At 44.7% G+C, this 121,896-nt stretch overlaps 1 protein-coding gene across 1 annotated transcript; it reads right to left on the reverse strand.

Moving 5' to 3' along the window:
- Window positions 1-17,449: 17,449 nt before the first annotated feature.
- Window positions 17,450-118,867, reverse strand: QSOX1 (quiescin sulfhydryl oxidase 1). Its single transcript, XM_053246921.1, has 12 exons — window positions 118,486-118,867; window positions 83,120-83,220; window positions 73,542-73,590; window positions 69,446-69,548; window positions 63,114-63,204; window positions 56,431-56,576; window positions 45,540-45,677; window positions 43,270-43,399; window positions 35,174-35,290; window positions 33,957-34,101; window positions 32,264-32,440; window positions 17,450-24,255 (listed from the first exon to the last, which is right to left on the reverse strand). Exons 1-12 carry the CDS (start codon window positions 118,757-118,759, stop codon window positions 23,423-23,425), a joined length of 2,304 nt encoding a protein of 767 aa, XP_053102896.1. The 5' UTR covers window positions 118,760-118,867; the 3' UTR covers window positions 17,450-23,422.
- Between the last annotated feature and the right edge of the window lie 3,029 nt (window positions 118,868-121,896).

Below are 121,896 nucleotides of genomic sequence, written 5' to 3' on the forward strand. Positions count from 1 at the left end.
GTGGGGGTAGGGCAGGCCAGGGCAGGGGGCAGGATGGAAATCTATTGCAGGATAGGCAGCTGTGAAAGGATTCAAGAGGGACAGGGGGATAGGAGAGCAGCAGTTGGCTGGGAAGGGCAGTGGCGCTGGACAGAGATTGATGGGGGTTAAACTGCAGGACAGCTGTGGGGAGGCACAGAAGGATATGTTGCATTGTGGTGCTGGCCCACAAAATGTGGGGCAAGTGGTCAGTTGTAGAGGAGGAGCTGAATGTCAGGGTGAAGAGAGCAAGGGGGGAGAAAGGGGACAGTGTATGGTCCTCCTCACTATGCCTGCTTTTAAAGCAGGCAGCAGTAAGGAGGAAAAGGGAAAAATGCAGCCATCACATTACTGGAGAGGAGAGGTGAGACCTTGATTGAAGGGGGTGGATTATGAGGAGCCCGGGAGTGAGGGAAAGGAGTGTGAGAGAAAAATGAATGTATTTATGACTGGAGTGTATTTGTCATTGAGGGGTGCCACAAAGACGAAACAAGGAAAAAACACATTCTGTTACTTTGGGATGTGCAGATGGGTATAATTCTGTTTATAAAAAAAGGTAGCAGCTGGTTTTCAATGTTGGAGGGGGTTTTTTTGGCATGGACTAGTGTGGTGCTGAACTACATAGGAATGGGAAATCCACTGCATGAAATCAACCATTATGTTCAGAGGAGAAGGAATTGCATTGTGATAAGAGGCAATACAGGCTCTCAGAAGAAAGAGAAACTGAACTCTTTCAGTAATTCCCATTTCTGTTATCCCAAAGTACGAAATTCCAGAGAAGGTTGCCTTCTGCATCTCTGTATGATTTACTCTTTTGTCTTTGCCTTCTTCCAATCAGCCTCTGCAGCGAATGGGTTATTCTGCAGCATCTCCACTTTGAATGTGATTGGACCCTCAAAGTGCAGCCAAATGACTCTCTCTCGGGGGGGGGGGGGTGGAGGGGGGGTGCCCTTGTGCCTCTGCATGAGTCACTGCTCTAGGCTTGCCTCCTTCCATTAGGAGGCATACCCAGATGGATGACTTACAAAAATACATGGCTTGGACTCCTCTGAGTTAATATTCTGGGGTGCAGTGGTGCACCTAGGTAATTTTGGAGCCAGGACCTAAAGGCCTTTGGAACCCACCCTGCAAGAGCCCCCCACCCTGCAAGTTAAGCATCATCACATAACAACTCCTCTCCCCTCCTGCTTTATCAATGCATTTAAGTATTCAATCTCTGTAATGCACCCTGGCAGTACTAATTCATCTGAACTGCAAATTCAGAACTTATAGCAAGCTTGGTGTAACAGTCAGTGTGCCTCCAATTTTGACTGAGGGGAAAAAGTGACCCTCACCTATCATTGTGGGAACACTTCGCTACTAGGACTTACTGCTGACCTTTCTAGCAAGAGTCTGTCCTGGAAGCAGCAGCTGCTCACTTTCTGGAGCTACAGCTATTTTTCTGCAGGAATTCTATGACAAGAGCCAGAATTGTTGCAATATGCACAATCACCACTTTAAGGATGACTGGAAAGGCCTCTGTTGCTACTACAGTGCTGATTTTTATGGCACAGTTAGAATGCAAAGTTTGATAACAGTCATTGTCTCAACCTTTCCTCACAACAGTCCTCTGAAGTAAGTCATTGTTCCTAGTTTACAGGGGGTAGAACTGAGGCTGAGAGACAGTGAATTCCCAGTAGTGCCTGCAAATGTAGTCATTGTCAAACTGGCCTTCTGGTGAGTACTATGGTACGCAATCAGCAACCTCACATGATGTCTGTTGTTGGACTGTATCATTTCAGGAAGGTTGCAGGAGAGGAGAACTGAATCTCTGAATGCTCCCTTGTGTAAATAAAAACAAGAAGTTCTGGTAAGAACTTCTGGTAAGGACTAATCTTACTTTCCTTTCACTATAATATTAATGGATAATTACCATCTTCACAAGTTAGCTCACACCTGCCTCAAAACATTCATGCATCTACCGTCTTGAACTGGGGTAGATGACATCGTCACAATCTTTGCTCTTAAGGTATCCCTATGTGTAACTATAACTGTACCAAATTTGGTCCAAATAAGTTCACAACTTAGCCCACTTATGCCTCAAATGTTCAGATGTCCACCATCTTGAATTGGGATGGATGACATCATCACAAACTCAACACAAACTGTTGAGGTGTCCCTATGTGTCCCAACAGCTGTTGAAAATTTGGTTAGGCAATTCACAAGTTAGCCCACTTTCACCTAATATATTTATGCGTCCACCATCTTGAATTGAGGTGGATGACATCATCACAAACTATGCTGTTGAGGTGTCCCTATGTGCCCTCCAAACCACTCCAAATTTGGTTCAAGTTGGTCCAGGCATTGTGAAGTTGATAAGGGTATGGACACACACACACACACAGAGCACACTGGGTGATCTCATAAACTTACTTTCCTTAAGGAAAGTAGACTAAAAACTCCTCTCTGGACATGCAAAACTAGCTTTCTTCTTGACATGCTAGTTTTATACATGCAATGAGTTGCTGCTGCTGCTGCTGCTGCTTTTTAAATAGTCAAGCAGCAAGTCTACCATATGCATGCTGACGCAAGAAAGTTGAGCAACAGATAAGAGTGTTTGGCCAAGAGCCTGGCTCTGCCACTAGTTTTGAGGCAGTGATGACATATGCTGCGACGGTTCCTATGTCTGGTAACTGTCTCAGGTAAAACACTTCCTTTTAGGGAGATGTTGTGAAATGTCTATTAAAACATATCTTCATATGCACAGACTGCCACTAACATTCGGGCTTTGGCCTTTAGTAGTAAAATATTTGCATGGGGAAATAATGTATATAAAGCATTCCAAAATACCAGTGTACTTTGTTCTTTCTGTCCTCACCCTCCAAACTGCTACCAACTGAAGACTGATCTAAAGCCACTGAGCAGGCTTAGACATGGCTTCAACAACCTAGAACTGTCTGGCTTGGGACCAGACCTCTCCCAACTTGCATTCATGAAAAGTTGGGGGGACTGCAGGCCAGGTTTCCTCTCCAAAGTGGATTGCAAGTAAGTCCCCTGACCACAGCTGTTACTAGCTTTGAACACATAATTTTGCTTCTAAGTTGGTAATTGGAGAGTCACATTTGGCCTAGAACCTGCCAGCTGCTGATTCCTTTCTTAGGCAAATGGACTGGACCCCTCCCCCCACTGCCGCACTGGTCCTGTCTCATTATTGTATCCAGCTCAAATTACCACTTTTTCTTTTTAAACCTCTTAATGCTTTGGCTCTCTTATCTTCTCATTTCTGCTCTCCCAATACTCTCTTCCTTGTTCAAATCTTCCTTGGGTTATGATTTCCTTTTCATGCTTCCATCTTCTCTCTCTTGCTTCCCCTACCTTCGACACTCACTCTCCCCTGCCTCACACATTCACACACTCTCCCTCCCTGCAAGCATCTGGAAACATCTCTTTTCTCTAAAGCCTTTAAACTCTGATCCCTACTTCCCCCTTTTTGTTGCGCCTTCCTCTTCCTCATTGCAGAGGTGAACCTAGGGTAATTTTGGAGCCTGGACCTAAAGGCTTTTGGAGGCCCCCCCCCCCTGCAAATTAAGCATCATCATGTCCACCTAGAGACCACACCACCTGAGACAGACTAAAGAGGATTTGGGAGGCCCCAGGGGCTGTGGAGGCCCTGGACTTCGGCTGGAAGTCGAGGAGTAAGAGCACCTCTGCCTAGTTGTCTCATGCTTCTTCAGACGTCAGCCTGGGGCACGGCTTGTTCTTTTACCTCAATTCTTGTACAGCATCCAGTGTTTTGAGCACTTTATAAATACACATTATTAAGCCTGCAATAATTTGCACATGTATCTGGGAGTAAGTCCCACCAAACACAGAGGGTGATGGTGGATAAACTTTACTGCGGTCTTTGACTGACCACAGAAGCAAGCAGAAAAAACATATGATCATACACATACAGTATAGCAACAGCATAACTTCATGAATATACGTTGGCATGATAATTATTCCACTACAGTGGTCATTAGTTGTTGTCATATAGTGGGTTTCACTTGAGTAAATATGCTATGCATAAGATTTGGCTGTAAAGACAGACTTTTCCTGTAATTTTCTTGAAGAAAGGCTATGTAATAAATACTCTGTTTTATTTCTGTTTTGTTTCTTCCATTTTTAAAACTGCTGTTTTTATTATAGAGTGTATATAGTGGACCAACATTTACATAAATAAGAGCTATCCACACCGTTGCTTTTAATGCTGGTTCTCAAAGATGGCCAGACCGCCTCCTCCTAGTAACTAGATCTCACATTTTACATCAGCCATTTCCCTGGGGTACTGTGAACCTGTATTGGTAGCAGTTCTACCTACAAACTGGTGTTCATACAACATGTGCAATGCAATCCTAAGTATGTTTGCTCAGAGGTCTTATTATGTTCAACAGGGAATACTCACTAGGAAGTATATTTAGAATTGTGTGTTTAGAACTGGTGTATGTGCTGGTACATTTTTTTAAAGGACTTTCTTGATCTCTGCAATGTTCTTATTTTAAACTGATGCATTTTACTTACACATTTCATGTTGCCGTAGTACAACATAATAAATGTCTCTGGTTTCAAATCATAGCAGCCAAGTGTTCTTTATTTTTAATTTTTGAGTTAATACCTTTGCTCTGCAGAAAATAGTTTCTGGAGAGTATCACCCACTTTGCATTGCTTTCGGAGGGGATGTTGAGGAGCTTAGAGCTAAAAATATGGGATTATATTTACTATTGAGGCAGTGTGTCCTGTAACCCTTTCTTTTGATGGAGAGTTGGAGTGGGGGAGGGACCAGCTTGTTGAAATGAAGATGGGTGGGTAAAACCTTCAGCTTATTATTACTATTGCTAACATGTGCCCAGGGGAAATCAAGGTGAAAGGCAGGAATAGCAGCTCTGCTAATGATAAGGAGGAATACACTCTTACACATGCACGCATATACCCTATTTATCAATCTGAGAGTTGAGAAGGGGACAAGGCAGGCCAGACATGGTTAGAGACCAATGTACAACATGGATTGAACCAAAAGCACGGGGCACCTAATACTTATGGGAACAAGGTAAACAGCTTTATTTAAAGGGGAGGGCAATTCTGATTACTGAAGCACCATCTACAAGAGCCCCAGCCACAAATCTGATTTTAAAAAACAAACATTGGCACTTTCTTTTCATTTGTCACCAACACAGACATTAAGTGAAGCTTTCCATACCACTTCACCTTCATGCTGGGGGGGACGATCCTTCATCCGCTAAATGTTTGTGGGTCAGAAAAAGTACAGTAGCAAAGCCAAGAAATAAAGAATATCAGCTTCAGAACGGACATTGCCACTGTACATATGCAGAGAGTGCCCTTTCCAAACTACTGCAAGAGCTGTGTGGAATTGAATACCAGACCTAGCAAATTCCAGCCTATCTGGGATGAGAAAGATGAGCCTTCTGGGTAAGTCTGCAAGCCTTGCTCATCTCATTTTATAAACAAATACTGAAAATAATTCATAAAATCAGAGAGTGGGTAAGGACCCAAACAGGCCAGGCCTATATATATTGCCACTACTCAATCTAGAGCATCCAGATCAAGGTGGCAACAGACCAGATTAATCCAGATGACTCCACCCAGCATTCCAAACTACAGGGAGGCAAGAAGGAGGATGGGACAAATTCTAGGGTTGCACTGTAGGTGAAATGTTAGAAGAAATCAGTTCCAGGGAACAGGAGGATGGGAGAATGCCAACAGATCTGGGCAAAGGAAAAGTGCAGCTCAGCTCCTTCCCATTAGCACAGAATTTCAGCAGTTGGCTTCCAACAGCCTCCCATCATTACATTCACCTTCCTCAGCACACATAAAACCAGAACAAAGTTGCTTCTCCTGCCACCTACTCAAACACATTGTTCTCTTAAAACTGTCTCTTAAGAGCAAGATCCAAGGCAAGGAACAAATTTGTGAAATTGCACATCTGTAGTCCTCCAACCACTTTCTCTCTCTCAGCCTCTCATTCCATCAGTCAGTAAAACTGGAATAATGGTGATCTGCTCAAAGAGTTATTTAGGATGATTAATGAAACTCAGAGTGGTATGACTTATCCAGAGATTTAAGCAATAAGGCATACTGCAAATCATAATAGAACGCAGCTATAATAATCACCATTGAGTTACAGAATGCGGAACTCTCATAAAATGGGTAAAAGTTTCCTTGGTGATTACTCACGTCTGTTTTATACTAATGTCGCCAAAGCTCCCAGGTTCAGTCCCTGGCATCTCAAGGCTTGCAATAAAAGTAACAAAACAATAATAGGTACAGTGGAATCAACAGCAGTAGGACCACAGGGCCACAATACCCACTCATCAGTACCAGGGGCTATTGAATAAGAGGTGGTGGGCGGAGACAAATGTCTCTGGCCCCATGAGGGAGGAGGGGCCTGCTTGCTCTTTGCTCTTCCGCATGTTCCTCTCTGACGGAGAGGCGGGGGAGGGGCTTCTTCACATTTCATCCCAGGGACCACTCCAACCTTGCCACATTCCTGTCAAAAGCCATAGGTCTTTCGAAAGAGGTGGGCTTTCATCCTCTCTGAAAAGCCGCAAGAACAGAATGGCTTTGGTTGTCCTCGGGACTGTCCTTCTACAGCCCCACAGCAACTGCAATAAGTGCCCTGTTCCTTGCCACAGCTGTTCTCACCTCACGCAGATGGGCACAAGGAGCAGGTGTGAGTCTGCCAAATACAAACAGTGGCTGAGCTCTTATGAGAAGAGGTGGTCTCTGGTATGTGGAGCCTAGGCGATGACGGACCTCAAAGGTGAACAGCAGCACTTTGAACTGGGCCCAAAAACTCATTGGTTGTCAATGCTGTGGCTAAACAGGCTGGGTTCCGCCTCCCTAGATTTACCAAGAAGTGGGCAGCAGCATTCTGTACTATTGAAGCTTTGAGGTGGCTTCAAGGGCATGCCAACACATTATAGCAGTGAACCCTAGAGGTTACAAAAGGTCAGTTGGGCAAGATCTCTATTCTCCAGAAGGGAGCACAGCTTAAATTGTAGATGAAGTTGATGGAAGGTGTTCCTGGCCAGAGTCAATAGCTGCCTATCCAGAAGTAAATCAGGGTTCAGGAAACAATCATCCCATCTATCACAGGAAGGACCTGCCCCCCACCCCCCAAAAAGCATTGGGAAACACAAGCATTACCTACATCTTCTCTGAAGTCAGTGTCAGCCTATGAAACTCCATCCATTTTACTACAACAACAACGACAACAACACATTTCTATACCACTTTTCAACAAAAATTTTCAACAAAAGTTTCCAAAGCGGTTTACAGAGAAAAATAATAAATAAATAAGATGTCCCCCTATCCCCAAAGGGCTCACAATCTAAAAAGAAACATAAGATAGACACCAGCAACAGTCTTTGGAGGTACTGTGTTGGGGGTGGATAGGACCAGTTGCTCTCCCCCTGCTCAATAAAGAGAATCACCATCTTAAAAAGGTGCCTCTTTGCCAAGTTAGCAGGGGTGACTACAGTCACCAAACTGGTTAAGAACCAAGGTAGCTGCTTGTGAATATTAGATAGAAGCCCTAGCAGGAGGGGGACCCAAAATGACAGTCTAACCCTCCCCCCAGCAATATTCTGCCATTTTATTAAGCTCCCACCTCCTCTTTTTCCCTTTTGTTCTTTGAATAGAATAGGAATTCTTTAGAATAGGAATGCACATCTCCTTTCCCTTTAAAACAAAACAAAAAGTAGAAAGGCTATAGTCCACCCCTCACCCTCATACATTAGTGATGCTTAATTAGGGCTTGCTCTAGTATAGTGATATGAATGAATGGGTCTGAGTAAAAACCAGAACACTCTAGAACGGGGTGGAACGGGCTGGAAAGAGCCCTTAAAAATCAAACTGGGTCCCAAAACCAGAGGGATGTGTTAGACACACTAGACTCTGGAGAACAATATTTTAGCACTGACATATTTCCAGTTGTACACTTTACCTTCAAAGCTAAAAATGGACTGGAACAGCCCAGAACTCCCTGCAAAAGTCTAATTGCACCTAATTTAGTGCAACACCTTCAGAGCTGGAACAGCGAAACGGCCTGAAACAGCCCGGAAAGTCCCCCTAACAGTCAAGCTGCATTCCCAAAACAGTGGAATGGGTTGCAGTTACTGGAGAAGAATATTGTAGCACTGAAATATTTCCAGTTTTGCCCTTTTATGAATGTTTTCAGTGCTAAAAATGGTCCAGAATGGCACAATGGCCTCAAGCAGCCCAGAACGGCCCCCTAACAGTCAAGCTACATCCCCAAAACAGTGGAATGGACTGTAGATACTGGGAAAGAACGTCGCAGCATCACAATATTTCCAATCTTATACTTTTAGGAACCTCTTCACTACCAAAAATGGGCCAGAATACTGCAACGGCCTAAAACAGCCTGGAACAGCACCCAAACTGACAAGCTGCATCCCAAAAACATTGGAATGGGCTGCAAGTCAGAACCAATTTCAAGACAACCGTTTCCAAGGGTCATCAACTACTATTAAATTCCTGTCTTCAGCAGTAGAAGAGTATTACTGGTCTTCCTGGTCCTTGTGCTTAATGGAAAAACTCTGCAAGAAACCAAAAGGAGGACACAATGCTCCTCTGCCAAGGTGAATGACAGGACTGGTATCATCTGTCCTGTCTTGAGGCAACTGAAATTCCTCGTGGAATACACAAATGTCCAAAGTGCGGTGACCAACACAAGTTTAGTCACTTGTGTTGGTCACCGCACTTTGGACATTTGTGTATTCCACGAGGAATTTCAGTTGTCTCAAGACAGGACAGATGATACCAGTCCTGTCATTCACCTTGGCAGAGGACCATTGTGTCCTCCTTTTGGTTTCTTGCAGAGAAAGAAGAAATCTCTGAAGAAGGCCATGCTCTTTTCCTTCACACAGCCTTCATTATGATGGAACGTAATAGTGATGCTAACAGAAGAGAATTAGAAATGCTTTGCTTTTATTAATGCTAGGAATAAAGAATTTTTGCTGCAATACTCTTCTCCAGTGCCTGCAGCCCATTCCACTGTTTTTGAGATGCAGCTTGACAGTTCCGGGGGCTGTTTCAGGCCGTAGCACTTTTCTGATCTATTTTTGGCACTGTAGAGGTTCGTAAGACTGCAATATTGGAAATATTACAGTGCTGCAATATTCTTCTTCAGTGTATGCAGCCCATGCCACTGTTTTTGGGATGCAGCTGGACAGTTTGGGGGCTGTTCCAGACAGGGGTGTAGCTAGGGGAGAGGGGGCCTGTGTTTGCCCCTCTCCCCAGTGGCCCCTTGGAGTGAGGGCTATAATGAAGAAAATAGAGATGGGTGGAACTGGGGGGACCTCAGGAGCTAGGGTGCTTGGGTTCTTTGAACCCATCCACTCAGTTAGAGCTACACCCTGGTTCTGGGCTGTTTCAGGCCATTGAACTGTTCTGTTTTTGGCACTGAAGTTCATAAAAGTGCATTTGGCATTTGGTTCATAAAAGTGCAAGATTGGAAATATTTTGGTGCTACAATGTTCTTCTCCATTGTCTGCAGCACATACCTCTGTATTTGGGATGCAGTTTGACTGACAGGGGATCGTTCCGGGATTTTTCACACCATTCCAGATGTGGAGGGGTTAATAAATGTGCAATAACCTGGGCTGTTGCAATGTTCCGTTCCATTTTTGTCCTTGAAGGGGTTAATAAAAGTCTAATATTGGAAATATTTCAATGCTAAAATATTGTTCTCCAGTGTCTCTAACAAATCTCACTGGTTTTGGGATCCAATTAGATTTTTAAGGGGTTGTTGTGGCCCATTCTGTTCCAGCTTTTTCCGAGTCCCAATATGAACAGAGAGAACCTCCCTGACAGCCATGGAAATTAGCCTTTTATCTTCAGGTCGCACAGTGTGCTGCTTCTAGGTGGAACTCTGTATATGCTTTTAGGAAAGTATTTCTTCCATCAATTCATTCTGAGAATTAGAAATGTCCCCTAAGCTCAATTGGTTGAGCAACAGGATAAATCTGGACTTTGAAATCAGGTTCAAGGACACAACCCTGGTTCAAATGTGAGCCATGCCCTCTCTCTTCTGCTCTGTTCTATATAATATCATATTTTGTCCCAGAATATTTAGAGCCTTGGTCTTTGCTGTAGTAATAGCCTGATTCACCACCCTCCCCGCCATCTCTCAAACCATAATAGAATACAATGTGGGATTTTGAAGGTGGACTTAGAAGGACAAAGAGAAAATGAGGGAGGAAATTAAAAGAAGCTAAAGATCTGAAAGGAAGATGGAGTGAGCAAGCGGGGGGGGGAGATGTAGAAGATATGAAACATCCCACTAAGAAACTTTGAAATGATACTGAAATTAAGTTTAATTTCCTTTCACCATTTGACTTAAGATAAATTTGGTGGCAGCCCCTTACAAGGAAGAAATTGAGGAGATAGCTTGTGCTTTTTTATGCTCCTGTCTCTTTCTTTGTGATGCTCAATGGCTGAAATGCAGCAAAAGAAAACGATCCAAAGAGGCACACAGTCTGGGCTCCCTTGTTGTTCCGGCACATCTGGGTCTCTCCATCCATCCATCCAGCAAAGTGAAGATGTAAGGGGGGAAAGGCTCCAAATCGGATTGACACCCACTACCCCCCTTAATAAAGTTTATTATCAGCCGGTCTGTAATCCTTTTAAATCCCTTGCAGCGGGGGAAGGGCCGGGATTAGAGGAGGTCAGTGTAATCCCAATGAATTTGTTACAGGAGGATTTAGCTAGTGCCAGGGGAGCAGATGGCCCAAGTCCCAGTTCTGGAAAACAACCATTTTCTTTAATGATTTGTAACAAGGATAAAAGGGCAAGAGAAATGGGAGCAGCAGTTCGGGGATCTGTGGGGGAGGGGGGGAGGACACAAGCTTCTACCCCACCCTTTAGAAAACCACGCTCTTGCCATCAGGAAAGTAAGGTTTTGCAGGCACTGAAAAGGTAAAAGGTGCCATCGAGTCAGTGTGGACTCCTGGCAACCACAGAGCCCTGTGGTTGTCTTTGATAGACTACAGGAGGGGTTGACCATTGCCATCTCCCACCCAGTATGAGATGATGCCTTTCAGCATCTTCCTCTATAGCTGCTGCCCAATAGAGGTGTTTACCTTTGCACTAATCATTCCACCAAAAGACTTTGGCTTAGTTCTCACAGAGGTGTCAAATCTGCCATTGGGCTATACTGCTGCAGATGGCGGAGGGGGGCCGAGTGAATGCTCCTCCATGCAAAAAGCAATGCCTCCATATAGAAAACTTGCATGTCAAAGAGAATGACTTTAGCCTGAGCTCCCGTTGTCTTACTAGTTCTCTATAAGGAGGGATTTTTGTTTTTATTTTATTGATATAGAGGAGCTTAAACCATGTGAGCTCACACCTGCAGTCTGAATTGGTCAAGTCCAGGCACACCTTAAAGTCAATTTCCCACTGAGGCAGTAGAGTTTCAGGATGAGAGACAGGAAGCTGCCTTGGAATCAAAATAACCAGCATGCAATGGCGGGGGGGTGGGGGCTCACTAGAACATTGTATGCTGCAACTTTCTCTCCCAATATTCGGTGCTAGTACTGAACACAGTTAATTTCTTGTCTTTGCTTCTGTCTGAAGACAAAAGGGTCTACCCAATACAATGAGCAGACGGACTTCACCGATTGTACGGACCTGTATAGAGGGATGACTACATTAGTTGCCTAAAAGGTCCCAGGAAGCAGCCAATATTTTCCACTCGAGTCCCACCATGCTGTTTATAATCACCATATCAGACAACACAGACAAGAGATGTAAGTTCTTTGATCATGGCAAGAGTGTGTTAACAACCTGCTTGTTAACATACTCAAATTGAAAGAGAAAAAACTAAAGGACCACTGAAGATATGTTTTATGGAGGCCAACACATTTCAAGTCAGCACAACATAGTCTTCTATACTGTCTCAGAGCCACTGGACTCAATTGGCTGTCCCAGTTGATTAGGGAGAAGAGGGAACAGGACCAGAAGTTGAGATTTGTGGGAAAGTGAATGAAACAAAAGGCTTAGAGAAGGTGGTGATCTAGGAAATATGAAAATTTGGCTGTGATGCGGGTTGGAGGAGTACCATCCAGCAAATACACTTCTCAGAACCATAGCCCAGAAAGAGGTCAGAGATCCACAGAGTGCTGTTAAGCAGGCCACAGACTGATCTGTGACTGAATGGGAGAACTTTGTAGACTACCTCACAGAAGATACTGGGATATTAATGGAGCAATGGTCAGGCAGTGGTACCAGGCACACTAAGGGGATGTCTCCTAAATCTTATGTCGCATTTTTAGTAGTATTAATCAATGAAGCAGCTCGCCTTTAGGTTGTGTTGCAATCTTTTTCATCCTATGTGATGAAGTTTGTTTTTTAAAAAAACGATTTCAAGGTTCAACAATGTTCTCGTATTGGTTGAGGTGATTATGACATCAGTGCTACTCAGTCTCCCTGTTGTTGGCAGGCCAGAAGCCTCAATTGATCCTGTGACTGGTTTTGCACAGATTCCTTAAAATAACTGAAAAAGGATCAGTGAAAGGAAATTCAAGTCATCTGCTATTTGTAGATTCCTGCATGATAGCATGTTTGTTTGCTGGCAATGACGATTACATGGGTGTGGGGATGAGGGGAGTGAAGACCACAAAGGCTTAGAACTGGTTCTATAACTGAAAAAAATCTCACCTCCCCAAAATATTGCCCTTTTTTATGGCAAGTATAGTATAGTGGGGAAATATATTTGCTTTTTCTGACAGGGCTGATGAAATCTGCCCCTCTCCCCCAGGGAATTAGAAAGAGCAATCATTATTACACTTGAATGATTTAACTCATGTCTCTGAGGTAGATAGGGAAACAGGTTTGATCACATAGGCCTTGACCAAGGCTGGCTCCAGGGTGGGCAAGGAATTGGCTCTGCAGCTGATTTCAAATTTAGAATAATGAACTCACTAGGGCAGTAGACACAATTGCTCCAAAGCGTCCTCACTGACCTAATTCAAAATTAACCCCATTGTATTCAGAAGAATTACAGGAGCTGAAGCAGTGAGTTAGATGACTATAGAGTGCAAATGGAGAAGGACTCAACTCTAATCCGACAAGTTACAACATAGAGCACATCTGGAGATCTATGCTCTGGCAAAGAAGCAATTCTTTTCTGCCTGCATTGCATCCATAAGTTCACGTCCAGCTGAGTTGTCTGAGGTTGTGTGGGGGCTAATATGAGACCCCTCCCCCTTTAATCCAAATTTAGAACCATTGGTTACCCCCTGTGATTCTTGTAATTATTTTTTTGTGGACAAAGTCTCTTATATTTGGGCCAAACTGGATTCTGCAGTTAGGGCAGAGTGTTATAGAGATATACAGCAACTCCTCTTATGTGGTCAGACTGGATCACTTTCAGGTTGTGACTCCTGAGGTGGTGGACAAGCTGCTTTGGACTGTGCATCCTACCACCTGCTCTCTTGACCCTTGCCCAGCTTGCCTTATTTTACCTGACAATCAGATTGTCGGAGAGGGTCTGGTAAACATCATAAATGCTTCTCTAAGGGAGGGTAGTATACCTCTTTGTCTTAAGGAGACTATCATTAGACCATACTTGAAAAAAACCTACTTTGGACCCCTCGGAGTTAGACAACTATAGGCCAATCTCCAATCTCCCTTGGTTGGGAAAGGTGATTGAGAGGGTGGTGGCCTCTCAGATCCAGACAATCCTGGATGAAACTGATTATCTTCTAGACTCATTTCAAACTGGCTTTTGGGTGGGCTATGGGGTTGAGACTTCCCTAGTCAACCCGATAGTTGATTTCCAATTAGGTATTGACAAAGGGAGTGTGACTTTGCTGATCCTTTTGGATTTCTTGGCTGTTTTCGATACCATCAACCATGGTATCCTTTTGGGTCGCCTGAAGGATGTGGGATTAGGTGGCACTGTTCTACGGTGGTTCCATTCCTATCTCTCAAGTAGATTCCAGAGGGTGTCACTTGGAGACTGTTGCTCTGCAAAGCGAGAGTTACTGTATGGAGTTCCACAAGGCTGTACTGTCTCCAGTGTTCTTTAACATTTACATGAAACCGCTGGGAGAGATCATCAGGAGAATCGGTGTAGGGTGTTATTATTTATCATATTTTTATACCACCCAAAACTTGCATCTCTGGGTGTTTTACAATTAAAATAATTTAAAATATTAAATCAATTAACAATTAAAATCATTAACATTAAAATCATTTAAAAACCATGAATCTAATGAAAAGCCTGAGTGAATAAATGTGTCTTCAGTGCCTTTTTAAAAGTTGCCAAAGATGGGGAGGCTCTTATTTCAACAGGGAGTACATTCCAAAGTCCAGGGGCAGCAACAAAGGCCTGTCCTCGAGTAGCCGCCAAACAATTTGGTGGCAACTGCAGACGAACCTCTCCAGATTATCTAAACAGGTGGTGGGGCTCATGGTGAAGAAGTCATTCTCTTAAATACCCAGGGCCTAAGCTGTTTAGGGCTTTATAGGCAATAACCAGCACCTTGTATTTCACCCAGAAATGTATCGGCAGCTAGTGTATTTCTTTCAACACAGGAGTAAAATGGTCTCTTCTAGATGACCCAGAGACCAACTTGGCCACCACATTCTGGTCCAACTGCAGTTTCCAGACTACATACAAGGCAGCCCCACAAAGAGCACATTACAGTAATCCAGCCTAGAGGTTACCACCGTATGTACCACCGTTTTGAGGTTGTTCATCTCAAGAAACAGATGCAGCTAGTGTATCAGCCAAAGCTGATTAAAAAAACCTCTAGCCACCACCTCAACTTGGGACACCAGGGAGAGGTTCGGATCCAAGAGCACCCCCAGACTGCGTACCTGTTCCTTCCGGGGGGAGCGTGACCCCATCCAGAACTGGCATATCAAATTGTCTCCCGAGTTTAGACTCCGCACAATAAGTACCTTAGTCTTATCTGGATTCAGCTCATTATTGCCTTCAGGCAGGCATTTAGGGAGGTTATGCCTTCTTCCAATGATGTTGACATGGAGAAATAGATTTGTGTGTCATCAGCATATTGATAACACCCTGCACCAAATCTCCTGATGATCCCTTCCAGTAGTTTCATGTAGATGTTAAACAACATCAGAGACAATATGGAACTCCAAGGAACACCATACAAAAGTTCTGATTTTGAAGAACAACAGTCTCCAAGATACACCATCTGTAATCTGCCCATGAGGTAGGAGTGGAATCGCTGCAAAGCAATGCCTCCCACCCTATAGCCCACCCGAAACCCAGTTTGAAATGGGTCTAGATCAGCGATTCTCAACATTGGGTCCCCAGATGTTATTGGTCTTCAACTCTCATAATCCCCAGCCCTAGTGGCCTTTGGTAGGGGATTATGGGAGTTGAAGTCCAATAACATCTGGGGACCCAACATTGAGAATCTCTGGTCTAGATCAGGCATCCCCAACTGTGGCCCTCCAGATGTTGCTGAACTACAACTTCCAGCATACCCTGCCACAAAAAATTGTGTCTATGGATGCTGGGGAGTTGTTGTTCAGCAACATCTGGAGGGCTGCAGTTTGGGGATGCCTGGTCTAGATGATCAGTTTCCTCCAAGACTACCTGGAACTGGGAGGCCACCACCTTCTCAATCACCTTGCCCAGCCATGGAAGGTTGGAGACAGACCTGTGGTTGCTTAACTCTGAGGAATCCAAGGCAGGCTTCTTCAGAAGCAGTCTAATGATAGCCTCCTTAAGACAAGGAGGCATCCTGCCCTCCCTTAAAGAAGCATTTATAATATCTACCAGGCCTTCTACAACAGCCTCCCTACCAGATAGTGTAAGCCATGTTGGGCAAGGATCAAGAGGGCAGGTGGTAGGCTGCACCATTCCAAGCAACTTGTCCACATCCTCAGGAGTCACAAACTAAAACTGATCCAGGGTCATCACGTAAGAGGAACAACTGGACAAACTCCCATAATCCCCAACCAAAGGCCACTGGGGATTATGGGAGCTGAAATCCAATAACATCTGGGGACCCAACATTGAGAATCTCTGGTTTAGATCTGCCTATTCTCGATGGGGTTACATTCTCCCTGGAAATATCAGATACGTAATTTGGGCGTGCTCCTGGATCCAAAAACCCTCTCTGGTTTCTCATGCTGAGGCAGTGCACAGGAGTGCTTTTTACCATCTTTGGCTGATTGTGAACTATGCCCATTTCTGGAGGTAAATTACCTTAAAATGGTAGTACACATGCTGGTGACCGCCAGGCTTGACTACTGTAACACACTCTATATGGGGCTGCCTTTGTACATAGTTCAGAAGCTACAGTTGGTACAGAATGCGGCAGCTAGGTTGGTCTCTGGGACAACACAAAGGGAACCATATAACACCTATTCTGAAAGGTTTGCACGGGCTGCTGATATGTTTCTGAGCAAAATACTAAGTGTTGGTCATTACCTCTAAGCCCTGAATGGCTTAGGTCCCGCGTATTTAAGAGACCAACTTCTTTGCCATGAACCCTGCTGCCTATTAAGATCATCTAGGGAGGTCTGGATACATCTGCCACCAACTTGTCTGGAGGCTACTTGAGCCCCCGGCCTTCTCTGTGGCTGCCCCAGGGCTTTGGAATGCACTCCCTGTCAAAATAAGAGCTTCTCCATCTCCAATTTTTTTAAAGACCCTTAAGACACATCTGTTTTCTCAGGCTTTTAGTTAAAATAATTTTAACTGTTTTTATCCTGTGGAATTATTTTTTTCACTCTATGAATTGTTTTTGTTTTTATTCTGTGAAAGTGTTTTTATTTTTATATTATAATTTGGATTGTGTACAACATCTGGAGATGTATATATCAGACAGCATATAAATATTACATACATACATTCCTTTAAGCACTTCTGTCCATACTGTAGTTGTTACTAACATTCTCATCAGTGATTATTTTTATAGTTGAATCCTTACTTTGTTCTCTCATGCCTGGAGCTCTGTAACAGCTGAATGAAAGGCAGAAACTCAGGTGTAGCTTCTCTAACATTGAAATGGTCCTGAGAAACACAGATTTCTCACTGAACAACCTTTCTCATCTCACTACATCTATCCAAGCTTCCCATCACATCTTCTCTTTAGGTACGTGCACAAATATTTTTTTCCAATGTGCTTTTTGTTGTGCTCTTACACAGTGGTACTATATACCACTTGTACCTTATGGATTGTCAAAATCAGTTGTTTTGGGTCAGATTACTGCACGAAACATCATTCTCCATACTCAGAATGAACAGGCCCCAAAGAAAGAGAGCCAGGATGATGGGATAGCGGAGCTGCCTGTTTGTGGGGCATGATCAAACAGACATTTCAAGCCTTAAATTTCAGCTGCATATGAGCAGAGTTAAGCAAAACAAACAAAAAACCAATGAACCAGGTGACTTGCAACCATTTATTGGTGAGAACTGAGATTTTATTTGACACATCCCCATTAAGGTTAATGAAAACAGGGTCAGCGCAAGGGGCTGACGAGATTGGACATTGGCAGACGGCCCATGGATGACCCTTGAGACCTTGGTGAAAAAGAAAAAAAGAATGGGGGCTGTCAGCATGGCCAAGCAGGTAAGCTTCCCACAAACCTTTGTAATGCTAGAGCAAGGGCATGAATCATGAGGCGGGTGGGAATTGAGTCCACCAGCACAGCTGCTCGATTTCTACCAAGGAAGCCAATAGCAATAGTTGTGAGCAGCAAACAGTGTAAACACCCCCCCAAGCTGGTGTTGGTACTGCCTTGTAAGAGTTCGGAAGCCGGGGAGAGGCTGAATAAAGGCCAAACTAGCCATGACTGGCAGGCCCATTTACTTATGCATGCGTCTACTTGTTCACACATAAAATAGGCAAGGTATGTTTCTGTGGGGTCTAATGCCCCCCCCCCAACACACACACACGCCAATGAATGAAATGAATGACGCTCAGCTCTCCCCCGTAACCTGTAGCACTTTTCTAGCAGCTCTGCGCTGACAAATGAGCTGGGCTGGGGAGGGAAGTGCTTGAACATGCAGAGGTCAGGGTTCAACTCCCCTCACCTCTGTGCTCTGTTTGGGTAGGGAAATAAAATCCTCACCTCAATCATATGCTTTATTCATAAACTGGACATACATTCAAATACACATGACCGCTTTTATCATGTTGAGTTTGGCCTCAAGATTGCCAAGGGAAATGGCTTCAGTGCCCTGCCAAGCTCCTTGCTCCTCCCCTTTGACTAGCAAAACCAGAACAGATCACATAAATTGCTAATCAGTATAATAATCTAAATTGCTAATCAGTGTATAACAATTGATAGAAATTTGCTCATTTTATACTGGTTGTAGAACTCAGCTCTTCTTGGTACAGAATTACTTAGGTGCAGATTTTTAATATTTTTGCATTGAGAACACCTAGTGCTAGCTAAGAAGGCTGAGTTAGAAATGAAATGAATAAACGTTTCCTTCATCTGAGGAGAGTTCTTGGGAATAATGGAGGGATCATCTTCTGCTTAAGTTCCAGGCTGCTTCATAGACTGAAAATCTCACATTCTCTCCAACAGCCTCTGCAGTGCATTATACTTTTAGAAACTTGCAGACATACATCATACTCTGGTCAGACCCACATAAATATTAGCAAAAATAAATTTATTCCACCTGTACAGAAACAGACATAGAAATATCATGAGATCAGAAGTTCCTTGGATCATTCCTGTTCAGCAGCTGTGGTGGAAGATCACAGAAAAAAGGCAGTGTGTCAAACCCATCCAGATCTTTTAAAATGCAAGCACATCAAAACAAGTCTCCCTTCCTTTTCTTCCATAAAGAAGTAGTTCCTTTGCTGCCCCATTTTTTAAAAAAGATCTCCAAGCCCCAATAGAGAAGGGGGCACAAAATAAGTAGCAAAACACATTAATAAGATGTAAAGCAATCTAGATATTCTCTTTCCAGAGTGGCCTTGAGACAGACTTCTATAAACAGAGGGGTTCTGGAAACCACACAAAGCTATGAGGGTATCAGGTAACCTACTGTATTGGCACGTTATCCCTCCTACACACTGCAAATTCAGATTATGACCCACATACAAATGGGATTTGTGATGGTGCTTTCTCCCCACACCACATTTTGAAATAGGGGGTGGCACAGCCACTTCAGGAAGAGACTACCAACAGGTCTCACCCACTAGTGGTGAAGAAATTTTCTAGTGGATAGGAAGTTCCTCTCATGTAACATAGTGCTAATGAAGAGTGGTGGAGAAACTTCTGGAGGGGGATGGCCTCACAGGCAGACATTAGAGAACATAGGCCTGACTTCATGAAGACGTTTTCTATTTTTAACCTATTACTTACATCAAAAAGGCATCAACATCTTCACTGAAGGGTGGCCAACCACTATCCTTCAGGATCTGGCACTTGAAACAGCATTATTTGACCTTTGGTGGCCTTAACCAGGTTTTAAACCTGTGCAATTCACGGTTTAAAGGAAAAATATGAAATTTTTCCAGGTAGTAAGGGATGGAAACAAAGGTCCCCATTTAATATGATCTCTTTTCAGATTTTGTATCCAATTAATTGTACCCGAGCACGTGTCCTCCATAATTGTGAAACCCAAATTAATGCTGCATGTTGCCAACTTTATTATAGAGCTCATGCAACTGTGAGCAAGTCAGTTTTGTGGCAAAACACATTTCCAGCTCCTAACCGCCTGGAAAAAAGAATGATCCACAAGAACATAGAAGATGGACCCTGTCTTAATTACTGCAACATCTGGCTAAAAGGCACCTACCATTAATGCTGTGCACCTTTCCACTGGTGATATCAAAGAAAGGCTGATAGTTTTTGAAAACAGTCGTTTAAATGTACCAGTTCGCATTAGGTTAGCACTAAAGGCTCACCACTGCTGTAGATATAGAAGCACAGCCAGACTAGCAAAGTTTTACAAGAATGTCTGGGCACATACCATCTGAAAGAAAACCTCTGGCTCTTTTTAAAGTCTCGGCACTGATAAGAATGTTTGAAGAAAACAGAATCTTCGCCTTTAGTATTTATAAGCTAGCTAAGAGAGGTTAAGAGCAGCCTACATTAATGAGGCTGTGTTTCAAAACACACAAGAATGGCTCTTCATACAGCAGGATGGCCTGCTTTGTATGTTACCTGCTGAAGGTCTAATTACTAGCATTATTTCATGTTAACGGAGTGCAGGTACTTAGCACATGTAGTTAATTAGAAGGTCCCTATCCTACAGAGCAGTTTGACCTTGCCCCTTGCTGCCCCCCATCCCTCTTTTAAAAGTTCTATTGCTATCTCAGGCACATTCTAGAAAGACAAAAGCTCTAATCCAGACATTAAATTGTACATGCATACAGCGGTCTGTATACATGTAATTTTTGTGTGTGAATGACTTACCTGCATTCATTTAAAAAGTGAACCTAGGTACAGGCTCCCTCAAATGCAGGGTACACACAGAAACTGTACATGTGCTGAACATTACACATGAATAGGAACCACTGAAAAAGCCAGTCTGTCTCTCAAGGGTAGCTTTCAGGGAATATATTAGTTCTTTGCCCCACCCCAAATCAGACCTCAGTTACTCTATACCTTTTTGTTAAGAGAGGCCAGGTTTGTTTATAGACCCAGATAACCCAGGAGGAGTTAGCTTGTTCCAGCCCCACAGACTAATGTCTGGAGAAAACAAAAGGCCTCTGGGAAAACTGAACTTGGCCATCCTTGGTCTAAACAATATGGCAGCCAAACCATGGGAAACCTCTGATGAGCTGGGAAATAAACAGGGACAAGGTAGTGAGGACTTGTCAACTCAAGATGTCAGGATAGTCCCCATCCGTTTTCAAAACAGACCCAGAAGTCACGGCTGGACAGAATAAGGTTGAACAGTCTGCTAATATTGTCTCTGTAATCAGGACAGGAATCATCCCGGGGGGGTGGGGGAGAGTGGAGAAGAAGCCAAGACTACAAACTCACAAGTTATGGGAGTGAGCTCCCACAGCAATGAGTGTCCAGATATAACTGGAAAATATGGAGCTGAGTATCAACAATACACATTTATAGAGATATTTCAAGTGTTCAAAGCATTTCACATACATTATCTGAGTAATTCTTACTACAGCTTTGTTAGAGAGTCCAGTATTTTTAGCCCCATGTTGCAGATGGGGGATTGAGTCAGAGAGAATATGGCCTGCTTAAGAGAATCTAGTGAGTTCTTGACAGAGGGGAGATTTGGACCATGGACTCCCTGCTCACCACCCAGTTTTAGCCATTACGATACACCAGCTCAACTGGGCAGTTATGAGGAAGAGGAAGGAGGAATACAAGGCACTTGTGTAAAAATGAGCACCTTAACTTGCAAATGAAAGCAAAAGACACAAAAATACAGTGTGTGTGTGTACACATGCATATACACAAGAGGTGGGGAACTGCGATGCTTTGAGGAATGCAACTTATACATTATCACCCCATTTTCACATTTCTCAATTACGAACATGAGTAATTTCTTACTGCTAGTAGCTAGTTCTTTGTTATGAATTTGCCATCTCTTTATTTGAAAGCCAGCTTATGACAATGCTATTCCATTATTTAAATGGAGATCTTGCCCCTCCCCAGAGGTGGCTCAACAACTCTTGGAAGGGAAGAAGTGGCTGAGAAGTTTTTAAGGAGTCCTGTGGTACCATCCATGACAGGTGCGCACACACACTTTTTCTGGTTCAACACAAGTGCGCACACACTCACACTCAGATCACTCTCAGAGACCAGAGATTATCAACATGTGTCTCAGGACCAGATGACCATGTGTTCTTTCTTTCTGGCAATTCTAGGAACAAAGTTTGTTCTTCTCTTCCACTGACATGATGGAATTATAAGAGACTGGGAGATTATGGTACAAATAGCCAGCAACATATGGAGGACTGTGAGCTAGGCTAGAAAGGTAGGGTGAAATAAAAGGAGCAGTGGGCAGGTTGGCTAGCTGAAAAATGCTTGGGAAGAGGGGAAAAGTGGGACTGTGAGGAGAGCAGTGCTTGGTGAGAGGGAAAAATGACTATTAGGAACTGCAAGAAAGGTGGTAGCACTGAAGGAAGCTGGCCTGTTATGTGGTTCTTATGCTTAGAGGAGTTTTGGACCCTTGATGGTCTACAAATTCTGTGGTCCTACTAGAAAGAGCATCCATGTTTTTGCCATTCTTGGCAGTCTTCACACCAGTGGTGAGCCACAGATATATTCCTCCCCCACCTCACCCATGCCTTGGGCTGCTTTGTGCTTAGTCTACTGATTCAGGAAGCAAGAAGAAGTGCAGCCTGGGAAAGGCCGGCAAGCAGTGTAAGCCTGATTATACTACAGCCAGGCCCACAGGAATTCCTGCATAAAGGATAACACCAATGTGAACTCTGCACATTGAAGAATTGGCGACATGCTGCACACTGGTCACCTATACTTCATACCAAAATTAGTAAATTACTCGACGGGGGAAATATTCTAGTTTTGTTTGTTTCTCCAACATCAGCTGCAAACACAGCATCACACACACTGGCTTTATTGAAGGTCATTTCACAATGGCTCAGAAGCTTTTGAGTCCAGTTTAGTAAACAGATCAAGGCTTCTCCCCACTGACCACTTTAGATTGGGCTTCTATATCTAGAGATTCAAGAAACTGGGGTTAGTCAAGCCAGGATTAAAAGGTTCTTCAGGATAGAAAAGGGCTCAGAGATACCTCAAGGTAAAATTGGCACCAACATTCATTCTCATGTCCACATAGTCCTACACTGCAGGGGGGTTCTTTAATCTAGAAAGCAGCTTTTAAAAACTGCAAAACAGAGTTCTCTCTGTGATCAATGTTTCAAAGCAGTCATTTTGCTTCTGTTCCCAACTGGCCATAGTAAAGTGTCCATGAGAACGATGTAACACTGATTCTCAGGAGGATTATGCTACATTTGAATACTGGGATCAGAATACTTCCAGTTAGCTCTCTCCTTATCTCTAGTTCCCCAGAAAAATCAAGAAGAACTGTCATCATGTGGCCTGAAATATAAACCCATTCCCCTTTCAACAGTAAAGCCAGCTTCTCATTCAAGAATCAGTACTCTGGTTCAGATACACTGATGCAAAATACGGATATGCTGTGAAAGACATAGGCCTGTCTTATTCACCATGTTTCTCTTTACACACTGAGGTGTGTGTCCAATCCTCTCTCCTTTGCTTCCATGTTGTTCACAAGGACAGCTGGTGAACAATTCAAGGACGCACCCCTTTCATAAATGACATGATGCCTGTGTATTTTTGCATTTGTGAATCTACAGTCATGATTTGTTGTATGATTTGTTGGTGAGAACCCACCATAGCAGGCAAAACATCCCCAGTCCCTTAAATCCCAGCTTCTCTTTCAGGCCAATGGGTAACCTGGACGGCCCTTGCGATACCTTAAACGCATGCGGAAGAAGGTATACATGCCCAACAGACACAAGGAGGAGAGGAAGTACAAGGCAATACACAAGCTGACATCCAACCGGGAAAAACCCACTCCCAGTATGCGGAACCACTGGCTCTTCCTCAAGGTGAGCCTATATTCTTTTTCAGATCCCTCTTCTTCCACCGCACCAATGAGCTGCTGGGCTCCTATTCCCTTATGCCTCCGGTGGTCCCAGAAAGCGTCATAATCAAACGATTGGAGCCCCTCGTCTTCCATTAGCACCAGCCCAGTGTCCCTCTTACTGCGCCGAGGCCTAACGTTGGCCTCCGCTGCGGCTTTTAAGGCTTTGCTCCTGTAGTGCTGTTCACTGAAGGTATCTAGATCAACAATATCTTCCTCCAGCTCTTTTGTCTTTGTGTTCATCTTGATAATACTTGGCCTGTGCAGCTCTGGAGAACCTGATCTGTCCAAACCAGATTTCTCCACTCTTGCATCCTCTTGCTTCTCTGTTCTCTGCTTGTCTTTCTCAAACTCTTCTTCAGCTTCTCTGACATTCTCTCCTCCTCCCCCTCCCTCCAGCTTCCCCTCAGTTTCATAGTCTCTCTCCGCAACATTGCGAACATTTCGGACCAGACGATCCAAGAAATCCAAGTAAATGTTGGCCCGTGAGAAATGAAACTTGAAGAACTTCAAGACGGCCTCTCTATTCCACATGCGCTTTCCATTGACGGTCATCTGGCACCGCAAACACAAGTCTTGGGGAGGCCACTGGATCTTGGGAAATCTGGGATCAGTACTTGAGGAATCTGAAAAAGAAAAATTGAAAATGATGTTCAAGATATCATCGTCATGAAGTTCAAAGGATAGCTTTACTGCAGTATTCTGTAAAACTCAGATGTACTGAGAAAATATTGGGTTGTGCTGCAAACGCTTGATTTACCTGTCTGTGTACTTCACGTTTATATTTTCTGACACTTAATGTCTTTTTAAAAATTCCAAATAAAAGTGTTAATCATTTTTCAAAAGTGAAGACAAAACTTGAAAGAAGGAAATTTAAGCCTTTGTATTCCTCAAGATGAACATTTGTCTTGTAACCTTAGTCTGTACTACTCTCAGTTTTCATTTTGCTATGTATTATTATCAAAACAGCTGCATGGTGCATCACTTCTTTCAAACTCTTAAAGCCCACCTTTTCTGTGAAGCATTTGACATAACACCATATTTCCCATTCCCTAGCGTAACTAAGTTTAAGTAGATATAACTGAAATAATCACATTTCCTTCTGCTGTTTATCCCTGCCTTCATCTCTCTTTCCATCTTCTGTTTTCTCCCTTTTGTCAATCAGTGTTCCCTCTAACAGGGATTCCCAGATGCTGTTGACTACAACTCCCATAATCCCCAAACCAAAGCCATTGCAGCTGGGGATTCTGGGAGTTGTAGTCAACATCTGGGAATCCCTGTTAGAGGGAATACTGGGGTCAATATCTTAACTGTAAATCTCTAGGGCAGGAGTAGGCAACCTTGGCTTCTCAGCTATGGAACTATAACTCCCATTACCCCCAGACACAATAAACTGTGGCTGGAGAGGATGGGAGTTGTAGTTCAACAGCTGGAGAGCCAAGGTTGCCTACTGCTGCTCTAGGCATTACTTTAAAATGCAGTTAGCCTATCCTATGCTGAAAGTTTTCCTGCAGAGCATTGCCCTAACCCAGCACAAGGTCTATAACATGGGAAGCCACTTACATGCGCAGTGTCCCACAGCAAAGCAATGCTGCCCCCCCACCCCCTCATATACTCGAGAAGGACAGGGTCAATGGTATCAAAAGCTGCTGAGAAATCCAAAAGGGACCGACAGAGACACTCCCTCTGTCCGTTCCCAAGAGGGAATAAGATAAATGGAGGCAGATTGCCTTTGTGGTATATTCAGTTATGCTCTGTCAGCATCATGATCTCTAGCACAGATTAAAACATTGCCAAAAGCATACAAGCAGACTAAGGAGGGGATAAGGAGTCTACCTCCTGGCCAGCAGGGCTGCCCAGAGAGTGGGGCAATCTGCCCCAAGCCCCCACAAAGCAAGGGGCCCCTACCTCAGTTCACAAGGGGTCCCTGCCATATTGTTCAACAACATTTTGTTCAAAGCTATCCTTTTTTAAAAAAAGGGAATGGTTTATTAGAGTAGAAGGTGACACTGAACTTCAGAATGTAGACCCCGACCCAACCATAATAAAATAAATATTATAATAATGTGAGTTGGGGGGATTGATCTGAATCATTACCAGAATCATAAGAACATCAGAACAGCCCTGCTAGATCAGGCCCAAGGCCTGTCTAGTCCAGCATCCTGTTTCATACAGTGGCCCACCAGATGTCTACGGGGAGCCCACAGGAAAGAGGAGAGGGCATGCCCACTTTCCTGCTGTTGCTCCCCTGTAACTGATATTGAGACGCATCGTGCCTCTGAGGCTGGAGGTGGCCCACAGCCACCAGTCTTTTCATCTCAGACTGTCAAAAATTTTCTGAATTGATTTTCTGTCTGAAGAGATTGCTTGAGGCATACCTGTTAAGCCTTATCCACACCCATTTAATCCTTGTCCGCATTCAGGGTTCCCTCTAAGACATGAGCACGCGTGCATGCTCACACTTTTTTTTTAATGTCTGCTTAGTTAATTTTAGATCCCACTCAGGTTGAATCAGGAAGGCCCCACTCTGAATGCATGTGAGCACACACTGCCTTGATACTGCCGCCCACAACAAAATTTGTTCCGCACACAGATGAAAAAAATTAAAACACTGTCCACAGCCATGAGAGCTAATGATTGGGGAAAGGGGTGTGTGTAGCAATACATAGTGTGCGGTCCCTTCTACAGTTTTGCCACACTAGAATACGTGCAATCTAAATTCCTGCAGGCAGTCCTTCAAGTTCCAAGTTGTGTCTCTAACACCACTCTGCGCTTGGAGAGAGGCCTGATCAAAGTCGAGGCCGGGGTGTGGGTAGCCATTTTCAGCCATTGGCTCAGACTATTTTTTCGCCCCATTGGTCTTGCTCCCTTAACCTTATGTGACTATTACCAATCTAAATGGCAACGGTCAATTGAGCCTTGGCTCTTTCCCCTTTGATTCTACTTAATATGGGCTATAATCAGGACAAAGCTTCTATCAAACAGTAAGACTTCTATCAAACTGTAATGGATATAGAGCACCAAACCAATTTAAGTAGGGTCCTGAATTTTTTCATCAATGAAAGTCTTACACATCTATCCTCCCCTGCATCATATCTTACTCAACTGGATGTCCCAAACATAGGAAGGCATTCACCTTGGCACATTGCCATGCTTTCCCTTCAGCTGTGCTAGAAGGCCATTTTAGAAAGATCCCACTCGCAGAGCGACAATGCCCCTGTGGCTCTAGCCAGATTGAAACCAACTGAGCATGTCTCACTTCACTGTTTGTATTACTGAGATATTCACTCTTCCTTTATCCACCCATTGCAATGCAAGTACCCAGGACATTTGAGCCATATCTATGTCTCTATGCTGCTTTCTGATTCTAAGCCTGCTATTACCTACAGCATTGCCAGGTTCTTTGTGGCAGTGTCCAAAATCCAGACACTGGCAATCGATGGGTCCAAGCAGCCCTAGTCTCGCCTCCTGCTGGCTCTTGCATGCTATAATGTGTTGATCTAACACAGCGCACCATCTGAAAGTGTATGTTCCTCCCACTTTTTTACACTATAGCTTTGCGCTCTTTATATATAGTCTCACTGTATTTATCACTTAAGCTTTTATGCAGTTACGCCTTTTTGTGCCTTTGATCCCTTTTTGTGCCTTATATATCTTTATGTCTTGTATGCCTTTTTCTATTATTTTATGCCCTTTTATATGTTTAAAAGCTTTTTAATGTTTCCTTAGGCCTTTTAACCTATCATGCATTCTACTTTGTACTGTGTAATCACCTTCTGCATTTTATGCTGGTCTATGACTGTAATGAAGATGATTGACTGATAGATGTGTGTGCAAAACATGGGGGTGGGGAACACCCTACGGTTTTTGGCACTGTTAACGAATTCTGACTTGGGCATCCTCCACATTCTATCAAGATTATATTCCATACCATTCAGAATATAGCGGGTGGGCAATGAGGAAGCAGATTATACTTTTGAAATTGAGTAATGTGTCCCACTGCTGCCATCCAGCCCACTGGACCCACTGCCTTGCTTGTAAGGTGTGGCTCCGTTACACACCCCACCTTCCTACTCAAGTGGCTGATGCACATACATGGCAGCCATGTAAGGGGTCAGTCCCCTGCGCATGCATATCGGCCAGCTGAGCCGTCGGGGTGGGCGAGTCTCTGTGTGGAACTGTGCAGCTGTGCAAGGACAGGGCAGCAGCAGTACGTTCCACGAGTTCTTAAAGGTATCATTTGTTTTCTCAATGTCCCCCCATCTCTGCCACCACTGGGAGCCACTGCAGCTATTCACTGTGGGGGTGGGAGCAGCGGGGTGCCACCCCAAGATCTGATGTCCTAGGCAACCACCTAGGCCCACCTGGTGCATAGAGCAGACCTGGTGAGTCAAAACCAGACACTCTTTTGAGGCTAAAGTGATTGCTTAAAGCATTAATGTGGATTAAGGTGGTCATGAACCCTATTTTAGGAAGGACAACCCTCCAATTGAACGGTTGTCCTCTGTGCAACGCCAGCAAATTTTATGGTAAATTGGTGTCCTCTTTTGCCCTCCTTTGATGATGAATGTTCTCTTTTGGGCAATGTGTGTAAGTGGTCACCCTAATGTGCACAGTCTGCACCCCAGTGGTAAGGTGGTCTAAACCAATCATGTAAGCGAAAATATTTATTACAAAGCTTTAGTAATCTGAAATTGAAGTAAACTCTGTCTATCCATCCTTGCCATGGGAATGAGCAGGGAAAATCCTTTTGTTCTCTGAACAAATACGCAAGGAGGGCCTATATGTAGACCATCCATGCAATAATTCTCATGGTCCTCTGACTTTGTACACAAAGGCATGAGTCCTTTTAGAGGGGCCCCAACTTCACATGTGCCACAGGCACCATAAATCCTCTGGGCAGCCTTGCTAGCCAGTTCCCTCTATTTTCTGAATCAAGTGGAAAGCTTAGCTAAGAAGTGTGGAGGTTGTATGTTTTATATGTATTTATGTATGCAGGTCTGTGTTATGATCCAGTGTGGAAACTGTTGACAGTTACAAAGGCATGTTGACAGTCCTGCATGCATCTAGCAAATATCTGAAAATTATGGTGGTAGAGTAGCAGTGAATGTTTATTTGCTGACTACCACATTCATTGGTTTATTTCCCCGTTTTCAGACAGATGTAGAAGAGGTTGTCAACATTCCCTTGCAATCCTTGACAGTCTCAACATTTAGGAAACTGGACTATACAACTCTTGCGAGATGTTCAAATGATATTCTGGAAAGGATTTAGCAGATTACAAAATTGCTACCCACCCTATGTTTGAGGGAACAAATGAGTTGTGGAGGAGAAATCATGCAAAATAAACATGCTTCAAGTGGTGTTGAAATATACGCCTTTTATCTCCCTGGGGGACCCCCCCCTACTGAAGGAGACAAAGAGGAAATAGTCCCTTTGATTCCTTGGCTAGGCCAAGGCACCCCTTCCCACCTCCCACAATCATCTGTCAACACAAGAGTCATCTACTCCTCCCTGTGTCAAAGGCAACAGGCCTGAGGAAGAAGGGATTGCATCTGTGTACAAGAAACTGAGCATTTGGAGAGCTGTCTCAGGAGAAGGGTCCTCCCAGGGCACGTGTCGGCCTTTAGAAGCCCCCTGCGGTAAAGATGGATAAGATTTAGTAGCTACATCTCTGTCTCAACACCACCAGCTGCTTGTTCCTTTGACATTAAAGGCCTGCAGTTGGCCCCCTCTGCTTGCCTCACAACTGAGCTTTTGTGTATGGCAGGGGTTAACTCTTAACTGCCTGACTCCACCTATAAAAAGGGAGGAATTAAAGCAATGTAAGAAAGTGAACATTCAACTCTAACACAGAAGAAGATAGGTTCATCCAACCAAATTGCAATGCCTTCCAGCAGCAGTGTAGAGACAGATGGAGCAAAGGGGTGATAACAGTCCCTGGGCCACAGGAGTTATGGGGGGGCACCAAGGTGTCCCCTAGTCCCTCCCCCGGGGCACTGCCTTGCCCCTTCCTCTACCCAGCGGGTGCACCTCTCTCCTGCCCAGCCAGTGTTTCGCTCCAGTGATGGCTGGTTGGCACCTCCTCTCCCTGCCTTGCTCCCAGCAAGGTAGATAAAAACTTCCCACCAATCAGCACTGGATCGCACTGACTGTGGAGGATCAGGAGAGGATCCAAATGTACCATCTGCTGGGTAGTGGCCCCGTCTCTTGCACCAACAGGGGGTAGTGGCCACGTCTTTTGCAGGGGGTATGGCCAGTATTGGGACAGGGCGCTCAACCCTGCTTCTCCCCAGTCAGCACCGCGTTCCAGCCTGGCTGGGAGCTCTTTTCTCTGCCTCAAGGGAAAGGCTCGGACTGTATTTCTCTTGCAAATGCACTAGTCAGGGAGTGCGAAACGCAAATCTGGTGGGGATTCCAATGCACTTCTGTGGAGACACACATAGCCTAGCACCACCTTCTGTTGCCTTGTGCCCTTCTTGTACTACCTTCCATCTTCCTCCTCCTCCTCTCTGCCCTTTCTCTCATTCCTTTTCTCCACCACCCCTTGACCTGCCACTTAAATTAGCTGAATTCACTGCTTTTTACTCGAAAATACACTTAGGGAAATATTTATTTATTTATTTGCATTTTTAGAAGAAATTCTGGACATACCTGCTGATACCAGATTTTATATGGACAATCCTGTCATTCTCCCCTCTTCCTCTCTCCCTTACAGAAGTGTTGCTAGGTAATGAAAAGATCCAGGGCTTGGGGCAACAGCCTCCCCACGTTTTGATTATTAAACCCTTTCATGCACTCTTAAAAGGTATCCAACACTCTTCTTCACACTAGTTTGCTTGACCGCTAAAAACAAATCTCCTTTTTCTCTTGCATCAGATTTCTCCTGCAATCAATACACATACAGTTGAGAACCAGTATGGTGTAGTGATTAGAGTGTCAAGACTAGGATTGGGGGACTTGTGTTCCCCATTCACTCATGAAACTCACTGTGGGACTTTAGCTCTCTCCTCCAAACCTGCCTCACAGGATTGTTGTGAGGATAAAAGTGGGGAAGAAGAACATTTACACTATGCTGAACTCTTTGGAGGAAGAACAGGATGTGTGTCATAATAAAATATATGTATATATTGACTTTTAGCCACATGCACTCCAATCCTAAGCATGTAAACTCAGAAACAAGTTCAAATAGCATTTTTACACCTGTCACAGCAGCAAGCAGTCCAGTTTGATCTCTTCTATGAACTACATTTAAGCAAAAACCATATGCAACTACAGTGTATGTCTAAACCACAGTGTATACACAGTGTACAGTGTGTGTCTATACATTACAGAAAGAACAGCCACCAACTTGATTTCAAACAGGACAGCAAAATGTCATATATAGAGTTACTCCAATTTCTTAGGATTTAAAGAAAACCAATCATTTCACGGGCAAGGGAGTTTTTAAAATGACTTTCTTGTGATCTGATCTGCAAAGCCTTATTCTGAAGCAAGTGCATAAAAATAGACTTTTGGTGGGGGAGGGGAAATACTTAATGCAATTTGTGAAGCTACTTTCAAGAAGTTGGGTATTTTAGTCCATTACAAGCTCATTAAAAAGACAATATGTGACACTATTTATATATGAACTACTGTTACAAGCACAAAGCAAAATAAAACAGTAATGATTATAAGGGGAAACATGTTGAGAAAGAATCATTTTCTCATATTTGGCTATTTAAGCCATTTTGAGAATTCTGTTGCTAAAAAAGCAGCATATAAATATTTTTAATAAGGGCAGCGGTGGCGGGGGGTGGGTGGGACCCCACACAGAGACCAGATTAGAGCTATAAGCAGTTTAGTATCTTCAGGAACAAAAACAGATCCCTTTTGTCAAAGTATTTTTTCTTTGCTCTTATTCTTTTAAAAGCTTTTAATACTTTTGCACTGACTACTTTTCTCACAAGAAGGCATACTGTTGGGATGGGGAGAGTTTTTCTTACAAGTTTGTACTAGAACTGTTTTGGCATACTTTGAAAATGGTTTGTTTTAAATTCACTTTCAAACATACACATGGGGTGGCACTTCTCTCACATGTACAACACACACGGTTCATGGGATTGTGTGGGAGGAGAGAGAGAAAAGGTGGTTTAAGCAAGGGGAACAAATCACACACAAACAAAAAAACTAGGGGTGGTTTAAAAAATATTCCTTCTTTGAGGGAGACAACAAGCCCAACAGCCAGCTTCCTCAGTTCTGCAATTACAGTACATTCAAGTGCCGGGTGGGGGAGGAACACAAGACTCCAGGAGAACCAATGAGGCTGGGAGATGGCAGGACTAGTAGCAAAAGGAAGTTAACCCTTTTTCTTTTTTCTTTTAAACTGTGTGCTACTGCCGATCTCAATGAGACTCAACACAAATTCACAGAAGGTGCAACTGCACCCTTGCAAACCCCCCCCCCATATCTGCCCCTGTAAACCAGGCCTACATTTTCATAAGGCCACATCCTCCCTCCTTCTCGGTGGGCACTCAAGACTGACTTGAACAAAGAGACCACTGTTAGCCAATAACTACCAATGGCCAGTAGTCCTACACATCACCTTGAGCAAGCTGCACCCAAAGCACACCCCACCAGCAGTACAAACCTTACCTGCCAAGCGAAGATTAACACGATTGTGCCTTGACCAAAGCCAGAGAATAGCCCCATCTTTGTCCCTCACTTTATTCATGGACTCTGCCACCATGGCTTCAAAATGGTCTGCGCACTCCCGGCAGCCAAAGAAGTACCGCACGTACCCTCTCATTGTGGGAAGGACTTCCGATGGTGCTGTGGAGAGAACAGACAAACAGAATGGGCAGGCCTGTTAAAATCAGAGTAATGAATGACCCCTTGAGGGCAACTTCAGACTCTTCCTCAAAAGTACAAATACTTCTGTAGTCCTCACATAACAGCAATAGATTCAGCATTAACAGCTAAACTCTCAGAGAGTGGTAGTTCACTCCAGCAGAAAAGCAAGTAACTTCTGTACTGTCCACACTGCAAACTCTGGGCCAAACAGAACATTTTGCAAACTACATAGTGGTGCGGGGAAAATGCAAGTTGCAGCAGGAAAGATGTGCTTAATTCTTCCCTAGCCCACGGCTGTCCTCCTGCAGGGATTATGGACAAATGCTTCCCATCGCAAGAGGAAATGTGGCTGGGGAAAAGGGTTGCAGGAAGACAGCAGCACTTCTATTCACTGCAAATCATGCCCTTCTTTGGCCACTTTGTGCGTAAACCAAGATGGCTGGGTGGATAGAACAGAAGTGAAATACGTTACTGCTGAGGCTATCGCTCGAGCAGATTACCATTGCTTAAGGATGTAAATCTAAAAGCACCACCCTAAACCTGCACTGGCATTCTAATTCACATCTAGTTTTGTTTAAGTTAAAATTGAATGTGTGCCATTACACTCATGCAGTCATCAGCAACTTTCACGTTGTGTGCCAGAGACAAGGAAGGAAACACTCAAGGACAACCTGAGACCTTTCTGGGGCATTTTGAAGTAACCAGGGCGGTTCAAGGTCAGAAATTCCTCTCTCCCTCCCCTCAAAAGAAAGTAGAAAAAAGGGAAGGAAGGTGCCAGTGGAGAATATGCACAGAGTGTGGAACAATGAATGGGATAAGGGACATTGAAAAACACTGACAAGTGCAGGAGTGCATTGTCAAAATAAGTAATGGGAAGGACAGTACTTCTTTACTCGTGAAACTAATCCTCATGTAAAGAAAACAGAAGGGCTAATAATGCGAGACCAATAGATATTCTGTAGTGAAACAGAACCAAAAAACTTGCTATTAATTATAAATTCTATTCAAATGTATGTTCACTTTGTATCTCTACTTTTTATTCTGCAGCTAGCAATTTGTTTTCTCTCTTCTACAGTGGATTTTCTGTCTTTGACAGTTTTTGTGGATATTGCATTGATCAGTGAAAAAAATTAACATGCAAGAAGAGGAAAATAAATAAGAGCACTAATCAAGGAGAAAATCAACTTGAGAATTCGTTGGTCTAGTTATGGTGAAAGATCATACAAGAACAGTGACTGGTACAAAAGAATCCGATAATGGCCCGGGATGTGAGTCCAGCACCTCCATTTCCAAGCCCCATACTCTAGTATCTGAAACACACTGGTTGGAAATGAGATCTTCAATACAGATCAGGAGTTCTCAACCATGGGTCCCCAGATGCTGTTTTGCAACTTCCATCATCCCCAGTCACAATGGGAACAGTAGCCCAAAAGAACCTGGGATCGAAGACTGCGGACACTCAACACAGAATACCAAAGAAGGATGTGTCACTTACAGGCAGACACAGGGCTGCGCAGAGCTTCCTGCACTGTCAGGAGATGGAAGAGAGTCCAGAGGCTACACGGATAACCTCGATACTGAGGCTTGCTTCCTTGGCATCCTACCCAGGTTGGAGTTTCTGGCAATCTGGCACTTGGAAGCTGAAAGACAGAGTAGGAGAAAACTCCTATGGTATATACAATATTGCAGAGGGACAGATAGAAAGGGATAAAGATTTGACAGATGAGAACAGCAGTTTTCAAACTGTGTGCCTGGGAACCCTAGCGATCCTCAGAACTGAGCAGGGACTCAGTGTGAAGATCAGCAATGGAAGATGAGCTTTCCTATTGCTCCTGATCTTTGCCCATGCAATGTATAGCAGCATGCATTTGGAGGAGCAAAATAAATAAACAAACATGAGAGGACATTATCCCTTTCTTTACAATTCCAACACATTATGAAGGTTGACCAGGCCCCTCCATAAGCTCATTTAACTATTAATGCTATATTTCCAAACCTTTTTAAAGCATTCAGAAATAGTAGGCAGAGCAGATCCCCCCCCTACCAAAGGCTATGCATAATATTGCAGCTAATAAATGTAATATTAATTGAATGTCTAATTTCTTAATGACCCCTTTTAAACTGAATAATTTCTGGATCACTGGGAATATCTAAGCCAGTCATATCCTTTATGAGAATTAAAATGGTTGTCTAATAAATTTTGTTCTTGGGACAGCTCCAAAAATGTGATAAAGATGAGAGTGAACAGTATTACGCCTCCAGTGACAGTCATTTAGCAAGTTTTGTATACACACTAATCTGTGAAGAGCAATATACCCTCTGATATAGTGCCCTTACAAGTGCTACCTTTTAAAAAAGTCGAATAATAGATTTGAAGTATTTCCTCAACTCCATAGCCATTGCTCAGCAAATATCACACAGGCTAAGCCTCTGGGTATGTTCATCTCTCTCAATCTATGCAGAGCAATGGCGAGGACAATGGACAGACCTCCACTTTTGCTTGAATTAAGGTGAATCCTAGAACATGCCCCAGCATCCTCCCAACTGCACCGAGTGCATACCAGAGGGGCAGAAAAGTGGGAGTAATTCCTTGGATACAAGTTGGTGTGGAAAAGGTTCCTTGAAGATGAACAATGTGAAAGCCACAGGGAGTAGAAAACGGAAGACAGACAGACATGCTTCTGGGTAGAAAAGAGTGTTCAATCAGAGTACCTCTTTTTTATTTCTTAGAGCTTCCTCCCATTCACTCTGTGAAACATTCATCTTTGGCCTCAGCCACGAATCCAGGTTGCGAAGGTAGTTCATGACCTTAGGGCGTCCTGGAAAATACTGATGTAAAAGTACAAAGAGAAAGAAAACAAGAAGATTTAGTATAGGGGCTCATTAACTCCCTACCTGCTATAGAAGTGAATGCAAAGTGGGCCAAGCTCTGAAGGGTACGGGCAGAGCTGTGTGGATACTACAGTGTCATGGAAGTACTGAATATGGTACTGGATGCAGAATTCAGACTGAGAACCTCATTTTAACAACTCCCACTGCCCCCAGATGGGAGTCAAACACTACTGGAGAGGCTGAAAACATGGGGGAGGCTATCCATGTAGTACACACAGGCCACATAGTGGAAGGCTGATAACTGCTCTCTAATGCAACCTGGTAGGGAAGGACTTTCTTCGAGAGTCAAATCAATATCTCATAAATTACCAAGAAAAAGAAAACAAGTACTGTTGCCATGCTTCAGTTTTCCATTTGGTCATTGTCTTGGTTGGCTAAGACACGGCCTCCCTTGAGAGAATTCCAGATTTTGCAAGGAAGACACCTTTAAAGCACATGGCACTTGAACAACAACTGAAGAGGAAGAGGCCCCTTACACATGCATTTATTTTTACATACATACACTTTCTCCCCAGTAAAGGTAAAGTGTGCAGTCAAGTCAGGGTCGACTCCTGGCAATCACAGAGCCCTGTGGTTGTCTTTGGTAGAATACAGGAGGGGTTTACCATTGCCATCTCCTGTGCAGTATGAGATGATGCCTTTCAGCATCTTCCTATATCGTCTGGGAAACATACCAGTGGAGATTTGAACCGGCAACCTCTGGCTTGATAGTCAAGTCATTTCCCTGCTGCGCCATTAGGTGGCTGCTCCTGGTAGCCTCCCACATAACCATTAAAGGCTGGGGTACCCCAGAGCAAGTCATTGCCTGCTTCAAGGTGTGGGCTTCTCCCTTACTCTGAAGTACTGGATGTAAAAGTATTCTTTTCCAAGAGACCAGATCAGCACACCACTGATATCATTTAGAATATTTATATGCCACTTTTCAACAAAAGGTTCACAAACGGATTACACACTAACAGAGGAATGAAAAAGCAATTCCCTGTCCCAAAGGATCTCACTTCAATTTTTTTTAAAACCTGCCATCTGCCAAATTAACTGAAAACCATTTTTGCCTGACAATCTATGAAAAAGTTTAACATAATGATCCCCTCCTCTCTTTGGTCATTATACCTTTCATGCCTTTCAGGAAGGGTCAATGAATCTGTAGGGACAGGTACTCAAAAACTTGAATATTTCTACCCTGCCTTTCTACAGTGCAGTCTCTTAGGTGGCTAATATAAATACACAACAAAAATAAAGAAAACTAAACTAAATGAATACAGTAGCAGAATAATCTAGATGGCAGATTTAAAAACAGCAGAAAAAGATGCACCTCATTGCTACAACTTGCCAAATGTTTATGGAAACAAAACAGACTTAAGCTGCTGCCAAAAAGAAAGAAGACTAGATGCCAAGCAAATGTCCCTGTGGAGAGAATCCCTCAACCTCGACAACATCACCAAAAAGGGCCCATTCCCCCAATTGCAGGCGATCCTGGAGCAGAACATCAGTACACAGGCAGGTTCATATGGGAGCAGCACACAATTCAGGGCATTACATGTCAACACTAGCATTTTGGATTGTGCTCTTAAACCAAATGAATGGAGCCAGTAAAGATCTTTAGACACTGATGAGGCGTTATTCATTAAACCAAATGAATGGAGCCAGTAAAGATCTTTAGACACTGATGACACGTTCAGAACAGCAAGTCCCAGGTAAAAACGTGGCTCCTATATTCTGAATCAGTTGAAGATAACAAGTGTTTTTCAGAGGCAGCCTGGTCTTCCAGAGTTTTTAAACTGTTTAAAATGTTTTAATTGTTAATGGTTTTGTGCTGTTTTAAAAACAATCACTAAAGAAAAATTTAAAAACAGCAAAATTAACAAAATTAATTAACAAAATTTAAAGGATTGATTTCTGGGTTTTATTTTTATTGTGCACTGCCCAGAGTCATTTTGACTGGGCGCTATATAAGTGTACTAAATAAATAATTAATAATAAACAAACAGCACCCCAAGCTGCAAATCTGGCCCTTAAGGGGAAGTGCAACTCTGTTGCGCACAGGCAGAAGTCCTCCACCATGAGTAGTCATGAAAGAACTGGAACCAAAAGCAAAGTGTCCTCAACACCAGATCCAAGACTACCTCCTTCAGCTCAGACAAGGAATCTGTTAGGCAGCAGGGTTGACAATTCACCAAAAGCGTTATATTCCATCCCACATGTCCATGTTTACCATATTGGTAAATAGCAGCCATTGGGGCAAGGGCTCAGGATCAGCAGTGTGGCATGGAGGGGGGAGGTGTGCACACACACTCACAGAAATTTGCCCTGTGGGGAGGGGAAAGCTGGCATTGATACCAAGGAAAGCTTCCTTCCAGGAGAAACAACACCTGGGAGGCATCTGGATTGGGCCTGCAGTAGGGGCAAAAGATTCAAGCCTCCCTCTCTCCAGATTGCCTCCCCAGTTGCTGTTGTAATGTACAGTTTGGCCTCAGGGACTCTGCTGAAAAGGAAGCTGGGAGAGGTAGGCAGAACTTGTTTTATTTATTTGTTTAACATATTTCTATACTGCCCAAAACTTGAGTCGGGGGGGCGGGGGGCGGTTTAACTTCAAATAGTTCTGCAGGAAGCCTGCCTCCCTGATCTGCAAGTCTGTGCTAATGCTGAACCAAGCTTGAGAGGACATGGCTGGTCTCAGAAAAAACTCTGCCGGTCTCACTCCAACCACTTCTCAGTAATGCAAGCCAAAAACAAAAACACACCTCACTAGAATCCTCATTCAAATCCTCCAATGGCTTTCAGAAGAAATTGCCAGGTTGCCCAAAACCACCTGAGATTTATTCCACAGCTGTGGAGGTCATACACTGAAAACCACCACCATGTGCTTGAAAAACAAACCCTCTGACTGTGGCAAACGGTGAAAGAACCCCAACTTTTCCAGTGCCGTCCACTCCCAGTGTCAGGTGCTGCAGACTTGAACCTTTCCCCGTGCAACCAGGCCTCCCTGGTCAGGGGAAGGACTACACACACACACACACACACACCCCATCTGACCTGGGAAGCCAACACCACAGAGCAGAATCGCCCGAGTATCAGGTGAGCCAATCCAGCGCTACTGCCTGCTATGCAGCTCAAAAGGCTGCTACAACCAATCACCAAGGGAAGCTACTATCCCTTGTCTGTGTTTCCAGACTGCCTGCCTGCTACTCACACTATTCCAGGTATTTGCTGTCTCTCTGGTTCCGGTGGGGTGGGGGTGGGTTTGCACGCGAGGGTAGACCTCGCCAGAACTTGAACCTGGTGCAGAAAACGTGAAGGAGCCCCACATGATATCTGGTTGCTTGCAGCCAGTTCGATTCCCAATGGGCTATGTGAGATTCCTGTCAAATTAATCTTAGCAGCTGCTGGTTAATATTGGGAGATCCTTTTTTCATTTGTATTCAAGATGCTGCCGAAGCAAACAAGGCGGCCCCTGTGGGCCAACAGCCAAGATCCAAATCTTGATCGTAACTCCAAAATAGTCTCCAAGGAACACGTAAAGCTACTTTGACAATAAGTCAACTCAAATCCGATTAGCATCAGCACTTTAAAACCACAAGCACTCCAGGGAGAGGGGGCCAAAGAGCTGCATATGCTCAGAGGGGGAGAGGGAGAAAGAGCGATGCAGAGGGAAAAGCCATGTCACACAGGAAGAGAGACAGGCAAGTGGGAAAACGACAGGTTGAGCAGGGGAGGGGATGGACAGGAGGACAGGAAATAGAAAAATTGATTGGAAGGTGGATAAAAGGAAGAAGGGTTTAAGAGCCCTCTGTTATTAATGGAGCCTCCACAGACACACCTGTTAGGCTACCCAATTAGTGAGGGCAGGCAATTCTAAATGGGAAGATGGCCATTAGCTTCCAAAACCGACTCTTCCCACTAGGGAAAAACAATGTTACTTGGCTCCTATTTTTAAATGCTCTGCAGGAGGGGTTCAGAAGACCAAGCACTTTTTCCTGTGCCTTAAGATCTCCCCTACTTCACACTGAGTCACATGAACATACAAAGCTGCCTTATGCAGAGGCAGACTAAGATAAGGCCAGCCTATCTAATCCAGCATTTATTTGACTGGCAGCAGAACCCCAAGGTTTTAGGCATGTGTCTCCCCCACCCCGTCCTCCTGCTTTTAACAACCCTGCCTGGGGATAGAGCCTACGACTTTCTACATGTAACCCATGTGTTCTGCCTTGGAGCTCTTCCAATGCTTTAGATTTCTCTTGGGTGCACAACAGCTAAATCCTAAGGAATGCATATGAACAGACAACAATGGTTTGGGTGAGAGAGAAATTTAAGGGCCCTAGTGAGTTAAACAGTTGGATTCTGGTAGCACTGCTCCACTCTGTGGTCAAAACCGATCAGTGCATCTTGTATTGGGCACAACACTGTATTTCTTAATCCATTATGCTTTTTCAGAGGGATAGCCATCTAAGTCTATTACAACAAAAACAGAGTCTTGTGGCACCATAAAGACTAAATATATTTATTGGTGGCACAGGTTTGTGTGTACCAGAGCCCACTTCACTGAATGCGTGAAACATCCATCATCTACAAGATCATGAAATGCAAGCGGTACAGTTTGTGACACTCCTTTGCAAAGGAAGCTAAACTGCATTTTGCATACAACTGAGCTTTGCATAGAAATGTCACAGATTGTACTCTGTGCATTTCATAGTCTTTTGACCCTACTATTTACTACCATTTCCCCCAATAAATCTGTTAATCTTTACAGTGCCACAAGACATACGACTGTCAAAGCATAACAGCAAACATATTATTGTAGCCCGGCCTGCTCATATTCAGTATTAAAACCCATTCATATATTACCCAGAGCACTCAGTTTCTAAGCACAAATTGGATTATGCAAATACAGATGCATATATATCTGCATACAAATGCTCTACCCCAAGATAGATATTTTTATTTTGCAGAATTTGGAATTTCATGGAAAAGGACTGTGGTGAAAGGGGAAAAAATGAATGGATAATTGAAAGGTGGAAGAGATACATGGATAACGAAACAAGACCAAAGGCCACAAGAAGACACTGTGTAGCAGAAACTCCACCTGCTGAGCTATTAAGACCACCAAGCGTGAGAGCTAGAAACCTTAAGTTCTCAGAACTCCAAATTCTGTACCGCATAACAGTTCATATGGCTCTCCCCACATGTAGAAGCACAGAGACAAAATAACTGATGCCAGACTGAACTAACACAGCTGCCCAAAATACACAGAGGAACAGATATCCCCTCCTACCCCAAAAAAGAGTTAGGTAAGAAGAGAAAACCAAGATGTATATATTGCCACACACAACGGATATAGCAAAAATGTTGTGCCTAAATTGGTGCAAGTTTGCAAATTGTTCACCAATACAAGAAGATCCCCAACATATAACCATAGCCACAGCAGTGGAACAGCATGGAAATTCTTGTGTAACTGTGGGAGGTTTTTTCCTATTAGTGTGTTGCTTGCATATCTGTACCTGTTCAGAGATCAGCTTTTAAATACTTTTCAGTATTTATTAAAGAATACAGTATGCATCTTGAATACTCCCTTTTCCTCTGCTTTTGAGACAAAACATACTAAACAGAGCCAGATACATTACCGCACTCAGTCCCACCTCCACTTTTAGAATTTTTTACTATGAAGTACTTCAGTACATCTAAAGACAAGGGCGGGGGGATGAAAAATACTTCATGAATCAGCTCCATTTGTCTTCACATATGAATTAGTAGTTTCAGGGAAGGAGTCTAAAAGCCTTGCTCCAATTATCTCTATAGAGGGCGAGAGCACAGCAGTATTATCTGTCTGAATACCATGAATGAGATGACCACATTGAGACTCCACCTTCAGACATCTTAGGACTGCCCCACTAAAGCTTCTGTGATCATCAGCACAACCCAAGAACATCCGATGATGACAGCCTGCAACGCCGAGGGCTTGCACTGCTAAACTTGGCAGAGGAGAGCTGGTCTTGTGGTAGCAAGCATGACTTGTCCTCATAGCTAAGCAGGGTCTGCCCTGGTTGCATATGAATGGGAGACTTGATGTGTGAGCACTGCAAGATATTCCCCTCGGGATGAAGCTGCTCTGGGAAGAGCAGAAGGTTCCAAGTTCCCTCTCTGGCTTCTCCAAGATAGGGCTGAGAGAGAATCCTGCCTACAACCTTGGAGAAGCCACTGCCAGGCTGTGAAGACAATACTGAGCTAGATAGACCAATGGTCTGACTCAGTATATGGCAGTTTCCTATGTTTCCTAACATGGCTAACCCTCATACACATCTGGGCAGGACAGACACCTGAGGTGATGAGAGACAACAGCAGGTCAAAATATATGGCTTCCAGGCAGACATGAGCCCTGCACATTACTTTTTTTGGTTAAGGAATGAATCATTATGTTTCCTTCATCTCCTTCCTCTCTCCTTACTTCCTTTGTATCTTTCTAGATCTTTTTGTAGGTCATCCATTACCTAACAGAGTGATGGTATGGACTATACAGTCTATTTTTAAAATTGTGAGCCCTTTGGGGACAGGGATCCATCTAATTTTTATTTATTATTTCTCTCTGTAAGCCTCCCTGAGCCATTTTTGGAAGGGCGGTATAGAAACGGAATAAATAAATAAATAAATAAATAAATTTTGGAAAACTGCATGCTGCAGAGATGCTTAAAATTTGCAAGCAAGATAGGGATTGGGGCAACAATTGAGAAAACTATCCATTCTCTACCTCTTGCTTTAGTAGCTAACAATAAAACCAGGAGACGGAAAACAATATAAATGAATCATAATTTCTTTCCCATTTATTTGCACGAGACATGCTTACCCTGGGAGTCACACCCACCCTATAAATAGTATGAAAACATAAATGGCATCAGAGAATTAATAGGCTAATGCAGAGTTTCTCAGTCAATGTGCTGTGGAAACTCTGGCTGGTGCACCACGATGACACTCTCGAGCCAGCTCCAGAAGTCCCATACCTCCTATATCACATGGCGACTTTGCCGTTGCAAGAAATGAAAGAAACCACGCGTGTTGGGAAAAAGAGGGCATGTTACTAGGGGGGCGGATGATTTTCTGGGGAGCTGTACGCGCTAGAATATTTTAGGTCATTGCAGAGGATGCTGGGAGTACAACCCTTTGATTGCACAAGACATTGCATGACCCAAATGTCTCTCTCCCTAACACTGCAAGGGATCCTGGGGCACACATTCCTTGAGCCGCACACAGCTGCTTTATTGATACCCCTCCTCAAGCTACCGTCAATCCAGGCAACTGCCTGGGCCACCTATGAGAGAGCATAACCCTAGTAAAGGAACGACTTGCCTTAAAGTTGGCCTGAGTAGGGATCTTGCTACCAAGTAAGCAAGGCCGAATAGGGACTTGCTACCATGCATGTGGAAGCTAGTCCTAACATTTGTTTGGGTGATGCCATTTCCTATAGATTTAAACACAATTCCATCCACAGCAGAGCCCGAGGCAAGAAAACTGCCTCCCAAGCTGGCTGTAACTATGGCAACAGCACAAAGCTAGGCCAGGGCCAAGTCATGGCAAGAAGACAACACATGGGCGTTAAAAATCTAGCTTGACCACCTCTGAAACATTGTTGACTAAACTGCCTCCAGAAACCGGTTTTTATTCAAAACATAGTTTTTATAATGGGACAAACAGAGATGAATCAGCTTTAAAAAAAAAAAAAGAAGAAGAAGAGAAGCAGAATAATAGCTTGTGGATAACTTAAGACTAGAATACCTCAAAACAAAATGAATAACATGTATATGACATTTAAAGATGGAGAAGCTACTGCTGCAACAGGGAGGGAAGCGTATATACAGATGGGTGGGGAGGAGGTTGACTTTTTCAGTCAAGCAATGTTCCCAAGGGCTAAGAGACTCGATGAAGTTTACCTTGACCAATACAGTCACATACTGCTTCAGTAAAGCCAGCCGCTCTTCGTCAAGGTGCAGGAATCGCGCTGCCTCCATCCTTAGGGAATAAACCACTGCAGACTCCACATCAGCCATGTACAGTTTTTTCCTGTGAAAGAAAAATGGGTACACAAGAGGGAGGAAGAAAGCTTGTTCAATGTGGCAACAACATAGCAGCAATTGGTAGCCAACAACCTTAAGGTCAAATGGGGCCCCCTTCTCTGGAACCATCTGGCCCACCAATAGTCAGTTCAGGGGCAAGAGGATGTGTGTGGGGTTAGCAGAATCCACTTCATAGAAAGGAGAGGGGGACTTTGGTCCACCACCCCTTTAAAGCAGACCTCTAAGTAAAACGAATTGTTGACCAGAGATTAACAGTGAAGGGACTAGTTATGCACTGGTTTGAGAAAAAATGGATGTCACATGCCGAGAATTGGAGGAGGCGGCGGCGGCAGAGGTCTCTTCTAGTGATGAGAGTTAGTTGGGGCCCTTTAATCAAGAGATGATCAGAGGTTGAGAGATTATTCATGTCAGGTCAAGTTATGAACCATCGGTTTAAGACCAATGTTCTATGAAGGCCACTGTGACCGGGGATGATGGAAGTTGTAGTACAACATCATCTGGGGGCCCAAGGTTGAGAACCCCCCGCTCTAGTGAATTCTAGCTTAGCGTTGGAAGAAGGGCTGATCTCTTCAACAGACAGGTGGAATATCTGTTCACAAGGCCATGCCTACAGGGGGCACTACAAGTCCAGCTGCTGCTCCCTTTACAGAACACACACTGGAGCATTGACCTAATTGGGCATTAGGCTTTTTGCGAGCAACATTGCTCTCGTTGCACTATCAACCATGCATTCTCCTTTTTTCTTTTTTTTTGACAGTCAGGGAGAGAAGCAAACTCCTCCAGTACTGGCTAGAAACTAACTGGAGCAGCACAATGTGGGAAGAAGACTGTTGGCTTGAGGATCCCCATAACTGGCTCCTCAGTGAAAATATAAGATGGGGGAAATAAAGAGGCAGAAAAACTGGGGCCAGGTGTGTCTTTTTTCCTTTTGAACTGGTTTCTTCTAATGGAATCTGGCCCTTCCTCCTGCTCTTCTTCTTTTTTAGCTTCCCTTCAAATCATATCTTGAGCCAGGCCACTGTTTCTTACAATATGCCCCAATATACCTGAACGCCTGGTCTTCATGCTTAGCAGCACTCCTTGCCCTTCTCTGAAATGCTTGGTAGGTTTTCTTTTTGGGCAGTCAATGAATGGGGGCACCTTGGCCACAGCAAATCTCACTCTGAAGCTGTAACTGCTGCAAGACTGACCAGGACCACTGGAGGATCCAACTTGATTTCTAAATAGCTTAGATGCTGCTTAAAACAAAAAGGAGATGGCCAAAAGCATCTTGGTTTCTTCCTTCGGCTTCCACCTCTCTGGACAGGATTCTTCCTATTTGGAGACACTTTAGACAAACCAAAAATCTTGCTGACACAGTTTCAGGACTGTACCACTCTTGAGTGGGAGTGGATACTGAATTATTGAATGCCCCTGAAAACCCAAATTCTTACACACAGAAAGCTAGTAAAGGTAAAGTGTGTCGACTCCTGGCGACCACAGAGGCCTGTGGTTGTCTTTGGTAGAATGCAGGAGGGGTTTACCATTGCCTCCTCCCGCGCAGTATGAGATGATGCCTTTCAGCATCTTCCTATATCGCTGCTGCTCCCATAGTCTGGGAAACATACCAGTGGGGATTCAAACTGGCAACCTCTGGCTTGGTAGTCAAGCCATCTCCTCACTGCATCAGAGAAAACTAGATTAGAACCTCTCCCCTTAACTGTATAGAGGAAGCTTTATGATATAGGCATGCATTCAATCATGCAACAGATACTTTGGAGTGGTACAGAGTCCAGGAACAGTTTTACCATATGATAAGCTATTTGTCTAGAGAGCCTCTAATTTCCTATTCACCTTCATTGAATTATATTCAACTGGTGCCAGGCACAAAGCTAGTTTAAAGCAATCCTGTGGCAATCCTGGCAACATTTTAAAATTATGCCCCTTTGCCTGCTGGCTATTATTTGCTCATTCTGTGGCTTGCTGAGTACTGTCAGGGCATTCTTCGCCTCCTATATTCCCAAACTGATGCTTGATCAGCCACCTACTGAGTGGAGAGCTTGGTCAGTCTGCAAAGGTGCTGTGAGAGCATCTAAGTAGCTGGGTGGGAAGAAGAAGAAATGGGGAGCAGTTCAGATGGTCCTCACCTGTCTGCCACCCTCCAGGGAGCAGGGGTAGTGGTTGGATAAACATCTGGTACCACAGTAGGCTTGAAGGCGCCTCCTCGGAAGACCCCAGATAGCCTCCGCAAGTAGTCTGTGTAAAGGTATCTTGAATCGTTATGGCTGTGAGGGAATAAGAGGAAAGACTTCCTTGAGACTATGAATAGATCTAACTTGCTAACTTACACCATGCAGCCCCTTCAGTTATCAGAAAATCTGTTTAAATCACATGCAGAGAAAACCAAACTGGTGACCAGTGTTCTCTCTAATTTTTTCCATCTGAGTGGAATGAGTTGTGTTCTGTGTGGCAGTATCAAGGCAGTTTGTGCGCACATGCATTCAGAGTGGGGCCTTCCTGATTCAACCTGAGCGGGATCTAAACTTTACTGAGCGGACCAAAAAAAACCACAACTTATGAGTGTACATTGCTGCTGACTCCTCTTTCTAGTCTTAATATGTGATGCATCTATTCTATACAACTACCCCCAAAATCAAGTTCTGTGGCAAGGAAGCCCCAGACCGGCTCTCAGAATGAAATATACTAATTGTCTCAAGAACAAATTATAGTACCCACAATGATAGGGTTAGAAGGGTATAAGTTAGTCAAACCTGTTCATACAAAGGACTTTGGGCAGGTCCTCGTTTGATCCAAGTGTCACATTAGGAACACAGGAAGCTTCCATATACTGCCATATACCATTGGTCTATCCAGCTCAGTATTGTCTTCACAAACTGGCAGCGGTTTCACAGACAGGTTGCAGGCAGGAACCTCCCTCAGCCCTATCTTGGAGAAGCCAGGGAGGGAACTTGGAACCTAGATGCTCTTCCCAGAGTGGCTCCACCCCCTGAGGGGAATATCTTACAGTGCTCACACTTCTAGTCTCCCTTTCATGTGCAACCAGGGTGGACCCTGCTTAGCTAAGGGGACAAGTCATGCTTGCAAGCACAAGACCAGCTCTCCTCTCCTCAGTGTACCAGACCATGCAAGGCTTGCCCAGAGGCCTCTAAGGTCCTGGCACCACTGATGACATAATCACTGGCATCTGCCAGGATCTAGCAGTCTCAGAGTGTGGGTTTATCCACTGTTTTAGAACTCCACCAACTGACCTCAGTTTAGTCTCCCATACTGCCTCCTACTTGCTCTCACGTCCTCAGTGCTGCACAAACTGCATTGCCTCCCCAACTTCCTATGTATCTGCTCCATCTCCACCAAGCCCTATTAGATTCTTCAGAACCTTCTAGGAGGGGCATGCCCAACAAGTCCTCTGCCAGCAGGTTCTCTGCTCCTGTACACATGGCCATTACTCATCTATCTCAACAGCCTGGGTTTTTGTTTTTTTGTTTTTTGCAATGGAACATGGTATCTGGACTATGACTTGGATCTTGAATCTCCACTTTTTGATGTAGTAAATAAGAATGTCCAAATTGAATCTGGGTTCGAATCCCTGCTTGGCTCACATAGCGGCTTTGGGCAAGTCCATATCAATCTCTCAGTCTCAGCACAACCTACCTCAGGATTCTTGCAAGGATTAGGGATATGCACAAATCGTGATCTGTTCACGGAAGCACAGCCTGGGCACCTTTAAAAGAGAGGACAGTAGGCCCGTACCTGCTCTTCCACTGCTCACCGCAGCCTCCTGCTGTGGCAGCGCCCCCTAGGGGTGTGCACGAACCTGTTTGGAGGCCCTTTTACGGGCCTCTAAACAGGTTCAAAAGACTGGTGGTTCGACCAGTTCAAAGGTGAGCACAATGTGCATGTCAGGTGTGCACGCAAGTGAGTGTGATGCACACACCGGGTACTTCTGGTCACTTCTGGTCCAAGGAGGCAATGGGGCAGCAGGGAGGCATGCTGCCACCTCGCCGGACCCTTTTAAACTGCAGGGCTGGCAGGGGAAACGCGGGGGGGGGAGCATCCTCTCCAGTCCTTAAAAGGTATCCCACCTTTGAGCTGCCCCCTGCCAATTCCATACACGACCCTAGTGCCCCCCCAGCTGCCCTCGTGTGGTGGTGGCACACACATGGCCTCTGCATACGTATGTGTGGTAGTCGCTGACCATGCAAATGGCTGCTGTACGTGCCGTTGCCACATGAGGGTAGCTGGGGGGGGGTGGTATCACCGCAGCAGGAAGCTGCAGCGAGTGGCACAGGAGCTGGTACAGACCTGCACCCCTCTCTTTTAAAAAGGTGCCCAGGCTGTGCTTTGAATCAGTGAACAAATCATTAATCATGGTTTGTGTACATCCCTGGCAAGGATGAAATGGGATAAGCCCCATGACCTGAGCTCTTTGTAGGAATGGCAGGATACAAATGCCATAGAAAATATTTCTTAAAAGGACATGTTTAGTCCTTCCGGATTATACAAAGTATACAAATTGTATAATCCTTATGGATTATATAAAGTGTTGGGGAGCAGTTAAGGTTTGTAAAGAAACAAGACAAGTAGCTCAGAAATAAACCATAAAAGAACAAAGCAAAGTAAACTTGTTTATGCAAAACCAGCAATTCACATGAACCAAGACCAGCAATTCAGAGAAGCCAGCGTGGTGTCGTCGCTAGAGTGCTGGACGAGGACCGGGGAGGCCCAAGTTCAAATCCCCATTCAGTCATGATACTTGCTGGGTGACTCTGGGCCAGTCACTTCTCTCTCAGCTTAACCTACTTCACAGGGTTGTTGTGAAAGAGAAACTTCAGTATGTAGTACACCGCTCTGGGCTCCTTGGAGGAAGAGCAGGATATAAATGTAATAATAATGATGACAATGACGACATTTACTCAGGGCCAGACCAAGGGACTTTGGGGTCCAATACAAAATTAGATTTGGCACTGCAGAAAATTTGGGGAGGAGTTTTTCTTATAACCCATCTGGGGCTGGGGGGTGGCTTTTCCTACACCTCTCACCCCGACAGCCTTGACCCATATTATATTATTATTATTATTAGATTTCTATATCGCCCATCCAAAAATGGCTCAGGGCAGTTTACAGAGAGAAATAATAAATAAATAACATGGCCCCCTGTCCACAAAGAGCTCACGATCTAAAAAGAAAAATAAGATAGATACCAGCAACAGTCACTGGAGGTGCTCGGGGTGGATAAGGCCAGTTATGGCCATAAAGGAAGTTGTTTTATACTGAGTCAGACCATTGTTCCCTCTAGCTCAGTCATGTCTACTCCAACAGACTCTCCAGGGTTTTTCTAATAAAAGTTGTTCCCTGCAGATGCTGCCAGGGAGTGAATTAGGGATGTGCATGGAACTGGCTGGCCCAGTGCGAGTCCAGACCAGACTCGAACCTGACCGGGCCAGATCAGTCCAGCACCCCCTTGAACCTCCCCCAGCTCAGTTCGTGGGGGGTGGGTGGGTTTGTGAACGCAGGGCCATGCAGAAGCCAATTGCGTAGGCGCGCAAGCCTCCAAAATGACTGCCGTGCCAAGGGAAGAAGGCTGAAAACTGGCCGAAGGGGCAATACAGAGGGGGCCATACAGAGAGCCGGTGGAGGGAGGGGGAACCTCTGTGGACACACACCCCCCACTGCCTCCAGGAACTCCTCCAGGGCTGGATAAGGTTAAAAAAAATGTTTTCTTTTAAAAACAAAAAAGGTCCGCGAACCCCTGAACAGTTGGAGAGTGTTCGGTCCGGGGTCGGACCAAACGGGATGGTTCAGTTCGACCCTGAACCTTCGAACCGAAGAGGTTTGACATCGAACCTCTCAAACATCGAACCTGTTTGCACATCCCTAGAGCGAACCTGACACCTTCTGCATGCAGTTGCAGATGTTCTTCCATTAGGGAGAAAGCAGGTTTAAACACAATACAGAAAGGAGGTTGTCAAGGCACATGCCAGTGCAGTGGGGGTTGGGGGAAAGAGATATAGGGGTACCTGTTTATCCTATTCATTAACAAACTATTTAGACCATCTTTTGATATGATGTTTTCAAAAAAGGGTTCAAAATGAAATGGTAATGCTGAACTCACTAAAAGGACAAGACAATCAAACATAGGGTAAATACCAAGCCAGCAGAGGAGTGGAAGAAAGGCACATTTGCAAAATCTGCTTGAACCACTGGAGATATTATATGAATACCTGATGCTGCCTTATCAAGATGGACCATCAGTTAGGGATGTGCACTGAACAGGGTGGGGAAGGGATCGCTTTAAGGGGCAGGGAAGGCACTGCCTACCTGCCAGCCCCTGCCCCACTGCTTTCCCCCCACCAGCACTCCTCCAAAAAGTGGGTGCGTGGGGCTGCAGTGTACCTCCTTGCAGCCAGGATCAGCGTCGCCACACAAATGGCCAACACACAGCACTGGCGGTGGCGGAGCAGGGGCTGGCAAGTAGGAAACACCTGCCCTGCCCCTTAGAGCAAACCCCCCACACCCTCCAAACTGGTTTGAATGCCAGTTGCCGGAACAAGTTCAGTGCTCCTAAAATGGGAGTGCAGAACAGTTCCTACCATCAGCAGCTGCTACATCAAAAGTCTCCTGGGAGGCCTGCTACTGCAGTAACTGCTACTGCTGGTCAGAGCTTGATGGATGCTATACGAACAGTTCTGTACTCATGCCTTCAGACTGTCTAACCCTTGGGGCAGAGACCTCAGGCTTTATTCCTTCCATAAAACTGGGTTATAACATGAAATAATTCATAGCTCATATCAGCCTCACATTCCTTGGATGGATTTGTGCCTAAGCAGCCACTAGAGAAAGACACAGACTGCATCCTACAGTTACAAGGTTGCTGGATTTGCAGTGGGTTATATAGCTGGACACTAGCCAGGATTTTTATTATTACTATTAATTTATTTAATGTATATACCGCCCGACGCCAAAGGCTCCAGGCGGTTCACAAAAATACATACAATAGAGACAAAATAAAAGAAACTGTTAAAACAGTTTAACACATATAAGATGGATCCTCGGTAGACAAAAAGCAGAGTCGACTGCAAAGACAAAGGGTGTTATTGCCTGCTGGACTTGACTATCCAAGCTGCCTCAAGGGCATCTTTTCTGTCCCCTTAACATTCCAGCCCACTTCTGTATCGTTTTACCTGCTTCCCCTTGAAATCAATCACACCCTGTTCATGAGATGAGGATCAAGCCCAGTTTATCTTTAGGTGAGGTGGCTGAAGAAGTCAGAATTTCTGACTCTCTTGGAGGGATAAACCGACTTCTCCCAGCAGCCCAACGCAGAGACAAAGGAGTAAAAAGTAAAAAGCTGCCAGTCACTGTGGAAGCAATGGCACTGGCATTCAAGCCAAGAGGGAGCCACCGCCAGCAGCAGTCACTTGACACTCTGCTCTCTCAGCCCGATGCCTCTCTGTAAGCAGATGGCCAGGAGACGGCATCATCACAAACAATTTTCTCCTTCGCCAGCTTTGTAGCAACAAAAACAATGGCTCTCCTGTTGGGTGAAGCTGGCATGACACGCAAGACGACATCCCTCCGGGGTGGTTCACTCTTGCCCCTTTTGCTTCTTAGGAAAGGGCCTGCAAAATTCCTCTTGCACTAATCAGGAAGCCAGCAGCAACAGGAGCGGAGGAGGCTTCCTCTCCTTTGGCACACGGGTTAAATGAGCCCATCACTTCCCTAAGCAAAGCACGGTGCCAATAGGCCTCTCTGTCCGTCACACTACTGCCTTCACTGCAAGGTGGACATCAATCATCCACTAAGAGTTTGGGGGGGGGAGGAGAGAGGCCATCTGGTTGTTATTTAATGTGCTATTCAGTAGCCAGAATCCACCAGAGGGCTCAAGCACAGGTTCCATTGTTCTTTGCCGGCATCTCGGAACCAGCCATTGTCTGGCTCCTAATGAACTTTTCTGCAATTAGAAAAGCATGTGGAGGAGCAGAGCAGCTGGGTGAGGGGGGGGGGGGGGCGGTCAGGAAAACAGAGCTGATCACTTGACAGGTTTCCAAGGACCATGCTCTACTCTCTTAATAGTTTCCAGTGTAAAATAAAGCCTCCACTTCAAAAGCCAAGTGGACTGCAGCTCATAAAAGGGAAAAGGTAGTGACCTATTAGAGAAACTGAAGGCTTCTCAGCTGCAGGTGATACCTCGAGGAGCACTGGAGGAGCAGACATATGGACCTACAAAATGTTTCCCGATATCGATACTTGGTCCAACCAGTCCAATATTCTGGCAGCAGCTTTCCAAAGCTGCAGGCACAGGAGTCTCAGTTATGCTATCAAAAACCTTTTTAACTGGAGATGACAGAAACTGAACTTAAGTCCCTCTACAAACAAAGCATCTGCTCTATCACTGAGCTAAGGCGCCATCTAGTGGACAGGTGTTAAAACACTGATGAGTTTGGAGGGCCAATTTCTTCACCCCTCAGGTACCCAGAGGCCACATCCATAATTTCCTCATAAGCAAAATGTCACTATCATCCCAATCTAATGAATATCTGCTCCTCGAGGTCTTCTTTCTTATACTCATCTCCCATTACAAGCAGGGAACCTCAACAAGACTCAAAACTCAACCAGGTGGGGAAACTCAACAAGAGTGGGAGAGACAGAAGGCTTTTAAAATGCTGTTTAAGGACCGTTTTAATCTGCTTTGCCCAATGTTCTTATCTTAACTATTATAGTTTCTACAATATGCCACTTTGTGTATTTTTTAAAAGCAGGGAAAGAGCCTAAAATGTCTCAATTATATAAAAGGATTCATAGTCACAGTACTTACAGCCAGATAAAAGGAACACCACCCCATGACTCAATTTACCACCTGAAAACAGGACCAAACCTTGGGGGCTCCAACTGAAATTACCCAGGTGCTTACTCACAAATAATTTCTATGCTGCTGTTTGCAAGTATGGACTGCAATTTTGCAGAGACTAGATTAAGGGTACCAACTTTCTGGCCAATGAAATGCAAAGAGGTGCCACAGACCATGTGCAGGGTGCCAAAGGCCCTTACACTTGATCCGACATCCCTTCTGGATCAGGAAGACCAGGGTTGCAACTCTCTCCTTAACCAAGAAGCTCACTGGATAGCCTTGGGCAGCACACTCACATTCTCTTCCATGGCAGGCTTGTCCTGTGGATAAGATGGCAAAACTCCAAAATATACCACTATAAGCACACACGTGATAACACCACTCCCTCAACCCATCTATGCATCCATAGAGTATCAGCAGGCATCCCCATCACATTGATCCAAAAAAACATTTATAGGACACCACACACACAAATCTGCTTCAGATCCACTAGGCCAAGCAATAGATGACTCATTGCCAAGTCAGACCTGAGCATGCCACCCAAACAAAAAGCAACTAATTCTGGTTTTGCAGTCATTGCTTTTGCATTGCCATCATTGCAGCTTTGCTATTTTGTTTAAATTGCTTGTTTACTGTTTTAGCCGAGGCTGTTGGAGTTACTTTTAACTTGGGCTTGCCACCAGTTGTTCAAAAATGTGTTCAGGTTTTCCTCGGCTGCTCAGTGGTGTGTTTGATAGATGCTGTAGTTTGATTAATGTGTTGCTTGGTGTGTGCCCCCCCCCCCACCAACACCGTGGTAAACCATCTTGAGTACTATTTTTTGGTAGAGAGGAGATTTAAAAATATAAAATACTGCTCACTCCAAGTGTTTTAGCAGGCACAAACAGCAGGTTCTCCTAGGACAGGGATTGTCCAAAGGCCACTGGGGCTGGGGATTATGGGAGTTGAAGTCCAATAACATCTGGGGACCCACACGTTGAGAAACCCTGTCCTAGGAGAACTCCCTGGCAAAAATAAGTTGAATTCCTCTTCAGACATTCTGCCCTCTACATACAATGTGTGAAGTGGGGAAATGAGAGCACGCTGGCTAGTTGTGCCCTCTGCACTGCATGTTTGCTGGTCATCTCCACCCCACCACAGACCTCTGTATATTTGGTGCCTGGCAAAAGAGTAGGGCACCAAAGGTGGGGCTGTGGAACACAGGGGCCAACACCACAGGCTGAGCCAAGGCAAAAGAGGGCCTACACATCCCACGAACTTATTGGTTTTATGCCACTTCAACTGTTATGGCTTCCGGCAAAGATTCCTCAGAGATGCCGAGCAGTCAGAGAAACAGGAGAGCCCTTAAAACTTATCTGTTTGGCCTGGCCTTCCAGGGTTTTTAACTGACTGAAAAACTGTTTTAATTTGTTTTATATGGTTCCCCTGGGTTTAAAGGGTTTTTAAGCTTCTTGAATTGTTCAATTGGTTTTATTCCGTTTTTATAGTTTTGGTTTTAACTGTTAACTTGTTTTAATTGTTTTTATTTTGTTGTAAACTGCCCTGAGCCATTTTAGAAGGGCGGTATACAAATCAAACAAACAAACAATTTCCAGTTTCCCCCCATTGAAGATCTGCTCAGACACACAACCTCTAAAGCAATAGTCTGCAATGTTTCAGACTCTGAACTTGCTTGTAAACTGAAGCTTCAAACACAAGGGCCACTTTTTACCATATAGGTCTATCCTTAATCACAGTCTCTCCCCCACTCCCTGCTTTTTCTACTTTCCACTCTAAAAGGAACCTTGAGAGGGAGAGAAAGAGAAATTTAAAAAATGCTGCTGCTGGCAACACAATCCATTTGGGGTGTGATCCAATTGTGGGTTCTGACTAGTAAGGTGAAGACTAGTGCAATTCCCATAATCCTCAGCCACAAAGGCCATGTCTGAGGATGATGGGAGTTGTAGTCCAATAACATCTGGGGGTCCAAGGTTAAGAAACCCTGCTCTAGAGAACTCTTTAGGTTCTAGGTGTGTGACAGGATGACAAGATAGAACAGACATTTCCACATTTTGGGCTTCAGGGTTATAAGCAATGAGGAAAAGTTGGCCCAAGAACAATGGGGATGGTTTGGGGAGAACAACAATGATGAGTTCATTGAGAAAGAGTGCTTCTTAAAGGCCCAATTCTATTGATATTAAATTCCAGTTAGGCTAAAACATATTTATAATTTGAATCAAAGTCAATGCTGGAAGTGCAAATTAGAAGGATCAGATATATACACCATATGGTGTGGAAATACCCCGTGATGAATTGGTTGTTGGAGCAAGGCCCAACAGAAAACAACAGAAATAACTGGAAATGCACTCCAAAAAGATCCAAGAACATTATTATTTGATTATATAGAGGAAGACGTTCTTGCAGTGGATTTAGAACCGATACTGATTATTATTATTACCAGGGGCCAGAGCGTGCATAGCAGCAAAATGGAAATCCCATGGAGCCCCATTCCTCCAGAACTGGTTTGAGAAGCTCTGACATACTGCCTGGATAAAATTAACACATTAAAAAGCATTAGAAGGAAGGTGCAAAATGGATTTCTGGAGAGATGGAGCCTACTTATAGGCTAGTGAAATAGTATTATACAAGATGACAACTCCATACTTGTGAGGTTTTCTTTTCTTTAGAGAGTATTGTAAAGAGAATATAAAAAGCAAGTGCAATTTTTGAATAAGTTTCTAATGTTAATAATGTCCTAACAATTGTGACTGGTAGCATTTGTGCTTTCTTCTTTTTGTAACTTGCAACTTTGTATTGTGTATCAATGTGACATTTCCTAATAAAACTTTTTTTTAAAAAAAAGAGAGTAGAACAGACATAAGATTATCTGGTCCAGTTGCCTATTTATAATAGGAGCACTTCTAATGCTTCACACTGACTCAGTCACACCCACCATATTTAAAAAAAAAAAACACACCCAGAAGTGCCCTTTAGACTTATTGGTTTCACCCTTAGGAGGAATCTCCACTTAAGCAATGCCCAAGAGAGGGAGGGATTCAGTTTCTTGCTTTAAATACAACAGGATCCTCCCTGCAATGGATATTCTCTCATGCACTGCAAACCACACAGCCCACGTGTCAGACAAGCATCCGTACACCCAAGTATCTGGATGAAAACAGGCTTTGGAAATGCAGAAGTTGAGGGCGGCCCATCTGTAGCTCAGAGCTGAACTTCAGTGATCAAAGTTGATATCCTACCACAGGGAGGTGACATTTAGCAATTGCAGTCACTTGGCAAACAACAAAATATGGCTTCTCACACAAGCTAATTACATCTCACAGAATCCTGCAGATATTACACTTCCTGCAGTCTTTTCAACATTGCGGTTAGAGAATAAAACTTAAGAATACATGTGCCATACTTGCCACATGTATAAAACCAGATGGAGTTTGGAAGTTCCTCTCAAAGATTAATTGGGATGTCACAAAAGCCTGGTAGTATGGAGCTATGCAGCTATCCTCCACCTCTACCAGTCAATAGCTGACCATGCCGGATTTCCACCTCCCACACCAACACATCTTTCTAGCATAATATGCACCAAAGCTGATTCCAATCACCCAAATGGCTTATTTCCATTAAGGGCACCAATCAGTTTCTTCTTAAATTAAAGTCTGGACACCAACATACAAGCATCTGGATCACCAGGGTCTCTTCCAGCTATCTCATTCCCTTCTGTATGATCTCTAATGCTTACTCCCGACAATACTTTTTTATTTTTTTAAAGAGGAAATTTAGTGCAACTGAACACTAAATGCAAATGTATCAGTTTGTCTGCAGTTGCCAAGTTTGGTCATGCACAGAGTTCTAGGCACTCTGTGTATAATCCACTAAGCACAATCCAAATCATTTTTAATGGGGTTTACATAGCAGTACTACAAAAGTCCCGCTGAAGTGAAAGGCGTTTTCACAGCAACACATGCTCAGTGCACTGTGTGCAGAGGCCCTTGGACTCGCCATGAGCTCCAAGCCTCAGTTCCCTGGCTTGTATGACAGGAATGAAGAAATACGTATTCCATGGGGCATCTAAAGAGAAGCCATAGAAACTGCCGATGCTTTATGCACACCATGAACATTGCTATGTAAAAGCAGTTAACACAAGCAGGTAGGATATAACAGGGGTAACAACTCACACAGGGATGGGGCTGTAAGAGCCAGTATTGAGCAGCAGGAAGCCAGAAGGGAAGGTAGTGACATTGAAACGCTTCACTAGTTCCACATTGCTCTGCAGGACTCTCCTCACTGCAATGTTCTCAAACTGGAGCATGTCCAAAGTCACCTAAGATCAGAAGGACAGATTGCATTAGTTTATGGATGGAATTAAGACATTTGACAGCTGTACACGACTGTCTCTCTAACTTATTACCATAAAACCAATTTCTTCCCCAAAGTCTCTTTCTCAGCCCCACCTGTTCTGCACAGCCAGCTACCACCAATGGAACCTTCCAGTTCCATTCTTGCTACTGTTGGAGGCAGGGCCTTTTCCCTAATTATAGCTAACACCACAGCTTTGAAATAAAATAGAAGGCCACTGAACAAGGACCAGGGGACTATTCACAAGTGACACAGTACATATATACAGCTGTCTATACATGGGTATGTGCGTGTGTGCATGAGAGAGAGAGAATGAGAATGATGGCATGGGGACTGAGCCAGGGTTCTCTCTAATCTTCTTCATCTGTGTGTGGAATGAGTTTTGTTCTGGGCGGCCGTATCAAGGCAGTGTGTGCATACATGCATTCAGAGTGGGGCCTTCCCGATTCATCCTGAGCAGGATCTAAAATCCTGAGCAGACATCAGAAAATGTGTGAGCATGCACACATGCGCACACCTTAGAGGGAACAGTGGACTGAACCCCTCAAATATGTAGCATATAGACTGCACTTACTGTCTGTGGTTATGTGTGAATAACTGCACACACGTACCGATCACCAATCAGGTGGACACAGAATGTACATGTGTTAAACATATGGTATGGCTAGGTGCACTTCTGTGTGAACAATACCAATAGTCTTCAGATACTTAATTAACAAGAAAATACAGTAATACAACTAGGTGTGGCTAAGTCAATACAGCAATTTTAATTAAGGAGGTGCTTTACTCTTCTGTCCCTGCCCAAATAGTTTTGGTAAAATAATTCTCTCTCTCTCTCTCTCTCTCTCTCTCAGTCTCTCTCTGACACACACACCTCTTATAGCACCTGCAGTGGAGGGTGCAAAGAGACTTCCACTGCAAGCATTCTAATCCTTAATCCATTCAACATGCATCAGAAATTAAGTAAGATCAAAGCACACTGTGTGCCAATTTCTTTTCCCACCAGAAGGTACAGCTAGATATTTACTTAACTCTGCTTTAAGATTTGTGCCAGTTAAAAGAAAGCTAACTTTACTTCCTCTCTTATTCCCAGTCCATATCGAAGTGCACTGCCAAGATGTGCCCAGCAGGGGTGCTCAATACTCTTTTCATGTGCTACAATAAACTGTATTGCTATTTTCCCACCTCCATTCTCGTTGGATGGATGTGGCTATATCACAAGTGGCGATCTGCAAGGGTCATGGCAGTCAGGCTCTTCTGCTATGGATGGCCCACTGCTGTACAGCACCGAGTCCATTTGTCTGCCTGGCTGTGGCAAGTAGTTGCTTCCAGGTGGATCAGGTAGGGAAATCTTACAGACCCAGCCCACCTTTTGCTGTACGCCAGGAACAGCAAATGCCAGGCAGGGAGTTCGGTAAGGACTGCTGTGGCTGGTCATGCGTATGGACTTAATTGCAAGGATGGTGTATATATTTCACATTTTATGAAGTAGACTGCAAGATGCAGAATGCAGCCACATGAACCAGTGGCAGGCAAGTGTGTGGTGCAGGAGGCTGCAGTATAGACAAGCCAATAGTTTCCGTGCACGGTGTTCCAAGCTGTATTTATTTATTTATTATTTACATTTCTAGCCCCACCAAAGGTTTCAGAGCAAGTTAAAACATATTTAAAATGATGAGGATGAGAACTGAAGACGAGGTCCAGCCCTTCTTTCCACCCTGTGGCTCCTCTGACTGTCTGGAATTCTCAGGGCTTCTATCTACCAGCAAGAGACTCTCCCTGGCTTGCCACTGTCTCCGCAGTGTCTCTCTTTACAAAGAAGCTGTTGATATTTTGCTTCCACAACAGCTCATCTCAGGGCAGCTGCTGCCAAAACAAACCCTGGCTTCTTTACAAAGACAGGGACAACTGCCGAGGATGTGCTGGGCCTTTTTCCTCCTCAAAAGAAGCCAAGGTGAGGAACAGTAAGGCAACCATTACTCCATGGACCATTAAGAACATGGGTGGATTGGAGCCCTCTTGTCTCAGAATTCCAGATACCAAAGGGAACAAGACAATCAGGGCTTAGACCCAATTCACACAATGAAGCCCTCACACAACAATGACTTTGCCGTATCTTTTTCGCATGGTGAGGCATCTGAGTGAAGACAGCCCCCATTCAGAAAAAACATGAAAGGCACCGCACCAGAGAAAATCCATACAAGGGCAGCTGCTTGGAGGCCTTATCAGCAAGCCTAGTTACATATTACTCTCATCACAGGAGAGCAGCCTTGCCATGGGAAAGCTCTGGCCCTTGGGAGTTCTGAAGACTCCCTGGTAATAGGCAGAGAAAAAGGGACAGAAAACTGCACCTATAGTAAAGGAGGCTCCACCGGCTACCCCTCTCAGCCTATCTTCTGTTTTCTCTCTTTAGTTGCTAGTTTTCTCTAGGAGCTGGGAGGGGAAGGAACTGCAAAAGTTATCTGCTAAGGAGATAGATAATGCAGGATAAGAAGCTGAGAGGGAGAAAAACAGCCAGCAAGCAATTTGTACACCCTCCAGTTTTATTTGCCTGTTGAGATGAGGAGGAACAGCCCAGAGAATTCTCATGGTGGTGGTGGTGGGGGGGGAGGCGGGCTGCTCCCATGTGGCGAGCATAATGTGTAGGAAGCCTAGAACCCGTTTCAGACAGACATTATGCTGTATGAGAGTACAGACGTCTGTGTGAATAACTGTACACAGGTTCATTTTAAGAAGTGAACCTGGACACAGGTCCTTCAGATGCATGGTGCAGAGAGGAAGTGTGCCTACATTCAGCATAACACGTGAATGGCTGTACCCGTGTACACTGCATGGATCTTTGTACGAGTGTTGAACATAACATGTGAAAGGGTCTCCAAAATCCAAGCACACCATACAATGTGGGCCTTATGTGGCTCTTCAAGGTTAACCCTCATCAAAGCCCAGGCACTGCAACAATAGAAGTCAAGTGATGACTAATGAACTCACTCAATGGGGGCGGGGAGAGAGAAAGAGTGTGCATGTGCAAGTGGGTGACTCATGAGTAATACAAGTACAGCAGGAATGGCACAGGTGTGCCAGCTGAGGGAGGAACACTCTGCTCTGTCCTCCTCCTCCTCTCCCACTGGAACATAAACCAAACTGGGCGGAGTTACTAGTCTGTCTTCAAAATCAGTTGCCCAACGTCAGCATTTTGCTGAATTTCACATCCAGCAACTAGAGACGATTTGCTAGGGACAAGAGTAGACACACTGAGATTTAACAGGGTATCTTGTGCAGGACAACACCACTCAGAGGAATTTTACATTGCCCTATTTGCTTGCTTACTATTCCTCTTTTCCCCAGAGACTTCCTTATGTTTAGCTATAATTTCCTAATATTTCACTGCCTCAGCCACAGAGAGAATAGTGTGGAGAGTCTCGCTAGACTTACAAGGTGACTGTTCTATTTAGAATCCAGAAGGGGACAGAAGAGAATACAAAGACTGAAGGAGGAGCCACTAAGCCGCTTTTTGTCCTACATAGTGCCCCCCCCTCTTTATTTTATTTATTTATTTAATCGATTTCTAGGAGAGAAAGGAGAGAGATATAAGATCGGACCAGCTAGTGTTGTCGGCTCCTACCAACTCTTAGAATTAGCTGTTGTGAGCAGTGAGCAGCTCCTCATTGATTGGGAGAAAGATTTCTGTCCCTTCCAGCTTCCTTTGCTTGTTGGTGGGGAAGCCTTTAGAATTCTTACAGGTAGGTTTCCCATGTGGTGGGGCTGTTCCTCTGTAGTGAGCATTGTAGGCAGAGTGTGGATCTGAATTTGTAGACCTTTGTATTTGCCCTGCATGAGCTTCTGACTTGGCTGACCAAAGTCTGACCTAAAGCCAGAAGTTCTAGCTGAGCCTGTCAGCAAAGGCTCACAGGACACTGAAGAAAGGATCTCTGGGCATGCACACAAGATCTTATTGTCTGGGTCATCCAAGTTTACTTTTAACCGGGGGCACTGTATAGCGCAGCAGGGAACTGCTTGACTAACAAGCAGAAGGTTGCCAGTTCAAATCCCTGCTGGTACTATTTTGGGCAGCAGTGATATAGGAAGATGCTGAAAGGCATCATCTCAGACTGCGCGGGAGGAGGCAATGGTAAACCCCTCCTGTATTCTACCAAAAGAAAACCACAGGGCTCTGTGGGCACCAGGAGTCGAAATCAACTTGACGGCACACTTTACTTACTTACTGTGTGCTAAAGAGATTATTCCGCCTGCTCTTGCAAAAGCAATTATTGTGAGGAAACCCAAAAACTTTCTTATAGAGTTGAATTAAAGATATTGGCAAGCAGAAAGCATTTGCTTTCCATTCGTTATTTGATAAATTGATTCCAAGAAAAACCAAGACTCTGCTAAAAGATGTCTGAATTAGGTTAAAAGTTACTTTTACGGTAGATGAGCACTGTCAGAGCATTCCCTGCGCATTAATAATTTGTTTCTTTGAAGCTCACATATTAGATCTTAATATGTAACCTAAATGCTGACTTGTGATATGGAACATGCGAGTCTGTAATGAATGACTAATATTTGCCTCTGAGATGAAGTCTTCTGAATAAACTAATAGGATTTATTGGGATAATCTGAAGAATCTGTCTGTATTCTTTGCTTTTTATATGGAAGGATTCCTGTGGCTGAACAATCCTTGGCCATGAGCATGTGCCATTCTTTTCAGCGCAGTGCAATGTTTAAGCAGGCTCCGAGGGCCCAAGCAGATAAGACGACGATAGAGAGATCCGTGGGCAGATCTCCCATCCCTTTAAATTTTGCTAAGGAGCAGCTGTCGAGGTGGGTGGGGATCCAAGTGAGATTAGAATTGTGGCACTGGGGGAGGGACAAGTTAACTCTTTCCTCCTACCATGTTTTTTTTGAATGAAAATCCTCCTGTCCTTAAGGCTGCCATTTGTCCTGTTGGGGAAAATGAAGTTCCACAAGCAAATAGCTAATGGGGCAAAAAGCAGCCGCAGGAGGAGTCATTTCCATTAGAAAAACAGCACAGCGGGTGGGGAAGGATCAATTCCTCGCTTCCAGAACATTGCACTCCCGATTCAAATCCCCACCCCCACCCCATGGCAGCCTTTTACCAGAGCTTAATGAGACAGAGATCTGGTCAGCAGACCTGTGTCACCTTGTTTAGCTTGACCTCAGATTGCTCTCTAATGGCAGACTATTCACCCTTGACATCAAACCAGACAACAAAAGAGGGGGATTGGATGCAGACACACACGCAGCCCTCCAAATGGCTGGTCTGGTCTCTTGTGTGACCACTGCAAATTCGGTGTTGTGGGAGAGGAAAGCAGATATACAGAGATGGGCTCACATACAGAACAATGCTCAGCAGTGTCTGTGCAACAGTCACCTCCTCTCAGAGCAGCCCCCTGAGCTTCCTGAAAAACCTTTGCGGAGGCATCCTTAGCAACATCAAGTGTTGTGGGGAGAGAGGGAACAGACGGATCTGCTAGCAGATCTCTGCTGGGTTGCTGGGCTCTCTCCTCTCCCTTCCCCCTGCAGCTGCTTGAGCCACAGCCCTTGGTGTTGCAGCAGGACGCAAGCAATGGTTGTGTGAATTCTGCAGTTTGCCGATGTCACTCTGCATGTGAGCCACAGATTTTTGTCCCATACAGGAGGGAGAAAAGGGAAAATATGGCATGGCTCAACACAGTTAAGTCAATGAGGGCTTTATAGGGGGCAGCTCGAGTCATTATGTGCTGAACTTGTAAAGTCTTCTCTTAATTTCCTATTCTGTTACAAAAAAGGAAGAGAAGTTCCAGTTCATCTGAACTTTTCTAATTAATAGCAATGCCTCAATCGGCTACTAGTGTCTTGTCCAAGGAGCCATGGGCCAAATGTCTCCAGCGCCTTTGATTTCCACCACTCTTCATGGCATGGAACTGCACTAGTGAGATACCCAGCTAATCCTTCCCCCGGAGTCCTTTCCCAATATAAAATGTGGCTGCCCTCACATGCTTTTTATCTGGGAGCCACTCCATTCGCAAGTTCCTACTGAAGGCCAGCAGATCTCGTTGACTCCTACATATCTGCCTCCTAACCACTTCTTGCTAGACTCTGGGAACCGGACATTCTAGTCTTTCCACTGAAGTTCCAGCCCACTCCTTGCCAATACACCAAAAACTACCAGGAATGGGTTTCTTCCTGTATGCCCCTTGGCTATTTCCTATACACAGTTTTTCTCCATTACTTATGGAGTACCTACCTGCAACTTTCACTAAAACAGACTCTTAAAATCTCAGTCTCAATCATATGCCTCCCACAACCTCTTCATTTCCCTTGGGTGTTTCTCATTTTTATAGTATAAGCCTGTGGTTTTTAATTACCATTATCCAAAATGCAGTAGCTTTAGGTTGTTCTCTAAATAAAGCAGAATGATGAAATACTGCTTGCCACCAGTTGGGCCTGAACCTGCCATTATAATGCAATGCATATACAGTACCAGTCAATGATTTTGAATCACCTCTCTGCCCAAAAAGGAGTCTTCCTTCTCAAATATCAGGCCCAAATAAGTCACATTGTTTGCCTGGAAGAAGCCGTGAAGTTCTGCAGCACTGCAAAAGACAAAGAGAACATAAGAACAGCCCTGCTAGAACCAAGGCCTATCTGGTCCAGCATTCTGATTCACACAGTGACCCCCAACCAGATGCCTCTGGGGAGCCCACAGGCAAGAGCTGAGGGCATGCCCAATCTCTTGCTGTTGCTCCCCTGCAACTGGTATTTAAAGGCATCTTGCCTCTGAGGCTGGAGGTGGCCTAGAACTCTCAGACTAGTAGCCATTGATAAACCTGTCCTCCATGAATTTATCTAAACCCTTCTTAAAGCCATCCAGGCTGTTGGCTGTCACCACATCTTGTGGCACAGAAGTGCATTGGTTAATTATGTGTTGTGTGAAAAAGAGCACACACTGAACAACTGTGTCCTACACAAGGTAAACATTCCTTTTATGCGAACTCCTTCTGTAGGAGTTCCTCCCAATTGCTCAACATTTCTTCCTGGGCATCAGGATCATTTAAGCTAGCTGGATTTGAGAAACTTGGAAAGATCAGGAAATGGTAGAGATGTCACCTTTTTTACTGGATTGGCTCCTATGCCTTTAACAGGAGCACAACACACAGCTTCACTTACTACATTTGTGTGCGTCAGGGACAGGGGAACAACATGTTAGAGTGACACCCTTGAACCGAACCCATGCCATGGTGTCATCAATGGAGAAATGTATAACGTTCTGATACAGAATAAGTTACTATTTGCAACAGATGAGAAGGTGAAGAAAACCTAGGATACTGTGTTCAGCAGAAACTCCATGTGTCTCATAATGTGTAGTTCCATTCCCAAGCCAATACAGAAGGAGGGCATTAAAAAACGGGGGAGGTGGCCAACCCAAGGAGGAACAGGCAGGACTCCTGGAGCTCCTCATTTCCAAGAGCCAAGTATATGCCAGATCTCTCCTCCTCCACTTGGATAAACACTTGCGGCAATGAAGGGAAGAAGGGACAGTTCTTGGTAGCCTGATCAGCATCTTCCCACCCATGCAGCTTTATGCAGGTTCAGAAGCTGTTGCGGGCTTCTCTCTTATCTTTTAGAAGTCAGCAGAGAAAATGAAAACAAGAAGGAAGACACGGGTTCCTACCTGATGGATGAGGCTCACCATCCACTCAAAGTTTGCTACTTAAGTTTGCTACTTCAAAGTAAGCACAAAGTTTGCTACTTCATCCAGTCTTGGATGAAACTGATTATCTTGACCCATTTTAAACTGGCTTTCGGGCTGGCTATGGGGTGGAGACTGCCTTGGTCAGCCTGATAGATGAACTCCAATTGGCAATTGACAGAGGAGGTATGACTCTGTTGGTCCTTCTGGACCTCTCGGCGGCTTTCGATACTATCGACCATAGTATCCTTCTGGAGCGTCTGAGGGGGTTGGGAATCGGAGGCACTGCTTTGCAGTAGTTCCGCTCCTACTTCTCGGGCAGGTTCCAGATGGTGTCCCTTGGAGACTGCTGTTCTTCAAAATCTGAACTTTTGTATGGTGTTCCCCAGGGCTCCATATTGTCTCCAATGTTGTTTAATATCTACATGAAACCGCTGGGAGAGATCATCAGGAGATTTGGTACAGGGTGCTACCTGTATGCTGATGACACCCAAATCTATTTCTCCATGTCAGCATCATCGGAAGAGGGCATAACCTCCCAAAATGCCTGCCTGGAGTCGGTGATGGGCTGGATGAGAGATAACAAACTGAGACTGAATCTGGCTAAGACAGAGGTACTCATTGTGCGGGGTCAGCACTCGAGAGATGATTTTGATCTGCTTGTTCTGGATGGGGTCACACTTCCCCAGAAGGAACAGGTACGCAGTCTGGGGGTACTTCTGGATCCGAGCCTCTCCCTGGTGTCCCAGGTTGAGGTGGTGGCCAGAAGTGCCTTGTATCAGCTTTGGCTGATACACCAGCTGCGTCCGTTTCTTGAGGTGAATGACCTCAAAACAGTGGTACATCTGCTGGTAACCTCCAGACTGGATTACTGTAATGCGCTCTATGTGGGGCTGCCCTTGAACGTAGTCGGGAAACTACAACTGGTCCAGAATGCGGCAGCCAGCCTGGTCTCTGGGTCATCTCGGAGAGACCATATAACTCCTGTATTGAAGGAGCTACACTGGCTGCCAATATGTTTCCGGGCAAAATACAAGGTGCTGGTTATAACCTATAAAGCCCTAAACAGTTTGGGCCCTGGGTATTTAAGGGAATGCCTTCTTCTGCATGAACCCCATTGCCCACTGAGATCTGCTGGAGAAGTCCGTCTGCTTTTGCCACCGGCTCGTCTGGTGGCCACTCAGGGACGGGCGTTCTCTGCTGCTGCCTCAAGGCTTTGGAATGCGCTCCCTAGTGAACTAAGAGCCTCCCCATCTCTGACAGCTTTTAAAAAGTCTTTAAAAACACATTTCTTCACCCAGGCTTTTAATTAATGTTGTTTTAATGGTTTTAATGCTGTTTTAAAATATTATTTTTAAATTTTTAAATTGTTGTAATGTGTGTGTTCCCCCTATTTTTGTCTTAACGAATGTTTTACTTTGTTTTTATTCTGTTGTAAACCACCCAGAGATGTAAGTTTTGGGCGGTAGAAAAATGTTTTAAACAAACAAACAAACAAACAAACAGTATTAGTATTATTTTTAAAGTCATAAATTTAGCCCCAGCTTGACATGAAAGTCTTCAGATTTTGTTCATAAACAATTTTCTGAAAATCTAATCAGATGCTTTAATAAATGGTAAACAATAGTTAGAATCCATCCTGTCCAAACATTCCTTATAGCCTAGGAAAGTTATAATCATCTCTAATGATCTGAGTGGCGAGCAGATAGCCATCTCAAACATGCATAACTCTAGACTGTAGCAGGTTAGTTCCTCTAATAACTTATTTTCCTTACAAGGAATGAGTGGAACGCGTGTACACACACACACACACACACACACACACACACACACACACACGGAGAGTGGACTAGTCTCAATACTGTGTTGCGACTAGTAGACTACTCGCAACACAGGTTAAGAGATACTGATTTTATGGAGACTCTTAGTTCTGGTGTGCTCATGTAATCAGGATTGAAAAGAAACAGCTATTTTTTATTTTTTATTTCTCTGTGTAAACCGCCCTGAGCCATTTTTGGAAGGGCGGTATAGAAATCGAACAACTAACTAACTAACTAACAGCTGGACACAATATTTCCTTCCAACAATGTGGTAGCTTTCATTCATTAAGTTACCTAGCACTTTCATCTCTCAAAAAAGAAAATCACATCTGTGTGGAGATTTGGGCAAAATGCAAATGTATTTACTTTCTTCAATTAAGAGTCTTTAATTGGTTGACAGTTTACTAAATAGCAAGATTTGGACAAATGCAGTTTTATCGTGGTTTCAGTGGAAAGCTGTACCAGTTGGAAAGCTGCAGTACCTTCCCACATCCAATAGTAATCTCTGGCTAGAGCAAAGGAAAACCGATCCATAAGTCCAGGCAGAACCATCCCAGCTGCACTCTCGGGATTCCATCTTTAGCAAGCATTCTGTTTTTATCAGGCTTGAGCCATATCCATTCAACACAACACAATGACCACTCTTCACACCAGAAGTCACAACTACTTCAGTCACCACATCACATCCTTATCCCAGGGACACCGACCTGAATGTTATGTCCCCACCGCCACCTTGCTCATCTAACAGACCAAAGCAGATGTAAAGAAAGAAAAGTGCAAAAGATCACTTAAGCAAGCCCTTTAGCTTTTGTGCTTCTCATTACAGAAGGTGGAAAGAGCTGCAAGGAGCTAGACAGGACCGGATTGAAGAACTAGCTCTGACTTTGCTATGCTCAGTAGCTCAGTTGATGTCTTTAGTCCTCCCAACATCATTTGATTTCCCTTTCCAAAACGTTCTTGGTCATTCTACCCACTGAACTGAACAGATATATATCCAGAGCAAGCTAAACGCAATGTGGATAGGCATGCTCCATCCCTGAGGTTCCTAGCCCACAGCTAGGATTGTTGGCTGGGGTGGAAGCACAGTGCCAGCTCCAACAGGAGCCTGTTCTTGGTAAATGGGCTACAGAAACCGAGCACCTGGAAGTTATGGAGGAGCGGAGAGGAAAAATGTAGCACAACTGCAACACACACACACAAACACCACTCTTGTTGTGGAATGCTAACCTGAAGACATGCCTTAATGGCAGCAACACTTAAAGCCTAGGTACGATCCCACACTTTGCAGGAAGTTTCCTCTTAGTCAGACTGTCAGTTCAGCTCTCATATAGGCTAAGTACCAATTCAGGCTTCCTGCCTTCAAGATACATGTCTCTGCACCCTCCCTTTGCTACTTCCGTCTCTCTGTTCTCTTCCTCACTATTGATTTTAGACTGAAAGCTCTTTTGGGGAGGAAAGCAGATTTATTTTGTTTGTTTATAAAACTGTGTAAAGCACCATGCACATTGATAGTGCTCTAAAGAACAAAAAGCAACAGATTTGTGCTTAGGTCCTGGGTGCAATCCCTTCCGTTAAAGGTTTTCCAGTAGCAAGGCTTAGGAAGACCGCTGTCTCTGAGACCCAGGAGGAGCACTGCCAGGCAGTACACAGTTCTGAGATAGGCAACTTGCAGCCTGATCCATGTATGCTGACTCAGAAGGCTGTCCTAATAAATAGTGGGGCTTACTCTCATGTAACAACACACAGGATTGCAGTCTTAACCGAAGGCATCTCCTTGTACAATAAATATGGGGAAGAAAAGTTATATCCATGACTGTGCACAAGTCAGACATGAATAGCATGACTGTTCCCAGTTTGTCATACCTGCATCCGATTCACATGTAACAAAATCTTACATGGAAGAAAGTACTTCTGTTTTCTTTGCATGTTACGCAGACTAGATACAGATTGTAGCGTGTAACACATGGACATTTTTAAATGTATGTATACACAAGATGAACATGCAGCAAAAACCCACATTCCTATAAAGTGCCACCTTGATTAATGTAATGTTGGTGTTATAACAAGGGAAGTGGTTCTAATTCACAAAGTCATAGAGGAATGAATCTCTCCCATGTTCCAATTGTACTCTGGAAATACATCCATAAAACAAACGTTTAGAAAGTGAGGCCTTAGGCAGTGGAAGAGAATCCAAGTCTGGGTCTCTCAGAGCAGTCAGTTCCTCCAAAAAGAAAAGCCAGGTTCCTGTTTGGGGGCTAGCTCTGGTTAGCCGGCAGAAAGGAAAAGGCACTCTGGCTTCAAGACACAGACAAACTCTTCTCTATTATCCCTTTCTGAAAGTCTTGCTGTGCCCTTTCAGTGAAGCCAGTCAGGGCACTAGAACCAAGCTCTCATATAAGCGAGTAGAAATGAGCCAAACCTGAATGGCTGGGTAACCTTCATTACATTTATTATACACCTAGCTACAAGTGAATGAACAGACTTCCAGCTGCACCCTTCTGACGTAAATAAGAGCTGGTGTACCAAGGACTTAGTGGCTTTCAGTGAAGAGCTGAAAGCCACTAAGTCCTTGGTTCAAATTTTGCCTTTGCTGTGAATTTAATAGGTGGCCTTAAACAAGTCACTATTTTCTCAACCTCAGCCCTTCCCTGTAATGTGCAATATGGGAATCATAATACTGAACTACATCACACAGTTGTTAGAATGATTACTGAGATGAAGAGATAACTCTGAATACTCAAAAGTGTTATATAAATACCAGGCCTTTACCAGGGTGTTTTTTTTTATTATTATTATTATTTAGAAGATCCAGTTCTAAAAATTTGGGAACCAGACAATGCACTGGAGGAAATCAGGGCATTTAGTGACAGACAGTATGCAAGAGAAAGTCAATGGGCTTCTCTTTATCCCGTTTACAAGTAACAGAAGAGAAACAGGGCTGCCTGAGACAAAGAAAAGTTTTATTAAATAGCTCTACTTCTGAATATCTTAAGCCTAAACTTAAATTGTTAGATTTCTAGGCACCATGGCTACCTGGGATCTGTCAAGCCCTAATAAATACAAAGTGTCAGCATTAATCTTATGGAGTAACATACTCAGGGAAGGCCCATAAATAGCTAATCTTGCCTGAGACTGAAGCACAGATTCAGCATGACTCCTCATAGCTGAATGCATTCTTAAAGTGTAAACAGAAAGTTTAAAAGACACCACCACAATACCATAATGAATATATTGAAACATACACACCCCAAATCCATTTACTAACGTGTGTGCGGACACACACTAAAATGGCACTTTCCACTTTTCATTCATGTCCTAATATACCTGATTGGCTCCAGAGGGGGGCAGGCAGGAGGCCACACGGTTTCATGTCTCTCTAGAGTAGCGATTATCGACTCCCTCAGGTTCCGAATGTCATCGCCATGATCTGAGTGGGGGTAGGAAGCATACTGCAATCAGATCCTGGTCCAGTTACTGTGCACATTCCAACACGCCCACCCACCACCCACCACAATCCCAGACAGCTGTCATACACTAGCAAGATCACAACTTGCCAAAAACAGCTTCTACCATGTCCAATTCTCGATGATCATGGTGGGGCAGTGTTTCTTAAGCATTTTGAATGAGAAGGTCTCCCCTTCTGAGCTTACTCTATCTCTCACACTCACACCCAACCTGCACTAGCAGTCTGTTCAGCAGACATGTGTAGGTGGTTCCTGTGGCACAGCATGCATTCTGTAGCTGCAAGTGTGCACAGCAGGTGAACCAAAGTTACAGATTTTAATTTTAGCATGCGTTAACCCTGTCTGAGCCACCTAATGGTGCAGCGGGGAATTAACTTGCCTAGGGAGCAAGAGGCTGCCGGTTCAAGTCCGTGCTGTATGTTTCCCAGACTGTGGGAAAGACCTATATTGGGCAGCAGTGATATAGGAAGGTGCTGAAAGGCATCATCTCATACTGCACGTGAGATGGCAGTGATAAACCTCTCCTGTATTCTACCCAAGACAATCACCGGGCTTTGTTGTCGCCAGGAGTCGATCCCGACTCGACGGCACAATTTTAACCCTGCCTACCCTGGTGCCTGCACTTTTTTCGCTGGCAACAGAGCCCACCTGATACCTAGGCACTGACAGGAAGGGACAGTTTTTAACCTGAGCTGCTGCTTGCAGAGTTCCTGATCAAAAAGAGAAGTGGGGTTCCCCAGCTATTGTTTGTCTCCCTGCAGCAGCAGATCATTGGCCCTAGCACTTGTGACACTCAGCAGGAACCTTTCAACTCCCCTCCCCAGGGAACCTCAAATATACAATTTGAGAATCTTGGGGTACAATAAGTGTAGGCCACCTCCAGCCTCAGAGGCAAGATGCTTCTGAATACCAGTTGCAGGGGGAGCAACAGCAGGAGAGGAGAAACACCTCCATTTCTTGCCAGTGGGGCTTCTCAGAGGCATCTGGTGGGCCACTGTGTGAAACAGGATGCGGAACTAGATGAGCCTTGGGCCTGATCCAGCAGGGCTGTTCTTTTATACTATTGCCTGGATACGAGGAAAATATTGTACCAGGCTGCCAAGAACATCCCATAATCCAGCCAGGGAACTACTCCCCAGTTTAATTCCTATGTGGCTCATCTCAGACAGATGTTATCTCTTCTCCCAAGTACAACCTTAGATTTTGCTTCCTGTATAAGAATTCCACGTACAAAAGAAGAATATCTTCTGGAGAGTGTCCTTGAACAGACCCTCTCAAACTCAGCAATAAGAAGCCTCTTCAAGCAAGAAAGAGCAACTGTCTGATCCTCTCTCCAGCTGGAAGCAGTCAGTGGCTGCTTGGCTTTGTCTGGTGAGTGTACCAAGGTGCTGGCCTTTGCATTACAGCTCCTGGACGAAAAGAAGGGACTTCCAGAAAAGCAACTTGGCCTGTGAGAGAGACAGGCAAGCCTGTAGGGATCCCTGTAATAACAGGGTCACTAAGAGATTACTGCTGCCAATATGAGTATTTATATATCACTTTTCAACAAAAATTCTTAAAGCAGTTTACACAGAACAATGAAAGGATGCATATATATATACATGCATGCATAAATAAATAATTGATAATAAAATTTAAGAAAGTTCCCTGCCCCAAAATGGCTCACAATCTAAAAGAGACAAGATAGACACTAGCAACAGCCACTGGAAGGATGCTGTGCTGGGGTTCGATAGGGACAATTACTCTCTCCTTGCTAAATATAAAAGAATCACCTTTGTAGAAGATGCCTCTGCTCAGTTAGCAGGTCACAGAGTACTGGAGACTGTAATCCCAGCTGCTTAGCTGGGACCTAGTAGAAGTACCAACTCTTACGTAGACATATGTGGAGCATTCTACGGTCAGAACATTCTGCCTTGAAACGGGCTATTTCGAGTATTCTGAGCTTGAAATAGAAGAACACTCTTAAAAACAGGGCCTGTTTCTAGCTCTGAAACAGAACGACTCACTCCGAGGCAGAATGTTCCAACCCGTTTTGAGTGCCATTCGGGAATCCAAAATGCCGCTCTTCTGGCTTCTGCGCATGCGTAGTGGCCATTTGTGTGGTCAGTACCACCACATAAATGGCCGCTGTGCATGCATAGAGGCCAGAAGAGCGCCATTTTGGATTCCAAAATGGCACTTGAAATGGATCAGACTGTTCCAACGGACCAGGACTGTTCCACCAAAACCACTGGCTCGAACGATTGTTCCGATGGAACAGTCTGGAAATTGTGTGTTCTGTTCTGAGCTCGGAATGCAACTCACGAGTGTGTTTTGTGCACACCCCTACTCTTCTACTAATAAATAAATAGCAGACAAAACCTTTCCCATCACTTTATCTCTATACCAGGAAAAGTTTCATTTGCTAAATAGCTAAATGCCAGTCTGTTCAAAGACACAGGAGTAGACAGTAAAGAGAGTCAGCAGCCGTATGGCAAGGGAACAACTTTGGAGCTATAGCTGTGGGCAAGAATGCTTGAACACATGTAATCAGAATGGGGTGGGAGCAAATTTAGCTGCAAGGTTTACACTGCAGTTGGAAAAATGACAGCTTACCCTGCCAAGGTCAAGAAGTTGCTCAAAGGGCACCTGTTATGAGACTGTATCAGATGCAGTGAGGAGCCTATCAAGTGTAAGATTCATTGCGGGTAGAGTGTCATGTTTTGGTTTTCTCAAAGAAAAAGGGAGAAGCAGAGTATATTTTTTGGTTACATGAAACTTGCCAAATGCATTTTGATAGCAATCTTCCTCAGGGGCAAGGGGTCTTCATGTACCTTGTTCTGATATACCAGGTAAAACAGCTCACTTATTTAATATGTTTTTCAAGAGTAAGAAGCACAAACATCTCTTGCCCCTAAAGATACTACTTATTGAGAGATGAACAACTGTCACATAATAAGTTATAGGGCTGTCCAATCGTATCAGTCCAACAGGAATATCTGGCAGCAGGGAACTCCAATAGCTGGAATTTTGACTAAATTCCCTGCTGTTTTATTGGAAACCCTTCAACTTCAGATAGTAATATCAGAACAAAACCAACCCAGGAACTTGGAGAGACGGTCCCCCGAATCCGGCTTCCAAACCTGGATTTAAAAGACTGCAACCCTGGAATTGGGGGGGGGAGTACCTCCCCACAGGAAGCACTCACTGGTCCAGTGGGTGCTTCCTCGGGGAGTTACCTTGGCCCCCCACTCTCTGACATTGGGGGTGAGGTTCTTAAAGTCCAGGTTGGCAGCTGGCTTGAAAAGAAAGTCTCTCCAAGCTGGCTTCCAATAAGAATTATTGGTAGAATACTGAGTCAGTGCCAGTGCAATCATGATACTTTGGGGAGGCCATATCGACGACCCCAGATTGGGGGGGGGCATATCATTATTGGATCAGCTTTCCCCATTTTCCCCTTCCATGCTATCAAATGCTAGGGAAATGAATGAAATGTTTACATTGGAAGTTTGATGAAGGTGCTGAGAATCTTCTGTTGAGATTTTTAGGTGGCTCCCAGAATTACCATGTCCAGAATTCCCTGAAGAAAGGAAGTGACTGGTAAATCAGTTTAAGTCTGTGGTGTAGATTCCAAAGAAGGCCACAAAAAATGGCCCCAACACCAAAACTTATGTGGAGGACAACCGCCAGCTTTGACAACCATGGTATCCTTGCTGCTCTGACATTTTATTGCTTATTGGTAGTTATAGAATTTCATTGCTTTAAAATGGTTTTATACTCTGTTAGTAGCAATGCTGAAAGTGCAGGACACACATTTCTAGAACAAAGCCCTCCCTGTGCCCTCTGCTTCATTTGGGTGGCAGAGAACGAATAGCTCAGTTCCCCCAAGGCAGGCCCAACTTGTCAAACTAAACTCCAACCAGCACCTCAATAGCAAAAGTCAGAACTTAGGCAGGATTTCATTTCAGGATACATACGGTAGAGTCTTATGCCATCCTCTGGTTTCTTGGAAAAGGCCTTGAAGAACTGAAAGGAAACAAACCACAGAGTTAGGTTCTGCTTTTAAAGATCACCCTTTGCAAGTTTGCCACAGCATACTGAGTAGGCACCCAACTGCTGAAGCAGTAGAAACTGCCAGATTTCACATCCATATCTTTAAAAGATCTTGCCAACTCCTGTCAAAGGGAATGTAGTTACTTCTTGAACTCTCTCACTCTTTTCTCTGTTTCAGTTTCTCTTCAGTATCACTTCATATTGTGGTATGTGTATAACTTAAATGCTGCTGTTTGTGGATGCCAAGGGTGGCTGGGAGGTGTGCTGGCAGTTGGGAGGGCAGGGCAGAGGAGTCTAAGATGGTAATAGAGATAACTTGACCAGAGTTACTCATGCTCTGGTAACTTCTTGCTTTGATTACTGCAATGCATTGTACATGGGGCTGCCTTTGAAAACAGTCCGGAAACTGCAGTGAGAAATAGGGCAGCGAGATTATGAATTGGGACTGGAAGTTTTGAGCATATTATGCCAGTGCTTCGTCAGCTGCACTGGCTCCCAGTCTGTTTCCAGGCCCAATACAAAGTGCTGGTTCTAACCTTTAAAGCCCTAAATGGCTTGGGAGCAGGCTATCCGAGAGAGCGCCTTGCTCCATATGTCCCAACCTAGACCTTAAGATCTTCTTCGGAGGCCCTCCTTCGAGTGCCATGGCCAAAACAAGGTGAGGTGGGTGGCTACTAGGGAGAGGGCCTTTTTGGTGGTTGCACCCCATTTATGGAATGGCCTCCGCAGTGAGGTTGGCCTGGCTTCATCACTTTAGACACCAGGTAAAGACTCAGGCCTTTCAAATTTAAATTTTTATTTTAAAACTTGATTTTAAGAGTTTTTTTAAATGGCTTTGTATTGTAATTTTCTCCCCTCCCCCTTTTGTTCTGTTATGATTTAATGTGTTGTGTGTTTTTATTTTATGTTTTAATGTTGTGAGCTGCCCAGCAGCTAACAAACAAAGTTTATCAATTATTTACTACTACTACTACTACTACTACTACTACTACTACTGTATCTTGCCCATCTGCTGAATATTTTGTTAAATTACTGGATATCTGACTATATAGAGATTTAAACATACCAAACAGATTTTTAAGAATTCAGGAAGACGCAGCTGCTGCTTCTCCCACCCAGCTCCTCCCCAGCACCATTGCTCACTCTTCCCTTCCACTCACTGCTGGGCAACACAAGATAACTTTCTGCTTCAGCAGGTTGAGAGGAAAAGGTCTGTGAAGTTGCCAGGGGAAACAGGACAAGAAAAACTGAGGCTGGATCCTTTTTAGCCACCGTATATGTGTTAAAGCAAATCCACACAACTTGTGACCCATCAAGCCAAAGGCAGTCCACCAGGGGCTCAAGAAACCTCCATGGTTTGTTTCCTGCCCACCTGCAAAAAAAAAAAAAAGGGGGGGGGGTCACCAAACACCTGGCAGCCCATGGTACATGACTTATGAAACCCGTTTGGTTTGGTGGGTCACAAGACGCTCAGGACTGTGCTAGGACAGGCAGGGCAAATCGTAACCTGGCAGCCCTATCTATGAGGCTTGTGCTGTGTTCCCAGTTCTGTCTCTAGACCTGCTGTGGATTCTTTGGCAACTCTTGTGAATCTAGGACAGTGAGTGCTTTGAGACCTTAAAAAGGCACAAAAAGTACTAGATGGGGAGATTTTTTTTCTTGTTTTGTAAACCACTCCCATATATGCAAGAGCCGAGTTGTTACAGAATTAAACAAATTCATCCTTGAAGCTTTCAGCACATGCTGATTAGGTGTTACAAGTGAAAAATGAACAAAGCAGGGAGAGAAAGTGAACTCAAACTCCCAGAACCAAAAAGAAGTACAAATCAACCTGGCATTCCACCTTCACCTCCTGGCAAAGCTCCCAGTGAGCAAACAGATCTTGCAGCTACATATGCTGAAGGTCACACACAAAGTATCAGACTGAGTAACCTGAGAGTTGAAAGAATTCTACAGCTGGGGTCCTTTCCCACATAATCTCATCATAAGCAGCACATTCAGATAGCAGCCCTTTGGATCAGACTAGACCAGACCTGCTCAACTTAGGCCCCCTCAGCTGTTTTTGGACTACAACTCCCACAATCCCCATCCACAGTGGCCAATAGCCAGGGATTATGAAAGTTGTAGGCCAACTTCTGCAGAAGGGTTGAAGTTGAGCAGCACTGGACTAGACGTTACTTTGAGACTGCTGACCCTGAACTCTTCCTCTCTTTTTTGGTAAATATAATAGGGGTGGGGGTGGGTGAATCTAATTGAAATGGGAGTTGTCGTTTTTTTAACATTTTGCACTCAGCAAAGTCCAAGTCCAGATCATGAAGCGGGCTTGTCAAGCTTGGAGTCCTGTGCCAGGACTTATATCTTCAACTTTTGGCTGAAATTGATTTATTCCCCTTCTGGCCTAGCTCCCCTAATTTTTAAGGATGAACATCCCTCTGACCGGATGCACCTAATTACTGAAAAGCCAAAATCTTATGGGCTGTCAAAGGAGTATCTTCTCCCTGTGGGTTATGATAATGCTCTGGCGATCCTTAAGAGGCTTATTGATATGGAACGCCAGACAGATTTAAGCCAGGCACCAAGCCTGGGAGCCACCAAGCCCTCACAAAAAACAGCTAAATACCTGTATGTCCTGATATATCCAGCACACAGAAGACACTGGCTTGGCTGGACGCGCTGCCCTCTGCAGTACTAGTCTAGAGGGTAGGTATAAGAGAGTTCCTTATCTGGAGAGACTGTGCCCTTGTGGAAGTGGGAATATTGAGACATTTGGCCATGTGCTTCTGTATTGCTCTTTCTATCGCGAGCTGCATTCCAAATATATTGCTCTTCTCGTTCTTAGATACCCTAACAATTCGGATGAATTTTATATAAACTTATTTCTTTCTGATAAACACACTATGTCTCACACTCAGCAGCCAAATTCTGTACGAATGCAATTAAAATATGCTCATGGTGTGTCATAAATGGTTAGTTTTAATCGTCCCTCCATTTTCTTTTTAATTTGGGTTTATCCTATATTTTTTAATCTCAATCTTCTATGTAACTGACTTTTTAGATGTATATGCATGTATGTGTTTATACTGATATCTACCCTCAGGGTAGATTTATTTGATTTAGATTGTGAATTTGATCAAAGATCGCAATAAACTGAGCTGAACTGAACTATCAGCAGTCCAGATCATGCACCCACATGTGTAATCCCCCCCACACACTTTCAGGGGAAAAAAATCTGATGCCAGTTGGTTCTTGGATGCTCATGAGAGGGCCCAGAAAGGGGACTGTTTCTCATGTTCTTCCCCAGTCCAGTATTAGAAGAAAACACATTTCGGGGGAAATTTGTCAGAGAAGAATTCTGTTTCTTAAGTGATATTTTTAAGTGTCACTGGTTTCCAAAAACGGAAGGGACTTGATTTGGAACATTTTTGCCTCAAGCAGTTCTAGTCTCTATATATGACTGTTATATAACATCACAAAAAAGGAGTGTACAGGTGGACCTCGTTACTTGCAGTTACTTCCTAGGTGGCCAGAAATGACCTCAGAAGTAATTTCTGGCCACCATTTTGTGGCTCTTGGGGGGGGGATGCCTTTGATTTTTCCACAGAAAAATGGCAGAACTGCAGCTTTTGGGGGGCATTGCAGGACAGCTGGGGACCTGCAGAGCACAGCACATTTGTGGATTTCTTCAGTTTTCAGCCTTTTTAACCCATTTTCTCTCTTCAAGGAACCTAAACCCCCAATTCCTCATTATTCGTGGTTTCACTATCCACAGCTTCAGCCGAGAACAGAACCCCCACGGATAATGTGGTCCACCTGTATATGATCTCTACTTCCTCCCTCCCATTTCCCAAGAGGTTAGAAAGAAGATGGGGCGGGGGAGGCGGGAGGGAGACCTCATTCTGTAAGATCTCTTTTTGCCACCTTCCCACAACCATAATTTATTCAGTCGTCTTCACTGTTTAGGGCAAAGTCAGAATTCTTCCTTGTTTACCAGGCACGTACAGCTTTTCTTAGTCCCAGCTCTGCTGCTGTCCTTTAAACTCCTCTAATACTTCCTGCCAGCTGTACACATCCTACCTACTCAAGAGATGTACAAGTCAAGTGTTTGCTTTACAGGCTGGGCCATGCTTAAAAGCTGTTTGTAGAAGTAGATCAACACAAGCAAAGGAACAGCAGAACACTGCCACATCAGCACATTTCCCTGGGAACTGAACAGGATTGCAACAAACACCAGAATTAAAAAAATGTATGGAAGAGAAAGCAGGGAAGGGAGGGGGATGGGTGGGCATGTCTGCAAATCTGTACTTGAGAATCAAACTGGAGATGGTATTACACAGGTACTCATGTGTGTATTGCCTGAGGGGAAAGTAGTTTCTAGGGGGAGAGAGAGATTTTAAACACTGGGGAAACTGGCAGGGGGAAGGAAGGTTTAAACCACACCTCCCCTCCAATGTTGTGGCACCAGCTGAATCCTCTCTCCTGGTGGCTGCTATTAACACCTTTGAAAACTGTAGGATATTTTATTCATGCAGATTTCCTACATCATGTCCAGTTTGGCCCTAAAGCTCCCAAAGATTCTGCAACAGTTGAACCCAAATTTTGTCATTAGATCATGTTAAATGAGCAAGCTTACTGAAGTATATAGTTTGCATAGTTTAGAGGGTTTTTGTTGTTGTTTTGCAAGTTTGGGAGTGCTTGTGGAAAAGTCTCAAACTCTTGCCTTAACCAAATGTCTGCTCAGGTTCCATACAATGCCTCCCATCCGCCCCCATCTCTGTGTTCAAGCGCCTGTGGTCGATTAGTAGCTACAAACCAGGCTCATTCCTGTGGAGACCTTAATCTTCTGACCCAATTACATGTTTAAAAAAGAATATTTAGAAGAGCTCAAGTCGAAAGCGAAAACCTCAGCCACAAATGAGTAGGTATGAATTCAAGGATTTCATTCCAAAGAACCCCAGTATTGGTCATCCCTGTCCTAAAAGACCAATGTGGCTCCGTGTTGGAAAAGGCAGAAATCCTTCCTACCAAAACACTCCAATACTGTACTACAAAGCCAGTTTTGCATAGGTTGCTGTCCACATTAATCCTGCAGTCACCCCATTAACTGAATAGGGGTTACCATGGACAGAAGACCTCCCCACACACACCAAATATATGACTTTGGGGGTAGGGCAAGCCAAATGCACACAGCCTATTCTTTTAAAAAACAGTGTAACATAGGAAGCTGTCATATAGGAAGCTGTCATAAGTCAGACCATAGGTCCATCTCGCTCAGTATTGTCTATACAGACTGGCAGAGGCTTCTCCAAGGTTATAGGCAGGAACCTCTCTCAGCCCTATCTTGGAGATGCCAGGGAGGGAACTTGGAGCCTAGATGCTCTTCCCAGAGTGGCTCCATCCCCTGAGGGAAATATCTTATAATGCTCACATGTAGTCTCCCGTTCATATGCAACCAGGGTGGATCCTGATTAGCTTAAGGGGACAAGTCATGCTTGCTACCACAAGACCACCTCTCTTCCCATAAAATCTTGTCCTATCTTGGAGCAGCCAGGGAGGGAACTTGAAACCTTCTGCTCCTCCCAGAGCGGCTTCATCCCCTGAGGGGAATATCTTGCAGTGCTCAGACATCAAGTCTCCCATTCATATGCAACCAGGGCAGACCCTGCTTAGCTATGGGGACAAGTCATGCTTGCTACCACAAGACCAGCTCTCCTTTCCTCTCCTCTCCTTACAGTTGATTATTTCTGTCTCAGTTCAGGTTTTTGCTGCAATTACTCAAAACCTGCACTGGCATGATTCTTAGGCACTATTTATACATGAAATAAATGGGGGAGCATCTGTCAAAGCAAGCACTCTGCTAACAAACCTCCAGCTCCTTATTAAGAGGCAAAGGTTTCTCAACACACTGTGGAATACTCAGCTGGTTCTCTCTAAGGCCCGATTTACACAAGATGTGGACCACGTTTACATCGGCTGATCTGCATGCCAGGTTAGCACATCAGCAATCAGCAGCTTGGGCAGCAGTGCCACTGGCATGCCAGCACTAAATGTGAATGGGCCAGTGCATGTTATAAGCGCAGCCAGGAGAGGTTTACATGGTGAACCCAATGCCTGCATCACATATAGATCAGGACAGAACAAACCAGGCCAGCGCTGCATGGTAGTAACACAGGTTCACTGCCTCTTAAGAAAGTACAGCAGGAGTTTTAGCTGCATGCTTACTTTGGCTAAGGGTTTGTTAGTATTAAACTATGTGGACTATTTAACCAATTAGCTCTTCGCTGAGGGACCAGAGGCTGAAAGCGATGCTCAGCTGCCGCCACCACCAGCAACAGGATTGCTACTTAAAAGAGCCTCTTCAAACACACTTTCAACTGGTAGGTAGGAACCAGTTCATATAAGTGAGGTAGCTGCTCCCCTCTCCTCCAGTCCTTCTCATGTATGGAGCACAGAGAAACCGGAAAGCAAATAAGCTAGTATACTGTATGGAGAAAGTCAGCAGCTATTTCTGCAAACCTGTTGGCTTCACACAGTGCTGAGAAGAGGGGAACAACACAGCCAGTATGCACGTATGAACCAGCCAACCTCCGTCTTTATTGTATCGACAGCCTGTAGTTACAGAGGCAAATGTACAGTCCCAAATAAACCATCTCATGTTCACAACACACTGCATGTGAGCCAAATATCTAACTTGAAAAACTGGGTTAAATGTAAAGGATTTTAAGTAAATGCAGCTTAACCCGCCTGTCCTTCTCAGCATCTCAGATCCTGTCCTCTTAAAAGCAAGCTTGTAAGACATATGCACACTTGTCTTAGCACCTGTGGTGAGTAATAATCACCTAGTGGTCAGGCAGGAAAGCGTTTGTAAGTCAGAAGATAATTCGTTCTCTCCCACCCTGTTTTTTTGGCTGCCAATGTGCCACAAATGGCTATCAGAGCTATGTATGGGCAGGAAGGCTAGTAAAAGCAAACAACTCCTGAGAATCTACTTGGCGGCCACTGCTTAAAGCAGGGCTGCACAACTTTAGCCCTCCAGCCGTTTTAGGACTACAACACCTATCATCCCCAGCCAGAGTGGCCAATAGTAACAGATGATGGGAACTGTAGGCCAACATCTGCAGGATGGCCAAAGTTGTGCAGCCCTCACTTGAAGGGACAAGATCTTTCATATTGAAAAAGGGCTCAGACAATCATCTGAAGAAAATCTCCATCTAGCACAAGTGCCAGGATCAATAAAAGGGCCACAGCTCTGCCACATAGTTTAGAGGCAGTTCCTGGAACTAGCACTCTTGAAACATACATGCAACTTAATGTCCCCCACCAATCCTTGATGTGAAGGAAGCACAGGATGTGGGATCATTAAGTCTAGTTCTGATGTAACTGAGGCACATGTGTGATCCTGATCAGGTGTTCCTCCCCAAGAAACAGGCACAGCACAAGGCTATGCTGCACAAAACACACTCCTGGCCACAGCTGCCTCCCTCTTCTGCAGGAGAAGGGCCAGATCCAGGATTCAATTCCAAGCTGCAAAGTCAACTCTTCAAAGGGAATGCGCCCCCATCCAAATCTTAGGGGGATCCTATCAGCAATCCTACCAATCAAGAGCACTTCTGTCTTGGCTGGGTGAAGTCTCAGCTTGTTTGCTCACATTCAGACCATAACTGATCTCGGTCAGCAGATGATGGCCAGAGTCAGTGAGGAGTCCCGAACTAATAGCTTGCATCTCCAGCACACTAGCTTTTGCTTCTCCAAATAAGCCAAGTGGAATCAGGAAAAGTAATGTTTAAAAAGACAACTCAGGTTTACCCCCAGATTACACAGATTACACAAAGAACAGGATTTATATAACAGGAGGGGGACATGAAGCAGAATCAAACACACACACACACACACAAACACACAGCAATAACCAGAGGCTTTTCAGTGGGAAATTAGGTCCTCAGAGCATCTCCACAGCTTGTGACTGCTGGGGAATCCTTGTGGATCTCCAGCCCCTCACTGATCAGCAGCCAGCTGTAGAGCTGCAGCATGTCATGAAGTCACATAGCACAACTGTCTCCCCCCACTTTCTTCCCCTTCCTCTACATTAGAGCTGAACCTAAACTTGCCTTTGTGCTGTGCATTCTGCAACATCCTACCCACCCCATCCTGGGGATGCTTGCAGGGGCACAAAGTTAATCCATTACACTGTGCAATCACCCCACCACCACCACTACTAGTCACCCTTCTCTGGTGGCTGGCTATAGCCTTTTTTTTCAGAGCACAGTATCCGGGTTAGATAGAAGATTAGAGAATTGCCCAGTTGACTAGGCAATGTAGACAGAATCTTTCCATCTTCCAGTGCCATGCTCTGCGCACAACGCAGAAAGACAGAGATTCGAGTCCCCACATTGGCCTCATCAACCTGATCTTCTGGCTCCAGCACTATGCTCTGAAGAAAAGAGAAGGCTGCAAGCCAGTATTGAAAAAAATGAGGTCAGGAGGTATGTACAGCAGAATAGACACTCAACTTGATGGGAGATTAGGGTTGGGAGGATTTTGCAACCCACAACCCCCACTTTCAGATTTGCTCCCCAAGTTTCTGGTGAGCAATAATACTTCTGCTCAGTGATACTCAGAGCCCCCTCAGTCTCTCCATCTCCTCAGAGCCCTACCACGGCTCCTCAAGGATCTCCCGAAGAGATCCACTAAGGGGGTCACATAGAGCTCAACACATATCCAAAGCCTCACAGTCTGAATACCAGGACCACAGAGCTGGTATGTCTGGTATGGTCTGGTATGGCACATGCCTTCTAAAGCACGTTACTGTATATTAAATATCAGCTGAACTAGGCTTTGCATCAGGAGTGTGAAAGTAATACAATTCAGTTTCATTGTTAAGAGTATGGTTCAGTTTGGAGCTCATTCATTCTCTTTTCTTTCCTTTCATTACATTCACTGGTATGCCCTTTCCTCATTTTTCCAGGTTCCATTGCCTGCAGCTGCAGGAGACCACAGAGGTCCTCTACACAGCTCCTGCCTGGCAGCCAACATTTCATTCTCCCACAATGCCCTGAACACAGTATTAATCCAGGGTATTGTTCCCAGCCGGGGGGGTGGGGGGTTAGCATCTGCCGGCGGGGGCCCACATGTTTTGGTGGCAGCCACCACTTTATTTTCCCACAGTGTTCTGGTCCAACCCTTTGTCCAAGTCTTTGCAGACAACAACATGGTTGCATCAACTTGTGGCTGCTGTTTTTCTCCCTTCAGTGCCTCAGACTGACATTGCATCTGGTCGGGCAGGAGACAATAAAAAGGCAGCTGCCAAGAAGTGGCAGGACAGAAGACTTTTACTGCCCAAACATCTCCCCAGCTCAAATGTGTAATAAATGGATAATGAATGGGATTCTGAATATAAACCCTTCAACTAGGCCATCAAACTAATTTCTGAATAAATGTTTCCATTCTGAAAGCAAATGCACAACTGTATTCTGTTACCCACTTTCTACTCCAATGGGAACTTTACCTTCAGTGTTGGGTAGCCAGTAATTCCAAAGTCTGAACATATTTTCTGATTGGACATATCAGCGCAGTCAATCACACCCAGCATCACAGCAGGTCTCCAATCTGGGGGGAAGAAGTGGGGGAAAGTGTCAGTAGGCATTAATAGCAATCGCACTTACATTTATATACCGCTTTATAGCCGAAGCTCTCTAAGCAGTTTACAATGATTTAGCATATTGCCCCCAACATTCTGGGTACTCATTTTACCGACCTCGGAAGGATGGAAGGCTGAGTCAACCTTGAGCCCCTGGTCAGGGTCGAACTTGTAACCTTCTGGTTACAGGGCGGCAGTTTTACCACTGCGCCACCAGGGGCTCATTAAGGTCTTGTCATTTTGCTACAAAATACAGCTGAGGCTTACACGGTGTCATAAGGAGTGGGTGTTAATAGGGAACAGCTGCTTATTCTTTCATAGAAGACAAAAGTAAGGAGCACCCAATGAACATATCTATACTGCAAAGCATTCCAGATGAAAGAGGGGAAGAAGAGAAGAGAGGCACACAATCAAAACAATCAAAACAATCAAAACAATCAAAACAATCAAAACAATCAAAACAATCAAAACAAACACTGACTGAGCAGCAGAGAGAAAAGATTAACTGGACATGCTGTTCTGAAAACTTCATTCCTAGTTATATAAATAACTTTATATATACACACACCCCTTGTATGAAAGTTGTCTGTCACCAAGTGTATAACCAGCCTGTAACAAAAGTAATAATTACCAACAACGTAAACTGAGTCATGTGAGGTGGGAAATTAGGCGATCAGGAACACCCAACTATGATGTAAAGAACAATGGGGGGCGGAGTTTGGAAATTCACCAGCTTCTGGAGCTGGTGGAGGAACTTGGTGAGATTTCATTGCTCTGGATATTTTACAACAGCAGAAGCTGAGATGCAAGACAAAGGAACAGAGAGCTGCACTGTATACACCCTATATTAAGAGTTTCGAAGCATCAAGATTTGGCTGCTGTTCAGGGGAGAGAATACCGAGCTGGACGGACAACTGGCCTGACCCAGAAAGGCTTTCCTTGCGTATGCCACTGAGCTGCTTACGGAACTCCAACTTGGTATTCTAGAGGAAGACTTAGGTGCCTGAGTCTGCATCACTGTTACTGGAAGACAGAGCTGCTAACTCAGGGGGAGACAGCCTTGGCACTCCAGCTGCTGGACTACAACTCCCATCATCCCTGGCCACAATTTATGCCAAGGTTGCCTACCCTGTGCTAACCTGTCCTTTACTGTGCTGCAACATTATCATTGCAGATGATCAAAGGACAATACTGTAGCAGGGATCAGGTGACACATGAAGCCAGTAGGGTTCCACCTGGCCCCTGTACGACTGCTTACCTTGACCTGGCTCCTGAGGAGTAGTCCGAGCTGCTCCTGGACATGGAATTCCATCCCCACATGGAACTGTCTTTCATTCTTGATTTATATATCACTAGCTGGGCCAGGCTCAGAGCATCTGCGCTTACGGCCGGCCCACCCACCTGCCGCCTTTTTCTTTCTCCTCCCCCCCGCTTTCTGGCCAGCCAGGCACTGGCTTCTTCTCCCGCCTGCCCCCCTTTCTGGCTGGCAGGTGGGCTTCTTCTCCTGCCCCAGCACCCAGCCAGTTTCTGGCCGGCCAGCCGACTGTCTTCTCACCCACCCGCTGCTTTCTGGCTGGCCAGGTGCTAGCTTCTTCTCCACCCCGCCCCCAGCTGCTTTCTGGCTGGCTGGCCGGCTTCTTGCCCGCCTGCCCCCCTTTCTGGCAAGCCGGCTGGGAGGGTACCAGCTCCTTCTCTCTCCCACTGACTTCTGCTTTCTGGTGGGCCAGCCGCCGCCATTTTTTCCCCTCCCGCCCATACCCATGGTTATCTGGCAGCTCTCTGAACTCTTGTGGGAGCTGCCATGCATGGGATTAGCCACAGATATATCTTAGAGAATTAAATATAAAGAAGATGGTTTTGTTGCATTTTTTAAAATGATTGCAAGTTGCCCTGGGGCATCTTGTTAGGGCAAACGTTTATGGACAAATACATTTTCAAAACACATTTGCACAACCACTTGCTTGCCTCCAGATCACCAGCCCAGACAGTGCCCCCAGTTTCTAGCTCATTCCACATCAATCAAATAGGTGCCCCAACATGAGAGTTAAACACACACACACACTCACTCTTCAGGCTCAGAAGTGTTACAATAGGAAACTGTGAAAGGTTTTTACAAGGAAAGCCACTTCCAGACAGCACATTGCATTCCACCAAATCAGGGAAACTCCCTGGCCCCACCCTCTCAACAGAGAGCGGCAACAACAAGCAAGGTGCCAGCTGCTCCACCCTAGGCTTTTGGAACCGGCCACCAAGAGACTAGACTAAGTAGCATCCAGCATGAAGAAGCCCTTGTTGACATACCATTCCCTGCCCCTCCTTGCTCTTGTTTCTTAGAAAACAGGTACCCACCCGTGTATTTGTCCAATGATCAAGCTACATGGTCTACTCAGCTAGGATGCTCAAGATAACAGAGGATGCACTTGGACTCCGTTTAAGTCACAAATTAATTAGGATGGCTGTCATCCACATAATCCATATTTCCATAATATCACTGTCCATACAATGGTATCTAAACAATGTGCATACAGAGGTTTTGGAATTCTGCAATAAAAACTTACAAGTTTTACTATCACAAGTTTTGCAAATTGAGTAAAATTTGGTTTGTGATGCGATTTTCTGCAAAGTTATGAATCTGAAAGTTTTCCAGTGCCTAAATATTTCTACCCCAGGGTTGGTGTGGAGATAGAAGGAAAAACATGTCCCACCTTCAGCACTGAAAATAAGCTCTGCATTTAATTTCTACATCTATTTCTACCCCAGGGTTGGTGTGGAGATAGAAGGAAAAACATGTCTCACCTTCAGCACTGAAAATAAGCTCTGCATTTAAAAACAGTAAATGTATCTTTTGGCCAGAAGAGAGAAAATAAAGCAAGTTTGCATATGTCTAACTTAAGCGCATACTTGAATGTGACAGCAAAGTTTGCCAGATTAAGGATTTTTTTTGTGTTTTGACAGGGTTGATCCTAGTCCACATCACAGGGCTTTGCAAAGATAAGATAAGGTATCTTTATGTAACCTAAACTATAGGAATCAACAGAATGGGTTTTGAAACAAAAAGCCCAGGCTGAGGATCCCATGTATATCTAAGGAAAACTTCTGCTACCATTCCCGCCCCCCCGCACTGCCCCCACATACACACACCTCTTAAGAACTTGAGTCTGTGGCTTGTTCAATCGTCTATTTAAAAGTTACCACTTTTTCAAGGCCTCCGAGTTATGTTCTGCACCTTTTCACTCACATATGAAGCCGACTCATACAGAGTCAGAGCACTGGTCTATGAAGCTCAGTGTCGTTTCCACTGATTGGCAGGGGTTCTCCAGGGTTGCAGACAGTGGTCCTTTCCAGTCTGAACTGGATGGAGATGCTGGGGATTGATCCTGGGACCTTTTGCATGCAAGGTCCCTGCTCTACACCTCTGACCTATGGCCCCCTCACCCATAACTTTGTCTGCATCATTCCGGATAATAATCCCAAATGGTGCAAAATTCATACAAGGATGACATGAAGAAGCCTCAGGTGGTGTTCTGTTGGTATTATCTCCCAGCAAAGAAGGGTGCAGAGGCCTTGCAATTCAAAGTTGAAACCAAAAATAGGTTACAAGTCAATAAAATGCATGCATCACTGCATGACCTGCAGAATTTATGCAGACAACCCTTGGTTCCTTCCGCCTCAAAGAGCTTGTATACATCTTATTTTAATAATTTGGAGGAAAGGAGGATGTCGTGATGTAGAGGTAAAGTAATTAAGATGTTAAGAACAGAGATGTAGAGATAACAGGATTAACAAGTGTAACAAGAGCATAGAACAGGGACTCAATTGCCATGCATCATGACTCAAGCTTCTTCTGAGCCAGGAATTGGGGGGATTTCAGGCAGGAATTCAGTCTGTACACCATCACCCTGCTCTCGCCAAAGAAGGGAGCCACACCAGCCAAATCAGAAATTTTACACCAATAGGCTAGAGGGCATCAAGCAATACCCCTATCAAAACTACCGTCAGGTCTTCTCACTGGTCTGAGCAAGCAGGCCGATTAGTGCACTTGCCACAGTTCACCTTTTGCTTTGCCACTGCCACCAGCTTGACAGGAGCAAGTCCTGACTCGACCACACAGGGCACTCAAGTTCTGCGCTTAACACATTGGAGATTTCTTCCAGGCAACTTCTGAGACACACCTGATCATAATCACTGCTAGAGCTAAAAAAATTAAGATTCTCAGGATTTTTTAGTATTATTTCTACAGTACTATCTATGTCCTTGCATGTTATTTATTACATTTATATGCTTTCTTCTATCATGCAACTCAAGACAGCATACATAGGGCTCTCAGATAGTCACCGACCACATCTATTATGACAACTACGACGACGACTACAAAGGATATTTATATACCGCTCTTCAACCAGAAGTTCTCAAAGAAAAATTTACACAGAAAAAAATACACAAATTCATAGAAAAATACATAAATAAGATGGTCTCCTGTCTCCAAAGGGCTCTCAATCTAAAAAGACACATAAGGTTGGCACCAGCAACAGCCACTGGAGGGATGCTGTGCTGGGGCTGGATAGGGCCAGTTGCTCTCCCCCTGCTAAATATAAGAGACTAACCACTTTAAAAGGTGGATCTTTTTTTGGTTAGCAGGGGTCCTGCATAGATGCAGCAAGGTGGCTGTATCATGCTTCTTAATTTATTCATAAATGATCTAGAAGCAAGGGTAAGCAGCGAGGTGGCCAAATTTGCAGATGATACCAAACTCTTCCGGATAGTGAAATCCAAAACGGATTGTGAGAAGCTCCAAAAGGATCTCTCCAAACTGGGGGAGTGGGCGACAAAATGGCAAATGCGGTTCAATGTTAGCAAGTGTAAAGTGATGAACATTGGGACGAAAAACCCCAACTTCAAGTATATGCTGATGGGATCCGAGCTGTCGGTGATGGACCAGGAGAGGGATCTTGGGGTTGTGGTGGACAGCTCATTGAAAGTGTCAACTTAATATGCAGCAGCTGTGAAAAAGGCAATTCCATGCTAGGGATCATTAGGAAGGAATTGAAAATAAAACGGTTAACATTATAATGCCCTTATACAAAACTATGGTGCGGCCACACTTGGAGTACTGCGTACAATTCTGGTCACCACATCTTAAAAAGGACATTGTTGAACTGGAGAAGGTACAGAAGAGGGCAACGAAGATGATCAGGGGCCTAGAGCACCTTTCTTCTGAGGCAAGACTACAACTCCTGGGGCTTTTTAGTTTAGAAAAAAGACGACTGCGGGGAGACATGATAGAGGTCTATAAAATCATGCATGGTGTGGAGAAAGTGGATAGTGAGAAATTCTTTTCCCTCTCACACAACACTAGAACCAGGGGTCACTCCATGAAATTGATTGACAGGAGGTCTAGGACCAACAAACGGAAGTACTTTTTCACACAACGCGTGATCCACTTGTGGAACTCTCTGCCACAGGACATGGTGACAGCCAACAACCTGGATGGCTTTAAGAGGGGTTTGGATGACTTCGTGGAGGAGAGGTCTATCAATGGCTACTAGTCGGAGGGCTGTGGGCCATCTCCAGCCTCAAAGGCAGGATGCCTCTGAGTACCAGTTGCAGGGGAGTAATGGCAAGAGAGAGGGCATGCCCTCACCTCCTGTCTGTGGCTTCCAGCGGCATCTGGTGGGCCACTGTGCGAAACAGGATGCTGGACTAGATGGGCCTTGGGCCTCATTCAGCAGGGCTGTTCTTATGTTCTTATCTGTCCTCAAATCACACCCTGCTACCCGCTACTGAGTAAAGCAGAAAATAGGTACCTGTCCCCAAGGTTCTTATAATCTAAAAATTTAGACAAGGGGAGGAAGCAGGCCAGCAGGGAGAATGGAGGGACAGGCGTAACAGGAGACTGCTGTGGATCCTAAAGCATGCTCTGAGAGCACATGACACAGCTATCTTGCTCAAGCTAAAGAGGACTAGGTCAGGTCAATACCTGGATTGGTGGCTACCTGGGAGCCCTATGTAGGCCACCTTGAGTTCATTACATCTCAAAAGAACAGCCAACTAGAATTGGCACACACTCACAACTTTGCTTTTATTTCCCTTAGGATGTGAACTAAGCAGTTAGCCTTCCGTTTCCATGGGGAGCTGCAGAATACAAACACCCCTACCTGTAGGAGGAACACCAGTCTAAGACCAAGAACATGCCAATCATTATTCCCTACTGACAGGACCTGCATTTGGCTTTCTGCCTCCGCCACTGACTCAACAGAACCTTGGGCAACAACCTTCATTCCTCATTTGCATGGAAGAGGTAAGGATAATTACCTCTTTCTGGTAAAAAGGGCTTTGAAATATCCTGCTTATGTGCCCTTTTCTGAACACAACATGTTAGTCATCCTTCCCTTCTCGCTCTCTGATCTGAGGGCATACATGGATGATCAACCCAGTTAGCACCATACCCGTCCCCAAGAGAGGAAGTGAAGACCTACAGATCTGAAACAATTATTAGCAATATTTATATACTGCTTTTCAACCAACAGTTCTCAAAGCAGTTTACAAAGAAAAAGGCATAAGATCGTTCTCTGTCCCGAAAGGGCTCACAATCTCAAAACACAGAAGTCACAAGGTACGCACCAGTCACTGCCACCGGAGAGACACTGTGCTGGAATTGGAGTAGGGACTGCCTCCCAGAGCCACCAATTTTAAAAAGAGTGCCTTTTTGCTCAGCTTGCAGTGGTAATAGTTACAGTTACCTTAACACAGGCCTGCACAACATTTATTTATTTATTTAAACATATTTTTATACTGCCCAAAACTTACATCTCTGGGTGGCTTACAACAAGATAAAAACAACAACAAAAACAAAAAACCCAAGAAATTTAAAACACAATTAAAAATTTTTAAAATAATATTCTAAAACAACATTAATACAATCAAAACAGTATCAGTTAAAAGCCTGGGTGAACAGACGCGTCTTTAAATAATTTTTTAAAAATTGTCAGAGATGGGGAGGCTCTTATTTCACTAGGGAGCGCATTCCAAAGCCTCGGGGCAGCAACGGAGAAGGCCTGTCCCTGAGTAGCCACCAGATGAGCCGGTGGCAAATGCAGACAGACCTCTCCAGATAATCTCAATGGGCGGTGGGGTTCATAACGAAGAAGACGTTCTCTTAAATACCCAGGGCCCCAAGCTGTTTAGGGCTTTATAGGTTATAACTAACACCTTGTATTTTGCCCAGAAACATGTCGGCAGCCAGTGTAACTCCTTGAATACAGGAGTAATATGGTCTCTCCTAGATGACCCAGAGACCAGCCTGGCTGCCGCATTCTGAAACAATTGTAGTTTCCGGACTACGTACTATGGCAGCCCCACATAGAGCACATTACAGTAATCCAGTCTGGAGGTTACCAGCAGATGTACCACTGTTTTGAGGTCATTTACCTCAAGAAACGGACGCAGCTGGTGTAACAGCTGAAGCTGATAGAAGGCACTTCTGGCCACTGCCTCAACCTGGGACACCAGGAAAAAACTTTGATCCAGAAGCACCCCCAGACTGCGTACCTGTTCCTTATGGGGAAGTGTGACCTCATTCAGAACAGGTAGATCAAAATCGTCTCCTGAGTTTTGACCCCGCACAATGAGTACCTCTGTCTTATCTGGATTCAGTCTCAGTTTGTTATCCTCATCCAGCCCATTACCGACTCCAGGCAGGCATTTAGAGAGGTTATTCCTCTCCCAATGATGCTAACATGGAGAAATAGATTTGGGTGTCATCAGCATACCGATAACACTCTGCATCAAATCTCCTGATGATCTCTCCCAGAGGTTTCATGTAGATGTTAAACAACATCGGAGACAATACAGAGCCCTGAGGGACACCCTACAAAAGTTCAGATTTTGAAGAACACCAGTCTCCAAGGGACACCATCTGGAACCTTCCCGAGAGGTACGAGTGGAACCACTGCAGAGCAGTGCTTCTCACTCCCAACCCCCTCAGACGCTCCAGAAGGATACTATGGTTGATAGTATCGAAAGCCTCCGAGAGGACCAAAAGGACCAACAGAGTCACACTTCCTCTGTCAATTCCCAGTTGGAGATCATCCATCAGGCTGACCAAGGCAGTCTCCACCCCATAGCCAGCCCAGAAGCCAGTTTGAAATGGGGCTTAGATAATCAGTTTCCTCCAAGACTGTCTGGAGCTGGGAGGCCACCACCCTCTCAGTTACCTTGTCCAACCATGGAAGGTTGGAGACAGGCCTGCAGTTACTCAGCTCTGAGGGATCCAAGGTAGGCTTCTTCAGAAGTGGTCTAATAATTGCCTCCTTAAGACTAGGAGGCATCCTACCTTCCCTCAGAGACGCATTTATAATCTCTACCAGGCCTTCTACAACAACCGCCCTGCCAGATAGTATAAGCCATGTCGGGCAAGGGTCAAGAGAACAGGTGGTAGGCCACACCATTCCAATCAGCTTGTCCACATCCTCAGGAGTCACAAACTAGAACTTATCCAACCTAACCACACAAGAGGAGTTGCTGGACACCTGCACATCAGACACTGAAGTAATTGTGGAGACGGAGTCGAAGTTGGCCCGAATACAAGAGATTTCCCCCCACAAAGAATTCTTTAAACACATCACAGCGGGTAATCAATGGTTCTATATTCTGACTCAAGGGAGGAGGGGCACATACTAGCCCTCTCACAACCCTGGACAACTCTGCCGGATGTGAACTTGCGGATGCAATACGGGCAGAAAAGAATTGCTTATATGCCGCACGTATCGCCTGAGCATAGGTCTTCAAATGAGCTTTATGTTGCAATCTGTTGGATTCAAGCCGAGTCTTTCTCCACTTGCGCTCCAATTGTCTACCTCGCCGCTTCAGCCCCCGTAGTTCTTCCATATACCAAGGGGCCAGTTTTGAAGTGGGTTGGGAGCAATCTTGTCTACTGCCCCAGTGAGTTTGCTGTTCCAATTCTCCACCAGGTCATCAACAGGATCACCGCCAGAGTCAACACTAAATCCCTCCAAGGCTTCTTGAAATCCTATTTGATCCAATAACCTTCTCGGGCGGACCATCCTAATAGGTCCCTCGCTCCTGCAAAGGTGGGAAGTGATTGTGAGTCCAACCTTAATCAGATGGTGGTCCGTCCATGACAATGCAGAAATCACAGGATTCTCCACTAACAGAACACCACCCTGATCAGAGTGAAAGACCAAATCAAGTGTGTGACCAGCAATGTGTGTCGGCCCCGAGACCACTCGGGATAGGCCCATAGTCATGGCCGCTATGAACTCCTGAGCCGCCCTGGACAAATCGGTCCCAAAGTGAACACTGAAGTCCCCCAGCACCACAAGCCTGGGGGACTCCAACACCAAATCCAAGACCAAGTCTGTCAGTCCCGTTAGGGCCTCCGTTGACCAGCAGGGTGATCGGTACACCAACAGAAGTCCCAGTCTATCCCTGGTCCCCAGACTTAAGTACACACATTCGATATGGTCAGACACTTCCACAGGGAAGTGGAAAGGGAAAGGTTAATCTTATAGACCACAGCCACGGTCCCTCACCCGCTCCTCCACACAGTACCCTGGAGGGAGAGGCTGGGACCACACTGGGCCCCCAGCCAGGTCTCTGTAATACATACCAGGTCAGCACCTTCATCCAGAATCAAATCATGGATGGGTTCTGATTTATTCTGGACTGACCTGGCATTACAGAGGAGCAAGGTGAGGTTCCAAGGGTGGTTGGCACTGCTCCCCAAGATCAAAGAGCTGGCAGGACAACCAGAAGGGGAAACAGCTATTAGATTTCCAAGTCCCCTTCCCCTGTAACGGCCCACTGACCTGCCAACGTTACTTCTTCTACATGAGGCCCGGGGCCCGGATTTGGCCCGCAGGGACTATTTTACTGGCCCCCAAGTATCCTGCAGCAACACAGGATCTGGAAACTGACTTATAGCGCCATCCTATGCATGTTTTCTCATAAACATGTTCCATGGTGTTCCCAGCAAGGCTTACTCCCATGTATGCATGCCTAGGATTGCAGCCTGAAAGCAACAACAGTTTAGGGAGAGAAGAGGACTTGGCATTTGTTTGGGGCTGCCATGCACTCTAAGGCCTCCACTGATTGAGCAGGGACAAGACCTAGTCTCTGGCCACTATCCTTGGTTGAAACTATAGGTTCATTGACGGGGGAACAGATCCACAACTAACTAATAATACTTTCCATTTTAATGCAGGCACGGAGCCTGACCGCCAGCAGACTGTGTGCGGCCACGGCCCCACTCACCCCGCACCACGCGTCTGATATCACCCCGCACCACGTAGGTCTGATGCGGGGGGGCGTGGTCTGGCTCCCGAATGGAGCTGTGCGGCTCCGCTCTGGAGTTGGAATCCAGCAGGCGCTGTACCTCCTCTTCTGGTTTCTCTAGCAATGGACATCACATCCAGGTCTACCAGCATTTTTGTTATTAACTCCAAAATAAAGAGTAGTGTTTCCCTCACCTGCTGTGCAAGGATCCAGAGCTGCCAAAACATTTTTTCACTTGAGCTCATCCACTGTACTGAGATTTCTGATATGGGCAGGAAATGGTGCAGAGCAGGTAGAATGCAGGGAAGGGAGCAAAGGACAACTGATGGATGAAAGACAACAACAGCATCCTTTCTTTGTCACCTAATCCAAGAACAAAGAAGATGACAACTGAGACAGCTATGACCCATATGCTTCATTTCCAGTGCACCCCTGCCTTCCAACAGCTTTGTGCCAATCTGCAGCTTGCAGTCCAAACAGGCCTTACTCATGAGGCAGAGGAGAAGGGCAGGGGCGAGCAGAAGTTTGCAGCCTGGCTTATGCTTTCACGCAACACTCGAAACCAGCCATGCAACACTTGGAACCAACCACACACTCACAAGTTGCAAAAAGGAAGCAGGAATTTGCAAGTGCTGCAATTAAAACCCAAGCAAAGGGTTTGCCTGCTTCTAGGGACAAGATAAGGTAATCATTGTTCCACATGAATGAGAAAACAAAACTATCCCCTTTGGGGAGATTTTGGAGTAATCCTCAGTCTTCTGAAGCATTAGGAACTGCCTCTGGCCCAAAATTTTGCTTCTGAACTACACTAAGGATGTGAAGCAGAACCAAACTGCAATGGTTTTCTTGGACTGTATCCTTATCAAAAGCATACTTGTTTTATTAAAACAATTTCCTAGCCCTCTTTCCAGTGTGCAAGTAGGCTACAAGAACAATTCAGAAGTTTAAAAATAGTGTAATTAACCTCAAAGCATATTTCTGTCCTTTTGTCCGTGGATGACACGGTAATTCTTCCCCAGTCTTCAACTGGGTTAAAGAGCCTTAGAAACACTGGCCAGTTTTTGTAGAGAAAATGCCTTATTAATTAATTATCATAAGACCAAAATCATGTGGTTTTCTAGAACTAATAAAAGGATTCTATTGGACAGCCGATGGTCATGGGATCGAGCAAGTAGATAGTTTTAAACATTAGGGAGCAATTTTTCATTTGAAAAAGGTAGTTCGAACCTCCACAAAGAATACATGAAACAGAAAGTGCAAAAAAGCTCCTCAGCCATTTTGGCTTTTTATAGTTCTAAAGGGGGACAATTTATCCCTGTTGCAGTTAGACTATATGAAGCTCAGGCTCTTGCTCAGTTGCTCTATGGAATTCAGACTCTCCCCTCATCAGAACCTGGCATCTCTCAAAGTTATTCAGTCAAAATTTCTGAGGAGTTTGTTCCAGGTCCATCAGTGTGGGGAGGAAAACAGCAACTTCTTTTTCCTAAAGGCCTAATCCCTCTGTTGTTATCAGAGAGAAGATCTCCAACTAGAGTGGAAACAATCAAGGCCAAATTGTATCATTTTGGTTTTTCTCCTGCCCTATTACAGGATTGGGGCTACAAGTGAGCTAAGCTGGCTCTCAAGCAGAAGATACTGGATGTGGCTTATCAAGAAGAACATACTAATTTGCCCAACAGATCTGTTTATGGTCTGCAATTAATTGAGGTTCCACCTGCCAGATATTTAAATTCACATGCAGTTCCTAAATATAGGAGAATATTCTCTTTAGCTCGTTTCAGTGCAGTCCCATCTGTGGTACTGGAGAGGAGGTACAAAAAAAGTCCCTTATTCGGTGCGTTTTTGTCTGTATGGTGATAAAGTGGTTGAGTCAACTACGCATATTTTACTATATTGTAAATTTTATAATGACGTTTGGGTTGCTCTTATTGCTCCATATTTAAAAAGTTGTTCTGGCTGTTCAGATGAATCCTGTATTAGTTTTTTACTGTTGGCTTGAGATGCTGAGATTACATATAATGTGGTCAAATTTCTTCTGACTAGGCAAGTTATGATATCGTCTACACTCTCTTAACTTGTTTGTATTATAGCTGTTGGATGTAATTTGTTATGCTTTGATGTTTTTGGATGTTTAGATATTTGTTGTTTTTCTGGTCAGTGACCAAATAAAGAATGTATTTATTATTTATTCATTCATTCATTCATTTGATTTGTATACCGCCCTTCCGAAATGGCTCAGGGCAGTTCACAATTAAAAACAGAAACCATTAAAAACCAACAACAATTAAAACAGAAATATAAATATGAACACCAGTTTAAAAACATCTTTAAAACAATTAAACTATCAGAACAATTAAAACCTTGAAAACCAGGTTAGCATTAAAACTAATTAAAAACCCTGAAAGGCCAGGCCAAACAGATGGGTTTTAAGGGCTCTCTTGAAGGTCACTAAGGAACTGAGATTGTGAATTTCTGCTGGGAGTGCATTTCACAGCCCGGGAGCAGCTACAGAGAAGGCCCGGCTCCGAGTCACCACCAGAAGTACTGGTGGTAACTGGAGACGGACTTCTCCAGATGACCTCAACGTACGATGGGGATCATACAGAAGAAGGTATGATGGGGATCATACAGAAGAAGGTATGAAGGTATTTATTTGTTGTATTGTTTTATGCCTGTTTTTATATGTTTTTATACTCTTAGCATGTTGTTTTTATTGTGTTTTTATTGTATGTTTTTAACTTTTGTAAACCGCCTTGGGGCTATATTTTAACGAAAGGCGGTATAAAAATGCAAAAATAAATAAAAATAAAGGTACTCTCTAAGGCAGGGATTCTCAACGTGTGGGTCCCCAGATGTAATTGGACTTCAACTCCCATAATTCCCAACCAAAGGCCACTGGGGCAGGGGATTATGGGAGCTGAAGTCCAATAACATCTGGGGACCCACACGTTGAGAAACCCTGCTCTAAGGTAGCCTGGACCCAAGACGTTCAGGGCTTTAAAGGTAATAACCAGCACTTTGTATTTGGCCAAGAAACATATCGGCAGCCAGTGTAACTGTTTCAAAACAGGCATAATATGGTCTCTCCGGGTTACCCCAGAGACCAATCTGGCTGCCTGCCGCATTCTAAACTAACTGAAGTTTCTGGACTACGTACAAAGGCAGCCCCATGTAGAGGGCATTGCAATAGTCAAGCTGGGAAGTTACCAGCTGATGCATCACTGTTTTGAGGTCATCCTCTTCAAGGAATGGGCGCAGCTGTCGAATCAGCTGAAGCTGGTGGAAAGCAGCCCCGGCCATGGCCTCCACCTGAGATACCAGGTGAGGCCTGGGCCCGGGAGTACTCCCAAGCCGTGCACCTGCTCCTTCTGGGGGAGTGTAACCCCATCCAGCCATGTATTGTATAAGGTCAGAACAAGGTCAACAAAATCATTAAACTAGTCAGCTGAAAACAAAGGTCAAAATGGAAGAATGCATTTTGGACCTACTCCAGAAAGACAAGAGATGGGAAAATGCAGGCCTCAGCAGGGAGGTCATCCTATAGCTTCAGCACAAGTAATATAAACAAGCTCACCTGGTGCAGAGCATCTGCACCCCTTGCCTCGGCCTGCCCCAGCCGCCCCACCAGCCCCCCACATCCGCTTTTTCATTTATAAAAATAAAATAAAGGCAGCACTTGCAGGAGTTAGATTTATAGAACATTTCCATCTCCTGTTTAGGAGCCATCGTTGAATGGAGAAGGAATTCTCCAGTGGACTCTTTTTGAAACCAAAAACACACACCTATAGTGTCTGGTGCCAGAGCTGAAATGGGACCAGAAAGAAAAAACTGCAGCAACAAGCAAATTCAGCTGTACAGAAATACGTGACAAGCTCAACAGCCAGGACCAGCTGGGGCACAAGCAAGGAATGCACACAGCAGGAAAATTTAGGATGTTTCATCAGACCCCTGGATTTCTGTTTTGTTGACATTCCAGAACAAGGAAACTAATAAGGAAGGGGGAAATAGCTAAAATAACAGCAATGGTTTTTTGCTGGGGGGCGGGAGGGGGAGAGCAACTAACTGTGTGAGCCAAATTGTTTTCTTCCACTTCAAAAGAGGTCTGCTTTCCCAAAATACAAATTGAGCAAAAATCAAAGGATCAGGAAAAGGAATAATTCTTCTTCCCACCAGTGACAAAGGAAATTTCAGAAGTCAAATCACCAGTGATGAACACACAACTGAAAAGACACAAAAGATCCAAGCAAGAATAAATGCTTCCGGACAGCAATATATTCTGCCTTCCCCTCCCCTTGGATGGTTCTTCTTACGAGTTGTGTGGGGGTGTCCCCATGGCCCTTTGCTCTCAGGACTGAGCACTGTGCCAGGGGGCTCGTTCCTCACAGTAGTAAGTGCTCTCCAAAGGTAATGGGGTACTACTGAGATCGGCCTTTTAAAGGCTCAGGTCTGCCTTTTATACCCAACCCCAGGCTCCCCTCCCCAGCCATTTGCTCCCCTCCCGGCGCTGTGATGGGGTGTCCTGCTTACGTTGCCACCTGCAGTGTTTGTGCTTGTGAGCATACATCACTGTTGCTCCCTTCTCAGGGAGCAAAGCACTTCACGCCCGTCCTGCCATCTGGTGCTCTTTCCCTATTTCTTGCCGGGTGGTGGGAGCAATGGACAGAGTGGGAATCAGGGCTGCCCCCCCCCCAAGCGACTGGGAAGCTAGACAGGCTGAGTCCAGCATGGAGAGTGGCCCTGTAGCCTGGCAACTCCACAGCTGCAGAGCTGGCAAGAGGGGAGGGGCTAGTTTTCCAAGAGGCTGCCAGCAAGAAGTGCCAAAACCATGGAGCAGCCATTTCCTTGGGCGGGTCTGTGCCGCCTCTACGACTGTGGTGTGAAAACTGATACAAAGCTGCAGTTGTAGCTGCTCCGACAGTCGGACACAACATTTCAGCAAAACCTGAAGTTAAATGGGGCATCTCAACTTGTCCCATTAATTTCAATGGGACTACTCATGAATAACTTGGTCTGGATGCCAGGCACAATGTTTTAATTTTTTTTTAAGCTTTATCCTTCTCATTTGTCATCCACACCTTGAGCTGGCTCAGACTGGCATTTATTTGAAATTAATTTGGGCTTGATTAAGATTCACCTTATGTCAGAAGTGAGTTGACTTCGGTTTTGGGTGTTCCCTTTCTCTCTCTCTCTCTCTCTCTCTCTCTCTCTCTCTCTCTCTCTCTCTCACACACACACACACACACACACACACCCCACCCCATCCATGAAATCCCCATGATCCAGTGAAATCTTTTCCCATTTAGAGTGCAACAGAGCTCAAGCATGCATTTCTAACATTTAAGATTCCATTCATCTGTGTTGCATGTTTCTGACTATATAATTTTAGGAACAATCTTGCTGGATCAGATAAAAGGTCCCCAATTCTTTGCCAGAATCCCAGCAGATTCCACCAACCAGCATCCCTGAAACTACCCAGTTGGCCACATCTTAACTCTTGCCTACTCTTGCCCTTCTCATTACTAACATGCCATGCAAATGTGTGGCAGTCTTCGAGCTAGAAATACATTTCAGATGCGGCAATGGGTTCTGAACAATCTAGATTACATATCTCAAATGATCCATCATACTGGGGCAGGGCGTTCCAGGACTATTTCCTCCCCATATTCTACCCTTCAGTTTAGAAACACCAAAGGGACATGTCATCACACACAGCTATTAAAACAATTTTTAAATGCACTATCTTCCTATATTCCCGTCATCATGATTTTTAACCTAGGAACTATCTTCTGATTATAATTACTATCATTCACAATTATTCCACAGCAGCAAGTTCCACAGGTTAACTCTTTCTCATCAAAGAGGACTTCCTTCCTTATGCCCAAGACAATACTCATCAAGATTTACCTGCAACTATGCTAGACGCAGGAAGTAGTTTTCCATCCCAATTGAAAGGAGTGCTCTAAGCAGTGCTAAACTACAAATTCAGCAGTAAACCTTGACTAGTTCCCTCTAGCCTGCTTCCCCCTCGGTGCCAACACCTGTGAAACAGAGTGGGAAGGGGGACACTGGCTCCATTCCTTGGAGCAGCTCATTGTTCATGAAATCCCTTAAGAGATGTCTTAAGTACAGGGTAGCTAGATGCTTCTATGGGAATCCAACATCAAAACTTGTCTTATAGGAAGTAGTGGAGTTGGTACGTCTTTTCACTACTTAATACTGAGTGCTATTTATGATACAGTAATATTGCTGATCATACTGAAAAGGCTTTTCTAACACAAACAAGCATTTTGGCCAATGTGGGTTTGCAAACTTTACCAAATACTAAACACGTCATCAGTTCTGAAGGCTGATCCTCTATTCCACTGTTAAGTGCAGTGATCCACCTCTCAATAGAGGCGTAAGATCAGTTGTACAATCACTTCCAGAAAAGGGAATTAGTGGCTCATTACTCTCAACCTGGAATTAAGCCAGGGTACATAAAATTCCCTCCTAGAGACTTCAAATAGATGGATGTGTCCTTCACTTCCTCTTCATTGCTAGCAGGACAACAATGCTGCTCTTTTTTTCTTTTCTTTTTTAGCAGTGACTATGCTCCACCCCAGAGGTGGCCACACTTCCATCACGGACAGAGTGATTCAGGCAGCCCTAATTACAACAGCCAATATGTAAAAGGATTGCAGATGCATTTCTGCAGACAGATTGGTGTGGTGGACATTGTCTTATTAAGCCACAGGTAGGGAACCTCAGGACAGTGGACCAAATCAGGCCACCTGCTCCCCTACAGAATTATGAAAAGTGCAACAGGGCACGGGCATTTAACAACAAGCTGATTTCCAAACTGCCCGAGTTTTGAAAATGCACATTCTTCCTTGGGGGAAAACTGAAAATGGCAAAAATTAAAAATGATACATTCATCTGCACATTTACATTTGTTTAACACACACCGAGCGTAACTCTTCCACTATAATTTATATAACTCTTGGGGCTATACATATTTAAGATTGCTTCCCTTTTGGTTGCACCTTTGCCAGCCATATTACCTTGTCTCTTCATCTGTTCTAAACACCAGCTTCATAGGGTTTGTTCCTTAGGTACCCCTGCTAACTTGGCAAAGAGGCACCTTTTAACGTGGTGATTCTCTTTATTTAACAGGGGGAGAGTAACTGGCCCTATCCACCCCCAGCACAGGACCTCCAGTGACTGTTGCTGGTGTCTATCTTGTGTTTCTTTTTAGATTGTGAGCCCTTTGGGGACAGGGATCCATCTTATTTATTTATTATTTCTCTGTGTAAACTGCCCTGAGCCATTTTTGGAAGGGCGGTATAGAAATCGAATGAATGAATGAATAAATAAATAAATAGGTGTGGAATCTTTAAGGAAGATCTACAAGTTGCAGCACAAGAGTGGCCATTTGGCATGAGAAACACGCATATCCTTTTACATTCCCAATGGTAGTTTCCACCTTTGAAGTGGTCCTAAGTATTTATTTATTTATTTATTTATTTATTTTTACATTTTATATCCCGCTCTTCCTCCAAGGAGCCCAGAGCGGTATACTACATACTTAGGGTTCTCCTCACAACAACCCTGTGAAGTAGGTTAGGCTGAGAGAGAAGTGACTGGCCCAGAGTCACCCAGCTAGTTGAACTCAGGTCTCCACGGTCCTAGTCCAGCACTCTAGCCATTACACCACGCTGGCTCCGATGTTGCTGATGGAAGGAAGACTGTCTGTGAATGTGAAAGTGTGTGTTTTGATCCATCATTTTTCTGGGTAATCATTTAAGAAAGCTGAAGATGATAGGATAGTGTTGCCCAGTGTATACACACTCAATTCTTTTTTTCTGCTATTGTCTCTGGTCAAACAGGTCATTGAAGAACCATAAAAACCAGCAAAAGAAAACCAGTATGACCAGAGACAGTAGTGAGCACCCCACAGCCAATGACAGAATACATTAACATCAACTTGTGCGGGGCAGCGGGACTATCATCCACCTTCAGCCTCACTGTAAATGAGATCTTGCGACTGACCCACCATTTGCCTATTTAAAGCAGAAAATGTAGCTAGACAATTTAAAAAGTTCTGAACTTACGTTGCAAACACATAATCACATCATTTAATATACTGTAGCTAAAAATCATAGGGATGAGATGAGGAAAATCCCATTTAAAATTAATCAGCTAAAAAGCAGCCAGTATCAGCAAACTGACTTTTTAAAAAAAATCAAAGTACAAAGATTCGATCTGCGTTATTCTAGCACACATCTATGGTCTAGGGGAAAAGGAATCTTTCATCTTCAATGAATCCCATTTTTAACTTCTTCCAGTAGCTCCTAGTTAGTACAAATGTCACAATGAGCCAGATCAAGGCGGCTAAAGATATGTTTTATTTATATATTTTTTCTATTAGCTTAAAATCTGCTTTTAAAAACTAAAATGAATTTTAAAATGGAACACACTGTAATGTTTAGGTTTTTAGATATTTGCAAAATAAAATGTTGAATTCACTAGTATCTCTAGGAAAGAGTTGCTTGGTTCTTTGTACACCGAAGTGCTTAACATGGCCAGTTGACAACTGAGACTCTGGCATGGAGGCAACAACAACCAAATAACTTCTGCTTGTACTAGTGGTTTGAAAATTTGGGTGATGCAGGGGATATGCTGCAAGACATAAGACCCTAGCAAAGTAATCACTTAGACTCCCATTCATCTTGGCATTTGTTTTTTCCAAAAAGAATTGAGTAGAGAGGCACAGATGGACAAAGAATAAAAACAGTGACAGTGCAAGGGCTGCCTTCTTTGCTTTACACTGAGGACATTACACTGGCCTTTTTGCCTCTCCCACCATATGGAATAATCCAATTAGAGTCTGCAAGGTCCTAGGCTCTAGGTCCAAGGTTGAACCATTCAGACAGACCAGGGGTCCCCAACCTTGGGTCCCTAGATGTCAGGCTACAACTTCCATCATCCCCAGAAACAGATGGGGTCGGGCTACCATACAGCCTCATTTCCCCCAGATGTGTCTCATGTCCATGAAAGTGAGGTATGTCCTTGAGGAGGGCAGTAGGTCCAGGATTTACATGTCCCACATGCAAACCTCCTGGCAGACCTGGCCCCCTGTGATTCAGTGGCCAGGTCTACCAACTCCTGGAAATCAGCACTACCAGTCTAAGAAAGCAAGTTGGCAGGTAGAGTGGGTGTCTGGGGCAAGGTGCCTCCCTGCCAAGGTGATGGAACGGGTGTCTTGATTATTTTAAGGTGAAAATAGACAGCCCTGTGTGAGGACCCAAGGTTGGAAACCCTGGGACAGAACAAGGCACACAATCCAGAACCCAGCATGTCCGACAAGCAAAGAAGGAGATCCTGCAAAGGTCACACTTCCAGAGTGAGTTCAAACAAGGAGAGGACCTTTTGGTCATGGGCAGGAGTTTGTTCTCTACTAGAAAGCAGTGGAAATCTGAGCTTTGCTCAAAAACAAGATGCTTAATAAACAGAAAAATAAGTCCCAGTTATGAGGGATGAAATTCTAACTCACAGCTGCATCTTGCTTAGCTCAGCAGCTAAAGAGAGGGTGGCCTGTTTTGCGGTAGAGAGATGCTAGGAGCCTCTTCATTCTTTTGTTAGCCAGTTTGCCTATCTATGGTATATTTTAAGAGGACTTCTTCCCTAAATTTAATCAGTGTTGTTGATCGTTGTTTTACCGTTAATGTGTACAACCTTGGGGTCCCAAGAGGGTTTAAAAAAAATCTGAAAAATAGATCACAGCCAGCACAACCTGGCCTCCAGTCTCAGGAAGCACCATCTCAACTTAATGCTCAGCCTACCAGGAAGGGCACCACCCTATTCTAAAAACAAGGTATTTGCACTGAGATTCAATCAGATTGAGGGATTTAATTCATAACTGGACAGGAATTGCTCCTAAAGACAGGACAAAGACATAGCGTAAGTTAGGCCATTGCTTCTGGCCTGTTCCAAAAGCTTTTCTCTCAGTTCCACACTTAGAGTCCATTGACACAATGATGAAACTGGTGGCACAGATGTGCTGATGTAAGACTGTACTGTGCCCATGGAGTGTGTCTACAATGTACACAAAATACATTACAATATGGTGGAACTTACAGGAGTCATGGATACTGCCATCTTGAAAGCTGTTATAGATCATACATGCATTCCTTGATTACAAACTCTTGAGTCCCACAAGTGCTGCCATTTTGGATAACAGTGAAAATGCACACCAAACTATAATCCAAGATGGCAGCATCTAAGCCACTAGTTTTAAGGCCTGGCGCAGGCACAGAGAAGAAGAAAATAAGTTTCAGGGGAATTTTATTTTAAAATATACATTATAAATGTGATTAATTCCTGTAAAGGCTGCCAGCTCCAGCACACCAAAAACTCACAATAAAAGAAATAATCATAGGTAACAGCAAGTTATACAATCACCCCAATAAGGATGAAGACTGTTATCATGCAGAGTTGTAAAGAGGTATAGTCTCACTACCACATTTAACGTATCTAATGCTACACGTTTTATTTGCAACATCAGCCTACAGGATGCCATTTTCCTCAATGTTACGTGAAGTACAAATAGAAATAATTAAAATTAATAAACCAAAACAAAACTTTCTGCTTAAAGTTACAAGTAAACTGATTTCTCTCTGTTCATTCTGGTCCAAAACAAGGCATCAAGGCCAAAAGGCAAAGTTATCATGATGGGAGCACAGTACTATGCCAGCTGCCAGTCTTAGCCTGAAAACACCAGGACAGACCTAAGAAGAAGAGAGCCGAGGCAGCATTTGTAGCTGTGCAGGTGAACAGGAGAGGAGAGGCAATAGCAATGCTGTTCTTCTGTTGTCCTATCCAACAGAGCAGGGGAACACAAAACAACATGTATAATTCTTTGCAAGACTGGGATGGCCATATACAGCTAGTGAAGTTTGTCATTTCAGATCAAACTCTGGTTTTGAGATGTCACTGAGTATGTGCAGCTTAAATAGAGCTATTTATGTAACTTGGGGGCGGGGGGGAGACACAAAGAATTCCATAGTATCTTAAAAATTAACATATGTATTGTGGCATAAGATTGCATGAGATTTCATCAGATTATGAAGTGGTCTTCTGAATTGGTAAGTATATATTAGCACAATCTAAGCTTCCAATAGCTGAGGCACACTTAATTTATTATTATTATTATTATTTTACATTTATATTCCGCTCTTTCTCCAAGGAGCCCGGAGCAGTGTACTACATACTTAAATTTCTCCTCACAACAACTCTGTGAAGTAGGTTAGGCTGAGAGTGAAGTGACTGGCCCAGAGTCACCCAGCAAGTATCCTGGCTGAATGGGGATATGAACCCGGGTCTCCCCGGTCCTAGTGCAGCACTCTAACCACTATAGCACGCTGGCTCTTCATTTAGAGTATCATGACTGAATGGGGATTTGAATGTCTGAAAATGTTTACTTTTAAACATGGAACAGCAAGATTTACCTGCCCTCAGAGGAGCCCCTATGTTTCTGTACACTTTTCTGGGTGTGCTCCATAAATACGGAGCCATGCCTAGAACAGCAACTCAAGCAGAGATACAAAGGGAACCCTCCTTTAAGAGTAATTCTGCTACATTTCGAGCCCTGTTTAGATACTTTGGTCTCCGAGCAGAGCTAACGAGTGAAGGGGACACAGGAGCACATTGGTTAGTCATGCTACTGGACACCCATGCAAATTCTAAAACCATGCGTTCAGTGCCTTTGTAGACAAGTGTTCCATAATGTAGATATTTGGCGGGTGGGGCATGGTTAGCCAGAGTGCTCCCATTTGGCCCACACACACACTGGTTCTCCATAGGAATCATAATGCCTCATCAGGGCTTCTGTTGCTCTAGTCAGAAAATAATCATCATTTAACAGGCATAAGAACACAGGAAGCTGCCATATACTGAGTCAGACCATTGGTCTATCTAGCTCAATATTGTCTTCACAGACTGGCATCAGATTCTCCAAGGTTGCAGGCAGGAATCTCTCTCAGTCCTATCTTGGAGAAGCCAGGGAGAGAGCTTGGAACCTAGATGCTCTTCCTAGAGCGGTTCCATCCCCTGAGGAGAATCTCTTACAGTGCTCACACTTCTAGTCTCCCATTCATATGCAACCAGGGCAGACCCTGCTTAGCTAAGGGGTTGCTACCACAAGACTAGCTCTCCTCTCCACAGGTATATGTCAGTTTTCTTAAAAAAGATCAACAGCTCCTGACTGAGATTAATTTTGGTCTGAAAGGGCACACAATATATCCAGTCTCAGTAATATTTTTATTAGAGAACTGAAGAATATGGCAGAAAGGTTGGCAGGCCTCCTCACAAGAGACAAGGGAATGAGAAAAATACAGATAAATCAGCAAAGAGGCTACATCACAAGTTGTCAAAACAAACAAGGACTTATACCAGTGCAAGACTGTAAAGGATGTTTCTAGATGAAGGTCACAGCCTGATCACACTCCTCATGACTGACATCTGGTTGCGCTAATAAAGTTGTGAGCACCAAGTTTTCAAGGTTTCCAGAACTGTTCATCAGACTGGATGTCAAGCAAAGCAAATGATGAACAACTCTGGAGAACTCGAAAGCTTGCTGCTCGAGCCTTTTTGGTCATCTTGTTGGTTCTAATAAAAGGTACTGGCAGACTATGGGAGTCTTTAGAGCAACACAGTCAACTACAGTTTTTCCCAGATGAAGGGTTTTGCAAGATCTGGTTTCATTTAAATTTGTGGAGATTCAGGTGGTTCTTACCTGTCTTGTGGCAGTGGGGGGCAAAAAACAAACAAACGACTGGCCGAGTTGACCGAGACACTCCTATTCCCAGGTTCAGAAACAGGCAGGCTTTCACTTTCAGCATGAATGGAACAAGCCACCAGCCAAAGCTGATTTGGTACTTTAAGTAGAGCATCCAAGTAGAGCCCTGCTTCCACTGAAAAAATATAATGCACTTGAAAACTGATAGTTTCATACAGCCTTATTAATCTGCTGCTTCAGTGCTAGAGCTGGTCCTGCCTACTACCATATGCAGAAATTGTTGTGGGACTCAAGCAACCTGTCAATGCCATCCAGTCAATATTTGTTTGTGGCAGACAGACCACATAGACCTGGCATACTCTTATCAAAAGGTAGGCCTTTAAGCCTTGGCTTGCACATCATCTATGCACCAATGCGTGTGGAACGGTGCAAGCCTACACACTAAACTGCCATGTGAATGGGCCCTCAGGTATAAAGGAGTGTGGCAAACTATGGAGGCTACCCCACTGCCCCCACCCAGCCCTAGCATCAATTACAAACCAGTAGAGGAACATAGACCATAGTCAACCATTCTTGGTCCAAGAACTGCACTGGCTGCTGCTATGTTTCTGAACAAAATACAGAGTGCTAGTTATTACCTATAAAGCCCTTAACGGCTTAGGTCCAGGGTATTTAAGAAAGTGCCTTCTCTGTCGTGAACCCTGTCACCTATTAAGATGATCTGGAGAGATCCTGTCACACAGTTGCTGCAAACTCGTTTGGTGGAGACTTGGGACTGGGTCTTTTCTGTGGCTGCCCCGGGGCTTTGGAACAGGCTCTCTGCTGAAATAAGAGCATCTCCTTCTCTGTTTGCTTTTAGGCAGAACCTGAAGATGTACCTGTTTTCCCAGGCCTTCAACTGAGACTCAATTTTTAAAATTTTAATGCACTATTGATGTGTTTTTATCTATTATGATTTTATCTTTTTATGAAATTTTAAATGTGTTATGTTTTATAGGGATGTGCAAAATGTTTCGGGTACAGAACGATCTGTACCCAAATCTGCCTGTTTCAGGTGATTTGTGCACAAAACAAATCGCCCATCTGCAAGTCCTGAAAGATTCAGCTCCAAAACAAATCACCTGAATTTCAGAGCCAAATATTTTGTTGTTTCGGACCTCCATTTTGTGGCGATCTCCATGTAGTCCCAATTTTGTGTTTGACGTCTATTTGAATTTCCCGCCCTTCCAAGCTTCAGATCAGTGAACGAAAGCATGGGCTGATCTGCTGACGGTTCCCTCCGGGTTCCAGATTGGCTCTTGCCACTCCTGACTGACCCCACATTGGCCAGGGGAATGGTGGGAGGAGTTCAGGGGGCAAGGGTGGGGGGACTTCAAGGAGGAGTTCAAGGGGTAAGGGTGGGGGGAGTTCAAGGAGGGATTTTCAATTAGATATAAAGAGGCAGCAACCACCATTCTGTCTTTCTGCCTCGTGGGAGAAGAGAGAGAGAGAGCTTTGCTTTGCTTTGCCATGCCATTGACTATTGCCTTCTGCCTTGCCAGCCTGCCTGCCCCTTCTGGCTACTGCATGCCAGCCTGGGAATGGATTATCTGCTGCATTGCTTTTTTGTTCCTGAGAATAATTCTTTTTTCCTGCTGCTGAGAGAATCACTGCCTGAGCCTGCTGTGTCTGTGCCAGCCACCAGCCCCAGCCCCTGTGGCCACTGGCCACCTGGCCAGCCACCCCCTTTCCACCCAGATTTTCCAAGCTTTTGCCCCAGCCCCAACAGTGCCCCCAAATCTGAAGACTGAAGAAGGAGAAGAAGATTGAAGAATCAAGAGTAGACTCAGAGACCAGACCACAGAAGTGGACAACTAGACACAATGTGGGTGAAGCCTTAGACTGAGCGAGTGCCCATTTTCTCACACACACACACACACACACACACACACACACACACACACACAGGAATTGTGTGTATTCTTGGGTTTTTTTTCCCGTTTGGGAAGTTTGGGGTTGGAATTGAATTTAAACAGTTGTGTGTTTAGTTTAGAAGAAGTTTAAACAGGGGTTCTGTGTGGGAGATATCTCCGTTAGCTAGAACTAGTAGGTGGTTAGAAGAGTAGCATAGCCTTGTGGTTTTAAAACACAATTCTTGTTTTTATTATTTTAGTATAATAAATTATTAATTTTGCATTTTTAAAAAACAGAAGCCTGTCCTCCAGCCCTCTGTGCCCATAATATATCAGTACAGTGGTCCCTCTACTTACGAAATTAATCCGTTCCGAATGCACATTTGTAAGTCGAAAAGTTCGTAAGTCGAAAAGCGGTTTCCCATAGGAATGCATTGGGAACGGATTAATGCGTTCCGGAGCCTAGAAAAAAGACCCAGACCCCCAGTAAGGCTTGCAAACTGCACAGGAACATTTCTTTTCAAGAATAAACAGGCAGTAAACAGGCAGGCAAGTCAAGGAAACCGCATGTAAAATTTGTAAGTCGAGTAAACCCCATCTAAAAATTTGTAAGTCGAAAAAACCGCATCTAAAACCGGATCTAAAACTGCCGTTTGTAACTCGAAAAATACTTATGTCGAGTAGTTTGTAAGTCGAGGGACCACTGTATTAATATTCTCTGCCCAGCAGCCTACAGGCTCTGAGTGGGCAGGAAGGGTTAGTGGGTTTAGGGTTAATTTTTGCCATGGCCTCAGAATGCTGCAGTTGTGGGTGGGGGGGGGGTAAATGGGTGCAGGGAGGAGGCTCCCTGAGCCCATTTACCCCCCACCCACAACTGCAGCATTCTGAGGCCATGGCAAAAATTAACCCTAAACCCACTAACCCTTCCGCAGAGCACACACGCACAGGTATATTTACTATGCTTCACCCCTACATAATCTCAAGTCTAGCAGTGTGTGTGTGTGTGTGTGTGTAGATAGATAGATAGATAGATAGATAGATAGCAATTCAAATGCCTTGGATGGTTTCTTGTTGTGCCTGTATTTTGAGGACCTCATGGATGGGCACAGGACAGGTTCTCTCTCTCGCTCTCTCTCTCTCTCTCTCTCTCTCTGGACTTCTTTGCAATGAAGATTGGGTCATATTGTGACTTCTAGCATCATCATCATTTTTATTCAGCTTGCATCTACAATAGGTTGTGCTGGCGCCACAGGATCGAATCTGTTGCAGAAATGTCAAAAAATATGCCAACAAATTGTGTGCCATTGTTGTCATCATCACTCTTTTACTTGTGGAGGTGGGAGCGGGGCCAAACCTCGCTGCTCCACTGGCAGAATGTTGTTTTCATGTTTGGGGAGTGTTTTGATCAAATTAAAAAAAAAAAAAAAACTGATTCACGTACATCCCTAGTGTTTTATGTTTTTAATTCTGTACACCACCTAGAGATGTTTATACTAGGCGGTATATAAATTCTATTATTATTATTATCATCCCCTGCTAACTGGGCAAAGAGGCACCTTTTACTGTGGTGATTCTCTTTATTTAGTCGGGGGAGAGTAACTGGCCCTATCCACCCCCAGCACAATACTTCCAGTGACTGTTGCTGGTTTCTATCATGGGGTTTTTTTAGAATGTGAGCCCTTTGGGGACAGAGAACCATCTTATTTGTTTGTTATTTCTCTGTGTAAACTGCCCTGAGACATTTTTTGAAGGGCGGTATAGAAATCAAATTATTATTATTATTATTATTATTATTGATAATAATAATAATATTTATTACTACGTTTATATCCGGCTCTTCCTCCAAGGAGCCCAAAGCGGTGTACTACATAATAGAGTTTCTCTTTCACAACAACCCTGTGAAGTAGGTTAGGCTGAGAGAGAAGTGACTGGCCCAGAGTCACCCAGCTAGTTTCATGGCTGAATAGGGATTTGAACTCGGGTCTCCCCGGTCCTAGTCTAGCACTCTAACTAGTGGTGTGCACGGAACCGGTCCGGAGCCATAGAAAAGGCCTCCGGACCGGTCCGGAATTCTGGCGGTCCAGCAGGACGGGGGAGTGTGTCTTTAAGGGGTGGTGGTGGTAGTACTTACCCCGCCCCCGCACCGCTCTTCTCCCTCCGGCGCTGGTGTTTCTAAAAATGTTCTTGGGGCGGCAGAGTCCCTCCCTGCAGCCCCTGCCCCCGTCGTTGTCTGAAAAGCGTAAAACTAGAAAGAGCTGGTGGCGCGCATGCGCCCTTCGCGACGCACGCGCTCGTCTCCGCCGCTGGCACGCATGCGCCACATGATGTATGTGGCGTGTGCGCACCAGTGGCAGAGACGAGCGTGTGTGCTGCGAAGGGCGCATGCACGCCGCCAGCTCTTTCTAGTTTTACGCTTTTCAGACAACGACGGGGCAGGGGCTGCAGGGAGGAACTCTGCCGCCCCAAGAACATTTTTAGAAACATCAGCACCGGAGGGGGAAGAGTGGCGGGGGGGGGGTAGTACTACCACCACCACCCCTTAAAGACACACTCCCCCCAGTGCCAGACCACGCTTCTGTGGTTCCGTGCACATCCCTAACTCTAACCACTACACCACGCTGGCTCTCTATTAATAACAGACACTCTCACCATGCTGAGGGAGAGCTCCAGAAGGAATACATCTCCTCTAGAAGCAACCACACTGGCCAATTAATACATTCCATAGAACACGTGGTCAAGCTTTTCCTGCATTGTACCACTTCATGCCGCTGGTGGAGGAAAGAAACTATTTTTCCCTTTTAAAAAACACACACACACACAAAAGAACTCCTGCCTCCACATATTATTAAAACTGCATGTCAGGAAGCAAATTAGACTGAACCTTTCCCCCTGCCGTGCTATTGTTATACTATACTCTTTTTAAGTGTGTCAGGGGGCATTATTTGAAGATAGACATTCTCACCTGCAATCCAGAAAAGACTTTACCACTTGATTCTTCTGAATATTTATTTATTGTTACATTTATATGCTGCCTTTCATTAAAACAATCCCAAGGTGGGATTAGACCAGAACTAGACTAGAAATTAGATTAGAACTAAAGCACTTGACAACATGAATCTGTTGCTTTCTTCAAACAAACAGGAAGAACAGGTCGCTCCTGGCAATCTTGCACTGGCATAATCTTAACAGGAGGCATTACATTTTAACAACTGATCTATCTAATATGTCAGATTAGAACAGCTGATCTAACTTCTGTCACCAGGAGCATTTCATGAATTTCCAATAGGGTCTTTTTTTTCCCCCTGACAAGAGCAGGCACATCTGTTTAATAACAGACGTTAATCACTTTAGCACCCCACAGAAACCAGTGATCCTCCTTCTGTGACATAACAAGTCACACAACAATGACAACAGCGTGGATGCAGTCCTCTCTTTAATTTTTATACCGCAAGAGCTCAAACAAGAAACTACACCAAACAATCTATATCACACCACAACCTTCAACAGACTGCCAGGAGACTGGCATTTCATGGAGATATGCAAAATAAGCTCAATAGATCTTTCCACAGTCAGCAAGACAAACTTGGTACAGGAGGAACTAAAACATAAGCACAGCATTAAGAAATAAAAATGATTGTTCTGAGACTGAAGTGGAAGACACCCCACATCCTTTGGCAGCATTGCTCGGAAACAGGATCTCTGAAGACACTTAAATCTAGAACAAACAGCCAAAACATGCTTTTCTCTGGAAAAGCTTTAAGATCATGTAGAATAAATCTTACTTCCAACACACACACACACTGGGCCCCTTCACACATAACGGTAAACACAGTTTTCCGCCTCCCCACCACACTCCCAGACTATTCCAGTTCCAATCTGGGAGCCAGCAATGGGGGTGGGACTAGCAGCACGGGCTTCCTCCAACCCTAGAAGGACAGTCCGCGTCAGCCAATAGCGTCACAGCCTGCAGGAGGAGCTTCCTCTCTGAACTCCAGTAAAGGGAGGAATCTCAATCTGGACAACATGGAGCTGTCAATGGACCCTCAATCTGGTAAGTGAAACTCACTACAAACCAAGGGTTCATTACAAGGTTTTGGGGAAAGATTAGAACCACAGTTGGATCTGGGAACCGCAGTGCCGATCATTCGGAGAGCATGGGAGCTGAACCAGAGGCGTTTGCCTCCAGTTTGGCGTTATATCCAAAGGTGGCCACTGTATGTTTAAAAGAGAGGGTTAATTCTAGTTTATTACATGACACTGAAGCTTGAAGACTTGAGAGCATAACTCATGCAGACTCTGCTTTGCCAGAAGGCCAAATGCAAGAACAGTTGTAGAGAATGCAGACGACAATACTTATAATGAGCACGCATTTCAGATAGTTCAAAGCATATAACATATCTCAGGAATCCTTACTCTATTGCCCTGTTAGGTAGATCAGTATCAAGTAAATCAAGACTAAGGTTGAGAAAGCAGTTGGCCTAATGTAATAAGTACATGGCAAAGCAGAGATCTGAAGACAAGATTTTATTGGATACAAAATTCAATGCGCAAGTGGGAATCACAGTTCCAATTCAGACACTCATGTGCAGTCACACACATACAGTTTTGGGGTTGCACAATTTCAGCTGCACTGAAAATCTGGATGGAAATGTACCCTTCCCCATTTACATTATGCATCACTACCAGGAATCACAGTGCACCTAATGGTGCAGTGGGGAAGTAACTTGCCTAGGGAGCAAGAGGCTGCTGGTGTGGATCCCCATTGGGATGTTTCCCAGACTATGGGAAACACCTATATTGGGCAGCAGCGAAATAGGAAGATGCTGAAAGGCATCATCTCATACTATGAGGGAGATGGCAATGGGAAACCACTCCTGTATTCTAGGGATTTGCAAAGAACCACAGCGGGGCGGTTCGAAGGCGGCGGGGTTCTTCCTTTAAGAGTGGGGGGAGGGTGCACTTACCCCTCCTGCTGCTTTTCCCCTGCTGGTGTCAATTTTTTTAAAAAAGCCCATAGGGGCAGCAGCATACCTCCCTACTGCCCCATTGCCCTCGTCTTCCAGATATGACCGGAAGTCGCCAGCAACTTCTGGTCATATCCAGCGTGGTGTTGTGGTTAGAGTGCTGGACTAGGACCAGGGAGACCCGAGTTCAAATCCCCATTCAGCCAGGATACTCTAAATGAAGAGCCAGCGTGCTGTAGTGGTTAGAGTGCTGCACTAGGATCGGGGAGAGCCGAGTTCATATCCCCGTTCAGCCAGGATACTTGCTGGGTGACTCTGGGCCAGTCGCTTCTCTCTCAGCCTAAGCTACTTCACAGGGTTGTTGCGAGGAGAAACCTAAGTATGTAGGACACCGCTCTGGGCTCCTTGGCGGAAGATTACATTTTAAAATTTAACATTTTACATTTTAAAATTTAAAATATAATAATAATAATAATAATAATAATAATAATAATATCCAGAAGACGAGGGCAATGGGGCAGCAGGGAGGTATGCTGCCTCCATTCCTGCAGTCCTACTCAGGAGGAGGCGGCAAGTAAAAGCTTCCTGGATCTGATCTTTCTGGGAAGGGATGGAACTGTCAGCTACAACAAAAGCCCTTCAATCCCCCCGCTCTTAAAGGGAGACCCCTGCAGCCTTCGAGCTAACAGAACGAACCACCGGTTCTTCGAACTGTTTCCGTCCACATCCCTGTTGTATTCTACCAAAGAAAGCCACATGGCACCAGGAGTCGACACCGACTTGATTGCACAACTACCAGGAGTCACACTGGCTGGCCTGGTCACATTTGAATTTGCAACCATGTGCAGTCTTCAAACAGGGCTCCTGGAAAGGAGCTCCAAGGAAATCTGTACACAGATGTTATTTCCACACACTTGCGTTCCCCTTTACCTAATTGGGGTAGAAGTTTCAGAACAAATAAATAATGATTAGGAAACACTTGGGGAAAGGCCCTGAATATAATGTAACAAGAGGCTCAACAGAATGCTGTCTTCAAAACCAGAAGCAATCATATGGAAACTCATTACTGATGCATAAATAAGAAAAACAGAGTGCACAGGCAAAGGGAGGGAGAAACAGCAATAAAGCCAGGTCAAAAGAGGAAGCAGTAGTTAGTAACAGTCTAGTGCTCTGCATGAAACTGGAGAATGTCACAACTTACCAGAGAAAGAGTTTACTTATGGGGTAAGAAGAAAGTCTCCATAATATCAGAAATAGGCAAGTGAAAATTTTGAAAAGCTAAGATGCCTGCAACTGAGAAGCAGAAGAGGTTTAGGTTGTGGTTGAGGGTGGTTCCTTTTTTAAACAAAACTCTGGTTGCTTTGTTGACTGATTAGCCACAGAACGTTAAATAATGGACAGACTCCCTGCAGACAAACAAGATCAACACAATTCACCAGAAACACTCTTGCGGCTATCTGCAACTTAACTCCAAATAAATCATGAAAAAACAAGGGACATGTCATACATTACGTTTTTAAACACACACTTATATCATACATGCTCTGGAAAATAATGGGCACAATCCACAGAAAGTTCTCCTGCTCAAGCGCCACTGAAAGAGATAAGAACTGAGCAAGAACACTTCCTGCAGGGAACACACAGAACTTCCAGATGATGGAATGGACAGTATATGGACCCACTGGAATGGACCCAACCGACAGTATATGGAAACAAGAACATGCACACACGTTTACATAAGTATGCCCCATAGAACCCCGACTGGCATGGCTCTTTGACGCACATACCCCTATCCTAAAGGGGTATGAATATCATCCAACACTGATCTTCACTAATTTTTCCAAGCAGGGAATATTTTGGCCAAAAAGCCCCCTTCATTGTGAGAGATTTCCCTCTGTGCTGACCACTGCACAATACTGTACTTATCTCAATGCTGAGAAGGCCCTTTAAGAGAGAGGGAGCCCCACTCTTAAAAGCTCTAGGAAGAAAGTACTGGGAAGGGCTACACTTCCCAGCACTCCACGAACTGCCTTCCAAAGATGATGCAGGAGCTCAAGAGAGCCCCATCTCCCTTAAGAGAGGCCACTGACACTGGGCAAAGCACAGCACTGCATGATAGAAACAGTCACCTAAGCATGAGGACGGAGGGAACTGTGCAGCATATTCCGCTTCTGCCCTATACACAATTAAGTCAGGGAGCTGCACTTAGGGTTGATGGGAACCACCACCAGTGTTCCCCCTAAGGTGTGCACATGCTCACATGTATTTTGATGTTTGCTCAGTGGATTTTAGATCCTGCTCAGGTTGAATTGGGAAGGCCGCACTCTGAATGCAGGTGCGTACACACTGCCTTGATACTGCTGCCCAGAACAAAATTCATTCCACACTCAGGTGAAAAAAATTAGAGAGAACACTGGCCATCATCACTGGTCCCTCAGCCTGACAATGAAGCACACCCTCATACAAAGCAGCCGAGAACGATAGGATATAGGGAAGGGGAAGGGAAGCATCTTCTAAAGCAGGGATTCTCAATGTTGGGTCCCTAGATGTTATTGGACTTCAACTCCCATAATCCCCAGCCCCAGTGGCCTTTGGTTGGGGATTATGGGAGTTGAAGTCCAATAACATCTGGGGACCCAATGTTGAGAATCTATGTTCTAGAGGTCAGACTGAAGAGGGAAGCATTTTTATTTTTTTTTTAAAGGAAGAAGTGAAAGAAAAGACTGATAATTGCTAAGTACATGTTGCTGCATTGCACTCATTCATCCCGTGTTCCCTTTGCATCTCCTTCTCTTTGTTACCTTCTTTCTCCCCTATGCCCCCATTTTCTCTGCACCAAGACGATAAAACTGCACAGGCCAGGTCTTGCCTTTTTGGTTATGCCAGGCCTTGACAAGTGTTCTTTGCATCTAGGAGCCAGCCAAAAATTCTGGGGAACATTTGACAAAATGTCTGGACATTTGGGGGTGGGGGGAAGATTGGCTTCTTTTTGCCTCCTTTACAAGTTGCAGACTTAGAACAGAAACTAGGCTGCCTGGATAAAGAAAGATTTTATTTACAAACTCTACCTCTGAATATTCTAGCCTAGGCAGAACTGTTAAGTTTCATGGCTCCCTGGCACCCGGGATTTGTCAAGCTCCGTGTTAAGCTAGTCTATAACGCATGTACACTAAATAACTCCAAACAAGCAGAAATAAGGCTTTTTTTTTTAAACCCACCACTACTTCAAGCCACATCTGAACTAGTATTTCATTTGCTGCTAGGAACATCACTGTAGCATGTCCACAACTGCCCATCGGTAGCTTTGTGTTAAAATGTTATTGCTGAAAGACCCTGTTGCAGCTGCACAGAGGAACAGTGCCGGGACGTGGAGGAATTGCCCATTCCCTTCCTAGATAGGATCACCCCAGGAACATCAGGAGAACTCATTGGATTCATGTAGTCCAGCACAGAGGTGCTCTTACCCCTGGACTTCCAGGCCAAAGTCCAGGGCCTCCACTAGGTCCAAGCCCCAAAATTACCTAGGTGCACCTATGGTACAGCATCCTGCTTCCCAGAGAGGCCAAACAGAAGCCCCCAGGAAGCCCAGAAGCAAGGCTTCAGGCAGTCATCTCTTCTATTGTTACTCCCCAACAGATGGGATGCAATATGGCTAGAAGGGCCAGTAGCCATTGATAGACTTATCTTCCCTGAATTTATTTAATCCTCTTTTAAAGCCATCTAGGCAAGTGGACATAATCGCATCTGGTGCCAGTTTCAGAACACCTTGATTGAACCAAACACCCTCGCAGAAACTGGCATTACATTGGGAGGATGAAACTGAAACAAGTAGACACCAATTTACAAGAGCAGAATCGGGCGTTTTCGCCCGAGGGAATGGATAGGTAGTCACACCTTAAAACACAGGTGACATGTTGCAGGAAGACATATACTCTGACTTATGCAGAAATCCAAACAAGTGGGGTTGGCAAGTGAGAAGAACAGCTGTTGACCACGAAAAACCAACCCCTGCTAACTTGGCAAAGAGGCACCTTTTAAATATGGTGATTCTCTTTATTTAGCAGGGGGAGAGTAACTGGCCCTATCCACCCCCAGCACAGGACCTCCAGTGACCGTTGCTGGTGTCTATCTTATGTTTCTTTTTAGATTGTGAGCCCTTTAGGCACAGGGATCCATCTTATTTATTTATTATTTCTCTATGTAAACTGCCCTGAGCCATTTTTTGGAAGGGCGGTATAGAAATTGAATGAATGAATGAATGAATGAATGAATAGAGCAGGGGAATGTTGGCAAAGGCCACGCATGGGGGTGGGGGGGGCAGTCAGGTTAAGGGGGCAGGAAGCAATGGGAGCTTACTCAAAAAGATTATGCAAGAGCAGGGCACCTTTGCAGGGCTTGAAAGAGAGAAAGGGGCTTAGTCAACCAGTTGCTGAGTCCCTGGTTATATACGCTGCACTGATGGGAGGAGACACCCAGAGTTGGCACAGATTTTATTTTTTCTTATTAAACAGGTACCCCCCCCTTTAAACCAAAAGCAAGAAGTTTGCCTCTCTTTTTTCAAAAATGAAATCCATTCCCTTGACTGATTATGGATTTCTGTCGGACTCAGTTTTATAGGCCATATCATATGTGGATAATACATGGGAGAAGCACCTTAGATATTTCAAAAGACCTCAGTCTAATATCAACATTCCGGTTACACTTGCAGGTGTGTGGAGAAGTGGGGGTAAACAGTAGAGTACAGGGGGAAACTAATATCGCAATCTTGCACACACTTACCGGGAAGCAAGTTCCACTGGACATAATGAGACTTTCTGAGTAAATACACACAGGATTGTACAGCTTTCTGCAACCTACAAACAAGGAAAAGAAGGGAAACTCCACAGAGCCTCACCTCCAAGTAATCTAAATTCAAAGGAAAGGGCTAACATTCCAAGGGTCGAGTGGGAAGAGGGACTGTACAGACAACTGTCCCTGAGGAACCAGCAACCCAACTCTAAACAGGAACCGGGGGCGTGGCGGAGGGGGCAGACACCTTCCTTAACCAGCGTTCGACTTCGAAGACAGCTTCAGATTCCCGACTACTCACAATCAAGAGCCAGCCTTGGTCAACATACGAAACCGTGATCAAAACATAGCGCCTCTGAGCACATACAGAGCGCCCTTCTTCCCTCGCGTTCAGCCATCATCTATACACATCATCAGAGATTAGGCGCGCGGGGGCGGGGGAGATCGGAGAGCAGGCTAGCACGACTTCCTAACAGGCTTGTCTCTCTTGACTCTTGGGAATCCAAGCTCTGTGGTGCTTACCCTTGATGTCGCTGGCCAGAGCTATCCAGGTGGGGGCAAAGTGGATGCAGTGGCCGCACCAGGAGGCATAAAACTCGACCACCCAGGCGCTGCTGGAGTTGAAGATGCTGCGTTCCAGCGTGTCTGCCCGCAGCAGTACCAGCGGGTCCTTGGGCGAGTAAAGGCCGAGGCTACGCGCCCCAGGCAGAGGCAGCAGCAGCAAGACGGGGGCGAGGAGGATGCAAGCGGGAGTCAGGGGCAGTCCCGGCCTGGCCCGGGAAAGCCGCCTCGGCATGATGAGCTGCAACAGCACGAACGCGGGATGAGGGGAACTGCACAGCAGCTGGCAGCGAGCGGCGCGTCCACTGCCCCGCGCCTGGCCAAGAAGTCACTCGGCCTCTCGCAGGCGGAGCCGGAGGCGGAGCACACGACGCAAGCGCCTCCCGGACCCTACCCCCAAACCCAAGGGGAGATCCGCCCCCAGCGCAGCGCACGTGCGACCGACGGCTGGGGGCCGCCCAGCGCAGATTGGCATCAGGCAACTCCTCCGTGGCAGGGAAGGCGAGATCGGGGGAGGCGGCCTCAGTAGGCAAAGTTAATTGGGAAGGCAGTCTCGTAGCCTGAAGTGGGGCGGCTTACTTCCAAGGAGACGTGCGGCTGAGCGGGCTGTCGTCGCCCATGGCCGGAAAGAAAGCGAGATCTAGAAGGAAGGGAAACAAAGGCATGGGGAAATGGGATGCAGCCACATCACTTAAGCTTAAACGTGGGCCAAGCGAAACACGTTGGCATTTGGAAGCACTCCGCCCAGTTCTTAATACATTCAAGAATTGCATTCACCAGGCAGGCAGAATTACATCATACCAATGGCATAACTATCTTGTGATCCACCGAAATCTCCAGCTCCTTTGTCTGCTCTGCACCTTTCAGCTGATGAGTGATAAGAGATTCCCAGCTTCTTGCAACCCATGAACTATCTTCCAGTGCGCTTTAAAGTATGCATATATTAAACCAATTCCAGCACAAAAGACAAATATAATGATTATATTATTCCTCAAGACTTCCGAGGTAAGCAGAGAGGCTTGGCGCAAAGTACCCATCGCCAATGAGGTTTGGGCCTCTGTAGCTTTCAGGGTGGAGGAGGAACAACGTGATACTGATACACGCTATTCCTAAACATGTGTCTGCCAGCTAATGTGTGAATGGAAGGAATGGCCGAAGTTGGATTTGCAAGGAAAAATCAACAGGAGGAAGGGGGCCCTTATTGCTTCCCATGCCTCCCATTTCTTCCCTGAAATGCCCCTTAGCTATTTTCTTCCAAACGGGGGCATTTCTGGTTTCAGAGCCGGGGTGGGGAGGGAACACCAGTAACCCTCCTCTTCCCCAGTGGGTGTGTGGGAAGCGCTGCTGCGGGTGCCACCTGCTGAGTCTCTCGCCTTCAAATGTGTCTCTGCTCTAGCCTCACAAGGCAAGCACTGGGCTGGGAAGTGGAAGGCTGTTTACTTCATGACTGACCCTCGGGGCCAAGGCCTACATGAAGTCCTGTGTTACTTTTTCTCAGTGCTTTTTCTTTCATTTTCTTCCATGCCGGAGGTTACAGTCAGGAGCAGAGGAAGAGCTGGTAGGGAGGGGATAGTTAACCCTTTCGTTGTGGGTCTTTTTTCTTTTCAAAATTGCATCCCTCAAGCTACTTTTCTCATTGTGGAGTCAGGCCTCTTTGGGCCTGCTGGAGAAATGTGGCTGTAAGGGCAATTGGGGGGGGGCAGGAGGGGGGGAGACTGGCAGAGAAGGCAAGTATCCCTCCCCACCTCTGTTTCTTCCACTTTTGGTCGCAATTTGCAGCACCAGCTTTTCACCAAAGGCAAAACATTCTCAGCCTGAGAAGGCTACGATAGTGGGTATCCGACAGTCCTCATCTGGATCCCTGCCTCTCCCCCTTAAAGAACAGGGCTAGTAGTCTAGAAACTAAGGATGGGCAATAAAGCACCGATATGGCTCCCTGAGGCCTCCATTCCTGCAGTTCTACTCAGGAGAAGGAGGCAAGTAAAAGCTTCCTGGATCTGATCTTTCTGGGAAGGGATGGAACTGTCAGCTATAACAAAAGCCCTTCAATGTCCACCTGCCAACATCTCCATGTAGGTAGCGGCTCACTGTTCCATAGCTGCATGGGAGTTGGTGGTATTTCAGTGTAGACAGTTGTGCAAGGGAGATTCTTAAATAGCCCTTCCCCCAATGCCACTGCCCTCATCAAAATCAGAGCCACTGCCACTCACCCCATCCTGGTGCAACTGCTTTTAAAACAAAAAAAGAAACAAAACAAATCTCAAGGGAGTCAACCACCATCTTGTGGGATTTGGCCCCAAGAGACTGAATAGTGGTGGAAGACACTCTCTCCTTAGGCAAGCCGCTATCTCACACACTCGTCTTCTGTCCCACCGTGCCCCACAGTCAGCAATATGAGATAAATTTTACTGACCTATCTTGCAGAACTGATATAAGGATTAGGGAGTTGAACTGAAGCCAAACTCAACAACTGGTTTGGGGCCCTCCCTGCCCACACCAAACCAAACTCCTGCCATAGTTCAAAATAAGTGTTTCCGCTAAGCTAAGCAGGCACTTTCATTTGGTAGCTCTTTAACTTCAGAAAAATACATCCCCCCCTCCCCAGCTCTTGAGTTTGGAATTATTTCCCAAACAACCTGGATACAACAGGATTTTGAAAAACAACACTTGTTGTATGTATGTTGTTTGGGGAAATAATGCAAAAATCAGGAACTGAAAAATAATATGTATTTTTCTGAAGTTACCATTGTGTTCATTTTATAGAGTTATATTACAAGCAAAAAAGTTTGCTATTATTCTGTATGTATTGAAACTGGTTCAAAGTGTCTGAACTGGTTACTGAACTACCACTAAAATGAGATTTCTGAACCAGAAATGAACCAAAAAGTTTAAAAAAAAAATACTCATGAACTTGAATCAGAATTTATTCTAAATATTTAATGGTTTAACTCCCTGGTCAGGATTATTGAGATGACAAATGAAAAGCACTTCATCGCACCCTTGAATACACTAAACCAGGGCTACTCAACTGTGGCCCTCCAGCTATTTTTAGACTACAGCTCCCAACATCCCGAGTCACCATGGCTAATAGTCAGGGATGATGGGAGTTGTAGGCCAACATCTGCAGGAGGGCCAAAGTTGAGTAGCCCTGAACTAAACTAAACATCTTTGTTATCCTTGAGTTGAAGCACTAGAAAGCCCATGACTGGATTAGTCAACTCACAAGGAGATCAATTTAAACACAACTTTGGTTTCACTATTACGTTACTTATCATTTTAATAAGTAATATTGATATTAATAAGCAATTATATTATTTTAATTAGTTCATTCACTATTACTTTTATTTCACTGTTCCTGTCCACAGTCCATTG

Source organism: Hemicordylus capensis, chromosome 4 (assembly GCF_027244095.1).
Source record: "Hemicordylus capensis ecotype Gifberg chromosome 4, rHemCap1.1.pri, whole genome shotgun sequence".
Taxonomy (NCBI): Eukaryota; Metazoa; Chordata; class Lepidosauria; order Squamata; family Cordylidae; genus Hemicordylus; species Hemicordylus capensis.

Excerpts from the sequence above, each read along its gene's own strand:
- QSOX1 (XM_053246921.1), bottom strand. The coding sequence starts at position 118,759 with ATGCCGAGGCGGCTTTCCCGGGCCAGGCCGGGACTGCCCCTGACTCCC. Across the intron at positions 73,591-83,119 it reads CTGGCTACCCAACACTGAAG|TTCTTCAAGGCCTTTTCCAA; the intron begins GTAAAGTTCCCA and ends GTTTCCTTTCAG. Across the intron at positions 43,400-45,539 it reads CCCTGGAGGGTGGCAGACAG|GAAAAAACTGTACATGGCTG; the intron begins GTGAGGACCATC and ends TTTCTTTCACAG.